General features: G+C 33.0%; 13 protein-coding genes and 1 long non-coding RNA gene across 34 annotated transcripts; 3 read left to right on the top strand and 11 right to left on the bottom strand.

Annotated features, from left to right (window-relative positions):
• Positions 1-6,259: 6,259 nt before the first annotated feature.
• LOC110605442 (two-pore potassium channel 3) lies at positions 6,260-11,230 on the bottom strand. The gene is made up of 2 exons (XM_021744033.2): positions 9,823-11,230; positions 6,260-7,342 (listed from the first exon to the last, which is right to left on the bottom strand). The coding sequence occupies exons 1-2, from the start codon at positions 10,953-10,955 to the stop codon at positions 7,195-7,197; spliced, it is 1,281 nt and encodes a 426-aa protein (XP_021599725.1). The 5' UTR covers positions 10,956-11,230; the 3' UTR covers positions 6,260-7,194.
• Positions 11,231-12,373: 1,143 nt separating this feature from the next.
• Positions 12,374-15,759, bottom strand: LOC110605443 (DNA-binding protein DDB_G0278111). Its single transcript, XM_021744034.2, has 7 exons — positions 15,604-15,759; positions 14,617-14,682; positions 14,465-14,514; positions 14,071-14,135; positions 12,843-12,934; positions 12,681-12,752; positions 12,374-12,584 (listed from the first exon to the last, which is right to left on the bottom strand). Exons 1-7 carry the CDS (start codon positions 15,604-15,606, stop codon positions 12,546-12,548), a joined length of 387 nt encoding a protein of 128 aa, XP_021599726.1. The 5' UTR covers positions 15,607-15,759; the 3' UTR covers positions 12,374-12,545.
• A 1,221-nt stretch (positions 15,760-16,980) lies between these two features.
• LOC110605586 (coatomer subunit zeta-1) lies at positions 16,981-19,626 on the bottom strand. 2 transcript variants are annotated; one of them, XM_021744209.2, is made up of 6 exons: positions 19,446-19,626; positions 18,752-18,911; positions 18,117-18,264; positions 17,916-17,993; positions 17,428-17,512; positions 16,981-17,303 (listed from the first exon to the last, which is right to left on the bottom strand). In XM_021744209.2, exons 1-6 carry the CDS (start codon positions 19,446-19,448, stop codon positions 17,244-17,246), a joined length of 534 nt encoding a protein of 177 aa, XP_021599901.1. In that variant the 5' UTR covers positions 19,449-19,626; the 3' UTR covers positions 16,981-17,243. The 2 variants fall into 2 exon arrangements, with proteins under 2 accessions (XP_021599901.1, XP_021599900.1); XM_021744208.2 differs by lacking the exon at positions 19,446-19,626 and having other exon boundaries at positions 18,752-19,387.
• Positions 19,627-20,162: 536 nt separating this feature from the next.
• Positions 20,163-21,662, bottom strand: LOC110605583 (probable methyltransferase At1g29790). Its single transcript, XM_021744206.2, has one exon. The coding sequence runs from the start codon at positions 21,407-21,409 to the stop codon at positions 20,303-20,305; it is 1,107 nt and encodes a 368-aa protein (XP_021599898.1). The 5' UTR covers positions 21,410-21,662; the 3' UTR covers positions 20,163-20,302.
• Positions 21,663-24,055: 2,393 nt separating this feature from the next.
• On the bottom strand, positions 24,056-25,614 carry LOC110605584 (transcription factor MYB41). Its single transcript, XM_021744207.2, has 2 exons — positions 25,142-25,614; positions 24,056-24,931 (listed from the first exon to the last, which is right to left on the bottom strand). Exons 1-2 carry the CDS (start codon positions 25,402-25,404, stop codon positions 24,187-24,189), a joined length of 1,008 nt encoding a protein of 335 aa, XP_021599899.1. The 5' UTR covers positions 25,405-25,614; the 3' UTR covers positions 24,056-24,186.
• A 4,382-nt stretch (positions 25,615-29,996) lies between these two features.
• LOC110605161 lies at positions 29,997-36,963 on the bottom strand. Of its 2 annotated transcripts, XM_021743514.2 has the most exons (9): positions 36,948-36,963; positions 36,537-36,713; positions 34,955-35,846; positions 33,300-33,488; positions 33,090-33,181; positions 32,280-32,339; positions 32,120-32,189; positions 30,979-31,182; positions 29,997-30,863 (listed from the first exon to the last, which is right to left on the bottom strand). In XM_021743514.2, the coding sequence occupies exons 3-9, from the start codon at positions 35,645-35,647 to the stop codon at positions 30,489-30,491; spliced, it is 1,683 nt and encodes a 560-aa protein (XP_021599206.1). In that variant the 5' UTR covers positions 35,648-35,846; positions 36,537-36,713; positions 36,948-36,963; the 3' UTR covers positions 29,997-30,488. The 2 variants fall into 2 exon arrangements, with proteins under 2 accessions (XP_021599206.1, XP_043808549.1); XM_043952614.1 differs by lacking the exons at positions 36,537-36,713; positions 36,948-36,963 and adding an exon at positions 36,342-36,480.
• Positions 36,964-37,418: 455 nt separating this feature from the next.
• Positions 37,419-47,720, bottom strand: LOC110604598. 4 transcript variants are annotated; one of them, XM_021742836.2, is made up of 10 exons: positions 47,231-47,720; positions 45,585-45,628; positions 45,194-45,308; positions 44,970-45,099; positions 41,978-42,624; positions 40,949-41,225; positions 40,593-40,869; positions 39,922-40,086; positions 38,294-38,758; positions 37,419-38,044 (listed from the first exon to the last, which is right to left on the bottom strand). In XM_021742836.2, exons 1-10 carry the CDS (start codon positions 47,439-47,441, stop codon positions 37,757-37,759), a joined length of 2,619 nt encoding a protein of 872 aa, XP_021598528.1. In that variant the 5' UTR covers positions 47,442-47,720; the 3' UTR covers positions 37,419-37,756. The 4 variants fall into 4 exon arrangements, with proteins under 4 accessions (XP_021598528.1, XP_021598530.1, XP_021598529.1 ...); XM_021742838.2 differs by having other exon boundaries at positions 39,922-40,083; positions 47,231-47,719; XM_021742837.2 differs by having other exon boundaries at positions 38,294-38,755; positions 47,231-47,716.
• A 5,609-nt stretch (positions 47,721-53,329) lies between these two features.
• On the top strand, positions 53,330-60,953 carry LOC110605361 (carboxyl-terminal-processing peptidase 1, chloroplastic). 2 transcript variants are annotated; one of them, XM_021743874.2, is made up of 12 exons: positions 53,330-53,768; positions 53,993-54,112; positions 55,016-55,153; positions 56,274-56,378; positions 56,476-56,644; positions 57,127-57,203; positions 57,457-57,501; positions 58,375-58,458; positions 59,662-59,700; positions 59,791-59,853; positions 60,229-60,358; positions 60,442-60,953. In XM_021743874.2, exons 1-12 carry the CDS (start codon positions 53,391-53,393, stop codon positions 60,495-60,497), a joined length of 1,404 nt encoding a protein of 467 aa, XP_021599566.1. In that variant the 5' UTR covers positions 53,330-53,390; the 3' UTR covers positions 60,498-60,953. The 2 variants fall into 2 exon arrangements, with proteins under 2 accessions (XP_021599566.1, XP_021599567.1); XM_021743875.2 differs by lacking the exon at positions 58,375-58,458.
• A 1,914-nt stretch (positions 60,954-62,867) lies between these two features.
• LOC122722188 lies at positions 62,868-63,899 on the bottom strand. Its single transcript, XR_006349155.1, has 2 exons — positions 63,761-63,899; positions 62,868-63,614 (listed from the first exon to the last, which is right to left on the bottom strand). It is a non-coding gene; the product is annotated as an uncharacterized LOC122722188 (long non-coding RNA).
• On the top strand, positions 63,079-65,735 carry LOC110604996 (PLASMODESMATA CALLOSE-BINDING PROTEIN 3). Its single transcript, XM_021743281.2, has 4 exons — positions 63,079-63,426; positions 63,777-64,295; positions 65,024-65,066; positions 65,157-65,735. Exons 1-4 carry the CDS (start codon positions 63,366-63,368, stop codon positions 65,365-65,367), a joined length of 834 nt encoding a protein of 277 aa, XP_021598973.1. The 5' UTR covers positions 63,079-63,365; the 3' UTR covers positions 65,368-65,735.
• A 1,295-nt stretch (positions 65,736-67,030) lies between these two features.
• Positions 67,031-67,781, bottom strand: LOC122722187 (egg cell-secreted protein 1.1). Its single transcript, XM_043952309.1, has one exon. It carries the CDS (start codon positions 67,549-67,551, stop codon positions 67,123-67,125), a length of 429 nt encoding a protein of 142 aa, XP_043808244.1. The 5' UTR covers positions 67,552-67,781; the 3' UTR covers positions 67,031-67,122.
• A 3,236-nt stretch (positions 67,782-71,017) lies between these two features.
• On the top strand, positions 71,018-85,216 carry LOC110604770. 5 transcript variants are annotated; one of them, XM_021743066.2, is made up of 12 exons: positions 71,018-71,214; positions 71,638-71,738; positions 72,285-72,514; positions 72,695-72,862; positions 73,389-73,755; positions 73,859-74,002; positions 74,764-74,916; positions 75,015-75,100; positions 77,252-77,327; positions 77,621-77,770; positions 81,121-82,977; positions 84,538-85,216. In XM_021743066.2, the coding sequence occupies exons 1-12, from the start codon at positions 71,184-71,186 to the stop codon at positions 84,604-84,606; spliced, it is 3,432 nt and encodes a 1,143-aa protein (XP_021598758.1). In that variant the 5' UTR covers positions 71,018-71,183; the 3' UTR covers positions 84,607-85,216. The 5 variants fall into 5 exon arrangements, with proteins under 5 accessions (XP_021598758.1, XP_021598757.1, XP_021598756.1 ...); XM_021743065.2 differs by having other exon boundaries at positions 75,015-75,131; positions 77,247-77,327; positions 81,124-82,977; XM_021743064.2 differs by having other exon boundaries at positions 75,015-75,131; positions 77,247-77,327.
• Positions 85,217-86,589: 1,373 nt separating this feature from the next.
• On the bottom strand, positions 86,590-98,607 carry LOC110604772 (CTD small phosphatase-like protein 2). Of its 8 annotated transcripts, none has more exons than XM_021743069.2 (8): positions 98,492-98,607; positions 96,375-96,629; positions 95,870-96,003; positions 94,510-94,609; positions 92,687-93,217; positions 90,730-91,067; positions 90,018-90,162; positions 86,590-86,968 (listed from the first exon to the last, which is right to left on the bottom strand). In XM_021743069.2, the coding sequence occupies exons 2-8, from the start codon at positions 96,532-96,534 to the stop codon at positions 86,889-86,891; spliced, it is 1,488 nt and encodes a 495-aa protein (XP_021598761.1). In that variant the 5' UTR covers positions 96,535-96,629; positions 98,492-98,607; the 3' UTR covers positions 86,590-86,888. The 8 variants fall into 8 exon arrangements, with proteins under 8 accessions (XP_021598761.1, XP_021598762.1, XP_021598763.1 ...); XM_021743070.2 differs by having other exon boundaries at positions 96,375-96,626; positions 98,492-98,594; XM_021743071.2 differs by having other exon boundaries at positions 96,375-96,626; positions 98,419-98,568.
• Positions 98,608-99,708: 1,101 nt separating this feature from the next.
• On the bottom strand, positions 99,709-106,747 carry LOC110604533 (protein MEI2-like 5). Of its 4 annotated transcripts, none has more exons than XM_021742733.2 (13): positions 106,471-106,745; positions 105,443-105,488; positions 105,202-105,345; positions 104,637-105,112; positions 103,787-103,945; positions 103,581-103,697; positions 103,317-103,468; positions 102,832-102,923; positions 101,779-102,736; positions 101,598-101,682; positions 101,431-101,499; positions 101,035-101,214; positions 99,709-100,390 (listed from the first exon to the last, which is right to left on the bottom strand). In XM_021742733.2, the coding sequence occupies exons 2-13, from the start codon at positions 105,471-105,473 to the stop codon at positions 100,262-100,264; spliced, it is 2,592 nt and encodes an 863-aa protein (XP_021598425.1). In that variant the 5' UTR covers positions 105,474-105,488; positions 106,471-106,745; the 3' UTR covers positions 99,709-100,261. The 4 variants fall into 4 exon arrangements, 3 of the variants coding, with proteins under 3 accessions (XP_021598425.1, XP_021598424.1, XP_043808455.1); XM_021742732.2 differs by having other exon boundaries at positions 105,443-105,485; XR_006349191.1 differs by lacking the exon at positions 101,598-101,682 and having other exon boundaries at positions 105,443-105,485; positions 106,471-106,746.
• Between the last annotated feature and the right edge of the window lie 9,504 nt (positions 106,748-116,251).

Below are 116,251 nucleotides of genomic sequence, written 5' to 3'. Positions count from 1 at the left end.
AGCTCGAGAATGAGGAGAAAACTCGCCCATTTCCGATCTGAGGGCCCTTTATAGGTGGCCTGATCAGAGACCTTCGGCAGCCTAACGTGCCCCCTAAACTCATGCATGTTCGGCGGCCGAACCTTGGCTCGTTCAAACAAGACTTTCGGAGGCCAAAAGCGCTCCCGAAGCCTTTCCATGTTCGGCGGCCGAACTTCACTTTCGGCGGCCGAACCTGGCAAATGCCTCCTTGGTCTTTTCTTTTTTTTTTTAACTCAATTCTTTTTCATTTAAGACCATGAAATCAGTAAAACATTTTAGAAAACACATTTTACCCCTCTAGAAGCCTCTGGCATCTTCAGAATTCCAGATTTCAACGGAGATTCCGCCGGAAGGTAGGGATTCCGATGCCGAAATCTAGCCGGGTATTACACATGATAAATCTATACGTAGTCCAAGAAAATCCGAGCACTTTAAAACAGGTCAAACAGACTCGCCCTCTCAACTTTAGGGCAAATCTCTGTAAAAAAGTTAACATTAAACAATTACAATCCAACATATTCCTTTAAGCATGCAGTCACATGATTTCTGGTCAATTAGCCAATGAATATCCCTTACCAATGAACCGGCCTCGACATCACTAGATTATCATGAAATATTATATTTATTTTTATTTTTTTACAGAACAAAAAGAGAACGATCACAGAAATAAAAATATATTATTCTCTCACATTAATTTTGAGTTCTAAATATTATACTTATCTTTCTTCACTATACTAATTTGAGTGTCAGAGTGACACCTCACATTCTCTTTGTTGCAAATTTATCTAATCTCAACACAATTCCATTTCAATCAAATCATTAATTTAGTTTTAACAATATTAAGTAGTAACCATTTTCATTGAATATAAGTTTAAGGTGTTTAAATTTATTATTTTTTAAACACTTTTTCTAAGCAATTTTTTTTTAAAAAAATCAAACACTTTTATTTTTAATTATTTTCATTTTTTTATATAAATACATTTCACGTTTCTAATAAAAAAAATTGCATCATTTGAAATTGAAGATTTATAATCAATTGATTTGATTTTAAAACGTTAGGTACATTTAATCTTTGCGAAACACATTTTCATATAAAAAATAATAAATTTATCCTAACAAAAAATTATATGGAAGAATTACTATTAAGTCTTTAATTTTTTTAAAAAACTTCATTAATTTATCTTTATTTTAAAATTATTTATTAAAATATTTTTAAAAAAATCAAACTATTTAATAATATTTTTTAAAATAGAATAATTTACTATTTAATTTTACTATAAAAAAACTTATTAGGTAATCTTTTAATTTTAAAAAACACATAATAATATATTTAAAATATTAAAAAAAATTTACTAATTAATATTTCATATTAATTATTATACTATTTAATATCTATAATATAAATAAATTTATTAATTCAATATTTAATTTTATAAAAGTGTAAATTAATTAGTCCATCCGATTAAGGATATACGAGACTATTTTCATTACTTAACGGTTAAAATTAATGAAAAGACTAATTAATAAATTTTTTAAAATCTCAAAAATATTTAAATATATTTTTCATAATTAAAAGAATAAAATTATAAGAACTGAATTATATGTATAATTACAAGTAGTAAAATAAAAAATATAAAAATTTAAGGTAATTAATAGTTTTTATATAATGATTAAATAATTTAATTTTATAAATTAAAATTATTTTTTTTATAAAATATGCATTTTAATTAAATAATTTTACAATGAAAATAAATAAAGTTTTTGAAAATTCTCTTAAAAAGAAAAAGAAATGACGCATAAAGAAGGCAAGTTATACGTCATGAGTATATCACCAATTTTTTTTTTTTTTTTAAATAAAAAGGTATATGGAGTAGTTAAATATAAAAATACATGATTAAGACTTTTTGATAGAATAATTTAGAAAGCTAAATAAATAAGTATATATTGTTGAAGAGAAAAGAAAATCAAATGGTTGGTTATTTAGATGGGTAGTTGCTTAAGATAGAAGACTTTGGCATTAGAGAAATTAAGAAAAGAGTATGAGATTGTTGACTTTAATTCATTTATTTAATTTAGGGTTTTCTTATTGCTCGTCTATGTCAATATAGAAGAGGGCAGGTTTCTTGTTAGGTAGGTTAAAAAAAAAAAAAGAATCTTTTGGATGTTGACTCACTAGAAGAGCTCATTTGCTAAATCCCTAATTTAAGGCATAATAGAATTTCAATTTCAATTTCAATTTCAGTTTTAAAATAGAAATCGTTTATAACAAAATTAATATTTATATGGGATAATATTTTTTATAATATAATTAATTAAAATAGATCGATAATCATATAACATAAATAATAAATCTAGAGATAAGTATTCGGTCGATTCGATTTAAAATTAAACTGAATCGAATAAATTAAAAATTAAAATTTTAATATTTATAAAAATCAAACCGAAGTGATTTTAATCAGAAATTGAATCAAACTGATCTAATTCGGTTTGATTTGATTGGTTTAAATTTTTAATAAATTTTTTATTTTAGACTTTATTTTTAATATTTTAAAATTTAATTAAAATATTTTAATTTTAATATTATCTAATCTCTCTATATTATTGAAAATAATATATTATTATCACTAATCAATTTGATTTGATTTTTTTATTAAAATTTAATCAAATCGAATTAAACCAAAATAATTAAAATTTCTGAAATTAAAAACTGAATTAAATCGAAATAAATAAAAATTCGAACTAAACTTTTAAATTAATTTAATTCTATCAATGTTTTTTAATTTAAATCGGATACGGCTGCTGGTTTTCAAAAACATGTACTGTCATATTTTGTTCAATTACATTCAATGAATTAATAAACAATCAAATACTTATTTTGTAATAAAAAATAAATATTTAAATTTTAATAATATTTTTTTAATGTAAATTATCATTAGTCAAATGGAAATGTCATGTATTTAGAATCTAGGTATACTGTTATTAACAAATACAGGCCTAAATTTCAATTCGCATTAATAGCATTGCTCCATCCTACATTTAATATTAGCCTAAAATTGGATTACTCAAAAAGAAAGAGACAGAAAATTACTACTTATTGCATAAAAAACTCCTTAGTCGTATATTTTAATTTTAAAAAATATATTAAAATATTTTTAATGTCTTAAAAAATTTATTGAGAATTTTAAATATTAAATATTATAAAAAAAATTAAAATACGAATTAATAAAAGTTTTAAAAATTTAAGAGATTAATTAATAAATTTTTTAAAATTATAAGGATTAAATAATAAAATAATTAATGATTAAAATAAAAAAAATAACTAATTAGTAGATTTTATAAAATATTATATACGTCTTAATATATTTCTTAAAATTAAAAGATTAATTAGTGAATTTCATCGTACAATATAAATTAAATCATATTTTTTAAAAAGAATTCCCATTTTTTTAAATATTTTCTTGAGAAAATGATAAGAATGTAAAGAATAGTAATATTGACCCAATGATGATAGTATTTACTAAGTGATAATGGTAGGTTATGAAAAGGTGATGTTATTAGTCAAGTGGGGCCTTAATTAATTTGATAAATTGATTATCTCTTCATATATAAATAAATAATTTTTATAATGTCTGAAAAAAATTAAAAAAAAAATCATAATGGCAGCACATGGTAAGGTTTAATAATTGTTGTTGGATTCCCTCTTGACTGCCAAATTTCACATCAAATCAGCTTCTCATGGAATATCAAATTAATAGTTAATTAATAATAAAATATTAATTTATGTAATTAAAAAAAATAAAAGTTACCATTAAATTATAAAAATAATTAATAAAATAAATTATCAATTATTTATCTACCATTTAAAATATTATGAAATGGGTATTTTTTTTAACAAAAGCTAATGTTAACTTAAAATGAGATGCAAGGGGGAGGCATCAATGCTACCAAATCACTAGCTTTGCTTGGGAATGAGAACTTTTTTTTTTTTTTTTTGGAAATAGAGAAAGAGACAATCTTAGTTTACAGACCACATTAATTTAATCATATGCTTAATTATATAGTGAAATTCTCTTACAATTAATCCAAAAATTTTAGAGCATCAAAGATTGCTCAATGATGCATATGTATTTTAAACATGTCAAAATTACTCTCTTAATTTCCTTCATAAATAAAACCTAGTTTTTCACTTTTAACTCCTTTAGGGTGAAGTTTGATTTCTCCTAAGTAGAAGAGATTCTTTGTGGGCTTTTTTCAAAAAGTCAAACTTTTTAATTAATGGGTAATTGTATTTAAATTAACCGAATATCAAAATTAATTTGAAAAGTTTGAATTTTATTGAAAAAGTCATTTATAGTCATACATTTTGAAGGAGCAAAGCGCTCGTATCGGATAAATCATTTGAAGGAGTAAAGCGCTATTTTTAAGTTTTTAAAAGTATTTCGTACTTAAAATTTAGATAACCTTGCACTTGTTAATATTTATATTTTTCAACTTTTGATTGAAATTCATAAAAATAGGAAATTGTAAATTTAGGGTTTCTTTCTCATATATCATTTGTAAAAGCTTAGAACATTTATTCTATAATGGAGCCAAAATATAATCAATGTCATGTCTTCTTCATCTTAAAAAAATATTTATTTTTTAGTTTGATTTGATTAATTTTCCATGAAAAAAAAAAAGAGAAAGTCAAAATGATTCTCTATCCACTCCAATTTGAATCTATTCAAATGGGTCAATGATTTCCAAGTTTTATAACATCATTTGCTTCATTAAATTATGAAGATCCAATTATTGTACCAAATTTAATAATCAAAATATAAAAATATGCAATTCTTATCCTAATGTTTTAAAGCATAGAGTGAGCATCTAAGTGTGAAAGTTTTTCAAATCTTTAGGTTCTTTCTTTATGTAAGAAATTCTTTTGACTCCTTCTAACTCTGCTGACGTTAATCTATTTAATTAATTTAATTTTATATCGGGTAGACTCATTAAAAAAAATAAAATATTTTATTCAAAATTTTAAAAATATGAAATATCTTATTAAAAGAGTATATATTTTTTTAAATTACTTTAATATAAAATGATTGGAAAGGAGGAAAAGGATAAGTATATTTTTAACTTTTTAACATTTATCTTTTTTACAAGAACCATATTATTACTTTGTTGAATGTTGGATTAAGTCATGAAATGTCACAAAGTTGCAATAGGGAAGTTGACTTGGAAATATATGCCCAAAGTTTTTTTTTTTTTTTTTTTTTTTTTTTTTGAAATAAAAAATATTGTAGTCTATTTCTCCTTTTTGGTAAACGCCCATATTCTTCAAAATGATTCATAAATGTCCAAGGTCCTTACCTCAGCTAGTCAAGTTGAGTGAAGGACTGTCTGCTTCTCTAGAATTCAAAAGGCTGTTTTATAATTAATTATGATCTTCAACAAATTTGAATTATTTATGAGTGAGAAAAAGTATGCACTAGTTGATGTTGCCTTGTTCCTTTCCTCCCCATTTTGGGTTCATGGAAAATTTTCTTACCCCAAGAAAAAGGGACCTTGAAAATTTGTGTTGGAAATTTTTGAAGTGGGTTGTGGCTTCTCATTCAAAATAACTATTTTTTTATAAAAAAAAATTAATTTAGTTTTTTTATGTGTACTTTCATGGAAGTCATCAAACATAATAGACTTTACCTTGTGCCACTTTTCATTAAAAGCTAAAGTTAATGAGAGTAGTGTGGAATGAAGTTGAACTTTAATTTGCTAAAGGAGAGGAAGAGGAGGAGACGAGACCTGCGGGTAGAATTAACCTGTTGGTAGAATTTTACTCATTCAATAGGATAATCGAAATATAACTATTGATTTTATGGTGAATTCTACATTATATTTGTAAAAATCAGCTGTTTGTTTGAACTATCGATTTGTACTGTATTCCATATTGAGAAATTATAGTAATTTCAAATTGTATATAATAATTATAATCATTTTGGACACGTAGAAAATGGATCCAAAAATTATTTGGACCAATTTGAATTCGGGGCTGTTTCAATTTTATCGTGATTAATGGTTAATATCTAATCATTATATATGCAACAGTTACATTGAATAAGCATAGGCAGTGCAAGAATCGGGGAAGCAGCCTTTCAAGAAGGAGCAGACCAATTTTTGAAGCGTCACAGCAGATGATCTGTGTCTACCATGCCCTGTGGACATACCGAGCCCAGGTCCTTCAATGACTGTTTCTGGCAACTTTATGTAAAATTTGGCCATTTAATATCAAATCAAAGAGATCATCCAATATCCAAAAATTGCCAGCCACCATAGAAAAACAAGACAAGAATACCAACCCATTGCCACAATATAATTAATGAGAATGAGAAGCGTTGAAGAAATTATTGCATAAAAAAGAAAAAAGCAAAACCTTGATAGACGTTAGGACTTCCCATTGGTTAATGAAAGGATAGATTCATTGACTAGGGAGAATACAAAGATACAATCATCCCCATTCATTAGAGGTAATCTTCTCTATTTGTATATATTAATCATATTCTCTTAAATCATGTGAAAGTAAATCCATATTTATAGAATGAAGGGGTAAAATTAAACAATAATTAGACACCTACCCTAATGGCTATGCAAGAGATTGAGGAGGAGCTGTGAAGAAAGCAGTGAAGCAGGTGAGCTAAAAAGAGCCAGGAGGCCTGGGAGGATAAGAGGTGGGTGCTGCTTTCTTCTGGCTAAAGAGACAAGAGAGTCAAATCTGCTAATTTTTATGGTATAACTTAGCCAACTTTTTACCATTTATGCTTAAATTGAGCATCATTGCCAATTCCAAAGGCCAAATCCATTATGCCCTTGATAAGGAAAAGTTGCTGTCCATCCATACTCTACTCTCGTCACCACTGTCCATTCATACAAGCTAATTCCTCCAGCAATCATTATAATGATGGACAGTGGCTAAGTTCTTGAAAATGTAACAAGCTCCAACGTCTGACTGGTTTCTACAACTTGATTCATGGGGAACAGAACCATGCAGCTTTCAGAATTTGCAAACTGATTGAGAATCAGGATGGATATGGTGAGGACAGCTGTTCAAGCCCAAGTTCACAGAAGAGATCATCTATGCAAGTAGAACACATAGATGATCAAGGGTACCATTAAAACTTGTTCAAGGGTACTTATGTATCAAGGATGACTCTGCATAAGATCAGCAAGAGTTATCTTCCCACAGTTGCCAGTGTCTAGCCTATCAAACTTCAGGCATATCTGCAGAATGTCTTTCTCCGAAACCTTTCCCATTTCCTTGAGCTTGTATATCACATATTCTGATTTACTGGACAAAAAAGAAGAAAAAAAAATCCAACATTAGTGGTCAACAAAGACAATGGGGCTTGCCTGGCCCAGCTTGAGTTTAGAACATCACAGCATAGTAAATTGCAGAGCAAATAATAAAATTTCAGGTAAAGTAATGGAATTCATTCAGATAAAGCAAAATGAGAATCATAAAAATTTGACAAAATGTCACTGTTTTATTACTTCCACTAAAAATACAATACCAAATCTACCTCTGCTTTGGATGCGTAGCAATCCAAAGGGACAGTAAGGGACGATGCCAAAACATAGAAAAGGACCATAATATATTCTAAAAACCAAATATATTGAGCATCCCAAGACATTGAAGCAAATATTTATGAGTACCAGAATTTAGTCAGAGTATGAGTTGGTAACTAGCAGCATACATGATTATGAAGGAATAAGATATCAATTTCCTGCAAGATGCAATATTAGAGTCCATTTTCCCATTAGTATTAAACAGCAAATAAGTTATAAGGGCAGAGAAACTACAATGCATACTGCCCCAAAAGAAGCCAAAGATGAAAAGAAGAAGAGCACAGATCACCACTAGATTTCAGAAGGAATCCCTGTTTAGGAAGATTATGACAAAAGCATCATAATGAAAAGCCATTGCGAAGTTTTATTAATAAATAATCCAGGCAAAAAAGTTATCTGAATATATTGTCAAAGCTGTGCTAAAAGAGGTCCACAAAGTATGAAACAAGCAGAAGATACAAAAATAAGTTTTTGTTTTGAAATTTATCAAACCATTAAATCAAACATAAAGTAATACACCTGTAATCAGTGTGTTAACTATTTTAATGGCATCCACTTACTATATTCTGGGTCTTAGCTCTAATATCATCAAACAAGTATTGGGGAATTGATATTCCTGTTCCATAATCTTAGTTCTCATATTGGCTGAGTATTGAGCAGAAGTGCTTCATAAAAGACTTGAGGAACTCTCCCCCCCGTAAGATTCCTTTTGGATGGAATAAGTAAGATCCAGTCTATTTTATCAGCATGGTATAAGAGCAGACCCTAGTCTCGATATTGAGGTATTCACAGATGCCTAGTCCTGCAAACTTTAAGCTCTAGATATCCAGTATTAAGCATGAAGGGAGTGTGTTAGTCCCACATAAGTACTGGGCAAAAATGCTTCCTACATGTATAGGCAATCCTATTCCAACAAAGTGTCTTCTGCGTAGAGTTAAGTCTGGCCTATCTCATAAAAAATTTTCACAATAAATGTTGAAAGTTTAAGTAAAGATTCATGACATTCGACCCTCATGAAATTTTTCACACTTGCATTTTTGCCCTTTTCTCTCCATGTATTACCACTTGGGTAAAAAAAAAGAGAGTTTTTTTGCTACTGAGATAAATAAGCCAAAGACCAAGATGTCATTATATTGGATCTAAGTGCTAGGTTCTGTAAAGTGGAAGATCATTTTAGTACTTTAGTTTTGGTTTAATGTACATAACTCCAAATAGGTAGAGTTGTACAAATCTGAACTTGGTACTCTTCATTGATTGTTTTATACATGTATGTTCAGTTTGAGAAAAATAAATCTAAAAATGACATAATTTAGGTTAGGACTTAAGAGTTACAATTAAAAAAGGTAGAGGCAGGACAACATGGGATTGGGAGGAGATTAAATTTCTAGAGTATAGTGTGTGTAAATGAGAATAAGTTATACTCCCAGTGTGGCAGAACTTCACATCACATTATTATTATTTCTATTCCTATATCTCAAGAACATGATATGAAGTGTCATATTCCTGAATAGGGACTAAGAATTTCTGGGCACAATGAAAATATGAGTACCAGTTAATTGGCTTTAGAGCATGTGAATCACATTAGTCATCTGTGATTTTACATGGACGAAGTTGAAAGTCCAGAAGTGGGATGTCGCTTGGTTTTGAAGAGATAATTTGGGTGTAAAATGGAAAAGCATATTGAAATGATTAGCTTTTAGCATTACTTAATGTGATCCAAACACAGGAAAACAAAAACCCACAAAGTAATTCTCCTCTGTCTAGAGTAGTAGTTAATTCAGATTCACAATAAGATGCATTCCTATGATTGTAGACCTCCCACAAGATTCTGCCATGTGGAAAAATAAGTTACTAGCCAAACTTCCTATAAAGTTGTCGTAAATATGAGACTACTCCCAGTAAAATCTCGCAACGATAACTGTTAGGAAAAATCCTTAATGACGTAGGCCAGGATACTAGAAAAGGAAAGATGAATGAAAGATTTTGAACAAGACTAGTTCCAAAAGTTTGCTGCTTTATATGGAACGAGATTCAACATATGCACTAAATAGATCAATACTCAAGGTGCAAAACAATATTGTAGGGTATGGAAAATAGAGAGCACCTAAACGAGTTATGATATCTTAATCAATGAACTTCATAAAATAAACCAAACACATTTGCAAGATAGAAATTTGTAAAAATATAGCAAGCAGAGCATACCTTACAAAGCCATTTTGGTCAATGTCAGCAGCAAGGAACTCAGAGACGGTCATGTTTTGGCCAAGCACCCACTTTGCCATCTTCCTATTACGTTTATCTACTCTTGCCTCAGCCAAATATAAAAAAGCTCGAGCCACTGCAAGCGTTGACACAAGCAACCAAATGGAAGCAAAAATACGACCTGTAAATGACCTGAATGCTCTGTCACCATAACCAACCGTTGTAACCGACATAACAGACAGGTAAAAAGAATCCAACCACCCAAGATTCTCGACAAAATGCATAACACTAACACCGATTCCAATACACAGAACCACTACACATAGTGCAAATGCCACCTTCATCCTTATCCTCATTCTTCCTTTCTTCACATCAATTATAACAGAACCCGCAGCTTCCACATCAGCTCCTCTCTTAACATTTCTCAGTAAGTGATTCTCTTGCAAATCAAGCACGTAACTTACCATCCCAGAAAGCAAAATATCAATAAATCCAAATCCAACCAAGACAAACAATATAGAAAACAATTTTGTGGAAGTGCTATTAGGAGTAATATCCCCATAACCAATAGTGCACATTGTAACTATACAAAAATACAACGCATCAACAACTGGATGCGTTTCATTTCCAACGAAGTTATCTCGATTCAACCAATATATTACCACACCCAAAGACAAATATAATAGCAATAGAACAAAAGCTTGGCGAACTATCGACTGAGTGGCAAACTCAGGCTTGGGTATAGGAGGATGGTGAGTATCATTGATGACAGCCATAGCTGGTGCTGTTTTGGACCTGTGGAGACTAGTCTTGGTCCATGTATAATTGGGGTCGATCAACCTAGACTTTTGTTTCTGAAGATGCGGTAAATCTTGAGAGATTGAGTTGAATTCTGGATTAGAAGAAGACTGTTTTGGAGTGTTGATAGAGAGAGTCAAGGCATCAACAATGGGAGAAGGGTCGGCAGAAGGGGCTGCACAAGGGCCAAAAATAAGGCGTTCTTTGAGAAATGAAGGGGTAAGAGGCACAGGTAGAGATACTTCATCATGCTCGTGGAGAGTGGAGAGCAAGGATGACAGATGGGACGTTCTCCTTCTTGGGCTGTGATTTAACAATAGTGGCTCCTTCTCCATTTGGGTAACCAAAAAGGATGAAGCTTTGGCGGTTATGGAGGAACAGGAATAGTGGGGTGGTGAAAGAAAACTGAAACCGTGAAGGATTGAAAAAGAGTGAAAAATCAGAGCCTAGAGGAGACTACATAGGAGGTTCAGAGATAATCCAAAGCGAAAAGGTACAAATAGAAATCGCATGAAAGGGAAAGACAAGGGAGCTTGATTCGGCAATTTTGTTGGAGAGCCATACAAAAGGAGTCCAAGAAGCTTAAAAAGCTGGCAAAAAATAAAATAAAATAAAATATAAGGCTTAAAAACGACAATTTAGGACGGGTTCGTAACGATGTAAAATTTATGTTTTTTGTTTTTTAAAAATTAAAAACAATTTTTTTATTTACTTTTTATATAAAAATAAATAATAAAATTTATTTTTTAAATATGACATTTAAAAATAAAATAATAAATAATTTTATAATTAATCACACACAAAAATAATAATAACTTATATACTACTCTCATAGAAAAAACAATTTATGATGATTTTTATATAAATTTAAAGATATATATATATATAATTTTTATTTTCGTATTTTTTAATACTCTCTTTTTCCCATAAAATTATTTTTAAAATAAAAAAACATTTTTAATATATCTTAAATAAAAATATAATTTATAATGAAATAAAAAAAAATTATGGGGTAAAGACAATACAACTTAGGCTATAATCAAGATCTATAAATCAAAATTTCTTTTAAAAAAGTTATTTTTATTCTAAGGGTTAAGATAGAAAAAAATTTATATGCATCCAATCTCCTATAAACCCAAAACATAAGTAAATAGATTCTTCAAGAAAACTCAAAGTTCATAATGAACCGATCCAAATAAAAATTTCTCCTAATATTCCTCAAGTTGTCACAAGATATAGAGAAGTAAGCATAAAGTAATTTGTATGAATGGGAAAATAATAACAATATATACTGCTCAAATGGAACTGAATTCCATTATCCAAAATCAAGCTAAGGTGAGGAAAAGGTACAGATTAAACTATAATTAACGACGGAATCAATCACAAGTAGATTCCATCGAAAGCAATGGCAAATTCCAAAGTCATATTATCCATAAATTGGCATGCCCATTGGCCATGGCCCATGGGTTTGGTGTAAATGGGTATGTGGCGATGACATAAATGAAAACTGCTATATATCTTTCAGTTAATCCTCTCACCTGACCCTATTGCATAAGCAAAACTTGAGCGCAGAATCATGAAAAATTATGCCAACTTTAATTTGTATTAATCATGGCAACCACTTGCAGCTCCAATCCCACTATCACATAGCCAGTCCCATGTTAAGAGTAGAATGAACACCATGTGTTTTCATCCATCTTTCAATTTCAAATACCAAATTAGGTGGTGGTCGTGTACCATCAGGATTTATTACTGAGCCAAAGAACCACTTGTAGATTCATAGGACGAGAAAATTAGACAAAAAAGCCACACAGGTAGTCATTTGAGTATATGAACATCCCGAGCCTCAAAAGTATCTGTCTATGTATATAATAACAACAAAAACAGAGCTGCCTCATCATTAGGCACGAGTTACATTATCTGATTTAATCATCATCCTCTAGTACACTCCGCCGCCTTTGGATCTGTAGAATCACAAGTATATGCATCACAATCAATCAATGCTTGGCAAGTATATAGAGGATTGATATAAAAAAATAAAAAGTTTTTCCATGACTTACTGTGACTTTTGTCTGCTTAGTTGTTTGATTGTTGATCTGTTCCAGTAATGAAATGAGCCTCTCTTCAGACACCTGCAAAAAAATCAATCACGTATATGTAAAGGTTTCAATAATGGAACCAAAAATATCATAGATATTGTAATATGTAATGCATGAAGCCACCTTCTCAACGATTTGACCCATTTGTGTAGCTCTCAGTATGACATCTTCAACACTCCTTGCCTTTTCAGGTTTAACTAAAGCAATTCGCGCAACTGCAGAGATTGTGTCATAGCAGATAAACATAATTGGTTCCAATAATTACATTACATATGGAAAGACAAAAATAAAAAATATTAACAACTTAGGTTCAAATATTTACAGGAAAAAATCAAAATATTCTTCTGCCCTCAACAAAATAATGAATCTCTGCTGCAAAATTCAGAGATTTTTTTAATGGCTACATATGCGTTGCCATTGCAACCAAATTACTTTACAAAACCAAGCATTATTCTTCTGAATTCACCAATCAAGACCCACTTAGAAGTCCACATGCAGCTGGTAGATCTACCAAGTGCACTATCTGATTTTAACTCTGAACCAATTACAGAACCATTACTATCAGATTTTAACTCTGCACCAATTTAGAATCATTCTCCCAAAAGTGATTCATGCAAATCCAATCAGCATATCAACACATACATGTCACATTGTTGTCTAATGAAATTCATGAAACTTCATTTCTAAGAAGTCCCTGGAGCACACTTGAAGTTATGGAGATATTTCCCAGATTCATCACCAGTTCACTACAAAACCTTATGCAGAGTAAATGATTAAAAAACATAAAAATGAAGGCTCCCTTCAGGTATAAGCCTACACAGTAACCCAAGATAAAAAAACACGTATCCCTTTAAATTAATTTTTCATTATCCAACTTTTCATAAGAGCAGTCCAAAAATCTAACAGATGGAGAATTCTATAACAAAAATTTGAATAGGAATAAAAGAGTATCAGGAATTTCTTCCTAGTTAAGTTCATAAAGGGCATTTCATTATTCACACTCATAAACATCAAAATTCTCCTTCTAGCAATTCAATAACATTGCCAATCTTCTTGACCACATAGATTTCAGCAAAGACATAATATTTTCTACCATGATGCCACATATTGCTTGCTTCACAAACAAAGAATGTGATAACAAATGATAACGAACCTACATCTACTATAAAATCCAAGCATTGAAGTATAAACCAAGCAGCTGCTGTGATTCTCAAGAATGCAATTATATAGCAACACAATGCTTTTCAAGAAAGCCACTATAAAGTAACACCTTAAAAGAATGCATACACTAAAAAATCCCTGAAAGATAAAGTACATGTCTATATAAATTTATAATGAAAATTCAACTGACGTCTTTCTCGGGCTTCTGCAGATATAATCTGACTAAGCATCAATTGTCTTTGCTCCTCTGCCGCCCTATTATCAAATAAAAATCAGAAAGTAAAATATAATTATTAAAAAGCATAGGTATAAAGTAATATTTACTAGCATATATGGTTACTTTTGCAGAATCAGAAAAGTGTTTGTGTAAGTTTTTCCAAATCTGCTATCTGAAAACAACAGACTCTGGAAACATGGAAATATTGATTTCTTAAATTCAGAAACTGCTTCCAAGACACCATTTGAAAAAGTTCTCAAAGTAAATAATATGAACAGAAGGAAAAGGAACAGAGTTCCATTTTCATGTTCATTTTCTACTGCAAAGACAATGGGCAGAGTAACACAGTTAGATTTCTGCAGTGAACCTCTTTGCCTCCTCCTGAGACTTTTGCTGTTCAGAGCCTTGCTGATTTACCTGTCAATTCATAAAATAGAATAATACCATTACCATATGACAAATAAAAACCAGCAAATACCATGCAATCCATGCACACAAAAAGACATGCATCATAATTACCATGCCACGCTGAGCCATGAGCTCCTGCATCCTTCTCTGGCGGATAGCTTCCAACTCAGGATCAGCCTAAATGTTATTATGTACAAGAAGAAAATCGGTTAACAAGTTCCAAACTGATCAACTGAAAGACATCAAAACTAAGCATCCCAAAGCATAAATGAAGAAAGCTAAAATAAATGAAAGAAATAGAAGTTAAATTATAGCTATTCCAATTCTACAAAATGTTAGGTTGCAAATATGATATCCCAATTGGTAGTCCATATATGTGTGCTCACAGCCCATGCCATAAGTGCTTGCAGATGCCTACACACTTAAGTCATGAAAAAACGCTTGATATAGAACAAAATTAAGAGATACACTAAAGTTATTATACGCAAGTAGAGTACACAACTTTGAAGTGTCATTTGCATAGCTCTGGTAATTCAATGTTTAAAAGTTCAACAACAGATGTGAAAGCTGCTAAAAGAGCAGAAAACTTAAATGGGCACATCAGTTTCAAGTAATTAATAAAACTAGAAAATTGATTTCCTGCAACGGTCTATATAAAGAACATCTCCATCAAACACATACACCTAGTAGTAACAACAAAAAGTGTTAAAAAACACAACCTTCTCAGTTTAAACTGGTGCTCTCCCTGAGCTCAAATTCACAAATACACCAAAATTAGCTGTCGATGCTCATTTAAAAAATATATATATAAAACCATATTAACATGCCTATCGCTTAATAATGGGTACACATGACTCTAAAATGATAGAAAAACAACAAACGTAGCTTCCTTGAGAAATAACCCAAAATCAAAAGCCTCGATAATACCATATGGATTCACTGAAGTAGAGAACAGAAGCAATTTGGTCAAATAAAGCCCAAAATTCTCAGAAATCAAAATGATTGAAGCTCAAAATTAGCAAAATAAACCAACAGCAATGAGCAAAATCTTAAAGAGAAAGGAATGAAAATTGACGAAGGAAAGAACAAATAACACACCATCAATTCGGGCAACTGCAGTTCTTTGTAGAGCTAAGAATCGCGTTGCTTTGCTGGTACAGAGAGCGAATACCTTCCTCTTTGCAGGAGGAGAGTGTTTGGTTACAAGGTTTCGCGTTTGCCAGACGCCACTTTATTAGCCGGACTTGGGTCTTATTGGCATTGCTGGCAGAGAAAAAACAAACGTGTTTTTTAAATATAATATTAGAAAATAAGGTAATTTAAGTATGAAATTTAGCAAAGCTGTCAATTGAGTCTATATATTATTAGTAAATTAATTTTTGTTAAATTTATTGTTAATTAATTATAAATTATTATACATTATTAAAATTAAAAAGATTAAATTATTATAATTTAATATTAAATTTTAATATAATTACTATTTTGTTAATCTGAATAGTAGAAACTGAATTGTGTATTTTATTAAATTTTAGAGATTAAATTATAAATTATTTAAAAATAATAAATTTTTATTTGTTTCAATTAATAATAAATTTCAAAATTATAAAACTATTTTTTTTCTTAATTTTAAATGTTTTAGAAAATTAATTTTGACCCCAAATTCAATGCTACGCGGACACTTTTGTCTTGCCACTTTGTTTCGGCTTCTATAAAAAGTATATTAAGTTTTTAATTGAAAAATATACTTTCACATGTTTAATTCGACACATTAGTTAATATCTTTTTATTCAAATTATAAATTAAAATAACGGAATAATTATAGTTTTGAAATTATCAAAATTAAATAGTTGTAATTTATTTTCAAATATTAATGACCGTTAGAGTTTTGTTTATTAATTTATATTTAATAAACAGGTTGGGCTGTTTAAAGGCCCGAACTGCTAGAAAATAGCCAGTTCAGACCTGCTAGAAAATAGCCTAATAACTACTGAATCTCTGACATTTGGAAAACATATCAAAATGTCCAAAGGTCCGGACCTGCTAGAAAATAGTCTATCTCGTATGACGTGACTGAAATAGGAATAAAAGAGCAAGCATTATGACATTTGAAAAACAGATCGGAATGTCCAATCGGAATGTCCAAAGGCTCGGACCTGCTAGAAAATAGCCTATCTCGCATGACGTGACTGAAATAGGAATAAGAGAACAGCCAACTATACCGCTATTCTACCCACGTGCACCGGAGAGAAATTACGGAGAGAAATTAAATGATCGTCTGACGAGAATGAAATAAACCTATACGTACACGCACTATAATAGAGTGACGGTTATGCATCAAAAAAGAATAAAAGAGAAGAACATAACCTTTCATACTAAACTTACACATACTAAACTTACACATACTAAACTTACACACTCTGTAAATCTGCCTTTCTCAACCTGCCTTTCTTTGGATTTCAGAACATCAAATACTAATTAAGATAAAAGACATTATTATTGTGTATAAAGATGCAGTAGCAGCAGTGTCAATAACCTTTTGTAAGTGAAATTAATCCGCAAATAGCAACGCTTTCTTTTGATCTCCAAAGAGTAAAATGTAAACCAAAAGAAGATCAATCACAAAAACTGGGAGCTGTTAGCAGCCCGTGTAGCAAGCATCCTCTATTAACCAAAAAAAAAAAAAAAACCTTGAAACACCTAAAATTACAAATATGTGAACTCTCTTCACTTCTCTCCTATTATTTAAGAAGGGATCTAGTTAGATGTTCACGCGCAGTGGCCAGTGCTTGAGTTAATGTCTGCAAAAGAAATGCACAACTTTAGTAGTTCATAATTTATATTGTGCCAAAAGTTAACCTTGATCTACTACTCATCAACATATACAAATATGGGAAGTCAAACGGTTGGTTTAAGTTGCAAAACCTGCTCAGATAATGAAGCTCCAGCATCCATGCTATTACTTGCTACCTTCCCCGCAATGACATTTGCATCAGTTTCTAGAATTATTCTGCAAAATTATGAAGAGTTACATAGTAAGAGAGACCACTTCAGGAATTGAAGAAGTTAACAAAAGCCAAAGCTGCCCAGAACTGGGGCAAAATATTTTGCTGCATTGTGTCAAAATTCATATATCTATATTGATATTTTAGTAAAAGAATTCATGTATGTTTACCAGAAATATACATTGAAACAGATTACTACAAGTTTACTTCACCTCAGAGAGGTTGAAATCTGAAATCTTTTGCATCAAAACATTTAACCACCACCATATTTTAGAATATCTTAGACAATCTCACAGGGGCTATGGTTAAAATTTGCAAGAAATTGCACAAATTTATCGACCTAATGTTCCAGTTTTTTGACTTTCAAATTCAGTAAACAAAAATATGCATGTAGAAGCATGCCCATACCCGCCATCAACAATTTCATCAAGGCATAATAGAATGAGATCTAGATTCTCAAGTGCCTCCTTCTTGTCCACATTGCCCCTAGAACAAGATAAAATTTAAAGACACGTCAAACTCATCAATCAAATAGTGAGATAATTTGTATTGACACTTGACAGTCTTTAACTATGTAGAAGGATATGATAAGGAGGCCATTGGGAAAACCTTAGGAGAAGGCCAACTGCATCAAAGAACCCCTGAAACACTGCGGCTAATATGAGCTCATTTTCATCTTCACTCCCAGTAACAAAAAAGTGAAGATCTTGAACAAACTTGTAAATAATGATGTTATTCTCGAGCATTGTTATCTCCGCTGTAGATGAAGTAGCAACATGTTAACATGAAGGATTGAGAATCACAGGGTGAATAAATGCAGAGAAGAGTAAATTACCCAATGTACTTCATCACATACAAATTAGACTCAAAGAACATTTTTAAGTCCTATAATGTGACCCTACATTCAAAAGTTTTCCTGTGTTCCCCACCCAGCTCCTCTAATACCATAGAGGAAAAATAAAATAAAGTAAATACTGGCACCATGACAGAATCCCTTGTAAGAGCACCCTTATGAAATAGAGAGTATTGACGGAGCAAGGCAAAGAGAATGACACATCACCCTCTAAAATTGATACTAACTGGCTGCAATATGGAATGCCACAGCAAAACCCCATATAAGCATATCATAGATGGAGAATGCGCACTTGATCAAATGAATTTGATATCACAGATTCCAAAACAGACGACAAAATGAAAAGCCTATACATGAGAATAAATCACAATGCAGTAGGCAGATAATTTACCCTCAGAGCGGGCATTAGTCTTCTGAGTTTTGGAAAATACACATTTCTCAAAAGCTTCCTTGGCACTGTTTGTTGGCCAATCATCTGAATAGTACTTAACAGCTACACGTTTCCCTTCAGAATCCAATAGAAGGATATTTTTCAGGGAAGGGCAAGACTCCTGCAACAACATTGCCATATAAGAATTAAAAAATCTCAAACAACCCATTATCGTCTATTTGAAATAGAATTAAGATCAGTAGGAGGTCAATCACATGCATCGATCACTTAGGAAAATTTTAAGTAAAATCAAAGGCTATCATAGCTAATACAATAACCAGTTTAATCCAATATTTTAGACCACAGAGTGTATAAGAATTCAAATAGTGAAAATTAATAAGAAAAAAAAATACTAGGATCAACGTTCCCATGTAGAAATTAATCACAACAGCCACTAAACAAGTTTAGATCTACGCTACAGGCGTCAGAGGAAAAAACAAAGCTCGTGTAGCCCAGAATTGATCTTCAAAAGACAATCAATAGAACGTATAACGATCCCAAATGACAGAATGAAAAGAGAAAACCCTTCAATTTTGCAGAAACAAAATTCAAATCTGTTAGTATTTAAAAAGATTATGAATACACACCAGCAATGCAGATTGAGCTAAGAGAGAGAGAGAGAGAGAGAGAGAGAGAGAGAGAGAGAGAGACTAACCATGCTGTTTGGGAAAATTTGATGGAAAATCGTTCCTTTGATTTTTCTGGGAAAATCTGTGAGATGATCAGCAATATCCAGGTCCAGACAAAATATAAATGTTGGTTTTTGCTTAAGCCGCACCGTGTTTCTGTGTATTCTCACTTTTGACCCAATAGTTTGTTTATTTAGCTCTTTCCCTTTTTAGTTTTTAAAATTTATTTTCTGCCCTTTTCTTTATTTATTAATATTATTCAAAAGCATTAGACTTCCCTTTTCCAATTTTAAATAGTTTTTTTAGACGTCATTAAAATTTATTTATATTTTTTTTATCAATACATATAAATTACATTTTAACAAAATTCAGGGTACATAATGACTGTTGCATTTTTATTTTTCTTGTAACCTCAAATTTCAAATGCAGTCATATTAGTCATGCAATCTCACACGTGTATGTTGCCAAAATGTGCTGGCACACTAGTTCAGAGCAACGTGGAATCTGCGTGCGATTAACACAAATGAAAAATCACCCATTTTCCCTCACGCCCTATGAAACCAAATCCATGGTGGAAATCGACAATACAAACTTTTCCCATAAGGAAATTTATTTTCAAGAGATTATTATTCTGAAAAGTCACCGCAGGTTAAAAGCAGAGAACCATTGCTATTCTGCAACTTCATCATTTCAAGAAAAAGCAGGGAATGCTAATCTTTCTCAACCAAAAAGACAGAAAAATTGTCATCAAGTTGAACAGTGAAGGCTAAATTCATGTGCATATACAGACTGCAAAAGAAAATATACCAGCAACAGCAAGTGGTTGCCATTGTAAACTACAAGAGTCAAGTTACCAATAGGCTAATAGTCCAATATCCATCTCTCATCTTGATACAGGCTTCTGCAAGAGAGCTGTCAAGTAAACCTGCCTATTCTTCAAGCCACCTGAATCAGTCTTATTCCCAACTGCCCACTTCACCTTCTTGTAACCCAATTTCCAAATCAAAGGTCCATAAATTTTATCAAGATCTACCCCTTTGCTGAAGAAATGATCCAACCAGAAGTACCCACCACCTCTCAACACTCTATCTACATCGTAGAACATAAACTCCATCATCTTCAATGGTATCCATCTGTTCACTGCACGTCCACATCTTACCAGATCCACCACCCCATCAAAAACCGGCAACCGCTGCTGTAATGGCATGTGAAGTGGTACCAAACCTCTGATTGCCACCACTTCGTTATTGGGTAAGTTGAAATTCATTGTGGTAGTGATTATAGTCACGTTGTAGTGTTTCATTCGTGCTGCAAAAGTACCAGTGTTGCCGCCGATGTCAATACCGAGTCTGATCACAGAATTAGCTGATTTTGATATTTGTAGTAGCTGTGGAATTGGGAGGTCGAGCTCTGTTTTATAAGTCATAAATTTTGAGATCTCAGCGCTTATATCAAAACCAAGATTGGGGGTTTGTTTGGCTAGACAAGAAAAGGATTTGCAAGAATACTGAGCCCAGATTATGTTGGAGTCAGAAAATGAGGAAGGGAAAGGATTATGAGGGAGAGAAGAAGGGGGTTTTGATGGGGTTTTGGAAAAGCATCGGCGGCGTGGAAGTGGGTGGCAACCACGGAGGATTAAAGACTCAGCAACATCAGAATCAGGAGGGCAAGGAGAGTAAGGAGTGTAGGTCATATACTTGTGAAGAAGATCAGGGTGATTATGGCAGGAAGAAGCTATGGGGGATAAGCGGGAAAACAGAAGGAGATCGGAGGGGATGGTAGGTTTGGATTGAGAGGAGGCGGAAGGTTGCTGGCGCGTGAGGTGGTTAATGGCGGCGCGTATGGTTTGCAATTGTTGGAGAAGATGGTCAGGGACTTGTAAGGGAGGTGGCGGTCTTGGGGATTGAAAAGTGCGAGCAGAGAGGTGGTAGAGGGAGAGGATGTTGGTGGCCACCATAGCCATGAGAAGGAGCAGGTTCAGTAAGCCCATGGCGGCCGGGATTCGCTGCTGCTGATTTCTTGATTCTTGAGTTTCAGGCTCTTAAATTCTTGGCGTTATGAAAGCTTTGATCTTTGTGCTCTTTAAGCACAGTCCTCAGTGTATAGTGTTGAACAGAGAGTAACTGTATATTTCAACTACAGTCCTTGAAGTTTGAACACTAGAACAAACTCATCCTTAAACTTTAACATGGGGTAAATATACAATATATTCCCTAACATTTGATAAAATTATAACTTGGTCCTTTTCAATAAGAAATAAATTAATCCCAGAAATTTCATTTTATTAATAAAATAAAGTTTATGTTCAAATTTTATTTTGTATGTTAAAAAATGAACTTGATTTTTTGTAGAAGCATATTGGACTACCAATAATATTTTCATAAAATCCCCTTAAATTTCTTTTCACCTTATTTTTTTTAATTTGTAAGTAAATTATTTCATTAAAATTGCTAATATAAGAATAGGAAGTTAAAGTGAGTTTCAGTGAAGATATAAGGAGGTAAACACTATGAATCGTTCAATAGATGCCCCTAATTAAAGTTGCCACTTCCTCCTTCTCCCTCAATTCTAAACCCTCTAGGATTTGAAACTTTTTTTTTTATGTGTAATTGCATGTGTATGGGAAGTCTGTTTATTGGGAAGATGATATTACCACTTAATTTATTATTGTCTGTTTATAATATGAAAATTTGTGTCTGTTTGAATTCGCCCCAGTCTTATTACTTTATTTCAAATTGTGAAGTTATCTATCCCTTTGATGAGAGATTTAGAATGGAACTAGAGGTGATTTGGTGATGGTTTTTTCTGTCGGCAACTACCGGGTTTCAGTTTTGCTATTTTCTCTCTGTCGGATCATATATAGTTTTGGTTTTATTTTGTATTTAATGATCTAGTTTTTCAGTTTTAGTAGATTTGAATCTATTTTTTTCTTACTCGGGAAGAGTCTCTTGATTTTGTAGTTCATATCTTGAAATCGCGCCAAAATGAACAATGGTTCAATATGGCTAAACTCTGTCGCGTCCTCTTTTCTTAAGTGGTGATGTTCATTTGATGGGTCGAACTCTCTCTGAATAGATTGGTTGATATGAAATTTATGTTTTATCACTTTACATAGTTATAGTTGGATGAATTTCTAATGTTTTCTTCTTTTATTTATCTCTGTCTGTATATCTCTGTTTTGAGCATATTTCCACTAGATAAATCCACAAAATAACTGTGGTAGCAGTGGTTGGTAGTCTCTCTATTTTTTGCATGCCTTTTACTCGAAAGTGTAATCGATTTCTAGGCAAATTTCATCGGAGATGACAAGAGGCGGCCGCGGTTAAGCATGTTTTATTTTCTATATTATGTTTTGTGCCTTTTGTTCTTAATTTTTTACATGCCTTTGTACTCTGAAAGTGTAATGGATTTGCAAGTTTCATCGGAGATGGCAAGGGGCAGCCGCAGTTAAGTTTCATTTTCCAGCGATGCCTTTTTTAGGATTAGGCCATTACTGGACTTATATTTCTGGGTTGGATTTTCAATTGGGTTTGTAAATAGATTTGACTTGTAATTGTTTAGCGCAATAGGCTTGCAAATTTATCTTTGTCTAGTAAAAAAAAAAATCTATCACTCTTAATAGTATTTTTTATATTGAAAAATTAATTATTTAAGCATTTGTGGCATGGTAATACTTACTAATTCGTACATTTATTTTAAAAAATTATTAAAAATATTTTAAAAAATTTATTAATTAGTATTTCAATTAATTTTAGCAATTAAATATTATAAAAAAATAAAATACTATTAATATAAGGGAACTAATTAATAAATATTTTAAAAATTTAAAAGACTAATGAAGATCTGAGATCCCGAGAAAATAGGATTTACAATGTTGAGTAAGTTTGGTCAGAGAGGAGGTGCTCCTCTCTTTTTATTTTCTTTTAAGTGTCAGTGACGTCCAACGGCCTTACTACAATTGGGCCACCTATCTCTGTTATACGATACATACGTATAAAAGATGTCTGCTCCATGCTGAACGTCCATTTAATTCTCCCCTAGTGTGTAAACTGATATATTAGGTGAGTGGGCCTGAGTGGGCCGGTTATCTCTTCTCCTGTTAGGCCTCGTGACCGAGTTGGGGGTGAAGAGACCGAAACTCAAAGGAGGCCTGATTTCGAGGCCGAATGGTCTGGGCCGGCCCATTTAAGAGGTTTCGTGAACCTAACTAATTAATAAATTTTTTAAAATTATAAAGATTAAACAGTAAAATATCTAATAAATAAAATTAATGAAAAAAATAATTAGTAAATATTTTAAAATGTTAAAAAAGTTTTAATATATATTTTAAAATAAAAAAATTAATTAATGAATATTATCATATTATAAGGAGTAAGTAGCGATTTTTCCTTTTATATTTGTTGTTGATATATATCCTTTATATGTTTTGATAAGAATTTTTGGTTAGCGATGATGATAAACAAAATTCCATTCATACAGAAGTAATTGAAGACTTATGTATATTCCAGATAGCCAGAATCTACATTAAGATTGAATAAATTTAAAAAGAAATTAAAATAAATAAGGAAAATTTGAAACTACAGTAATAGTAATAATAATAATAATAATAAACTTTTTATCATATTCTTATCTCCACGTTGAACAAATCTCTAGCAGACTGTGATAACGATGTCAAGCTGAGAAAGCAAAAGAAAACTGATCACTTAAATGCACAAACATTGAATCAAAGTTTGCTCATACAAATTGGAGAAGGAAAAAAAATGGAACCTACTCTTGAATATCATTCCAGAAAGAACCACTTTCATCATCTATTAGTTTCTCCCAAGAATCAAACACTGAAAAGGTAGGTGACCCTGAGCCTGAGCCTGAGCCTGAGCCTTCATTGTCGTCTAATGGGTTACCATTGCTTTCCATTTGATTGACCATGGAAGACTCAGGAGATGATGAGGATGAGGCTGAGATCAACTGATCAAGAAGTGAGTTTCCTATTTGAGTATCACAGCAACTGTTCATCAACTTGTTATTCTCCATGTCAAGGTCCAATAACATTTCACCTTCAAGGGCTGCCCATATATTGGCAGCATCTGTGACTTCAGTGGGTGCTTGAAGGGGAAGATCCTCGGTTCTTGGAAATGGTTCCTCGATATACAAGGATGTTGTAGCAGTCTTATTAAGTAGTTGTTCAAGTGGGTTAAGATTTTGAGTTCCTCCTGAAACAGTAATACTAGGAAACGATCTCGTATTCGTAATCTGTAATAGATTATGCAACAACCGAATGTTGATTAAATGAGCAACATCTGAATGCTGTAACTTAAAAACATTGTTCCAAGGACTTGTCAAATTGCCAAAAAGCAAGAAAGAAAGATTCGAAAGATGATTGAAATCAGTTCTAGGCCTGTGTGTGTTAGGGTCGATTCCCATTTGCAGAAGCTTCTTCCTTATGTGGGTGTTCCAAAAGTTCTTTATCTCATTGTCTGTTCGTCCTGGAAGATGCGTAGCTATCCTTGACCACCTGCCAAAAAATATTTAGCGACGAAATTAAAATTCGAAAATGCGAAAATGCGAAAAGTTCTAGTGGGTGATTTTTTTCCGCCACTAAAAGTTCGTCACTAAAAAGTTCGCTGCATTGCATGTACACCACAGCAAGTTAAGAAGAAAATAAGAAAGGAACAGTGATCAAATTGTCAAAGCTCAGTTGTCTATGAAAAATCACGATATGTACTTGTTTCCAAGAACTGAGTGAAGATTAACTATGAGCCGTTCTTCTTCTTGAGAAAACTTTCCTCTCTTTATATCAGGCCTCAAATAATTTATCCATCGTAGCCTGCAACTCTTGCCACACCTGTTCAACCCAGCAAGCTTTGGCAGATTTGTCCAACTTTCATGACCATTTCTGTTGATATAATCTACTAGTTTCTCATCCTCCTCGGGTGTCCATGGACCCTTCTTTAAGCTACTGCTATAGCAAAATGGAGACCTAACCATTTTGTGAACTGTGAAAGCTTTTGGATATGTTGCAGAGAAGACTACAGTTAATTTTAATCTAGAAGAGACAAGTACAATGGATTTATAGATGCATGGTAAAAGAAAATCAAAAGGGGAAGTGTCATTTTCTTTTTAAGATAAATATTCTAAACATCAAAGATGAAGGCAATTACAGAGAAAGTCATGAAGCAGCCAATATTCAAAGCAAAGAGGAAGCGTATAAGCAACTGAATATGGCACTAAAAACAGGAGTATTAGGTAGTCAAGTGTGATATATTTACTTTTATTTTTTGTTTATTCCAAATTATAAACAGTTTTATTTTTTATAGTAATTTATTTATTAATTAACTTATTGAAGTTTAGTTTTAAAAATAATTTAATAATGAGTTATTTAAATTTTAAAACAATAATATAAGTAAAGGCTATAGTAAAAAAGTGTAAATAAAATTTATTATCTTAATATATTAATTATATTTTCTTAATTGACCTAAATTGATGTTGGAGTAGTTCGAAAAGTTTTCGATTTGAATATAATGACCGTCGAGTTTTTGATACTCAGACTGAGACCAGACCCTAAAGAAAGAAATAAGTCCAAAGCCTAGTAAAACCCCCTAAATAAGCCTTTTTATTGGTGCGTCATCCAGTTTGTGACTAAAGCAGGCCGAGTTGGCGAAAGGTTTGGAATCATAAGAGGAGAGTAGACCGAGCTGACGTGACGGGAAATAGGAGAGTAGACCTGACTATACTATGATCCTATTAGCAAGCGCGCCGAAAGAAAATTAAATGGCCACCTAATAAGAATGAATAAAAAAGTATGTCTATACATACGAGACTGTGTGACAGGAACAAATGATATTATAACAGGATAACGGTTATATATCATTAGAGTATAAAAAAAATAAATAAAAAGGGGATACGCAATCTTTCCTAACTAAGTTTACACACCTATAAATTCTACTCTCTCTAGATCTTAGAACAGAATCCTAATAAAAACCATTTGAATAATTAAAAAAGTATATTTTTTGAAATTATGCAAAATTAAAAATAAATTATAACTTATTTGTTTATTAGGTATTGCTTGTAATAAAGGCTTGTTTCCTTACAATGAGTAGTCTCATCCACCTATTGGGTTGACCTTTAAAATGGTTTGGTATGGGGAGACCGAGAACTCAACTATGCAAATGTCAATGAAACAGCAACACCAAATTTAATTATGCTACCCAATTCTATGGGGTTTTATCATTTTTGTATACAAAAGTTAAAAAAAAAATGATCTAGCTCGATTTAATAATTAAAAAAATACTTAAATTCGAGTTTTATACGTTTAAATCTTTATGAAAGAAAATTAAGATTGATAAAGATTTCTAGTATTTAGATATGATAATCAAATTAATAGTAATTGGACATTAATTTTTACTATAGACTCTTTAAAAAATAAAATGGTTTCAATAATTTTGTGGGAATTTAAAAATCAAATCTTTTTTCACTTTCCTTTAAATTACTTTATTTTCCCTCAATTACATGTTTTTCATCAATTTTGCATTTTGCCCTAAAATTTAGAAAACACAAAAAGAAGATATTTTTCAGTTGAAAAAGAAATAATTGTTTAAATTAATTAAGACTGAAATGGCTTATTCATGTTGAATATCAGAGTTTATTAGTTTACGGAAATTTGAATTTTAGCTGAATGTTAAAATAATTAAAATTTTAGTCTGTTTATTTTATTGAAAAATATTTTATGACATTAAAATATTAGACAATGAGTGGATAGAAAATATTTTTCAGATTAATAAAAAATTATTTTATTGTAGGTATTTTTTTCAGTAACTGCTCGTGTTGAATGAATGGTGGATCACCCATTTTACCAAAACAATGGCGTATGCATATCTTTTCTCTCTGCAAAATAATTTCGAATCTTCATTCAAATTTAAGCAATTAAAAAGGTCAAGACTTCAAAAATCTTAGTTTGATGTTTAATCTCTAATATTAATATTACTGCTCATTTAATTTAATTTGTTTTAGAGAAAATTACTTTTTAGTCCCTGAGATTTAACGTAATTAACACTTCTATCCCTCTATTTTGACGACCCAACACTTAAATCCCTCACTTTCTCTTCTGTCCAAATTCGTAGTCCTTTCATCCAAAATAACCGTTTGGGACACGTGAATTGACAAAATTGACCCTCACTAAAAATCCCGCTATTTCAAAATCACGAAACCCAAACCCAATGCCTCTTTAACTGTAGATGATTATTCTTCTTTTTTCTTCTTCTTCTTCACCATAACTCTTACCCTTTCTATAACTCTCAAATAATGCTTTAGGAGAAGAAAGATGGAAAAGAGAAAAAAAAAAATCAACAATGTCAAAAGGAAATAGAGAATATATGAGAGAGAACAAAAATGAAAAAGAGAGAGAAAAAAGAGAAAAATCAACAATGTCAAAAAAAATAAAGAAAATATAGGGAAAAAAAAGGATGAAAAAGAGAAAAAAAAAAAAAAATCAACAATGTCAAAAGAAAATAGAGAAAACATGAGGGAGAATAAAGATGAAAAAAAGAGAGAGAAAAAAAAAAGGAGAATTAACAATGGATAAAAAGAAATGGAGAAGATATGAAAGGGGAGAAAAATAGGGATTTCACGTTGAGAGGAGGGTATTTTTGAAAAAAGTTATCACTTCTCACCTTTGAATTTTTGACCAAACGGCTTAAATGGACGGAAGAACTATGAATTTGGACGGAAGAGAAAGTGAGAGACTTAAGTGTTGGGTCGCCAAAATAGAGGGACAGAAGTATTAATTACATTAAATCCCGGGATTAAAAAGTAATTTTTCCTTTATTTTAATGCTTTAAAAAATATTACTCATATGATAAATTCGTACGTAAGTTTTTACTCACTTGTTATAGAATAAACTATTTAAGATTAAAACTCTGAATGTATATTTTAATGTGGTGTTTCTGATTTCTCGAAAAGTAATGGTACGCCGGTAATTATTGAAATTTTAGTTCTTCGTCACTGTTTGCCCTTTACGACTGAATTTTTACCTTTTAATGGCTGCATGCTTATGGACTGTTTACATATAGTTTAATATCTTCGGTCTATATATTGAGACATTTCTGAATTGAGTTTAATTTTGAATCATTGTAAATATTTGTTAGACTCATATTTCTATTAGATGTGTTCGTCGTCATACCACTCTAACTGCTCATACTTTAGCTAGAGAATTTATTAGGTATGATCGTCTCTATTTGAAATAATATTCCTTTTTATTTGATAAAATTTTATTAATACAATTAGTAGTTTTACCTTAAAAAAAAATAGAACTAGAAAATCAAGAAATTTAGTCCATAAAACTAGAAATCAAGAATGACTATGTTGGAGCCATTTCATTAACCATCTATAACAGATGAGCTCAAAAATGAATGGCCTCCTAAGCCTCATTAAAAAATTTTTGATTTGTGATAAAATTGCATTATAAGACTGTGAACTCAAGAAACAAATTATAATAGTAATTTAAGTTTATAGACAATTGATAAATTATTTGATCCGGAAAAAAAGTGACTTTTAAGTCAGTTTAGCTATTGTGTCGGCAAATATAATGATTTATTTAAAAATTTGACCAAAAATTAAGGTCTATAATCTTTAAAACTGATAAATTTATTGGTATATATTAAATAACTTTAAAAATAATATGAATAAAATTATAATTATCATTAATAAAATTTGATAAGATTTTAAAATATAAAAATATATTATTACTTTTTTTATTAATTTTGGACATGTATTTGACTCTCGAAATGTAATGAGCAGCTCCGCCACAGCCATGAAGGCTTTCGTTTGTCAACGAGAAAACAAGAGACATATTTGTGTTGGTTGTGTTAAGAGACAAAGTTGGACAAATCCCAAAAGATGAGAAATTAAATAAATAAATCATATTCATGGGATAAAGATGAACCCATTGACCATGCACCTCTCAGAGTTTCTCAAGGTAGTTTATCCAACTTGTCTCCTTGATTAATCTCATATCTAATATAAAATCATTCACTAAGCATTTCATTTTAAAAATAATAATACAAGGAAACTTTTTAATAATTTTTTAAAAGAAATTATTAAAAATTTGGATTTCAATATATTTTTTAATATAAATCAATTAATTCTCAGCTTCATATGCAGCAAAGTAAGTCTATCTCTATAAAGGGAAAGAGCAATAATTTGAGAAAGTGAAATAAGAAGGAATTTTTTTTTTTTTTTAAATATCATTTCTTCTGTTGATTACTTTAAAAATTATGGTCTAATTTACCAGTAATAACAATCCTTTTTAGACGAAATGCTAACGTGAAAATTACATGAAAACAAGTAAAATCATAATGTGATTTTAAAATAATAACAAATAAAATTATATAACATTTTTTATACTTTTTCTCTTAAAAATATAAAAAAAATTAATTAATAATTATATTTACTTACATATCAACATCATATAGCATTATCTAACAGCATCTAAAAAATATTAAATTATTATTATTCGTTAACCGCAATATCTCAAAATACTTCTTTTAACAAAAATAACTTATAAATCTTGAAATAAAAATGAGTAGGATCACAAAATACCAACTTTATAATTTCCCCAATCAAAAAACAGTCAGATGGATAATCTTTGATTTTTCAGCCTAAATCCACTTACAAGTAAAAGAATATACTTGGTAATTTAGTGTGCAAGCATGGAAGAAATAGAGAGTGGCGTAAACTCTCCATTTCTTCATCTAATGGAACCAAAGCTCATTCTGAGATGGAATTTCTATCATCCTGTGTAAAAATACATCCCAATATATCAAATTTACTATAGATATAACGACAACCATTAAAGCCTAAGGAGTAAGGACAGCCGAGACCATGTTTACCTCAAATAACATTGACCATGTATACTCGATTCAATTTGGCATCTGTTTCATCCATCTTATGATTTCTATGGTTTTGGAGAAAAATATTCCTTACAAGTGAACTTGATCATCGCCAATTCACCAAGGTTACTCCCGCCGTTGATGCATTCACAACTCTTTTTGTACTCACCATATTAATCCAAGTCATCATTGGATGAGAAGATAATCCACGTCATCTCCAGAAGTTGGGGTCAAGTTGTTTCGGTATGCACTTTTGTGAACCTGGGCATGAGTCTCTGCTTCATGCTGAAACATCTTCACTAGTTCTTGCAATTCCATCCTCCTTACTTCCACCTTCTCTTCAGTGATGGGTTGCTTCAACCCAAGGTAAAGCAACCCAACTGCAATTAGCACCACACCTATGAACACCAAGATGCCTGCAAACAGACCAAATGCATATGGTGTACTGTTTGCTCCAGGGATCCCATCCACATTGATTCCAAACAACCCAGTAATGATAGAAAGAACAAGGCCGCAGCCTCCAAAAACAGCCAAATTATGGGTTACACGCAGGCTTCTATCCTGAAATCACGAAAGACATGAAAGTAGCTTATCAAAACAATCTAGGAAGGTATGTCCACAACTGGCTTAGAAATTGAAGATGCGCATCCATTTTTTTCTCCTGTATTGTACAAACCTGCAACCATGCCCGAACTGTGCTTTGCATAACATCTTGAATAGTAAACAAGCGACCACGAACTGCTTCTTGCTCCTCCATCATTTCTCTTGTGCTCTTCCTTATTTCCTCTAACAAAGTTCTGGCTGCATTTCCTCTCAAATGATGAAGCAGCTCAAAAACAATCTCCTCCCTTGCATGGAGTGACCATTTCACTCTAATAACCTGCAATGCAACAGGCCCAGGTTTGGTAATACTGTGGATAAGACACATACATAATATTGCTACCTTAAAAAACCATCTATTTTTTTCTGGACCACATGCTCACAAATAGCAAATTTGGCATATTCCATTGGAAAGGGAAGGCAACTTTAATAACTGCATGCTGTCAGAACAATTGGTGGTAGAAACAGGAGCAGACTATTAATAATTAGAAAAAGGGTGAACCAATTATTTCTTTTTCTTTTTTTTCCTTCTTTTTTTGGGAAGAAGTTGGGGCAGGGAGATAGGAGCCTTCAAGGGGAAGAAGATGAACAAGTCAGTAATTGTTAAAAGAAAAAGGTAGTAACTATTTTTCAAAATCCCTTCTCCCTCCACCCAAAAAAAGGGTTCTACCATCAATAAGTTCAGATATGCAAGTTCTTTTCTCATTGATTTTTCAAAATCCCTTCTCCCTCCACCCAAAAAAAACGGGTTATACCATCAATAAGTTCAGATATGCAAGTTCTCTTCTCATTGATTTTACCTAGTTTAACTTCACTTTTGAGGCTCAAAATCTCTGCTTACTTTTTGTGTTATCAATCTATTAAGCATAAATTACTTCGTTATTAAATCTTTAAAGATTTTATGTACAAGTTTCTTAATTTTATAACCATTTTTTATGTATATTATTTATGTTTATAAAAAAAATATCCCTATATATTTTGGCCAATTAAAAGAAACGGTGGGGAATCGCCATCCTAATTAGGTATGACCACTTCAACAGAATTGGGGGAAAAACAGAAGAGGAAATGAATCAAGTGTCAATGCTAGGCTTAAGAGAAGTAGAGAACTATGTATCTTTGTTCTTTCATGAGCTTAATTTGCAGGCGATCACATTCACGCTATTAAATTGATAGCAGTGCTTCCAAACAAAAGCACAAAACAGAGATGAACAACGCACCTGTCTTGATAACCTTTTGATTTCTTGGTTCAAGATAACACTAAAAAGATTCATATCTTCATGGTGTCTCCTGTTCAATTATTTATTTGTAACCAACACCGTAGGTGAATGAAAGTAGTAAATTTGCCTGTAGAAAAATTAATGTAGATTTCAATACAACCTGTTCATAAATTTCAATTCGATCTCATCTGCTGCCCCAAATATGGACTTGCGAAATATCCTACATACATCAAATAGTAAAAGCAAAACATTTAGTTAGAAAGAAAGGACCAGTCTTGGAGATATAGGATAATCATGATGTGTAGAAAAAATTATGACAACATGTTTCTTTACATGTACACTTAAAATTTTCTGGCTGTAACCAATTCTTCCTACTATAGAAACAACTTAATGGCTACAACAACAAAAATAAAAGTGCACTGACTTAACCTTAACAAAAATCCCCATTAAAAAAAAAAAGAATAAAATAGATAAGCAGCAGACAGCTGTGGTATCGAAACTCAATTAAATTTCTTCATTGAAATTCCAATTTAACAGTTGCTAATATAATATCCTAATGAACTACTGATGAATGTCCTAAAGATGATGCCCCAGGGCAGAACAAGTTTGCATTATAATTATATGGAGAGAGACATAGATGATTAACAGTTAGTCACTAGAGAAAAAAAAAAATATATATATATATATATATATATTAGGGAAGTCCAAATATGAATGTTCAATCATATGCACAGGGAAGGTCATCTTTTATGAAAAACAAAGAAACCTGATGAACCACAAAAGGATAGCAACATTATACACTACAGATGTCAGACAAATGCAGCCAGTAAATGCGTCACAATTCACTATACAAAAAACGGGGGGGAAAGAATGTGTGCACATATTTATGTTAAGTAACTCAGGGAACAGACTAAAAAAAACTAGGAATATGCAACTAGGTTGAATTACAATCTTCCATTTTTTTCACTACCTATCATCCCACCGAGTAAGGCGGCAGACTAGTAGTGCTATGACTTCATGCACTGTTCTTGGTGAATTATAGCCTCCAGCAGAAAGAAGCTCCTAAAGAAAGCAGAGAACAGATGGAAGGAACGAATGATCAGGAGACTGTACTTCAAATTGAATCATAACTATTTCAGCATTCTATTCTGGTGTAAATATTATGTTTTGCACCACCAACCTGAACTTCAGTGATACCCAAAACATTTACTCTTGACACAGTCCCTTTTATGTGCAGTGCAGTGATTAGAAAATTCTGCGCTTGCCAAGAGCGCAGAACAATAGGAATGTCATCCTCTTCAACAAATGGATCACCAACTGATTGCCCCAAGAGTTCAAACAGCAGTCCTCCAGCAACCCTTACTGGGACCTTGATAGAAACATAAATCATAAAAAATAGTCCAGCAGAACACCATGATGAAGAAGAAGAAGAAAGAAGGTGAGATTGCAAACCCTCCAACTCTTCATTAACCCACCTGACAACATGTTTGAACTAAAATTTAAACCCGAGATGGATGCTCAAGCTTTATATAATTAACTTTTTCCAGAACTTTAATGCTCGGACCTAGGCCAAGTATCAGTTAGTCTAACTTTATATGCTATCTGATGTAAGTATTATACTACACCTCGATTTACTTATTAACCAAGAAGGAACATCAGTAAATTTAAATTTGATGGATTAAGCATCTAGGTAATAGGGCAAGCCTTAGTGAAACAATGCTATTAGTCCTTCGTGATCAGAATGTTGGGGTTCAATACTTCAAGCCATGGAGACGATCTCAGCGAAAAAAAAAAAAGAAGTAAAAGGAATGGTGTGTACAATAGGCAACCCTTACAACTCATCACTGAATATGTGAAAAAATTGTCTAGGTAAGTGTAATCATATGGTAGGTCATAGTAAAATATCTGTTCAATCTCTTCCTCACATGAATGTAAGAGATGAAATAGATAGAAATCAACTGACTAAAAAAGCAAACAACAGAACTATTACCTCATAAAGTGATTTCCAACATTTTGTCATTCTGATGTGGGCATGGAGCAATGCTCTACCTCCATTTCATGGGGAATGTGATATTCTAAAAATCTATCTGTTTACCCTTCTCTAAACATCCCTGTTTGTACTTTTTGGCGGAGTATAAATGCAATCTACTACAGATCACATTTATAAGTATAGGATATGACCTAAGATTGAGACCATGTTTTTTCCCCAAAGAATGCTTTATCATTACAGGCTTACAAATTTATATTACCAATGTTTATTAGTCAAACAAGACTGCCTAATATAAAAGGTGACCTAGTGCACAAAGCATACACAGACTAGTGGGCTCCAGAGAGGATTTCTATAAGCAATCTGCCTCCCTGCAAATTTTCATGGTTTGAACCTGTGACATCTAGGTTACAAAAAGAGTAACTTTACTGTTACACTAAAGTCACCCTCATACAAGATTGCCTTACATGCAAGGTGGAGATAGTGTAAAAGATAAATAAGAGGAAAATATTTTATTGGAGAAACAAAGAATTCTTAAGAATGAAGTATGGATGGGTGAAAGTTTGTAAAGCATAGAATGAGAGGGAAAGAGAAGAATGAATAGTGGGAAGCATATGAAAAAAAAAAAAAAAACAAAAACAAGAAAAATAATTTAATGAGGTAATTAACAGCTTTAAAGAATTATTCCAGCCTGTAATTCAGCTATCAAAAGTTCTGAAATTGAGAACTATACCAGTTATAATAGGATACTCTTGGCTGAAGATCCACAGAATAGTCTAACTAACTTAGCATGACATTAAATTACACTTCGAATGAAATCAGTCAGTTAACATAAACGACCAACCTACCTCATAAAATAGGTATTTCATCCGCTCGCTTATCAATCGACTTTCATCTCTCAAAGCTAAACTAATTGCAGGATGTAACCACTGAGCACTATTAAGCCAGGCCTGGATAGAGGGATGACCTGCAGCAACATGGCACCACCATGTGGGCCCTGCTGGGCGCTCCCAGTAAGGAGCTGCTAACTCTGCAACAGTAAGATCATCTTCTTCATCCATCAGCTCTAGTTGCTGCATAGCCCAGCCTGCATCCGTTTGGACCATTTTAACAAGTTCTGAAATTCTAGCCCAACCAATAGGTACCCAATGAATATCCCCCAATTTTTCCACAGCATGATACTGTCCTGATTGATCAATCTGGCTGTCTTTGTATTGACTAGCAGCATCTTGATTGCCCCTAGACTCACAAGTGGATGAGGATTCCAATAATTTGTTCCGATCCAGTCTTGGGGAAGAAGACTCTCTTATTCCATTTGCTTGCATACTGTGTATTTGTCTGCTCATGGTAGACTTAGAATTCACTGATTTCCTACCATGGCCTCGGACAAATTCAAAGGCACAAATAAGCCCATCTGTCCAAAGCTCACTCCCAGGCATAACATCTCTACTAGGGTAACTTTTGTGGATGTCTGGTTTCTTCATTCTATTGTTTTGTGATATGGAGTGGTCTTCACCCATTACACTCAAGTTGCGATCCATCTATGCACACTCCCCAGCCTCAAGCTTCACGGAATAATGAATACAAATTCTAATGTGTTTTTTCTCTTGGAGAAGGCATATAACATCAAACCCTAAAGCAGACATCTATTTTGGGTAATTAGCAAGATTAAAACAGATGGATAAACTAATGCATCTTTTTTCATCGAGGCAAGCAACTGTCGGCCTTCCCAAGCTCATGCTGTAAATTTAAAGAGGAGGGGAAAGTCATATACAACGACATAATTTCAGTCTTCTAAAGATATATTACCGAAACTAAAAATCATAAAGAGACAAAGAAATCAAAACGAAAACGGACAATCTTTTCATTTGACTCTTACAATTCCCAACTCCTAAATTATCGAAATTCATAGGCACATATCAAAATTTCTTTACAGAAATCCCATCACTAATAGTAAGAAATCCATGTATTAGAGAGACTGAGCAACAATCAAGCACTCCAATCTAATAGGAAGCATGTCCAGCCAAAATATAAACAAAATAAATCCAGAAGCACATACACCATGTACATGAAGACGCATAAGAATTAAGCTACAGGTTCAAACACTAGACAAATTCAAAACAGAGACAACATTTCAATTCAAAAGCTGACCAAACATAGAACATATCAATACACCATCTAACTCCCAAACTCGCTACTGCCATGGCCCAATTGCTTTGAACAAAGAAACATTACCATTAAAATACAAAAGTTTAAACAAGAAGATTCAGAAATGGTAAAGCAGCATTAATCAGTGTCCAAACAAAAAAAACAAGGGAACAAAATGGAATCAAATTGAGTTTCATAAAGGAAATATCAGAGAATCTGATTCCTATAGCTATACAGTTGAGACTTAAAAGGGAGAATTGAAGCGTATAGATGACAAAATACCTCAGCTTGAATCTGGTCTCAGAGAATGAACAGAGAGGAAATAAAGTGAAAAAGAGAGAATCGAAGTTCGAGATATTGCAGAAGTGAAGAAGAAGTAAAGTCGTTTCGGTGCTAGATAGCGTCGAGGAAGCATGTGTCGTTTCTCATGCTACAGTAACTGTGCGGATGTTTGCCGTCCTGGTACAACCGTAAAATGTCAATTCCAAATTTAACCTTCACCAATAGCCAAGCTAAATATACTAAATTTTGACGTCTAAATTTACTCTTTATTAAAATATCAAATAAAGTTTTTATTCATTAAGATTTTAAAGTTGTAAAAAAAAAAGAATTTCATATATTCAGTGATTGAAACAATAATCAAATTCAAAACAGTGGATAGATAAAGATAAATCGGGAATTAGTTCCCTTGACTAATTTAAGTTGTACTTCAATTACGAACCCTCCTGTCTGCGTAACATGTGTGTGCTGATGCGATCATCGATTCCATTCCTATCTTTTTGCTTCCAGAGCAATATCAGAATTTGATGCCATTCACTTTGAGGCAAGACAAGCATCAAATTCAGCAGCAACATGACCGTTGAAACAATACAAACGAGAGGCAGGCAGCAAAACCGTGCCAAGAATTTCTGAGACAAAAGGGGATCTTTGTAGGGCTGCCTATTTTTTCCAATTGCTTTTTTCAACATCTATACAATATTTTTTCCCAAAAAAAGCACTTTAAACTTAATGCCAAAGTTTAAATGCCAAATACTCTTGTCGTAACGTCAATGAAATAGCTATGTAGGTGGTGTTTTTGTGATGGCCATAGCAGAAATCCATTGATAATTTGAAGCTACAAGCAGTCTAAAATTATAAAATAAATTCATCAGTCCACAACAGCAATGAGAGAATCCAAACAATTCCAATTTACTTTTGTATAAACACATGATTAGAAGATCACAGTAAAAGTGAAAGGCAAATTTCACTATAATGTGATTGAGAACAAGAGAACAAAGTAAAACTTAGTCCACTAACCCAAATTAGCACACTTGTTCCTAAGTTAAACGGATGATAAATATCTAAAATACAACCTCAAGGAACAGGGCAGTAGCCAGTTGGGTCTCTTTAGACCCGCCAATGATCATAACATAAAATTATTTAACCCAAGGAATGCCTATGATTGGCTCATTTTCAAACTCGCTACGAGACCCTGAAAAACCATGAGGTGAACTGACGACATTTTAGTAGCTGTTTTGCCATAACTGTTGAGTCTGCTTTGATGGTTGGCCCTGAGAACCAGAAAGGGAAGAGTCCCTAGAGTTTTGCTGCTGGTGTTCCAGTGAGATCCCTGTTTGGGAATGATAATAATTTGGATAACCAAGAGTCCCAAAATGCTGTGACAGCTGTTGACCTTGCCGAAATCCACCAGGCTGCTGATTCTGTCCCTGGAAGCTATAATATGTGCTAGCAGGAACAGCAGACATCGTTCGTGAACCAGGTCCATGAACCCACATGCCTGAAGTCTCATTCTGTCAACCAAACCAAAAAATTTACCCACTTGAGCTTCACATAAGAAAAGGAGTACATAATATTCACCAGCAATTAGAAAAAATAAAAACAAAAACAAACACAACAGAGGAATCAGGCATTGTCATTGGCTACAAAATCATAGAATCACGCAGACCTTGAACAGACACGGATTTTTCACTATCACCTCAAGAAAACTGACCAAATAACTCATGGACATAAGGTTTCTCAATTCTCAGTCAGGAAATTACCTGTTGAGAAGAGATCAAATGGCTGCCATCCTTGTACTGAGAACTTAAAACATCATCATAGCCTATGGTTGTGCCTCCAGGAGCAGTGGGGGGATTCAGTGGAAAGTTTCCAGCAGGAATGCTTGTTGAACTCCCAAACCCATATGCGGAAGCAACAGCAGCAGATTGAGGCAAGCTGCTTACAGAAACGCTATTTTTGTACTGAGGAAGCACTGCTGCCAGAGACTGATGATATGTGCTATTACCAGCAAAGGTCTGCTGGAATGCAGATGGCATGTATGTGTAGCTCTGTGGCAAAAATGGATAGCCAATCATGTTGGCAAAAGGTCCCAAAGGAACAGTATGTTGTGAATAAGGATGCACAGCAAGATGTTGAGGAAGAGTAGGTCCTGTAGCAACACTAGCACCAGGAAGTGTCTGCTGAGTCGGCTGAGGTGTGGAAATACTTGCTGATCTCAGAGCCTGCTACATGCATAAGATGAATCAGAAGAGAGGGACAGAACTCGATTATAATACTCCAAACAAGGATTTAATTAGCTTATTTTCAACATATAGTCCCAGATACCATATTCAGAAAACTCGGCCAAGAAAAAAAATGGATAATGCATATATGAACACACTGTTATTATAACATCACATGACATTTCATTTACTTGATTATCCATTAGCTTTATTTCGTACAATTCATAATTAAAGGCGTGCACACATTTTCTAAAAACATAAGCAAAAAACTATACATATCTCGCAATACCAACAGTCTATATGACAATTGGAATACAGACATCTGAATTCAGATGACAATAACACAATAAAATGGCCACCTAAGGCAAAAATTATGACTATTACTATCGTTTTTAATCACTAAAGTAAATTAATCAGAATCTTTGCAACAATAACATCAACAAGAATGTCCCCAACAATATGTAAACAAAATGGTAAAAACTTCAGGGGTGCTACAAAAAGACAATTACCCTCAAACTCACCTGGGAATTTCCACCAGACTAGAAACAAAAACAATAAGCACTACTTACCAAGTTCTACAGATTGAAGAGGCTGTCAAAGCACTTTCTCTCAAATGGACATGTTGGAACTTGGAATAAATGAAAAACTCAGCAGTGTATGCATGCTCATGCCACATGTACATAATTAAACACAAAAATGAAAGTAATAAAGGAAGAAAGCCATAAGCACTGATCGTTTAGAAGGTAAAGAAAGCTCCAATAAGGTGAAAATGAGCAGATCTAGTATAAGATATTTCAGCCATGTGAATAGGGAGGATAGAAACTGCTACATTAAGAAGCCTTGTGAACATCATAAGGAACGATATCACACCAGAAAGGATTAGGCAGACAAATTATTGCCTTCTTATGATACAAGGTAAGACATTTCCAGACATCAGGAAAGTACATTACATCCTCTAAAAAGAGCAAGGTTGAGATTCCAAATCCCAAGTCAAGTAATCTCAAGGTAATTCTGATCTGACAGATATTTCTTACTTCTATGAAAGAAGTTGACTTCTAAGAAGAAAAGAGTTGCGTGCATCTTAATAGCACCCAAAAAAATCTTTCAGAAAAACAACAAATTTCAAGAAACTCAGCAATGCTAAAGCAACAGCATTCAGTATATACCTCTGGCACAGAAATGCTAGGACCATTAATGGGAGAAGCCGTATTGCTGTATTTGGTGGGCATTGACTGCGTCACAGGGAAAGGTGAATATGGAAGGTCAGGCTCCCTCCCAGGTTGAATAGTTGAAGCCAACAAAGTGCTTGGCAGTGAATTTGTATAAGCCTGCTGCAAAGACAATGTATTAAGCAAGAAATTCAACCAACTCGATGTTTGTAGTTCAGTCTTCTAAGTTCATTTTTAATCACAAAACATAACAAGCACATATGAAAAGAAAATGCATAGAGACATGCATGAACACATTCAAGATGGAACAGAAGATTAAGGACAATCAAATAAAACTTCAGTATAATAATGTTAAAGATAATGTTCATATTATGTACCCTTTCATTTCCCCAATAATGTCATTTAAGCATTTTTTTATATATTACTACACCTCTCATGCACAAATAGAAAAGCAAATTTCTTGGATATACAACAGTATAGCAAGAATAAATGGGCTACTGAGAATCCTTTACTCTAGCTACAAAACCAATTCATTAGTTTTAAGAAAAAATTTGCCCTCAGCCAACCCCCCTGAGCACATAAAAAAAAATTCACATTCATGATTCAACTCACCAACAATAAATTTCACTTGGTCAAGTAAAAAAAAAAACCGTAGTTTGTTACATTACCATTACACTTGAGAAAGGAGCAACATTCTGGATCTGAGAGCTCGTCTGCGGGTTATTAAATGCAGCATTCAACTGTTGGGCATTGTCATATGTATATCCAGGTGCAGATGAAGGAAATGCATATTGATTCACCTGAGCTGCTTCAGGGGTTTCGTTCAACACCTCAGGTTGTGGAACTGAAGGAGAATCATAATGGACAGGACTTGCCCCTGTTCTATGTATTAAATTCTCATCTGCAGTATTTCTGAGATGCTCATCCCCATAATACTCGGGATTTCTGGATGGAAAATATGTTGCAATTAGGTATAAAAAGGCCACATGATATAGAAGGCAATACCATAAGAAAAAAAAAATACCTAGTATCAGGGTGCGCAGCTGATGAGGTGTCCACCACTTCAGTTGTCTCTTCCTGGTTATTGTTTGAAGGCCTCGATGCAAATGGCCCAGAAAAGGCAGAACTAATTCCAGAACCAAAACTACCAAAGCTTAAGTGTGAAAAGTCTTGACCATGAACTTGCAGATGATTTGGAATTATTACAGAAGCATTATCCTCCTCAGGCGGTGCCACCTGATCATCACTATGCAAATTTAGTTGCTGTAAGTTTGCGGCCACAGATGAAGCAACGTCTTCAGCTGAAATACAATAACATGAAAGGCAATCAATGACAAAGAAAAGCATTATAACTCCTTAAAAAGCCTAATGACCCATAATGATAAATAAATAGCAAATACTATATCATAAATCACTGAATATTTCTGCAACATACAAGTATAATCAATGGTCATTAAATGGACACAAGCAGAAGAAAAGTAGAAACATTTTTGCCGTATCCCAGAGAGAGAACATCTCATCGATCTCCCCAGATTAAACTTCTTATTCATGCCAAATTCAAGGTTGAAGGTTGAAGGACCTCCAAGCAGAGATGGATACACATCAGAAACAAGAACAATACAAGAATTTGCCATAAAGGCGTTGCACTCTATTTGATGAAACTAAAGGGTGGAAAGATGCTACCACAATGAACATCAAAATTCATAGCCAATCACATACATATTACATATGTTACTATCAAATTTCCAGCATAGAAGTTATCGTCTTTCAAAGCTTTGAGTATGCACTATGCAGAGAAAAATATAGTAAACAACAAACTAGTTTCTCATATTAAGGACTAATTATAAGAAATCAAAGCAATTTCAACATTTTAAGAAGACCCCACCCCCCACCCAGCAGCTATCACTGAAGTCAATATGCCAAATCTATTAGAAATTTGATATTCCATAGTAATTAGAAATTAAAAAAATCATAAATAATAATAATTAAAAAAGAGCAGCAGCAAACTAAAAATGCAATATACAATCAAAAGTAATCAACGCATCAAACTCACCTTCGTGCTCATAAGCATGTCCAGGGGGTTGGTAGGAACTCACATTCCCATACAAATTATTATCAAAAATGGATGAACCTACAGAATTATCTTCCTGCATATTTCTACTGGATACAGAAGCAGGTCCACCATGGTTTCCATTAAGAGTTTCAGCATGGCCATCTTCTGCTGGCAGAACATCATCCAACTGAGACTTCATATGTTGACTAATTCTATCTAAGGGCAAGTCTGCTGGATCAGCATAGAGTTCAGTATCTGCAGGCACCTCTAAAACAGAGGATATACTAGAAGCTGTTGGCTGCTCAGTAGATGGCCATTCATCGTTGGAATGAACACATTGGCTTGCAGTAACTTCTTGCTCTGCATTTATTTCTGAGATCTTGGCAGTATGATTTTCTGACAAATGCAAATCATGATTTGAAGCTGCTAAAGAAGGTGCTGCAGGATGGTGAAGATTAACACCGTGGTGAGGTGGCATAGCAGATGCCTTGTTATGCGGCCGCCCCATCTTCACAATGTCAGCCATTGATACTTGACCTGGACCCCCCAACCAGGAAGATTGAAATCCAGAAGGAGGTTGCAATGATTGAGAAAGTCCATCACCCACATCAACATTTGGTGTTCTATTTTCTGAGGCCAAAGAGTCACTGCAAGAAATGTATATACAACATGAGAAACAATAAATTCGACAACAGATAAACTAACATGCTTAATATAATAATTAATAAAGGGGAGATTTACAATTTAGTCCCTGAGCATTGCCATTTTTAGAAACCTATTAAAACGTCCTTATCTTTTCTTTCCGTCAATAAAATAGTCCTTCCGTCCTCTTTTCCGTTAAAATTAGATAAAGGAGGAGAGAGAAAATTTTTAAAATCCAATTTTACCCTCAAATAAAACCCCTTATATAGTCCTTGGATATTGCTATTATTAACAAGTCAGTCCCTATATTTTCAAAAATCTATTAAAACGTTTGTCTTTTTTCATATCTATTAAAACTTCCTTATCATTTCTTTCCGTCAATGAAATAGTCCCTATCTTTTCTCATATTTATTAAAACGTCCTTATCGTTTCTTTTCGTCAACGAAATAATCCCTCCTCATCGTTTCTTTTCGTCAACCAAATCGTCCCTCCCTATATTTTCAGAAATCTATTAAAACGTCCTTATCTTTTCTCATATCTATTAAAACATCCTTATCGTTTCTTTTTGTCAACGAAATAGTCCCTCCTCCTCCTCCTCCTCAAAGAAGAAGAAGAAGAAGAAAGAATTGATGAAGAAAAAAAAAGGAGGAGGAGGAGGAGGAAAAGAAGGGGGGGGGTAATTTGGTCTTTTACTATATTTTTAACGGCAAAAATAGACGAAAGGACTATTTCGTTAACGGAGAGAAAAGATAAGGACGTTTTAACAGGTTTCTAAAAATACAAGGACTGACTTGTTAATAATGGCAATACTCAGAAGAAGAAGAAGAAGAAGAAGAAAAGAGGAGGAGGAGGAGGAGGAGGAGAAGAAGGGGGGCAATTTGGTCTTTTACTATATTTTTAACGACAAAAATAGACGAAAGGGCTATTTCGTTAACGGAGAGAAAAGATAAGGACGTTTTAATAGGTTTCTAAAAATACAAGGACTGACTTGTTAATAATGGTAATACTCAGAAGAAGAAGAAGAAGAAGAAGAAAGGAGGAGGATGAGGAGGAGGAGGAGGAAAAGAAGAAGAAGAAGAAGAAGAAGAAAGGAGGAGGAGGAGGAGGAGGAGGAACAGAAGGGGGGCAATTTATTGTAAATCTCCCTTAATAAAGCCACATAAGTTGTACATATTGCACATATACCAATAAAATATCCTAAGATATGAAAATTCACTACCTAAGCCTCTTTGTTTCATGAAAAATATTTTCCTCGTTTTCAAATGTTGGCACATTCAAAAAAATTGATCTCTGGAAAATATTTTCCTAGTGAAAGGGAAAATTAGGTTCATTTTAAGGATAACAACTTCCTCTTTCAAAAAGAGAAAGTTATTTTCTGGATTTTGAGAATCTTATTACCATTGCTATATATAAATTTATTATTATCTTTTATTTTTTAAATTAAAATCAAATAATGAATTATAAATTATCTTGTTCAAAAAAATTTTCCATATGCAAATTATCTTCCAAAACAAACAGAGCCTAAAGAATTTAAATACTTCTTCAACATTGATGGAACAAGTAAAAAGCTTCTTCAGCATTAACAGAACAATGTAACCCATCTCTGCTCCTATAACCAAATGCACACAAAATGAGGATGAATGTCAGTTTCAAGTGAAGGAGGAAAAGATGGCTGAAAACCCATATGAAGAACTTCTTACATGAATAGAACACATATCTTATATAATTATATAACTAAGAATAGAAACTTCCTTTTTCACTATTTCCTAAGTCTAGGAAGGCTTATGCGCTTCTTCCTATGATACTGCATTCAAGTTCCAGATGCTAAACATGTGACTTTCCAGCAAATTCTCTATTTGGATGTACTTCCTAAAACACAAAAAAGTTGTGTAATACATTTTCTTCCACAAGATTACTCACTGTTCTTGTTAGCTACTATCTGCTACATTTAACAATGCTATAATGACAGAGAATGTAGTTAACATTACCATGTCCCCTAGTAAGACTACAAAAATCTGTTACCATATAAGCAGAAGATGCAGACTGGTAATTTTTTTAAGCACATGGACAGAGGCCAGTAAACTTCAAGGTAGCATTCTGACCTAGCAGCAGGCTATCCAAAACTTATTTTAGAACATCGTGACTGAAGTGGATTATAAATATAATGAAAATCACATAAATGATAAGAAGTCAAAAGATAAGTATGGAACATAACATTGTGAAAACAAAAATAACAGTCATCACACCATCCTGATTTCTTAGCAATACAAATTCAGAACAGGCTCCATTTCAACCACCAAATCAATAAAAGGGACATAAGTCACCAATATCAATCTTTAAAAGGAATGACCTGTGCAATGCTTGTGGTCTCCGATAAACAGTATTTCCTGCCATACCAGATGCAGAAGATGAAGAACCAGCATAAGCATGTGTTCCATTTTCCTTCTTGTATGAAGGTTTAGCATGTGGTACACCAGTCTCTGTAGAAACATGCAAAAGATTATTGGAAACAAAAGAACTGATTGGTAATCTACATTTATCAACAATCCATTGAGTTGCTGATTTAATAAATACCATTAGAGCTGAACTGGGTTGAACCACCACGCCCATAACGGTCTGCACCACCTCTGCCTCCACGATGCATTGTGTTATTAGCACCACGGGACCTGACATCAGTTGTCTCCTTATTCTGAATCAACAACAGAAAGATATGTGAAAACAGATAAAACACAATGTCATATCCACTATTGAGACAATCAAATGACAGATTAGAAATGGTTTAACAAGCTAGTATTTTTGCATTGACAGCTCAATAGAAAAGCAAAAAAAACAGGTGGCAACAGTAGGATCTCAAATAAGGGGGTCATAAGTGATGGGAAAAAAATATATATCATGTGCAACTGAACAAAATCAATTTTCGGTAAAGTGTATGAGATAAACATCTGTACATTATGTATACACTTACCTCTTTCTTCTTTTCTCGTTTGCTCTTAACCTCATGGAAAGGATCTACAAAAAAACACCTCAGAGTTAAGAATAATCTGAGTGGAAAGTAATTGGAGAAGCGTAACTTCCAGGACAAGTCCCATACAAGTATCAAATAAGGTATTGAAAAAACTATAGATGAGAATAAGAATGAGAACTCTAAACAACTAAATACTATATACTATAAATATCATATTCAAATGAAAACAACTTATGCTTACAAGATCAGATGAGATTAGAAAAAATGGTTGACAATGAAAACAATATAGATATAGTTGCAGCTCGCAAGTATTTATTCACAAGAAAGGAAAGCTCTTTTCATCTTCTACTTCAAAAGCTGAAAGATGAGAATCAACGGGCCACCTCCAAAGCCACCAAACAATGAGTAATATTACAAGGTAAATTTAGAAGGTTGAAGAATGAGAAGTTCCCCTAATATACATCAACAAATAGTTCAACTCAGTTTCCTGCTAATTTTATTGACAACTTAGTAGGCTAAAGAAGAACTTTGTGACTCTTATTCCCATTATGAGAAGCTGAAAAGTGGAAAGTATGCACACGTATAGGCATACATATATATCATATATGCATGCATGTATTCACACAGAGACACTTGTTAGCATGCTTCAACACTTGGATTGTGCTACAACATGTTGAGTTAGTGACCTAAGTTTTCTCTTATACCAAAGAAAGCCAACTCTCAGTATATATGTTGTCAAAAAGTTCTAAACATCAGAAATACTCCCTCCATTTGCTAAAAACAGGCAAACTTTCCTAAATTCATATGTCCAAATTATAGGGCAGTTTCTCTTTAAAAATTGTAGTTTATTTATTAATTTACTAATATCAATATGCTCCCATTTAATATGCATTAAAAATTTTAAAACTCATTGAATTCCAATAATAATTTAGTATAGGCTAATTTAATTGATAATGGAAGAATATGAATGGATGGGATACTGGGAAAAGACTAAACAAAACATATTACGTTAACTATCTTAACTACATTTTCTTAAACTTGGTGAAAACAGAAGTAGTCCTATTTTTAGGGGATGGAGAGAGTATTTATTAATGCTTATCAAGAAATTCCACAGTAGTACTTGTATTATCAACTGTCAAGTTTGTGCAGCATCTGAATGAAAACTTCAATCTGTGCAAGGAACTGTCAATTGCGGGACAGAGCACAAGGCTCCAAACAATTAGCTACATATTCAAGGAAGGCATACAAGCATAGGGCGACTGGATGGAAAACACAACTAAAATGAAACTTCACCGGGCAGTTGAATCTAATAAGAACAGTGCATTGTTTTCCGGTTTCCAACTGGAGAATCAAAACATACCCGCGAAACCAGAATCCAAAAGGTAAATTTGGAGGACAAACTAAGATCAAAGCCATGCAAATTCAGCTTTGGCAAGCAAAAAACTTCAATTAAAAATCTGAATTTCTGATCAAATTGAAGCCCACAAAACCATGTTAAGTTTTACTCCACTAACCCTACCACTCCCTCCATGGCAAGAAAACTTTTTATTATTATTTTACCATGAAAGGGGCAAAACCTTCATCCCCCTGACCATCGATTTTCCCAGAAAGCACATAAAAAAATACAAGAAAAATAAAATAAAAACCTTGAGAGAGGAGGCGATTGACGGCCTCGTTAGGGTCCATATTACACTCTTTAAGCATAGCGTAGATCTCGGACTCTGAACAGTTCACAATCTCCGTCAAGCTCTGCACAATCTTCCTCGACCCCGCCGGAATCCCCGAAATTCCACTATTACCCTTCCCATTATTGTTACTGTTGTAGCTGGCTGCTCCTCCTCCACCTTTGCCGCTCATTCTCTCTCCCTGTCTCTCTATCTCTATCTCCTTCTCCCTACCCCCTCTCTCTGTCTCCTTCAGATCTGAGAACAAACGATGTTGTTCGACGTGCACACACTGTGTCTCTCTCTTACGCCGCGACGGGGTTGAAGAAGAAGAAGAAGAAGAAGAAGATATGTAAGCTTCGCTCCTCTGCTTTTTAGCACCGAAAAAAACCCTCTCTTTCTTTCTGAGTATGTGTGATTTTTTTTTTTTTCTTCCTCTCTTTTCTATTTTTTATTTTTTCGGGAAGAACGAAATTTGTTTTATTTGTTAAGTTTTGGTTTGATTTTCGGAAACCCTAACCCAATCCATAACTGTGATTAAACGTGGATTCTTATTTAACAAAAAATAATAATATAAATATATGGAGTTTTTTTATCATATGAAATAAATTTATTATTATGAAAATAAAATAAATCTTATAAAAATTGTATATTTTTTATTATAAAATTATGTAAAGTGATAGTTACTTTTATAAAATAATTATTTTATAAAATATATATATATTAAATTGATAAAAGATAATTTTAAATATATAAATACATTTATAAGTTAACATAATAAATTTATATTAAATTATATTGTAATAGTATTTTATCATATTATTTACAAAAATATTTCACATTGTTAATTTTTAAAAAATATATATAATTTTTATTAACTTATAAAATATAAATATGAAGGTTGTATTTTTAAATTTAAAAAAAAAACTATTATGTTTTTTTTTTTTGAATCCTTGTCATTTTTTATTAATATAATATTTTTTGTTAATATGATTAATTAAGAAAAATAAATTTACTCTAAAAAATCAAATAAGATGTAAAATTTTAATGAGTTTTTATAATAAAATAATTATTATTTTATTTTAAAAAAAAGTGACCATATAAATCACCTAAATATGATGTTTTTAGTAAAATTCATAATTATCCTTATTTCATAATAGCATAATATTTTATTAAATTGGGAATGAAATGATAATGTATAAATTTTTATAATTATTTTTTTTCAAAAGCAAAATAATTGATTATATTAATAAAATTTTATTAAATAAAGAGAAATATTATAAAAAAAATAAACGATTATACTTGATAAATTTTTTAGCCAACGTATCAGCGGCGGTTAGAGTAACATTACGATAAACCCATTAATAGAAATATGAGTCTAACAAAAATTTACAATAATTCAAAATCAAACTCTAAATAAGATAATTTGATAAAAATACTTCTTAAATACCTGTCTAAATCCCTGTATAAGATAATTTGACAAAAATACACATTATTCTTTCTCATCTCTCGAGTATAAATTATTAAAATCTCCCGAATAAAGTCATTAAAATCTCCCGAATAAAGTCACAAAAGAGAATTTATATGAGATAAAACTCGAATAAGGTTCCAATACTGATATCATCATTGTAATTCCAAAAATCTATACTAACTAGTAAACCTCCATTAAACATTACGTTCCGAAACAACCGAATTAATAAAATTTAAAGAAAAGTCAATCACATAAACAGACTCATAACTCTTCCACGTTAACGAAATGCCTCATTCTAATCCTTATCTATTGACTGTGAAACAACCATCAAAATGTACAAAATTATGAAAAAAATTATATACGATAACTAAAAATTTTTATTTCTATCAAAAATAAAATGTTCGGCTTATAATTAGGAATAAAATGCTTCAATGTAATAACTGTCCGAGAATTACCGTCATAAATCTGTCAAAAAATTTATATATTTTAAAAATTGATTAGATTATATATGAGAAATATCTCTACCATACAAAAATTATAAGTTACAATCGGAATATTTCTGCATCTCTTAATATGAACAATAATATATTATTTTTTATATAGTCAATTAATATATATTGTCTTTGATGTGAAAACGAACAGAAGAAGATAAATTTAAAGAAAAGGAAAATGCTAGAGAATAGAAATACAAAAATACTACAGACAGAAATTTAAGATTTATCTTTTTTATAATTATTTTTAATATTAATTTTTTAAATTAGTACTTATTAATATTTATTAAATATAATTATCTATTACATTGTAAATATTATTATTTTTTTACAATAAGCTCTTATTCTAATTCAAACTCAAAATTCATTAATTTTGTTTCTGTTAAATTTAATTAGTATTAATTGAGAATTATTATCAAGACGTCAAGTATTATTTTAAAATTTATAAAATAATAAAAAAATTAGATGCATCCGATTTTAATATAAATCTAATATATATAAATAAATTTTATTTAATTTTTTCATAAAAAATAAATTAACTTGTTTATATTTTATATATCGATAAGTTTTTCTCGGATAGTAATGCGTAGCGTAGGTAAATAATCACATGTCATCCAATGAACCAATACAACGAGTTAGTGAAGGAGACGCGTCCCGAATGCGAGTAAAGAAAGGGAAAAACGATTGTGTTTATCCATTAAGTATGGTCTCTGCTCTCTGGCGTGTCCAAATCCTTATTCTCCACGTACGCTCCCTAGGCTGAGATAATGGAAGACCTACCAAGTACTGACACGCACCATTTTGCTTTTAGTAAAATAGGATTTTGAAATTTCAAATCCAATCGAAAAATTATAGCAAATCAATCAAAAATTTATATCAAACCAAAATTAATGGTTATAAACTGAATCAAATTTAATTTTTTAATTTTAATTTTAATTTTTTATTAAAAACGATACCTGAATTGAATTAAAATTATATTAAAAAATCAATATATATATATTTTTTAATATATAATTTTAATAATATATTTTATATATTATATAATTTAGTAAAAAAATATATATAACTATAATATTATTTAATTATTAAATATTTTTTATCATTTTATATAATAAAATTAGTCAATTGATTGTAGATATGTTATATCTAAAATAATTATATATAACATATACATTATATCCATACTAATAAAATTATATTATTATATTATAAATTATTAAAATAATTATATATATATATATATAACGTATTTATAATTATTATATATATAATATAATAATAATATAAAATTATTATATATTTTAATTATTAAAGATTTATAATGATATTTAATTAATTCAATTTATTAATAATAATTTGTTCTATGATGTTATATATAATGTCTATATTAATAAAATACAAATTATTAAAATCAATTATTATATGTATTAGTAATTGTTATTATTACTCTCTCTATATATATATCATGAATTATATATATTAATCAAATATATTTTGATAAAATTAAAAATAAATAAATTTAATTTAATTTAATTAGTTTTTAAAAAAATATATTATTTTTACTCAAATTATGTATTTTTTATTTAAAATTACATAGTTTTATTATAAAAAATAAATAAAACTTAATAGATTTATAATATATTAGAAAAAATAATAAAAACTCATTTATTTGTAATTTATTTTTTTATAAAAAAAATTATAATAAAATTTTGAAAAATTCTATTAAAAATTTTTTAAATTTTTTTAAGAGTTTTAAAATTATAATAGTGAAATTTATTATGTGTTTAATTATTTAGTATTTTGATATATTTTAAATGAAAATATTATATAATATTGTGAATATTTGATATTATTTTTTTAAATCAATACTTGATATTATTTTAAAAGTTGAAAATGTAATATTTATTAATTTAATATAAATAATATTAATATAATATTATAAATATTTAATTATTTTAATAAATTTTAAATTTTAATTAAATTAAAATAAAAAACACATACAATCATAATGAAACTGTACTAAATTTTTATTTTAATTTTAATTTTAAAAAATTAAAAAAATCGGCTTTCAGATTTGATTCGAAACTGCACGCTCCTACACCTGTGGTAAAAAGCACGTCTATTCATGGAACTTTGGTGGGCTACACTTGTGGACCACTTGATGGGACTTTGGCCCATTCTCCAGCTCAACACTCTTTTCATACCACTATGAAGAAAATAATTTCTTTTTTATTTTAATAAGTTGAAAATAAAGTTTAATTAAATAAAAATGACAATAAATATTGAATATATATTTTTTCAAAACATTGACGAGAAAATAATTAAAGAGAAATAAAATTTATTTTATTTTTCATTATTTTCTTATTTATATCTTTTATCTAAATAAAATAAAATATCATATCAAACTTATTTTATTTTCTTTTTTCTACATTTTTTTCCTATTAAATAATTCTATTTTTAAGCATAACTAAAATGAATATATTTAATAAATATGCTTTTGTATCTTTTTTAAAACAAATAATTCAAAATTTATAATTTTTTATAAAAAAAATTATTTTTTACTTTTTAAAATATTATATAATTAATGAATTTATTTCTCTATTTTTATGATTAGATAAATTTTGTTATATTAATTTATTTGAAAATAATAAATGTAAAATAATGTACAATAATTTAATTTGTTTTTTTTATTATTTTTCATATTAATATTGAGAGAACTTTATTTTCAAATTTAATATAAATAAAATATAAAATTATGAAAATTTATTTAAATTATTTTCTTACGATTTAACACTTATTAATATATTTTATATTTACAAATTAGTTTTTCAATTATTAAATTTTAATATATTATAGGTGAAAAATAATAAAATAAAAATTAAATAAAAAATTCATTTTTTCTTTTTTTATCATATTTAAATTAAAAAAATAATTGACAAGAGAAAAATTAGATAAAAAATATTTTTTTGGATTTTGAATTTAGACACTAGGATTTTTAATTAAACTTTTTTTATTAAATTTACTGCCACATGTAAAATATTAAATTTACAATATGTTAGATTAATTTATAAAAAAATATAACTTATTTATAAATAATTATAAAAATATAGGAATGTATTACAATTAAAGGGACTATTTTAATATAAAAAAATTTTACAGTCAAATTTAAAAATATATTGATTAAATTATATAATTTTAAAAATATTATATATTTTATAAATTTTTAAATATCATGTCAGTATTTATTAATAATTATGGAGGAATTTTTTTTTATCAAAGCAAATAAGATTACATTTTAATGAGACTCAACAAGACTAAACTTGAAACATATTAAAAATAAAAGTCTAATCCCATAGCTCAGAAAAAAAAAACCCAACCCAAAATATAAGGCTCAACCTTTGACTTAGAAAAAAATTAGAATTTACTGGGAAAAAACCCACCAAATTGACCCCGCATCAACTATCTATGGAAACTGCAAAACAACCGTGATAAAAATATCAGGTTTTAAACTTTAACAAATATCTACAATTATTTAAAAATAAACTATATATGATAATTTAATAAAAATATTTTTCGAATATATTTATAAATTCATACATAAGATAATTTAATAAAAATATTTCTCTTTTTTTCTCATTTTTAAAGTATAAATTATTAAAGTCTTCTAAATAAAATCACGGATAAAAACTTCTACGACATACAATTCGAATAAGATTTCAAAACTGATATCGTTACAATTTCAGAAATCTATAATAACTAATAAACTTCCATTTAACATTAATTTTTAAAACAATCAAATTAATAATATTTAAAGAAAAGTTAACTACAAAAATAAGATTCATGATTCTTTCATATTAATGAAAGGTTCTCTCTATTTTTATTTATTGACTGATAAATAATTATTAAAATATTAAAAATTATGAAAAAGATTTCATACGAAAATTAAAAATTTTTATTTATATAAAAAAATAAATTATCTGACTTATAATTAAAAATTAAATCTTTAAATACAATAATTATTTGAGAATTGCTTTGTTAAAACATTATGCATATTTTAAAAATTAATTGGATCCTATATTTTATAAAGCTTTCATAATGTTTTTATACGTATAACCGACCGCAGCCAAAAAAAACTCCAAACGCTTTTAACCAACCAAAACAATGGAACCATGAACAAAAGATGAGGATCTTACTCTGCAATTCCTCGTCTTCGCTCCTCCTATCATCACCATCTCCGCCAACACCAACCAAAAAATCCCCAATTCTCCTCACCACCAACAACAATTGGGTCAGAAAAGCCCTACTTGGAGCCTTCAATGGAGCTCTCTCTTTGAACATTTTACTATCTTCTCCATTTTCACTTGCTGCAGAATCTCCTTTACAACTACAATCGCCTTCTAATCCTTTGACGGAGCAGTGCCTTCAAGAAGAAAAGCTAGAAGAGATTACCGGACCTCAAACGGTGACCAATGAAGGAATTGTGGAGGAAGCTTGGCAGATAGTTAATGACAGCTTTCTCAACGCTGGGCGCCATCGATGGACTCCTGAATCCTGGCAGGTAAGAGGTAACTCACAAAAATACATGAATTGACCCACAAAGCCCGATTCATATAACGCATACTGTATTTCTCTTTGTTTCATTTAACTCTTTTCTTTTTGGCTTTGTATTTGGATTGTTTTTTTTTTCAGTTTATTTCCAGTGTTAATGGTTGTTTATATGTTTAGCAATGAACAACAACCTTGTACTGTATTTGAAATGAGAAACCTCGTTTATGCTTACAGCAAAAAAGGGAAGATATATTAAGCACTTCCATTCAGAGTAGATCAAAAGCTCATGATATAATTAGGAGGATGCTAGCCAGCTTGGGTGACCCTTATACACGTTTTCTTTCACCTGCAGAGGTAATTGGGTTCAAGGTTTTTCATTATTCCTTTACTTTTTATAGTTTTGAACGAGCATTTTCTGCTTCTGTTCCCAGATTTCTGCTTGGTTAATATTTTCCCCAAGGCTTGTAATGGTTGTTTCCTATACTCATTAACGTTGAAGAAATTATTATCTGGTAGCTTACTTCTGAGGTATACGAGGATGTAATGTTCTGTACCAGCTTATCTAATAATAGTAATAAAAAAAAAAAAAATCCATATAACATTATTTGGGAATCGGAAAATGGACTATTGATATCTACATATGACCGGGGGCTAATGCCGTTGCCATCTTGAGATGAGAATCAGCACATAAGTGGCAATAAATGAAGTAACAAATGTCCTTAATTTCCTGTGTATATGGACAGCAGTGGATATAGAAAAATTTTTTCCGGGGTCAAGATATACAAAATAAATAATAAAATACCAAAAAAAGAGATAAAAAAAAATATTAGAAGAGATATAGTAGAGTTTTAAAGGTAAAATAAACCTTTAAGTACACAACATGTTCTTTTTTGTCTCTACTTATTTTAAATATTATCAAAAATAGAGTTTAATAATTAAATTTATAAGGATCAATATTAGAGAAATATATACGTACATCATCTAAACCTTTTTGTAAATATAATCTTAAAGTAGAAATGAATGAAAAAAACTATCCATATGTTGGGTTTAAGACTTCAGTGAACTCGATATAATTTCTAAGTGCATAAATCTAACTCTATTTTTCTCTTACAAGGTTCATTAATGTGCAACTTTATGTACTGTTTTTATGACGCATTATGCAATTGGCTCTTATCTGTTGCATGTGTATATGGTTTTGCTGATGTATTTTTCAGTTCTTTTATTGCATGGTATTTTTCACCTTTGTCAATGTGAAAGTTCTCGAAGATGGCAAGGTATGACATTACTGGTATTGGAATAAACCTTAGGGAAGTTCCAGATGAGAGTGGAGGAGTGAAACTGAAGGTACTAGGACTCCTACTGGATGGGCCTGCCCACACTGCTGGTGTAAGACAGGTAGCTATGAAGCGAAGATACTATAAGCCAATGTCTTACCTGGTTTATGCTGCTCTCTCACTCACTCTCTCTCTCTCTCTCTCTCTCTATATATATATATATATATATATATATATATATATATATTAGTTTCTCACTGATTCTTAGAGTATATGCATTTATCGCTGATTTGATTTATGCTTGGAATTGGAGGTTAACCTTCTGCTTTGATCACTCATACTTAAAACTTTATTTTATTAAGTGTAATGCATTCTCTACATTTATCAAATGCTTTTTCCTGTTGATTGAAAGCTATATCAAATTTGTGGGGAAAGTTTCACTAGGTCATTTTGTGGTTGTGGGATGGTTTGGATGAATTTTTGAATGGTCTTGCTATATTTCTGATACTGGAGTAACTGGAATACCATTTCTTGGTGCATATATCTATTAAATTATATAGAATATGAATTTTTAGCTAATTATTTTCTGAATGCTTGTAATTTTTTCCTTTTCATCCTTCCTAAATGAAAGGATCATGCTGATGATCAATCCATGCAGAGTTCTCTGCAAATGCCTTTTTCTTTAATTTCTTTTCTTTTTTTGAATTTCCATCAAGTTACACTTTTCTATGATGAAAATTGTTACGATTAATTTTACTGGATAGAATTTGAAGACATGATTCCACTACGTATATTGTGTTTCATATCCTTAAGTCAATATCAAGTGGCTGCCATAAATTATGAGTGTGTGGCCTATGAATTGGAATACCTTATTATTTATCTATGTGTGCTATTTCCTTGGCTCTTTTAGTTCATTTGAATTGAATAATACATGTGTTTTTGGGTTCTGGATATAAGATCCAAAACAAAGAATAGTAGTATTTGCTAGCAACAATATAATAGAGGTAGTCATTCTATATGGAATCACAAATAAATTAGATTTTCCTTTTTTAAAATTAAATTTGAAAATTAAAAAAAAGTTGATTTTTAATATTTGATTTATAAAATAAAAGATTAAAAAAATTTAAACTTGGTTTGCACTGTGGAGTTTTTTTTTCTCCATTTTTAGTTATTATTCTTTTAAGTTGTGCTTTGGGTTATCTTCCTTAATCCTTATATAGTTTATATTATATTTTTACTAGGGGGATGAAGTCTTAGCTGTTAATGGAGAGGATATCAGTGGGAAATCAGCATTTGAAGTATCATCTTTGTTGCAAGGCCCAAATGAAACATTTGTGACTATTAAGGTTTTGAAGTTGGATTAAGATATAGAGCACTGCTATGTTAGCTTTGTCATATATTGCATTTTCACTATTTTTTGAGAATACATGCGATCAATTATAGGTGAAGCATGGCAATTGTGGGCCTATTGAATCTATAGAAGTTCAGAGACAACTCATTGCTCGGACACCCGTTTTTTACCGCATGGAACAAGTAGACAAAGGTGCCACTTCTGTTGGGTATATTCGCCTTAAAGAGTTCAATGCATTGGCCAGAAAAGATTTGGTAATTGGTAAATATTTTTCTATTTCTTTTCTAATGATAGTTTTATTGATGATAATGCATTTCCGAGTCTTAACATGTATAGCTTCTCTTTGATGCCATCTTTATGAATACTCTGGTTTGAACAGCAATTAAGTCCATTGAAGAACAATGAAGCTAGCGTGTTATCTCATCTCTTATGCTGATTTTTTTGAGAGAGAGAGAGAAAAAGGGGGGGGGGATGCAACACATGGCTTTGCAATACCCTTTAATTGCAACTTTGTTTTTCAATAGTTGAAGCTGAAATGGTAAAAAAACTTCCAAGTACCCCCAAGCTTATGTTAGTTTCTCCTCTTTTTCCCCATCTATTTGATGGTTACATCTGTATGGGTAGCTTGGCTGATAACGCATTTGTGGACTTCAAAACATTGTTTAAATTTAGTCAGTTGGGTATGTTCAAAGTTGTGTAGTTTCTTTGGCCTAGTGGAATTAAGTAAATGATGATTGTTGCAGCAATGCAGCGACTTCAAGATATGGGTGCCTCATATTTTGTTTTGGATCTTAGAGATAATCTTGGTGGACTTGTACAGGTTAGCGTACTTATTTTTCCTTTTATCTGTAATGGCAAAATTAATAAAATTAAAAGGAATGGCTAAAATTGTTAATTCACAATGTTATGCTTTTTCTTTGGTTATCTGGGCCTCAAACACATTACGTAATGTGCTGTGAAATCAAGTAATAGTTGAATCCATGATCATAATCTGCACGCAGACTTCTGTTATTTATTTCTCATTTTTTAGTGTAATTTTGTTAGTTTGATTAAATCTTTTTGCTCAATTTCAGGCTGGAATTGAAATTTCCAAGCTCTTTCTAAACGAAGGGAACACGGTATGTGGGTTCACAGATTTGAAATTGGAAGAATTATTATTATTTTTTGTTATCCTTCTTAATTGCACAAAAATACACTTAAAAGTTTTTATCACTTCATTTTCTTTTCATTCTTTTGGGACTTCCTCAATCGTTCATTGTTTTAGAAGTACTTAGTTGATCTCTTATTTTGTCAGACAATTGTTAGGTACTCTCTTATTAGATCATGATGGACTGAGTTATACATTTTATCTGTCGAAACATATGTGTGGCACGTGAATCTAGTCTACACCATTAAAAACAATATTTTAGTGTCTTCAGATTAGGATAAAATGTGATGGGGTATTGGAATTAGTTTTCTTTTGGCTGCCTTTGATTGCACTTGGAGAGTGAATAAAGGGAAAGCAGTTGGTGTATGATGGATTTATCATGTAGTAGCATTAATGTTTTGATTTTATATGTATAAACTTCCCACTGGATAGAGGACTCAAAAGTTCCCTTTATGGTAACTACCTTAAACCTACTTAAGCCATAAAGGCTTCTTAACTTGTGGCATTGGCCATCAAAGAAGAGCTGGCCACTTATCCCTTTTATTCATGCTTAGTAGTGACTTTCTTAGGAACAAGTGAGACGGAGATGCTTTAGGCATCATAATCACATGTTTCGCCCCCTCCATCAGTACCTTTTTTTCCCTAAATAAGTAAAGAGATGTTGGATTTTAAAAGCATTTGATAATGGAACTGATAAGGGTTTGTATCATGAAGTATATTTTGAATCCAGTTAGATGTCAAGTGCAGTTAACAGGCAGTAATAGCTTACCATTAAATTCATGGATTTAGTTCCTCAGGAATGATTATATTGATTGGTCTTTATCCTGATGGTGTTTGTGAACAGGTGATTTATACTGTTGGAAGGGATCCTCAATATCAAAACACCATAGTTGCTGACACTCAACCATTGGTTACATCTCCTGTTATAGTATGTCTCATATATCTATGGTTTAAACAACAATAGTTCTATTTGTTTTTATCAGTAAAACAAATCGGGGTTGTCACTATCAGAATTGGTGAATTTTTATTCCAGCAGCAAAATTTAAGTATTTATCATTGATAAATGATTCTTTTTTTGGCGAGCAAGAAGGATGTGAACACTGCTAGGCATGAATATATGATTGCAAAAGCCATTAATTCGCTAAAACTCAATTGTAACACAAGTGAACTAATGTGAAATTGCAAATTGAAGAAGACCAAAAAAAAAGTCTTATTCCATTTATGTGGTTTTAGTCTTTTAGATTTTGGATGGGAACAAATGAGTTGGCTAGGCAGGAGGTTAAGGTTGTTCACCTTCGCACCTTGAAATATGATCCTGGCAGAACATGGATTCAATGGCCAAAGTTCTTGACCAGATTTTGACTCAGTTTGTTTAATATATGGATAAAGCTGAAGTGCTTAGCATGAAGAGGATTCAAGATCCAAATTGAGATAAACTAGCAAAGCAATCATCATAGAAATGGGTGAAAAGTACAGTTGGAACATGACCAAGTCCTCAAACTTTTTATGCGGCAACATAATTCTTTATGCCCTTTGCTTGCTAATTAGGTTGTAGCATGATAGTTTCAAAAAAAAAAGGTAGTAGCATGATGAAACCTGCAATAAGGAATTGGTGTGAGACAGGGGCTAGAGCTGCTATTGGATGGCGTTTTGCAAAAACAAAAAAGCATGCGTCGATAATTAGCCATAATTGGTTGATGTTCATGAGATTGGGTTTCAGAGTTTTGCCTTCATCACTATAAACCGAAGGTTGAGGCCACTGCTTCTGAAATGCTGCTGGTCTTGTTTGCACCTCCAAAATGTTTCTCCAGCGTTGGTTAATATACTATTGGGCAGACTGTGGGTAATAGATATGATCTCTTTATGTGCTATGTGGTGGTGTATGTGATTCATCTCTTGTTACATCCATTGTGTAGCACAGAAAACATATTTTTGCCGCTGAGACTCCTTTTGCATGTGGGATGGTATCCCTTGGTGCCTTTAGTTGAATTGCTTTCCATCTTTTCAATAGAAAGAAAAGATGGTTCCAGATGCACATTTTTTCAAGGGTTAATTCATGTTGTCTTAACTAAGAACATCGTTTGTGATCTTATAAGCTTGTTAGTGATGGCTTTATTCACTTCTTATGTAGGTTTTGGTGAACAAAAAAACTGCCAGTGCAAGTGAAATTGTGAGCGACTTACTTTTACCAAATAATATGTGATTATTTAGCATTTGCTGTTGCAAAGTTGCAATACTGTTGCTGAGACTCTCATTTCAGGTTGCTTCTGCACTTCATGATAACTGTAAAGCTGTCCTTGTGGGGGAAAGAACTTTCGGCAAGGTTGTCTATTTTGCCAATTTTTTACATTATTTGCTGTGTTCCAATTTTTTACTTGGATCATGCAATTCATACATTTCTTATGCCATCTAGAACCTCTTTTTTCATTTAGAGGAAATCACGAAAGCTGGTTATTCATGTATTGGCACAGAAATTATATCCATTTCTTAAGACTATAAGTTGCTTCTAGAGTGGTTTTAGTATGTTGAATCAATTGCATGTCCAAACATTTTCCTATCTGTAGGAGTGACCAAGTATTCAAGGATCCAAATCATTGAGTTTATATGATCATCAAGCCCTAACAGTTTAGCGACTAATATGGTAACCAATGTTGGGATCTTTTAATAACTGATACTACCATGCGTTTTTTTTCCCCAGGGTTTGATTCAATCTGTCTTTGAGCTTCGCGATGGATCTGGAGTGGTTGTGACTGTTGGGAAGTATGTGACACCGAAACACATGGACATAAATGGCAACGGAATAGAGCCTGATTATGAAAATATTCCAGGTTATTATCATATTCTTCATCATCCTCTTTTGGAAGTTAAATGGAAATGGCCAGGTATAACATGAAGAAACCTCTATGTGCAGCTTGGGCTGATGTGACAAGGCATTTGTCGCAATGCAATATGAATAAAAAACGATGATGCTCCTTACCTATTTCTTAAAAATTTATGCATATTGAAGTAAAGCCATGAAATAATCAGCTGCAGTAGAATGACAATTGTACTGGGAAAGATAGCATCTAATCCATGTGAACTGAGAAGCGTATGTTGACCCAAGGCATCTACTTCAGCAAAGTTTCCAATGAGCTAGCTGCTTCACAATTTACAGTTTGAAGGTGAACTTGTAATGGAAATTTTTCTTCACAAGAAGCAAAAGAATGAACCCTTGAAGAAGTTTGGAGACTAGGAGCACTTGGAGAATAAAGAACAATTTTATTTCTTCCTTAGCTTAAAGATGTGATTACAAATGGAATTCTTTACTTAGAACTTGTGATAGGTTTAGATTTCACCAAAAAAATGCATGTTTTTGAACTTTCACATTTTTATACATCGAGTCCTCGTTTGAAAATGGAAAAGTGCATGCTAGTCCTTAAAGTTTTTTCTTTTTTTCTTTCCCCCTAATGCGCCATGAACGTAAGTGGAAGATGGAGAGTGAATGAGACAAATTAGTCAAAAGAATAAAATATTTATCAATTAATTAAAAGTTCAAGGCACTTTTCGTGTAATTATCCCATTCTACTCGTAATCTCTTTTATTATTTCATGAAATTTATTAAGGATATGTTTGGTATGGCTATTAAAATTGTTGTGGAGAGAATGTCTATAAATAAAGGATATTAAAAAATAATTCAAAATTAAATACCATAAGTTCTAGTTATAAAAATGCTAAATGCTAAAATAATAAAACAAAATTTCGATAGTATCTAAATGATCATTTAGGGAAAAAAAATTGAATCAGATGGGACAATTAAGTTTGGTTATATGGTAGAGATTTCCATGCTGATATCATGAAAATTTAACTTGCTTAATCAACAAGGGAAAAACATGTTCACAGTAGAAAGCAAGTGTGCAAATCTAGCAAATTCTGAATTGGATGGTGTGCTGGTAGATTAACTTAACTTATGTAGTGGATTTTGATGGATAGTGGGCTCTGATGGATCTTGAGTTTGACTCTTCTTCCGAACCTCAATCTCAGCTTGAATGTCAGTGTTTCAGTGGTCATAGATTTAGTCGCATGTGTGTTGAACATATGTTTGAAATAAAAAAAATTGTAAAAAATTCAATTAAATTGATTTTTTTAATAATTAAATATAGAAATCATTCATAATTATGTAATTTTTTTAATGGGGATTATAAATTAACTGTATAACAAATATATATTTATTTCAAAAATATCATGGGAGTTAAGCATTCGTAAAAACAGTAATATGATAAAATATTTTATTTGGTTATCCTTATTATTAATAATAATAATTAGCTAACTAGTCGATCTGTTTAAAAATTTATAAAAAGGAGATACGTATGCTTTGCTTCCTCCATAATACCAACTGCAGAATTCTGCCATTGGTGTCATGTATTTAGACATTGTTATGATCGGATGATACCTTAATTAATTAATACGTAATTATCGAGAATAAATAGATACCTAAGTTAATATGTATTTTTGAAATAATTATATTTATCAAAAGAAAAATTAAGCAAATAAGTGTTTAAAAAATTTTATAGATGAGGTATTTACCTATGTTATATACATAAAAAAAATAAAAGTTGGATTGAATCTCAAATGTACAATTTTTTTTAGAATTACTGTTTAGTTTTTATGATATAAAAAAATTTACTAATTAGTCTTTCGATTTTGAAAAATATATTAAAACGTTATTCACGTTTTAAAAGGTCTACTAATTATTCTTTTCATTAATTTTAACAATTAAATATTTTAAAACAGTTTAAAAGACTCTGATCGAAGGTATTAATTAGTAAATTTTGTAAAAGTAGTAAATTTTGTAAAAGTCCGAGAGACCAACTAATAAATTTTTTAAAATTACAGAGATTAAATAGTAAAATATTTAATGAAAAAATTAATAGATGAGTTTTTTTAAATGTAAAAAATATTTTAATAAATTTTTTAAAATTAAAAGATTAATTATTAGAATTAAGTAGTATTCTTTTTTTTTTTTAAAAAAAAAACAGATTTATGCTAAATAAGGGTATATCCTGAACTTTACGTTTTATTCTCATACAAGGTTTCCTTATTTTCTCCTTGGACAGGTTTTATTTTTATATCTATAAAGCTCTAAACACCTAATCAATAGGCTGACGAAACGTAATTGGTAGATTAGGGTTTTTATTATTAAAATTTAATGAAACTTTTTTTTGAAGTATGTGTTTAATAGAGCGAGTGATATATTTTTAATTATAAAATTAAACCAAAGTAAGCATAATTTAATGAAGTAACAAAAACTTGCCTTAGGTTTAGCTACTTTTTTTTTTTTTTCCGACATGGAGACGATGAGAATCGAATTTAATTTTAGCAGATTGAATTTAAAGAATTAACTGCTGAATTATACAAACTAGGTAGCCACCTTTAACTTTTTGATTTTGTCCCATAAACAGTAGAAAGGGAACCGCAAAGGGAAAAAAAGAAAGGCCAGAACATTACCTTATGTTATTAAACTATCAGCATAGCATCTCAAACATCAGATTTAGAACTCCAACATATTAATCTTTTGCCTTTTCCATCTCATGCACTTTTTATTTTTTGCCACCTTCCTTTGCACCTTGTCTTGCTTGCAAAATTTAGCTACCCAATTCCTCATTTCTCAAGTTTTCTTATATTCCATCTCTCTATGATCCAAGGAAGCTTTGATTCTTCATGTTTTATTTATATAACTTATGCAAGAATGATATTTAAACTCTTCTTTGCATTAACACCATTGGTGCTTCTCTTAGCTTCTCTGTCATTGTTCTTGACAAGCAAGGAAAGTTCAAAAACAAATAGAATTTTAGAGACATGGGTTCTCATGTTGCTCGATATTTCACCATCTTCCTCTACTTTTTTTTCTTCACCTCAGGTGATTAATTTTCTTTCTTTCAGGAATTCCAATTTCTTAGCATATTTATATGATGCTGTTTGTTCATCTACTTTACATGATATTGTGATATTCTCTGTCCTATCTTGAATTTGAATAGGAAAATGGAGATAATTACCTTCATCTCAATAATGAAGCAGTCACCTTTTCTGAATAAAACTTGTTTTTGCCTGAAACAATCAACAGATAGAAATTTACTTCTTTCTAGTATAGCAATAGAAACGCAGAGATGAGCTAAAGGAATAAAGTTTTGAAATCAAATTCTTCAGCTTTTTTTAAATCCTCCTAACATAAAAGATAAGATAAGCTTATTAACCTTTTGATTGCTTCAGGCTCAAGTGTTGCAGAAACACCTCCTCTGGAAGAAATCCAGAAAAACAGAATAGCAGACAATCAAGAAAACCAAATACCCTTCTCATCTCCAGTCTTCACCACCCAATTAGACACTACAGGAACAATTCCCATTGTCAACCCAACAACTCCTGGAACAACAAGCCCAATTGTAAATCCAATAGAGTCACCTCCAGCACCAACTATAATCACAACAACGCCTCCAGCACCAGCTGCAGTCACAACAACACCTCCGGCTACTGGAACTCCAACCTCATCAGGAGGATCGTGGTGTATTGCAAGTCCAACTGCTGCAGAAACTGCTTTACAGGTAGCTCTTGACTATGCCTGCGGCTATGGCGGTGCAGACTGTTCAGCAATTCAATCAGGTGCAAGTTGTTACAACCCAAATACTGTCAGGGACCATGCTTCTTATGCCTTCAATAATTATTACCAGAAGAATCCAATTCCTAACAGTTGTGTATTCGGCGGAACGGCACAACTTACCAGCACTGACCCGAGTAAGAAATGTTCTTGATGCATAATCATTCATTTCATCTTTGAGAACTATGTTACTTGGAATAGCTTAAAAAATGGATACATATCCCTATGTCTCACCAACTTTCTAAATAGAAAATACGGGACATAAATCTAAATTTAGATACGAGTGCTTGGATATATTATGTTATATAGATAAATTAGAATAAAAAACTATAAAGTTAAATAGTAATAATTATAGTCTAAATAGATAATCAATTAATACAATCGAAAATACAGCTAAATAACAATTTTTATATAAATACATGCTTTTTATCTCGAGGGAAGAATGTTTTATTAACTAAACTGAGTACATGAATATCTGTTGGACACATATTTCATGTCGTATGCCATAAAGTGAGTGGAGAGTATCAGAATTCTAGAATTTAGAGCATATTGTCTAAATCTCAAGAAATTTGACAATACCTTGTGTAACCTAAATTCACTTGTGTATAACAATATCTGGAAAAAAAAAAAGACTAGGCTTCTTCCAAAGAAACTTCCTTTCCAAAATCCAAACTTTACCCAATTATTCCCATGAATTGCTGCAGAAGATATCACCTTACTTTTCAGACACTGTCCTAAATATTTGTATTAATAATGATGTTAGAAGCCTAGCTTTGTTGCTTTCACCAGCTCAACATATGAAAAATCTGAAACTCATAAAGCCTTTCTTGTGAGTTTTATTGACTTCTCCATTTGCATTTTGCAGGTAGTGGAAACTGTCAATATGCATCACCCAACTCAACACCCAGGTAATCTTTCACATTCATCTCTAATACCATCTAGTATTCTTCGCCAATTTGATGCCCATTCAGTACTAATTCATATTCTTGCAAATACAGCTTAAGTCCACCAGTGAACCCAACCCCAATGACTCCAACCACTACAACCACCACTCCGACTACGATGACTCCACCTATAACAACCACACCCTACGGTGTGGCAGAACCAACAGGCTTGCCCAGTTCAGCCACCTCTGTTTCATTCAGTTTCCTGCTCCTCTGTTCTCCAATGGCTACTGTGGGATCAATTCTTCTTGCAAATCATCTCTAAGCATATGGGAATCGAGTTTATTTCTCTCTTAAATGAGACGGCAGTTTCCTTGGTTGTCGCCAAATTTCGTCAACTTCTGCGGAGGCAGTGAGAGTCAACTTCAAGATGTTCTCTCATTCTCACCATACATCTATTTGCTATACTCCATTATTGAATGCTTATTAGTTTATTAAGAAACCCACAGAAAATGAAGAAGAGCATAAAACATCTTAGGTTCTTGTACTTGTAGGCAAGTTAGATTAGTCACCTTCTCGTCAGCTTTAGCATAATAAATTACTAGTAAGATTCTATGGTTTTAGAACTACATAAACAGAGAAGAAAGATGTAATTGTTATTGGCGATCACATGAACTTATTGAATGAGATAAACAATAGCACATGAACTTTCAAAAAATAGTGATTCAAACTACAAATAATCACTAACCTAATAAAGAAAGGGTAGATTGAGCAGTTTGTCTATTGGGGGTATTCACTACAATATAAGCACAGCCATGCAAAAAATAATAGAAGAATGTATATCATTACCAATAAGGATAACAGATGAAGATGGAGGCTTATGCTCCACATGTGAGAATTGTAGACAATTTGTTGCTTCTTTCAAAGAATTCATCCTTTTACATAACATGAGAATAACGATCATAACTAATGATTATTGTCTTATGTATGTCATGCTTTATGTGAACCTAGTAATTTACTAATGATCAATGCTAAAACAAACTAATAGGGTACTAAATTTAAACAAAGTACAAGCATGGGATGATGGCGATAGAAATGATGGCCAAGGTGGCAATGATTGAACCTTGCTCAGATGATTTTTGCAAGTTGCGTAGGCGTGAAAATTGCTGGAAACCCAAATAGCCTGTAATCACTAAGGCAATAATAGCCCCCTCTTTTGTTTCCCTATAGAGGCAAAGTGACAAATACATGTAAGGCAATAAAAAAGAAATAACAAATTTGCTTCTCCTTACATGAGGCATCCACTTATCTCAGGTTCTTGATAGGGAGCCACAATCACCAAGACTAGTGCCATAAACGGCAACTCAAGTTCCCCTAAGAGCAAAAAATGTTAATATCACAATTGCTAGAAATTCTTTATATGATACTTGTCAGTAAAAAAACACAAGAAAAGTGCAAATCAACAGTTGGAGTTATGAGACAACACAGGACCGCATTTAAAATTACCGATATCAAACTCCAAACACAAATAGATCTACAGACAAAGCTCCAACAACAATTTTTTTGGTAAACATGAGGTTTACCATACTAAATCTCTATCTCATCAAAAGAAAAGTCAATGGAGGTGTAGAGAAGAGTGTTTGCTGCTAGTGCATATTTTCAAAGGTTAAAATTCCTGGTAGGCTATTGACTTACCAAAGCCAGTGTTTAATGACATCAAACTCCATCTAAGCTTAGCGATGGAACTCACAGGGAACCAAATCCATTTGACGTTTACATCCATACATGAAACAATTTGATGTAAATCGAAGATATAATTAATGAAAATTTCTTATACACAACCCTGTAATTACATTCAACCAATATATTAACATATTATAATTTTAGTGGCTCACCATAATTTTGAATAAATTCTTAGTAATTTTAAATAATGTAATATTTTTTAATTAACTGAATATATAACACTTCTCCATAATAAACATGCATTCTAAGTTAAAATTTTGGCTCATAACAATTTATTTTTTTATGTAGTAAACAGTAAACATTGTCTTTCACCAAACCACCAAATACCAAACTTTGCTCAAGGAACCGATGACTCCTTTGGAACAACCAAATTAGGCACCACCACATGCGGCAGCGGCGACGATGGAGGAGATTTACCATCATTGTCGTCCTTTATACAGTAACCTTCGAGTATGTCACCTTCTTCTTCAGTGAATCCTAATGTATCAATCATGTTAGGCCAACATTGTCTACTGATGGTACGGACAGCTCTGCAACAGCCTTGACCTAAGTAAGTCTCTCCATTGAGGAAGAAAACGATGATTTCTCCAGTGCAAGCTTGAAGTTGAATCAAAGAGTCCCAACAACCTGATGATTGTTCATCTAATTTCAATCGAGCAATGAGGCTTGAGCTCGAGGCGGCCAAGGGATGTGCCATGGCTCCGTAATAACAGCTAGCTGCTACCAAAATAGCAATGAAAAGAACGAGATTGAGATTATAAGCCATTTTTAGAGGAACAAGGAGAGATATAGACTGGTGAGAGGCTTCTTCTATCTACAGGATTTATATAGGAAACTGACATTTATGTTTGTGTTACGTTACTTGAATAAGTGGATGATGAAGAGGCTAAGGAGACGCTGTGAGGTAATTGTGACTATTAAGTGCAGTTAATGGAATATGTAGGGATGTGGATGATGAAGAGGCTCAAGGAGACGCTGAGAGGTAATTGTGACTATTAAGTGCAGTTAATGGAATATGCAGGGATATAAAATAGGGTAATTTACGATTTAGTCCCTGGATATTGCCATTATTAACAAGTCGGTCCCTGTATTTTTAGAAACCTATTAAAACGTCCTTATGTTTTATTTCCGTCAACGAAATAGTCCTTCCGTCCTATTTTCCGTTAAAATTAGATAAAGGAGGAGAGAGAAAATTTTTAAAATCCAATTTTACCCTCAAATAAAACCATTTATTTAGTCCTTGTATATTGTAATTATTAACAAGTTAGTCCTTACATTTTCAAAAATCTATTAAAATATTTTTATCTTTTTTCATATCTATTAAAACGTCCTTATTATTTTTTTCCATCAATGAAATAGTCCCTATCTTTTCTCACATCTATTAAAACATCCTTATCGTTTATTTAAGTCAACGAAATAGTCCCTCCTCATCGTTTCTTTCTGTCAACGAAATCGTCTCTCCCTATATTTTTAGAAATATATTAAAACGTCCTTATTGTTTCTTTTTGTCAACGAAATAGTCCCTATCTTTTCTCAGATCTATTAAAACATCCTTATTGTTTCTTTTTATCAACAAAATAGTCCCTATCTTTTCTTTCCTCCTCCTCCTCCTCCTCCTCCGAAAAAGAAGAAGAAGAAGAAGAAGAAGAAGAATAAGAAGAGAAAGAAGAAAAAGAAGAAGAAGGAGAAGAAGAAGAAGAAGGAGAAAAAGAAGAAGAAGGAGAGAAAGAAGAAAAAGAAGAAAAAGAAGAAGAAGAAGAAGGAGAAGAATGAGAAGAAGAAGAAAAAGAAGAAAAAGAAGCAAAAGAAGAAAAAGGAGAAGAAGCAGAAGAAGAAGGAGAAAAAACAGAAGAAGAAGAAGAAAAATGAGAAGAAGCAGAAGAAGAAGAAGCAAAAGGAAGAAGAATTGATGAAGAAGAAAAGGAAGGAGGAGGAGGAGGAGAAAAATAATTGGGGGTAATTTAGTCTTTTACTATATTTTTAACGGCAAAAATAGACAGAAGGACTATTTCGTTGACGGAGAGAAAACATAAGGACGTTTTAATAGGTTTCTGAAAATACAGGTACTGACTTGTTAATAATGACAATATCCAGGGACTAAATCGTAAATTATCCTATAAAATATTTAAACTCACTTCGAATACTATCCGAATCTGTTTTAAATTCGATTAAAAATTAATTCAAATTATCCGAATCCGTCTCAAACCCGATTATTATTATTCAAATAAAATTCTTTAGTCTTATATATTTTAATTAATAATTTATTATTAATTCAGATAGTTTAAATTAATTTTTAATTAAATTCAGGACGGATTTAAATATTGCTCATTTAAATCAGATTTGAATTCAAAATAGTTTAATTTTCGCGGATATCCATCTCGTTTACATCCCTAGTGTTAATAGATAATTATTGTTTTAGGATATTGTATTCTAGTAGCTTTAATTTGAAGATGTTTTGGTAAAAGTTAATTTTAGTAGGATAAATTAAGGTTTTATATAAACATATAAAATTTCTTTTTTCTATTTAGAGTATATTAATTTTTTTAAAATTTATTAATTATATTTTGTATTAATATATTATTAAAGTTATAAAATTATTATAAATGATAATTAAATTAATTATACTACTTATGTATACACATAATAATTATATTTTTAATAATTTTTTTATCTATTTTATTAATGAAATAAATTAATATATATATTTATCAATAATTATATATCGTTTATAATATTAAAAAAAAAGAATTTAACAAAAATTATTATTAACTGTTGATGGGCTGAACTTGGGCCTTGAAGTTTAGAGCCAAACCGGCTCTTTAAGCCTAGGAAGCCTGTCCAAGTAGAGAGGACAATGACGACTTCTATGGTCACTTTGTTAGAACAATGTGGAAAGTACTTTGTACAAAGATTTTATCACTTTATTATATTAATTTTAAAAATATATATTTATATATTAAAAAAATAATTTCCATTATTTAATATGTTTTCCATAAAATGGTTATTTTATAAAAATAAGTATTACTTTAAGTAAAATTGTAATATAAAAACATAATGTAAAGTTTAATATATTTTTATAACAAAGCAAAACTTATTTTATTATAAACCAAGTTATAATATAAACTCCTATAGTTTTAAGATGTGATTTCTAATAAGATTTATTTATTTCTATTTATTTAGAATCTAATTAATCATTATGAAATGCTAATTAAATTATTCATATATGTAAAATTAATTTTAGTTGTACATTAAAATTTTTATAATCTTGCAAATATTTAAAATTTATTTATGTAGTATATAATATTCATATATTATAAATATATTTCACATTTAATTAATTATTTATATAAATAAAAAAAATTATAATTTAGTTTCAGAGTATTGCCATTATTAATAAATCAGTTTTTATATTTTTTAAAATCTATTAAAATGTTCTTATATTTTCTAACCGTCAACAAAATAGTCATTCTATCTATTCTTGCCATTAAAAATATAGTAAAATACCAAATTACTCCATTCTTTTCCTTCTCATCCTTCTTGTTCTTGTTTTTATTCTTGTTCTTATTCTTCGTCTCCTTCTTCTTTTTCTTATTTTTATTCTTTTTCTTCTTCACCATTATCATTTTTTTTTCCTTTTTTGAGGAGGAAAAAGAGGGATTATTTCCTTGACAGAAAGAAACGATAAAAACGTTTTAATAGATATGATAAAAGATATGGATTATTTCGTTGATAAAAAAAATGTTAAGAATATTTTGATAGATATAAGAAAAGATAAAAATGTTTTAATAGATTTCTGAAAATATAGAAATGGACGATTTTGTTAACGGAAAAAAACGATAAGAAAAAATTATTTCGTTAACAGAAAAAATAATACGGATATTTTAATAAATATGAAAAAAAATAAGAACTATTTCATTAACAGAAAGAAATAATAGATTTTTAAAAATATTTTAAAAGATTTAAAAAAAACGTTTTAATAGATTTTTAAAAATATAGAAACTGATTTATTAATAATAGTAATATCAAAAAATTAAATAAAATATTTTATTTGAAGATAAAATTAAATTTTAAAATTTTTTTATGCTATCCTTTATCTAATTTTAACATAAACCGAATAAAATATTATTTTATTAATAAAAAAATATTTTAATAAATTTTTAAAAATATAAAAGCTAACATTCATAATTACAATACTAAATTATAAATATGCCTGTAAATACACTTGAGTATTGAGCTAAATTTCCAAGTCCGCCCAAATCCATTTATTTTATCCGACACCGAAAAGTCAAGTCGGATCCTTCGCCGGAAATTACCCGCGCCGCGGCATATGCCCAAGCATTCTCTCTAATCATTTCCAGAAAATCCAAGCAGCTTCGAAGTTGAGAATCTGATGAAGTAATGGAGGAGCAAAAGGAACGTGATTCTACTGGTAAACAATTTTATTTGTTGAGCTAAGGTTGATTATGTGTTGATTGCACTTCTTTCTCGATTGTTCTTGATTTTGGAAAGTTGTGATACACAACAAATTGAATGAGCTGAGAATTAGGTATTATTACTCTATTGCATTCAATGTGTTAGTTTATTGGAAGCAAAGTGATTTTCAATGTGTTAGTTTATTGGAAGCAAAGTGATTACCATTCTTTTTCCTTAATTTTTTAGGTGTTTAAGCCGTATTTGTTGCTGTTGATTCATGTTATTTTTCGTAAGCTAAACTGTTCATCGTTTATATTATTATCTCATTCTTTAAAGTTATATGAAATTGAAATGGCAAGTGGCAACTAATTAAGGGAAAAAAGTTATTCAGTACATAATCAGTTTCCTTTTTTTTAAAAAAAAAAAAATTTTTTTACAGTTGTTTTTAAGAAAGTCAAACTACATGAAGCTGTCGCTGAAGGCTCACTAGATTTTGATGAGTGGACTTCACTTATATCAGAGACAGAGAAGATATACCCTGTAAGGTCCAAATAATTTTATTACGAGTAACTATGGATTACCATGTATTCAGCAGCGATAATTACTTCAATGTTCTTCTTGCATTTAGCAATTTTTAGCTCCTACTTTAGTCTGCAGCATGTTATAACTGTTTAAGTTTTCTGCTTCTTGTTGGGATTTAGATTTGGCTCCATACTTGTTGTCGTGTGTACTTAATTTCTGAACCTTGATAGTTGGTAATATTGTGAAATACTGAAACTGGATAAGCCTTGGATTCTCATTTCTCAAGGATTCACATAAATTAGCCATTCAGTTTTAGTAGTACGTGAAAAGCCATCCAGTTGCACCTTACTTTGCAGATGGTACCATGGAATCTGCAGATTTCAGATTCCTTTTTGCTTTATTATCTGCTACATTCTCAAGGGGAGGAATCTTCATTTTGCATGTGTTTTGGTTTCTGTGCCTAAGATAGTCACTAGTTAAGTTTCCTTTTTATTACTGATTTATGTTGTGCACTGGTTATCTGTTTGATGATTGAGAATAAGGTCCTTCTGCATAAATTTTCAGGATAACATAGAGAAAATATGTTTAGTGTATGACTCTTTCTTGTCCGAGTATCCTCTGTGCTATGGCTATTGGAGGAAGTACATTAATCACAAGATACGCTTATGCACCATTCACAAGGTTGTTGAAGCCTTTGAACGAGCTGTGGTATCAGCAACTTATTCTGTTGAAGTGTGGGCTGATTACTGTAGTTTTGCAAGAATGGTTTTTGAAGATCCATCTGATGTTCACAGGTAATACCAAAATGAATTTATGAAAGCATTCATTTTTATGTTCCTTGGAGTCTCAACTTTAGGAATTTTTTAATTAATTAAAGTATGGATGTGGTTTCTAAATCAATTATCTGCTTTTAGTTTAGATGAAGCGTGAACTTTCATGTTAGGTGAAATAATTGTTTTTTAACATTATTACAGATTATTCAGAAGAGCCATGTCCTTTGTTGGAAAGGATTACTTATGCCATACCTTGTGGGATAAATATATCGAGTTTGCATTCTCTCTGAAGCATTGGAGTTCCCTGGCTGATATTTACATCCAAGCACTGAGGTTTCCAACAAAAAAGCTACACCGCTATTATAATAGGCATGTCTTTCTTATCTGAGTTTCTTTCTCTAGTTTATTGGAGTACTTCAATGTTTTTGATATGTGGATAAAATTGAATTAAAAAAAAATCTTAGTCCTTAATTTATTCAGTGATAATTATGACACCTAGAACATTGAAAAGAAATCACATTTGTAGACAGTGTACTGCACTCCAGTTGTCTTTGGAGATTGGACAACTCCTAGATGCTAGATTTTACACCCACTAATTAAAAATGAGCCAGAATTAATAAATTTGTTGAGTTAGGTTTGAGTAGCTTACTAATGTGTATAAACACCATCTTAAGGAAAGAAAATTTAAATGAATGTTTTGAAAACATTCCCTAGATTTTATGTTTTGCAATTTGTACAAAAATGAAAATCTCCATTTAAGGGCCAATATTTTACTGCTGTGGTTCCATGGGCATAACATTTCCCAATTTGTATATCTATTTTCCTTGGCTTCTTTGATTTTATAGTATTAATTCAAAATCATGTGGTCATGCCATTAATTTCCGTTTCTTTTCAGTTTTGAGAAATTAGTGGAAATATGGGAAGAAGAGATGGAATCTCATAGCAAATCTAACATGACAACGTCAGTTGAGCCTGTTCTTGATAATGAAGTTTCTATATGTTATAAGGAAGATGACATTTCTTGCATAATTAAAGACTTGCTGGATCCATCAATTGGCTCAGCCAGGCGTAAAGCGCTGCAAAAATACATGTCTATTGGTGAACATTTATATCAGCAAGCATCTCAGTTGAATGAAAAAATAAATCATTTTGAGACTCGTATTAAGAGGTCTTATTTCCATGTCAAGCCAGTTGATATAAGTCAATTGGAAAATTGGCACCAGTACCTGGACTTTGCTGAATCACATGGAGATTTTGACTGGGTATGGTTTTACACTTTTTCTGGTGCTTATTCAGCTTTACCTTTTCTCTCTGCAATTTTTTTCCTCATCTGAAATTCTTTACCACCACAATTTCATTGATTAGGCTGTTAAACTTTATGAAAGATGCTTAATTCCTTGTGCTAATTACCCTGAGTTCTGGATCCGTTACACGGAGTTCGTGGAAAGTAAAGGAGGAAGAGAGATAGCACACTACGCTCTGGATCGAGCTAGAACAATCTTCCTCAAGGTGCATATCTTCTAACTGCAATTGCACTTAATGCTCTCTTAATGTATCTGTGGTTTGCTATAAGTGATAATTTCTTTCTTTGCTCTATAACTTGGAGCAATTGGGATAGTCTCTTAAGTGCTTCTGGTGGAATCATACTAGGTTTTCCCACAATTTGCATGCAGTTTATTGTTGATTCATTCTAGGGACTAGGGAGTTGGTAAGATGGAAGAATGGTTTGAAAAACTATTGGAATTTGGAAATGTTCCATAATTGGGCTTGTTTAAAATTTTTTGAAAGGAATGCTGGTTTTAAATGAATATCATGCATTTTAGCAGTTAATTATTTTGAACTAGAGGTCACAGATTCAAATTATGGAAATAGGCTCCTTGCAAATGCAAATAGAAAGCACATACGTCAAATTAATCCCCAATCCAAAATGCAGGAGATCTTGTGTGCTAGGACACCTGGATTTAAAGATGGAGTTGCTTCCTTCCAATCATCCTATGCTCATCATTTATTCATGCCCTTCACACTTCATAAAATTTGTTCTCTTATTAAAATAAATTTTTTTTACCCCAGTTGGGACATTCATGGTGTTGTTTTTATATATTTGAAGAAGTAATACTGGACAGAGTGGATTTCCTGTCTTCACATAATGCTCATAATTTCAATGCAAAATTTTCATACTAAATTATTGTTTGGTTCTATAGGATGCTTTGACTTGATTTCTTTATACATTCTTGGAGATGTTTATGGCCCAACTAATATATTCATTGCAGAGGGTGTCAGTGATTCATCTGTTCAATGCCAGGTTTAAGGAGCACGTTGGAGATGTGTTTAATGCACGTGCTGCCTTTCTTCAATGTGATACAGAATCAGATTCAGACTTTGTTGAAAATGTTGTAATGAGATCTAACATGGAAAAACGTCATGTAATCATCGGTCAAGGTTTCTTCACTATAAAAACAAAAGCTCAACTGAATATGATCAGATTTATGATAATTACAGATCTTTTTTCTTATGTTCTCAGGGCAATTTTGAAGCAGCTTCTACTGTATATAAAGAAGCAATAGAAAAGGCTGCAACGAAGGAAAAGTGGCATGTTCTTCCTACTTTGTATGTTAATTTTTCCCAACTTAAATACATGGTAGGTTCTTTATGCATGTTCACATACATTTGACAACTTATGATCACTTGTTTGTCTGTCCTGTTTAAGATTTAGATCATGTTCTTTTTTTTTTAAAAAAAACTTATTTTATCACTTAGTGAAAAGTTTATTTTTCTTTTGATGGAATTAAAGCTGAAATATACTCCTGTACTTTTTCACCAGAGTTCAAAAAGCTTCTCTTTTTTTTTTTTTTTTTGAACTTTTTGGTTAAAATAACCCAAAAAAATTCATTTAATCTCAAATTAATCCTAACTTAATGAAACATGATATTTTTTGTATAAAATATTATTCTATCTAATTTTTAAATGTTAGAAATTTTATTGTTTTTTTATTAAAATAGAATTTTTTAGAGATAAAATTTCAACTACAGCAAGAAAACACAGAAAACTCTAAAAAAATTCATAAAATTTGAAATTATAAACTCAACATATTAAGAAAACATCACAACTAAAGAATGAAACCAAAAACTTAACAAATGAAGAAACTCATAAACTCAAGAATCGGTGAAACCAAACCCAAAAACTCATTGAGAACCTCATGCAAGAAACCATGACTTTCCTGGAACCATATCAAACAGCAATAAGCAATAAGCAATAAGCATAAAATGGGGTGTAAATGAATCAAACTGTTTGTGAGTCATTTGAGATTCAGCTCAATAACAATTCAACCGGGCTCGACTCGATTTCTAAGTGAGTCAAGTTCAAGCTTCGTTTTTATGCTCTTTTCATAAACAAGTCAAGTTTGAGTTTCACAATATTCGATTTGTTAAGGCTCATGAGCTCGGTTCATTTTCAAGTCTATAAGCAGGTTAGCGAATAGACTCGTAAGCAAATTGAAATTAAAGTCATAAGAGAACTAAGCTTAAATCCTGCACAAACTTTTATGGGTTAAACCTAAATTTTCTAAAGTTCAGTTTTGCATAGTTTAATTATACTCTTAGTGCTTGTAGATATCTAGATCGTTAAGATTTAAGAACTCATTCTTTGCAGGTTTGTGAGCTAACTTGTACATATATTTATTTAACTAAAATTATTTAGTTTTAAGCTAAAATTCATTATACTTGTAAATAAATTAAACTGTTCGTAAGCTATTCGAGACTATACTTGATAAAAATTTGACTCGTCTAAACTCATTTCTTAAACGAACCAAACTTGAGCTTATTAACACTCGGTTCAAATTCGAAATGAGTAAAGCTCAAGCTCGAAAAAATTTAAACGAACTAAACTTAAGCTTTCAAAGTTTCGCTTGGCTCGATTCGTTTGCACCCTTTTTAGAAAATAAAGTCCCAAAACCTCTTGAAACTAAGCATAGTGCAGAAAAAGATCAGAGATTGAAACCAATGCACAGGTCAAAGAACTTCAATGATTCCTGCTCCGGGATAAGAGGGGAACCATTTACCAATATTATATGACATCTAAAGCAAGCACTGCCCATGGCAGATAAAATGCCTGAAAACATGAGAATATGAGGGCTATGCTATTGTGGGTTAAAGGCTGTTGGGTTGTGCTATTGTGGGTTAATTAAAACCAAAACATGCAGGGAAGAAGAAGAGGAGAAGAAGCTGTCAGGCGGGTTGCATGTTGTGCCAAAACAGATCTTGCCTCCTAATGAAACTGTCAGTATCTGAAGACAGCATGGAGGAGGAGGAGGAAGAGGAAGTTCAGTTAGATCTAGATTTTTGGGTTTTGTGGATATGGATTTTTGGGTTTCTAGGTTTAGGTTTTTATTTCATTTTTATTTTTGATTTTAATTAAAAATAATTAATAGTATTTAATTTTTAAAATATAAAATTCTTATTTTATTAATAAAAAGTTAAAAAGTATAATTTTATTTGGCTTTAAATCGGGTCTATTATTTGAGCTTAAAGAAAGTTTTGGGTTTATTGGATCTAAAAAGTTAAAATGTGCTTATTTGGACAGCATGGAAAATTTAAGGTAACAAATGGTTCTCAACAAAATACATCTGAAATATAAGAATATTACATCTGTAATTTTGCAAACAATTTGAAAATTCCATTGTTTTGTATGCTACTTCGGCCATTTCTTTCTTATTTGTCCTTAATATCTCCATTCTAACTCTTCTTTTGTTTCAAAGACTAGTGATAGTGAAGATGCTGCCAGAGACATCTTGATAGATGGAATCAAGCAACTGCCTTCCTGCAAGTTACTTATAGAGGTATATCTGCCTTTACATATAAGCATATTGAATCTGCATGCTTATGTTAGCCTCAAACGCCGCTCCGAGCCCTTATCTCAATCTATCATCTGAATATGCATATTGTCAAAACATCATAATAGTCCAAACCACCAAGCTAATGGTGACAGGTCCAGCTCTAAAGTTTGCCATGTTTAGCTTTTCGGTTCCTTTTTTAAGATTAAATTTCTTTTTGGGTTATAGCTTCGTATCAAATTCCTACAGCAAGTGAACTGCTTGTAGAAGCTTTAAGTGGTTTTGTTGTTACTTTGCAGGAGTTAATAAAATTTGGAATAACACATGGAAGGTCAAGGCATGTAAATGTGATACATACCATTGTAGCAAATGCAATATCTCCAGGGCCAGATGTATCTCAAGGTTTCAGTCCAACGGAAAGGGAGCAGATATCAAGACTGTACCTAGAGGTTAAAATTTCCCTCTAAGTTCATATTTCTGTTTTAGTTCTGTTGATCTGAGACAACATTATGGGAAGTATTAAAAATACTTTGTGCATTTGTGGCAGTTTGTCATGTCGTACAAGAGTTTGTCCTTGCATTTCATGTACTCTAGTAAAATGCATTTCAAGATGCTTTTTTGTTATTTGTACTACATGTGTTTTATGTTTATAATTGATATAAAGATATATTAAGAACGATCACAAAAAAATAGATGTAATTTTAAGACTACACTCCAGTAAGGTTAAGGTTTTTGAATAATGTTACTCTAACATGATGTCAGAGCAAAGTTCATAGGGAGGGCTTAAATTTTTTTAATTGTGTAAAATTTTGAACATTTGCTAGATGAGAAACCTAAGGCTTAGTGCTGATAGCATGAACTACTATCTCATAGGATCTTTCTTCTTATGGAAAGCATCACAGGCATTACCTAGGGAGTCCAGTAGGAAGCTTAAGGGCTGTTCCATGTTAGTCTCAGTTTACCATTATCACAATTGGAGATGTCAAGACTTGAAATTGGGACGTCTTAGATTGATTTCTCCAATACTCTGATTGTAATGACCCGAAATCGGACCGCTACCGGCGCTAGGATCCAGATCGACTTAAGGTCGCCGGGACCCGTAGCAAGTCTAACATACAACCTGTCATACCTGATAAATCCCATACATGATCATACATTTTTATAAAAATTTTAAACTTTCCATCTACCAAGCTTGACCTGTGCATGTACTAGACTGAATACATAAAACCCCATACTAGAGCCCTTATCAAATGCTCTAGTTGGGTCGACATTTCATACATCAAGCTTGGATTGCATCACATTAATAAAACATTTTAAAAAGATCATGTATCAAAAGGGATTAACCATAAACTCTAGGGCCAAGCACAATACTAATCCTCAATACAAATCTGAACAATATCTTACATTACATTACATTACATTGACTTTCATGTCCACAACTAACTATTACATACACTATGCCTTTACTCTTGCTGACCTCCCTGTCTATTCTGAACCTGCAAGCCTGGGGGTTAAGGGAAAAGGGTGAGCTACTAGAGCCCAGTGAGCAGAACAGTAAAACAATATATTAAAACATATGCTTCCATGAAATGCATCACATCACAAACAATTCACATCACAAACAATTCACATCACGGATGGATTTGTCACCAATGTCCCTCTATATAGTCCAATTGTGCCAGGGGCGTAGAATGGGCCTCACTGGTCTTTCTCTTACATCGTGCCAGGGGCGTAGAATGGGCCTCACTGGACTTCCATACCGTACCATAACATATCATATCGAGGGCTAGTGGGTCATCCAATATCCATCCACATCAACAACATATTATGCAATGCATCATATTCGTGAATTCTAATGCAAAACAGCCTAATACATATCATGGCATTCGTGATGCATGGATCATGCTAAAATGATTTCATTGCTTTGAAAATAAAAGGAGTTATGTTCTACTCACCTCTGGCCGACTATGAAAGGACTTTGAAGCAGCTATCTCACTGTTGGGGTCCTCGGTTCCTCGGGTCCGAACCTACACAGGTGGACTCAAATGAGGGACCAAACATACTCTATCATATCTCTAAACATCTCCCCAAAAACCCCCTAAAACATCACCAAAGCATGCATAGAAAACATGCAAAGGAAGGCTGGACAGGGCACTTTCGACGGCAGGTTCGGTGGCCGAAAGTTCCTCCAAAGCCGAAAGTCAGGCACTTCAGGGGCAGGGTTCGGCGGCCGAAAGTCTGTCCAGAGCCGAAAGTCACCAACCTTCGGCGGCAGGTTCGGCGGCCGAAACTCCCCTCCAGAGCCGAAAGTCCAAACTTTCGGGGGCGAGTTTAGGCGGCCAAACTGCCTCCACAGGCAGGTTCGGCGGCCGAACATGACTTCGGCGGCCGAACATGGCTTCGGCTGCCGAACCTGGGTCCTCCAAAATGGCAGAACCCAAGCCACAAACACTCATCCAGCCACCCAAAACTTTTAAACTCAAACCAAACCACTCAAAATCATGCATAAACACATCCTCAAGCATTTAGAGTCTTAAAACTAATCTATACCCCAACAACATCAACATTTAACATACAATAAACATACATTTTATCATTTAACTCACATAAATCCTAACATTTTACAACTACCCTAAACATGCATCCAACACCCTTCAAACCCCTCAAAACTTACTAAAAACATGAAAGAAAGGTAGGATCTACTCTTACCTCTTGAAAATCGAGAGGAGAGGCGATCCAAACTCGGAGATGGGGAGAAATCGTGCTCCGGGATCTCCAAGCTTCAAAATCTTGATCTTAGTTCAAAAATCTTCAAAACCAAGTTAAAACTTGTTAAAACTTGAAGAGATTGAAGGAAAACTCAAAATCAACCAAAGGAGGGCGAAATCTCACCTTTGCCCACAAATAGAGAGAGAAAACTCGCCCATTTTCGAACAAGGGGCCTTTTATAGGTGGCTGGCCAGACCACCTTCGGGGGCCAAAAGAGCTTCCGCAAGTCACCAACGTTCGGCGGCCGAACCTGGCTTTTCCCAACCTTGGTCTTTTCTTTCAAAACTCAATTTCTTTCTTCGTTCAAAGCATAAAACATGTAAAAACATTTCATAAAAACATGATTTTACCCTTCTAGAGGGTTTCGACATCCAAGATTCTGCCGGAAGGCAGGAATTCCGATGTCGGGGTCTAGCCGGGTATTACACTGATAGACTAATTGTACTTGAAAAGTTTGACCTATCAGAGGGCCTAACATTATATCTTTTTTTGTTGTTCTTAATATTTCTTTTGAAGCTCTTCTTACATGTATTTTTTTTTTCTCCTTCCTTTGAAAAAGAAGTTTTGAATGAATTTTCTGAAAGAGAGCCATAAGTTTGCTAGGCCGCGATGTGCCATGGAACATAGTATGTGGCATTAGACAAATCATTGCTCCAACTTTATGAACTTAAAATAGCATTTGAGCTTTTGCATTTAGTGCATAAACATTGACAAATGATGAGGGAAAAGTGACTATAAATTATTTAATGCACTATTTTGGCTTGCATCTGTGGTTTTTGTTCTCATGAATTTCCTGGGCCATGGTTTTGAAACTGTCAATGATTCCATAATTTCACAATGTATTGGCTGTGCTAAATGATTTCACATGTTTATCTTTGTGTACAAATTAAAAAAACTAAACTTTATATGTCCATCAAAAGGCACCAGTTACTGAAATGACCAATAATTTCTAAACCATGGTGCTGCTACATTTAGTTACGAGAAGCATCTATTCCTTCTCAACTTTCCAGTAACATCTCTTCTTTGACAGCAGTTTGTCGATCTCTGTGGAACCATCCTTGATGTAAGAAAGGCATGGAATCAGCACATTAGGTTGTTCCCAGAGTCTGTAAGGGCTAGTTCATTTTGTCCAGCTATGGGAACAAAACAATGGAAGATAACACTGGAGGCAGAAGAAGAAACCCTTGTCAGTATGCCTCATCAGCCTTCTGGAGATACTGGTTCTCAATGCCTGATCCAGTCATCAGTGCAAGACAAAATACTTTCCCCACTGAAAAATTATGATACGCAGGATACCCCTGCTGCTGACCAGGTCTCAGACCAGAAATTGCCCTTACAGGCAAATCATGATATGCTATCTAACGAGGTATCGCACCAGGATGTCCTATTGCTGGGAAATTCCGATGATCTATCTGAAAACAATCCGGAGAACGTGTTTCAAGCAAAAGTTGACCTGCTTCAATTGGGAGAACCTGACAACAACGTGCATGAGAGTGTGCATATAGCGTCTCCCAAGGTTTCAGAACCAATTGGAACAGACGTTCTTGAACCAAATCTCTCCCTTGATTTTAAAAATCAAGTTGCTAATGTAACTGAAAGTACTCCAGCATCACTGGAATTTTCTGAAGACAATAATGTGCGCAAAGAACATGGAAATGAGCCTGAACCGGACTTGAAACTACCTTCACTGGAGGGACTATCCCTAAATATTCGGGATGCTAAATCTCCTGGTCCAATCAGTCCCACAGCTTGTGATTCTGGGGCAACTGACGGAACTATTCTGCTAGATGGAAATGTGCTGAAGAGTGACGCACCGAAAAATATTATGGAAAAAGAAAATATTTCAGAGAGTGGTCAGAATGCTGTTGACCATATTATATCCAGCCCGGTGAGCACTCAAGCAACTGCTTCTGCCCAAACTGATACCGGACATGTTAGTCCGACATTTTCAGCAAGTAATCAGAAAAGTATGGCGGACACGCTTCTGCAGCCACAGAAACTAGCAAATAATGGTAAAAACTGGCATCAAAGGAGTGGTTCTGACAGATTGCACAGAGATTCCAAATTTGGGTTTCGTGGGCATTCGCATAAAAGGATGCACAAACAACTGCAGTCTTCTCCGCAGCGAATGCACCCACGAGCTGAAAAAGACATGATTCGAGATCACCCATCTCAACCTCAGTTTTCACAAAATCTACAAGTTCAGCAAGGTGGCCAACTACAAAGTCAGAATCCTGCATCTGCTGTTCAGACTAATCAAACAACACTGCAAGCTTGGCAAATGAATAATCTGCAACAGCAGAATCTTTCCCATACTTTTCAGTTTCAACCACTCGTGCATCCTACTACGAATCCTCAATTACAGATGTCTCAGCATCCCATCCAAAGTAATGAGCAACAAGGGAATGTGCAAAATAACCAAGCATATGACCAGATGTGGCAATATTATTACTACCAGCAGCAGCAGCAGCAGCAGCTTCTTTGGCAGCAACAGCAGATGCTACAACAGCAACAGCCACAGCAACAGCAGATGCTGCAACATCAACAGCCACAACAACAGCAGATGCTGCAACATCAGCAGTCGCAACAACAGCAGCTTTTGCAGCAACAGTATCAACAACAGTTGCTCCAAATGCAATATTTTCAGCAACAACAATTGCAAATGCAACAGCAACAACCCCATCAAATGCAGCAACAACCCTATCAGCAACAGCATCTACTTTATCTACAGCAACAGCAGCAGCTGCAACTACAGCAACCCCAGCACCAACAGTCACTGCAGCAACAGAAGCATCATCTTCAACAACAAACTGCCTCATCACAGCAGCATCCACATGAACAAGAACAAGGACAGCCCGTGCAGCAAACTAACACATTACAGGTTCAGGTATGAAAACGAATATGTTTCTACATTCTGAATTTAACCGGCTTTAGATCATAATCATTCTGTCATGAGAAAAAGAGAGACAGGCAAAAATAATCAGTGTTAGGGATAATAAGTTTATATCCGGTCTAGTTGTTAGAATCATGTGGTTTCACTAAACTTTCAAATTTATAACTCTTAGAATTGCAAGCTTAGGAGTGTGGATCATCAAGCAGGAGGATTTCTAACTGGGTTCTCATCACCCAAAGTGTCTAAAGTTGTTTTGATTTAAGTTTTGTCCCATTGATAAACGTCTCCATTTTCTTATGCACAGCCATGTTCATCTTATTGGATAGCCTAGTGGGTCCAATTGAGTCTGGCTCATCTTGGCTTAGCTCAGAGTCACTCCTTCAAGCTCAGCCCACAATGCTCTCGGGTTTCGGATCTACCACTTTGATACCATGTTAGAATCGTGGGCTTAGGAGTGTGGATTGTCAAGCAGGTCAATGTCCATGCTGAATTAGACTTGAGTTAGGGTTTCCATCACAGCATCAGTAGTGTGGCCTAAGTTATTTTTGTTTGAGTTTTCCCCATTCATAAATCCTTCCTTCCACTTTCTCATGCACAGCCAATAAGGAACTTTGCCCCTGAGCATGCATGAATTTAAGTATGCCATTTATGAAATGAATTGTCTCTAATGCAAGGAAAATAATATGATAGGTTGAAACTAATATGATGAGTATTGTCATGGTGAATTGGCATTCTTGCTCTATCCGTAAAGAAGCAATCAAATTCGAGCAAGATTTAGATTAATCTGGCTATATGATGCATTAGTTTGCTTGAATCCTCGAAAACCCAGAAAACTAATTCCAGATTTTCATTGCCTATTTTCCACTGGCTTTTCCTATTCTTCATACATATTCTCAGGTATATTCTAACCGGTTTATGATCATCCTGAATAATAGATCAATAGAATTACCTTATAACTTAATCTCCTGTATTCTTGATGATTAACCTGTCAGGAATAGCTAGTGTGACTGGCCGTTTAATACCTTTGTTACCACCTGTGCACCACCATGAATGGGTTTATAGTCGAGAAAGATTTTAGAATTTTGATAATGCAGTTAACAAATCTCCTTTACAGTTATTTTACTTCTTGCACTAGTCAATGCCCTGCCTTCTATTTTAAGAGTCAATATGAGTAATGTTTGGACTTGTAATGGAAAGATAAAAGTTCTAGTATTAGAAGGTTGACAGGAGTAATGCTGTAGCTTGATGAGTTTTTGTATGTCTGTTTACGAACTTGCTCTTTTCGTGTTAGTTCTTATGCCCGTCATAGGATGTTTGTTAGAATCAGGTCCACAGGTGGTTGTATCTTAGATGATTAACCATGACAAGAACAGGTTTTTTATGCTCACAATGTTTTATCTTAGATGATTTAATTATCAGAAAAACAGGTTCTTGAATTCAGATGCACTTTAAAACATTCAAGTGCTAGAGCATTTGAACTTTATTCATTGTATCTAAATAATGAATAATTCCCCAGCAAATTCTTTCATGCAATCTCTGATCACATACGTGCAGGAACCTGATACCGGTACTATTGAATCTTCTGCTTCTCCGCGTCCAGTCTCACCAAAGCTGATGACATAGCTATGGACAAGCTCGTGTATCAGATGGGATTAGCATTGTACATGCTAATTGGTTGCTAAAAAAGGAAAAAGAGGGGAACCATTAACCACGACAATCTAGTGACAGGCTGCTAATTAGTTTCTTTGTACCGTTAATGGGGACCTTTTCTGAGACTAAAAGCATGATGATATTGATGTTCAAAATTGAATTTCTGAAGCAGTTTCTTGCACATATTTTCTATATGAGAAAATACTGTTTCGGTTCTAACAGCTGAGAGTTTCCTGGAGAAACTAGCAAAACAATATCCCTACTAATTGGTTACAAGTACAGGAAGGAAAGAGGATTTCTCGCAACGGATGATGACCAAGGCTTCTTAACTTCTTACGTCCTCTGATGGTTCAATGGTTGGAACTTTGATAGTTTGAGACGTACTAAGCGGATGGGCGTGGATTCACCTGATCCTGATGGGCATAGGCTTTGTACGATCATGAAAATTAGAGTCGGAGAATTGACCCTTTGTGTGCTTGTGGAACTTACGTCTTTTAGTCACGTGGGATTTACAATTTTCTGGTCCGGTGGATTGACAATTTTTATTATTTGAATAAATATATAATTCGTGTATTAAATTTTATTTATTTCATGATCAAGATAAATAAAAATAATAATAATAATAATAGAAAAACATGAGAATTATATATAATACATATAATATAGGTTGAAAAAAGGGTAAAAAAGACTTTTTACCTTCAAACAGTAGCAGCTAATCGCATTCTAATTTTACAATTTTTGTAAAAGCAACGATTCAAAACGTCTATCAACTAAGTAGCAGTTGATTGATGGGCTTGTCAAATAGGTATGGAGTGGTTGGGTATCTTACATCTCTACTTTTTCGTAGTCTTCATACAAGTTGATGGTCTGCTATTACGATCTTATGTGACATTATTATTAAGACAAGCAAATTATTGAATGCCTTCGTATGCCACTTAAATGACACGTCAAATCAATAGTTTTATAACATGTCATTAAAATAAATTTAAAACTTAATAAATCTAAATTAAATTTATCTTCCATGTAAAATGGATCTTCAATGGTAATATGAAGTTAATTAGTAATAGCACACTAGAAACATCCAATAATTTTAAATAAATTTAACATGTTTTAATCAAAAGAATACTAAAATAACACAATTTATTAAGAATACCTGTTTCAACATTCGAAATATTTATTTTTTTCATGAATTTAATCATATGCAACGTTCCGTTAAAATACTCCCTCTTAATAACTACATTAAATACATTCTTCATAATTTTTTTTGTTTTAAAAAATAAAATTTATCTAAGAGCACTGAAAAATTAATGCTGTCATCGAACATTATAATTTTCCCTTTATTAACACCTAGTCTTGGGTAATATAAAAACCCAAGCCAGCCCCAATCCATGACCAGGCATCGTTTACATCCAGTCAAATTCTATCCAACCAAGGGCTTTTTCAGGGCAGGAGGAAGGATTAAAGATGGTGATTATTATGCCCCAAACCAAAACGCGTCAGCAACTGCGAAGCTTCCAATCCATCACCGAGTCCCAGGGAACGAGTTATTTGAAGAGAATGATCATTCAATAACACATCCCTCAATTCTAAACCCATTTGAATCTGAGAGCTGCTACGTAATTTCAAGGAAATTCTGGAATCTGTATTATCTATTTACAGGAATAGAGTACTTGAATAAAGCTGTATCATCTTGTGCTATCTCCAACATTGATCAACAAGGCTTTGCAATTGATGCGGAATCAGCAAACCATTTTTAAGATAAACTTTACCAACACCACTATGAAAATCAAAGCCACAAATCCAGTTAAAACATCAAATTTTGTTCTATATTTTAATCCCAGAGAAATCTCAGGACTATCCCAATAACTCTATTCAGGTTCCCCATAAAATAATAAGCACAACTCTGTATTGCTATATGTTAAGGATTCAAATAGAACAATTTGATACAATTACATATAAAACAAAACTAACACTGCATTCCCAAGGATTAGTAACTCATAATTAACAACTCACTGAATGTTAGGATGAAATAGTAGCAATACAGAGGAGCTCTTACATATTATATATACGCTTTTGGCATTCAAGGCAAAAGAAGCTGACCAGGCATTAAAAGGATACAACAGATTGACAAATTGATACATCTCTTAACAAACCGAAATGGGGATTATACAACCAATCTGTAGTTAACATCGCTTTTAGAAATTCAAGAACTGTCCGAACAGTCCACGGTCTAACAAATTGTTATACCCTACAAGCTAAGAAAGGCAGTAGCAATGGAACTCAACGTACTTACATTTTTCCATTAGCAGATTATATAGGACGTTCCTCACACGACCTGCAGATAAGGCATGCAAAATTATACAAGAGAAAATTTTTTAATATTCAGCATATGTTATCTCACAGGCTGATGGGTTTACATAGCAGACACCACATCAAAGTTTCCTTCCCATTTCCATCCGACAGATGGGCATCCACTCTTTCCTTCTCATAGTGTTCTTAATAGCTTCTAAAGGGCACCTAAAATGACTCTGAATCAGGGGTTCTCCCTTGTTCAGATATGTCCTAGATCATCAACCTACGTTAAATAAACTTTGAACCTATAAGCTAGCACAACTTCCAATCTACTTGCTCTAACAATCTAGGAATATAAATAAAATTAACATATAATGCATCTACCAGCAATAAGAAATCATTATGTAATCAGAGGCATTCTTACGGGATATCTCCAATGTCATGGCAAAGGAATATGTCCCAGAATTGCATTGCATTAAATGTGTTCCCTAGTGGATAGATAATGTTCTTCCAAATTCAATGAATCCATATCTATATGTGATACAATATTGTTTTTGTTGATCTTTAAAATTCCCACCTAAAAACATTCCTTTCCTAGTTGTGACAGCATTCTTTCCTTCAGATATTCTAAATTAAAGGCATCTCGAGTAAAATGATAACTTTAGTGGCAATTCTAGTGCATCATATCTTAAGCACCAAAATATATTACAGAAACCCATGCCAGGATAGAAGACGCTCATAATAAGTAAATATCAATGAGGTTAGTTGAAAACAGCAAGCTGTTCTGCAATCACCCAACTTCAGCAAACTACCTCCTACAATCATAAACTACCTTAACATAGACTGTCAAAAGCCCCACATGAATATCAACAGTTACAGGAAAGATTGAAGATCATCAAGGTCCTATCATGTGCTACAAAGATCTACAACTATGCCAATGAAGAGCAATTACAACATTATAAACCAGGATGGCGATCTCTGAAGGGCAAGGAAATTCAAAAGATAGCAGACCACAGAGAGAGAGAGAGAGAGAGAGACAACAAAAAAGATGATAGATATGTAATTAATAACATAAAATAGGGCAATAAATAAAGAAAACAAAAAAGAGCATTAATAACTCAACTAAAATAAATAAACAAAGTTCAATTAACTCACAGGTTCAGAAACATAGCAAGAAAATAGATGAGTGAGGAATCCAAATAAGAACCACATATATACTCTATTAATGTAGACCAAGGAACACTAAAGTCTTCATTCGCAGTACCAATAACACATGCTTCCTTAAGTTAAATCTCTTGAGTCCCGATTCTTGTAATTGAGCCGAGTAATTTTAAATGCTTGTACAGGGTTTAATGCATTTCCCAGGGGAAAGAAAAATGTGAAATTCCCAAAGTCATTTTGTACACAAATTCTATACTTCTAGAGCTCTTCTCCCATCCTTTTCTTCCTTCTAATTTTTTGAAAGTCAGTGACTCATAATTTCCATTGCCAACTTGCCACCCTCTTTTTCAACTGGAACACTGTTTTTAGAATATGTCTTATATTGCAATTCCTTGTCCTTGCCAAATTGAACAAGAGGCTCAGCAAAAACTGGCATCAGAGATCTAACTTAAGAGATCCTCCAAAAGGGAGATGATAAGCAATTGGAGTTCCTTTGACAAGTTTTAGCATGTCATGCATCCAAGTTTTATATTATGTATTCAATCATATGGAAGAATACCTTCGAAGTAAATAGCAATAACTAGAGGTGGAACACCAACTATAAGTGCCACACTACTGGAATTTGTCATATTCTCTAGAGCAAATATGATCAGCACTGAAAAAAAAAGGCTGAAGAGGAGGAGAAAAGGCCCAAAAAAATATGCTATGCGTCACATGGTTCACATCATATAGATTGTAAATGTGTTTTTTTTTTTTTTTAATTAATTCAGACATGAAGAATAAAATAGTTTCAATGGTTCTACTTGTCAAATCATCTTGGGGCTTTAGGGCTACCTCAAGAATGTTGAATACAAAAATTCTGATGATTTTAGTAGTTAAATTTCATAGAGGCTCTCTCCCACATATGCACACGCAATGACACTAGTGTTTCCATGAATGCATATCACTTCTTCTCTAACTTGAAATATGCAGTAAAAGATACTTAATGTGTTGATAAATAAACATCAATGCATTACCTCCATTCATGCATTTTCTAATTTATTGTAACTTTTATATATTAATCTTAGATAGAGTAGTCCAAACAAGACTGTTCAAAGTTTTAATTTCCACACTGTTAAATACTAGAAAGGTATTTAAGCATCTGAATTCAGATTAATAATTACCAGACTATCTTGTCACTACTATTCTGTTTTTCTAAGTTTACTTGACAAAGAATATTTCACACAGTTTCTCAAGCAATCCTCAAACAAATTGTTCCAAATATGTAAAGATCTTTCCTATATCAACCACCAAACATCGTTATTGCTCAGACTGGTATTAAATGACACTCAGCATCTGCCTTCTAGCCGTGCTTCATGAGGCACCCACCAATATTTGCAAGGGGGTAAGTAGTATTGAGGAGATCATTCCTAGAAGTTTCAAGACTGAAGGTCTCATCTCTTAGTACTACTACTATCCTACATGGTCGTTTACTGTTCCCTAGGATGAATGGAAAGAGCTGATTAAAAAAGCAATAAAGAGCATAATTGCAAGGACAGCGAGTACCAGCTAAGAAAGCCAGAAAGATTTTGAAAACTATATTTCACAAGCTAACAATTCATATATACCTTCTTATGAATTTCATTGCAACTTCAACTGTACAATAAAATGAAAAAGGGATTCTCTATAACTACCTTATGAGAAAAATTAGAAAGAGCTCCCCAGGAAGTTATCAGCTGAAACAAGAGAAGTGAGGGAACAAGTACCAAGAGCTGACTTGATGATAAGACATGCTAGTTTATTGTATAGTTGATTATATCAAAAGCTCAAAGATAGAAAGAGGACAAACCATCTAAATTAGAGACAAATTTGCTTTAAAAGAAAAAAAAATTGGAGAGACAAGGAGCTATATTCAAACTAGTAAGGAAAGAGGGACTCTTATTCCGTGTTACCGAATCTCCTTGCAATGATAGGGCGGACATCATCAGCATCAACCAGGGTCTCTAAGAAGGGGAGTAATGAAATTAGTGCACAATCTGATGGATCACTAAACCAACTCTTAATAGGAATCCCATTATTTACTTGCAACCTGAAAACCTGAAACCATAAAACGAAAACGAGGTTTACACGTCAAGAGTGAGTTGAATAAAGCAATTGTTTCTAGTTTGATCATAAAAATTTTCATCCCATAATTTTTTTTCTTTTGGTTCAGGGAAGAGGATGTAACTCGATAATGTCTTTTCCATTAAGCAAAAAGAAGTCTCATTTTCATCTTTTTCCTTTACAAGGTAAGCTCTTCTGCTGCCTTCCTAGTTTTCAGCATGAAGCTATAGTTACATGATTATTATGGTTTACATTCTACCTATAAGTCCTTCCAAAGGATCAACTTATTTTATTCAAGCTACAGAAAATCGCCCTTTCTATCATTCAAATCCAGCTTGAAAACCCCTTAAATTTATTGTTAAGAAAAATATATACAGTTAAAATTATTTAAGATCTGAATTTGTATCCCAATTCCTGAGTTAATTTGATTTCATAAACTCATTGCCTTGGCAGAAGCATAGCCAAGAATGATGAGAACTCAACTCAAAGACAAGCAAAGAAAGCTGACAAAAGAAGAGCAAAGCAAAGAGCTAAACTGTTGAGGCAAAAGGACAGAAATACCTGTGGAGAATTATCAATAATGGCAACTTTTGCAAGATCAACACCTAAAACTGTCAAATCTTTTGTGTAACTTCCATCTGTGAAAATGCAAGACTCACGGTAAACCCGACGAGATATAAACTTCTTATCTGGATCCAGTATGTCCAAAAGCTGTGCTGCATAAATGCTTTGGCTAGCTGTAAAGATAACAACTTCAAACATCTCTGCAACTCTCTCTAAGAATGCATGGAGGAAAGGCCTCTGTTTTACATATACAGTGTGCTCTTTCAAGTTGAAAAACACAGTAAAGGTAAAATCAGCATCGTCACAATGTTCCAATGTAGAGTGGACCAGAGTCTCTGCACATGAAAAAAGATATATATATATATATATTCAACACATCTTCATATTATACTTGCAAATTATTATAAACTATACATCCTAAGACAGAAAATTTCAAAAACCCGGATGTGGAATATCAGAAACACTTCAGAAATTTCCTGAGAACCACAAATGGTTTTCTAAATGCCCCTCCTTAAGGAAGCTCAGTTCAGAAAATTCTTAATATATTCCATATCTTGTGAAAATGGTAATCTAATGTGTCAATTGCTAATTTCAACTCTTTAAGGAAGAACTTTATTTAGAGAGAATATGCTTAAAAAGGGTAGCATTTGAAAATTCTTGAAACTTAAAAAAAGATTTTATAAACCTGAACTCATAAGTTTTAAGCTCTTTCAGTCTCACTATCAAACTGTTTGCAACAAAAACAAAGCTAGCAAGATGTTAGAGTTCATTATTTGTATTTTAATTCTGAAATATTGACACAATATAAAAACATGAATTCCTGCATGCTTCAGATGATTTCCTCTTATAATAAGGTTAGCAGGGTGCATACTGCATGGTTAGTGTGCATAATGTTTAAATCAAAATTTTAAGTTGAATAATGCATAGACCTTTGTTTCACTTAAGGGTGAGCATTCAGTTAGTTCGGTTCAAAACTGAACCGAACTGAATAAAACTGAATTTTAGAAATTTGTGGAAACCAAACAAAACCAAACAGAGGAAAAAACAAATCATACCGAACTGCCCTATTTTGGTTGGACTTTTTAATGGGTTTTTTATTTTAAATCTTACTTTTAGTGTTCCAAGGTTCAATTGGAGTTCTTAACCTTGATTTTTTTTTTTTACGATAATAACCATTAAATAATATGAACAAAAGAAAAAGAAATTTTAAATTGAGAACTACAAAAAATTTTTTTTAAAAAATTCAAGTTCATATACCCATTCATACAAAATCATCCAAAAATAACTATTCAGTTTATTTCGGTTTTACTGAAATTTTTTTGGTCAAAACCGAGCCGAACCGAAATAACCGATATTTTTTAAATTCGAAACCAAACTGAAATTTCAAATTTATTTAGTTAGGATGGTTATTTCGGTTTGAACTTGTTGAATCCCACATTGATTATGAAAAGGGGGTAATGTGCCCTTTATATGGGCAATAAGCAATCATCCTCCTTGAGCTAACTTTTGGGGTGAGTTAGATATGACCCAAATTTAACATGGTATCAGAGCCTCCCATCCGATGTTGGACCTCCCATAAATATGTCCATGCACCAGTAAAATTGTGGGCGTGAGGGGTTGTGTTGAATCCCACATCGATTGTGGAAAGGGGTAATGTGCCCTTTATATGGGCAATAGGCAATCCTCCTCGTTGAGCTAGCTTTTGGGGTGAGTTAGGCCTGACCCAAATTTAACAGAACTTAATACTGTTCACCCCTAATTTCACTTCTATAGCTTCATGATGAATTTAAAATTTGCCAACCTATTCAACGCTTATTGAGTCATGATTAATTGATTACTGAAATGGTTTAAAAAGATCAATAAGGACATTTAACAGGGGGGAAAAAATAAGACACCAGAAAGGAAAGAGAACTAATGTAATTAGTAAGAAAAAAGACAATCATCGCTTTCTTACCATCCAAATCGAGCACCAGGGTTATCGACTTCCTTCTCCAAGAATCCTTTGGAGATAAAGTTGGGTGAAAATTCGACTCCATGTCAGATAGATCAGGCAAATTTTTTATAAAGAACTGAGGATCAAAGTCTTCTATTTGGTCCAATTCAGTGTGAAGGTCAGATTCCTGATTGCAAGATCGTATCTGATTAATTGCTAGGTACAAGCTAGCATCATCTTGATCTACCACGTCCTCTTCACAAGATACCATATCATTAGGATTGCTTACTTTAGGAGTGTCTTCAAGAAAAGGTAGCATGACACATTCCTCAGCCACATCAAACAACATACTAGATTCAGCACATTTATACTCCGGAAAAGGATTGGTCACGGTGATATTGTCATCAGCTGTGTTCCCATCAAATGGTAAGCCAGCAATAATCATGTCAGAAATAAAGAAATCTGAGATGTTGCATGTTTCATAGTAGCATGAGCTTCTGTTATCACTGTCGTCAGTACCCAACCCTGGCACGCTAAGATCTTTGTTGCCTCCTATCAATAAGCAGAAAAAGAACCAGTAAAATAACTGAAAATGAAAATTCTATAATTTTGAAGTTATTTTATTTCCATTAAAATAATTATCATGTAATTTTTAATCTGTCAACTTCAAGGAACTTGAAGACTGTTCAAATCAAAATACATAGACTTTAGCAAGTTTGAAACCAGTAAAAAAGTAAGACACCAGTAAAACAAAGTAAGACATCAAAATACAACACATTTTTTTAAAAATTTTGCACAATTCACGAAATCAATTGATATGTAAACATGAGTAAAAACTAAAAATACACAATTAAATAATAAACATAAATACATCAAATAAAGACTCATAATAATAAGCACAAGTCCTTTGTTCTTAGACATCAATTAGCAAAAATCAATTTAAAACTAAAATAACTGCGGATGGTAAATAATAATGTATCACACCAAAAATTTAACCAAAAACCTAGCATCAAATATAGTTTCTTCACCAAAAAGATAAAAATTCAAATTTTACAAGATATAGATGTGTAGAACCATAAAGTAAATTAAGTAATTGATAACCTTAGCTCAAGAAAGAAGAGACAAATGATTGTTTTCTTTTTTTTGGGGGGGGGAGGGGGAGCATTCATGGAAATTTGAAAGATAAAATAAGATACAGCAGCTTAAGACTCTCAGACTAGAAAACAAAAAATGAGCAATAGTTGCTGCCCTAGTTGGTTTAAAAGAAGTGGAGTAACAGATAGTTGCTGTTACTTAATGATAAATAACGCCCCTTACAGGAACAAAAGTTTTGCCTTTAAATAATGAGCATAATGGTAATCAAAGGAGAAAAAGCCTAAAAATTAAAGCCGATATGTAACATAACAACCTTTATTTAAAACCATGTCTAAACCATGGCACTATCAGTATCCATAAAAGCACCAATTATCTTTCAATTGTTGTTATTCTTATAATCCCATATTCAAAGCAATGAATGTTTGTGTTCATGGAAAACACATTTTTACAACATAGCATTTTTTATGCCTAGATTAGAATCAATCATAAAAAATTAATTTGAATATAAACAGGGAAATGGAGCTAGCTTCTATATATATGGCTTTCCTTTTCCACATTTTTAGCATGAATTATATTAAAAAGTAGTTTAAAGTTATTCATATAACAAAAAAAACTGAAGATTGCTTTGATAAGGAAGAACTTTGTTCTTTTTAACTTGGAATATGATTTTGCCAACAACAACAGAAACATGCCAATACATTCACCCGAGTAATTTGATATCATGCATTCCACCAATACAAAGGACATACCTGAATCATCATCATTATTTGGCAGATACTGAATTTCAACAGGCTCCAAAGCAGGAGAAAAAATTGTTTCGAAGCTTGACGTACAGTTAAGGGCCAATTCCTGCAATGCAGTGAACCATCTTTAGTTAGCTACAACAGATATAGAAATGAATTATATGAGAATATTCTATACAAACAACAATACACACACACACACACACACACACATATATATAGATGCAGAGAGAACATCAGAAAGGACAAACGGAACAAACCCCAATTTGGTACCCATGTGGTTTTGGGTTTATTCGTCCAATAGTTAAAAAAATATATTATTAAGGCATTGATGTCTTAAAGAGAAAAAAAAAGATTGCTACATAAAGAAGTTTTGTTGCATCAATTTTTTTTTCAAGTATATAATTTTTATTAAATAACAACAAAAGCCTATAATAACATGGATGCCACATGGGTTTAGTTAGTTGATCAACTTGTACAAAAGTAGGAACACAGAGTTTAAGCATTTTTAAATTCCAACATTAGGTAGTGAAAAACATCTTTTCTTAGAACTTTCAATGTCCCAACTCCCAAGTGATGATCTCATGTTCTATAAACCTATAATTACAGAAAAAAATTGCATTTAAAGCAGCTCCAGACATGACCAAACAGCCAACTGGTAATCATTGTTCTCTGGAATTGGTTAGGCATAGAATTGTCAACACCAAGTACAACCAAGAATTATGAAGCTTATCAAACGATTATTTAAGGCCAATTGATTTGGAAAAGCCAAACATTTACATGTTTTGGCAATTTTATACAAACCTTTTAATGTTGACATTTTAGTCCAAAATTGGAAGGTTTGCAGAAATTTTATCCAACTTTGAAATTAAATTTGGAGGAAGTGTGATTATGCTTAGGCGAGCAGACAGATAAGTCCCATGTTATTAGAATAAAAAATACCACTTGTCCATCCACCCAAGGATAACCACACTTCCCAGTTCCCACTATCTGAGATTTTAAATTTGGATAAAATTTCGGCAAACCTTTTAATTTTAGACTAACTTGCCAAAATTAAAAGATTTCGATAAAATCACCAAAGCACATAAACAATTGGCTTTTTAAGGTCAATTAGCCACTACTTGATCATTTTTCCAATAGAAGATGATAAATCTTTTTATCCCATATCAGTTCTAGGAACATTTTCAATTGCCCAAAAGATAATCCAAAAAAGGTATAAAATACACTCGGACCAACACTAACATGACATTTTTTCTAGCTTATCCAGTAATTAGTGTCCACATATCAGAGAAGTAAATATATTTGATGCTTGAAAAAAAAAGAAACAAGCTCATAGCAGCATCATTACAGTTCAAATAAACCTCACCATCCTTTCCATGGTGCCTGAATCCAGAAAAGTTGATGAATGCTTTTGAAACTGAGAATTTGCTTCACTTGAAAATTCTCGTTGGTTAATGGCTTCATAACTTTCAATATCCGAAGTGTATATACTCGATTGAACTAACAGGAAACATCAGCAGTAGCACTATATTAATCAAACAACCATAACATTAAATATGCAGCAACAAATACAAACCTAGACAACCAAACAGCTCATAACATATGCTTTTATAGTCATTAAAACAATGACAACACTACAGGACATCTTGCATACACAGTAAAAAAAAATTTAAAAAAAAAAAAAGCGCACCGATTTCACAAATTTTGGAAAATCATGATCCTTTTCTTCCAAAAATAAACAGCATTCAGCAAGTTAAAATACTTGGAACTAGAATATGATGTAGTATGGAAGGTCAAAAAAACAAAGGATTTGAAGGCAGATAACTGAAACAACATTACATCACCAGTATTCATTAAGTGAAGTTTCTTACCATAGTCAATATAAGCATCACATCCTGCTGTTTGTCGAGAAACTGTGATATGAGAACCCGATTTTTTGGATATCATACTAGACTTTTGACACACACTCAGATGACTTTTTCCCCTTGAAGAATCCATGTTTAGCTTGGTCTTCATTTTTAACGATGGCATTTGATCTGCTCCTATGATATGTACTACAATCTCGACTTTGAAACATCAGTGAGGAAACAGAATCCCTTTAAACAATCAAGCACCAGCCGAGACTGCTGTCACAAAAATAAGAAATAAAGGTATCAGGATATATATGGATGCAAATAAACTGTGAAAAAAAAAATTACTCCCTCCATCCCACAAAGACAGGCCTATAGTTATTTATGCATAGATTAAGAAAATGTAGTAAATATAGTTAAAGTAATAAATTTTGTATTGTCTTTTCTAAAGTACCATCCACTCATATTGCTCCATTACTAAACTATCATTGGAACTAATAAAGTTTACTTTTTTAATACATATTAAATAGGATAACATTAGAAAAATAATAGATATATTACTACCTCAAAAAGGAAAGAGGGTTATAATTTTGGAACAAATGGAAATAAAAAGCAAGACTATCTTTATAGGATAGATAGACTATAACGTTGCAAAAAATAGCAACATAACCTACCTGCCTCTCTCTCTCTCTCTCCCCCCCCCCCCTTTTTTCTCCGTGAGCGTGCATGTGGTTGCTTGGAATTATGTGAAATATAGATAAACAGAATAAAGTCCTGGAAAACTTTCCTAAACTGTAGAGGAACTTCTCTTTCTTATTCACTATGCCTAAGAATAACAAGAGTCATTTACACGAGCAAAGAGACTTGCAGATGAGTAAATGCATAAGATTACAGAATACTAAAATGCTAGCAAAGTATTTTCAGATGCTAAGCATAAAGCAAACAGCAATTGTATTGCTTTAAGGTCAAGACGCAAATTTATCAGCAATCTTTTGTTCAAAATTTGTCCTGCTACAACAATGGCATGTTGAACAACTCAGAACGGATTTAGTCATCTAGCACAGGAGTTCAAAAGTTCATCAAGGTACCCAAGAATAAAGATTATGAAGTAATTTTAACATCTAAATTGAGAAAAAAAAATTGAAACCTGGTCCAAGACAACATCTATATCTTTGTACTAATTATTTTTTACAGCTACCATAACTTTATTCTATCTATGGTGTAACTGCATTAATTAACATTTTCACCCTTCTAGAAAAATGGTAAGTCTAAGAAAAAAATAAGCTTTTTTAGGCTGCACCTTAAAATTTGGCTAACTTACAGGTCAATACAGGTTAAATCAGAACAAGTAAAAGTATTTATCTGAGAAACAAACACCTCCTAAGATTGTTCTTTATGGACATAAAATATTGCCAAAACAAAGTAATAATAGAAAATACGTTATGCATAATACCTTCTTTTCAGGAAATCAGATCATGGTTGACACACACAAATGGGAAATGAATTCCCCCCCTCCCTTCCCCACTTTAACCATACTTGATTAATATGTGGAAATAGTATATCAGAATGTGACTAAGAGGGATCCCAACTAAGCTCAAAAGGAGATAAGCTTACCTCTTGGGCTGTATGAAACAAGTTCAAGCATCTCAATTACAAGGCTAGAGAGAGTGAGAAAGAAGGGGAGGGAAGAAGCAATACCTACTTCACTAAAAGTCACAAAAATCAAACCCCACATCAGAAACCGCCATAACTCTTCAAGCAAAAACACAGAAATGAAAGTCAACCAAGTGTTAAATCCAGGTAAACGATATCAAAAGCCGCAACCACACTCCAATTTCACATAAAACCAACAAAACCAAAATGAAAGAACTCCCGCCAAACAATAATCAAAAGTCACTAACAATTACAGAAACCCTAGCTTCACCCAGCTCAAAAAGCGACAGTTATACAGTTTCAACTATCACCAACCATTACCGTTAAACTAGAAGCACCAAAACAAACAAAAAAAAAAAGAAAGAAAGAAGAGATCAACAGCTACAGGAACACTCAAAGAAAGAAAATTCACCTGGTAAAGTTCAAAAACAAAGAAAATTCATTCTCAAGGGCCAAAAAATATCTAACTTACAGAGATGAAATACCTGAGAAGATAAAAACTCAGGGAGTCTCTCTCTCTCTCTCTCTAGAAGCTGTGTGTTTTCTCTCTCTCTTGAGCTGTGTTATAAAACAAATGCGAGTTTGGTTTTGTTTTTCTCTCTCTTAACTTCCACGAACGGTCAATACATTGCGATGTCGGCTTTCTGAGAGAGAGTTGGACGGCTGAGATTCAATTCTGCTATACCCACTAGAAACACGCCACGTGGATAAACTACAGCTCAGCTAGAGGAGCTGACACGTGCTCATTCGTTGAAAAGGAGCTGCCCTTGGAGGGGATAGTACATACAATAGTTTTTCATTACACTCTCGTTCTAAGGCGCGTGTATTACACTCTTTGACTGCTATTTTGGCTTTTGATAATAACAACAATAGTAATTAATAAATATAATTTCTATTTTAAAAAAAATGTTTTTGGAATTTATGCATTTCCATGGTTTGAGGGTTTATTTTTTATTAGAATAAGAGGAATGTCTGGTTTTTAAGGATTGTGAAATTTAAAAATTGAAAGAAATAGGTGATATTCCATTGATTTTCTTATTTTAAATTTAAATATAAATAAAATAGAGATAAAAGTATTCATATTATTATTATTATTATTTTAAATAGAGATTAAAAATTAAAAAATTAAATATAAAATTTCTAATATGTATTTAAATATATTTATTATCAAACTAAATCTGTATTTAAATTTAAAAGTATACGAGTTTATCATTTACAATTCAAGTATAGAAGAGATTTTAAAATTATGACTTCATCATTTACATTTCAACTATGGAAGAGATTTCTTAAATCACATTATCTGCATCATTTAATAAACAATTTGTATCCTCCTTTTTAACTTAAAATTTAACGGTTGAAAATATAGATTTGGAAAGTTAGTTTTGGCTTCATTTTTTTTATGATTACAAAACAATTTTAAAAATTTTTATCTTTATAATTTATCCTTAAGTAAATGTTAAATGATGTAAAAAAGACAGTTAATCGATAAGTAATAGCGAATAACTTATTATAACTTTATAATTAATACATTTTAGCATATTGATAAATTATATCTATCTCTTAATATTAACAAAAAATTTTCATACAACTGTTATTATACAATGGAGATAGTAATAAATAACTAACTTAACAAAGGATTATATCATCCAAAATGTTTGAGAGGCGTTTGTGATGTCAATTCACGTCCACAAGGCTCAAAACATCAATCACAAAGAAAGGAGAAAGCTCAAAAAATAAAGTTCTAACACAGCGTATCTTAGATACAAATTGGCTTGCATTTTGAGCATAAATTCATGAGCTCAACTCGAAAAGAGTCTCGACTCATCCCCTATACAATTCTGTAAAGATCCCCATGTTTCACCAACTCCCAAAATCTCAAAACCCCAACAGCCATATTCACCATTTTACATCATCATATTTGCAGAACAAGTTACGAAGTCCATACCCCAAAAACAAAAATGAAGAGAAGTCAAGCACAAACCAGTGGCCACTGCACTTCACAGCTGAGATATCTCACTTCTGCCCATTCATCTCACATTATTCTCCTCCAACTACAGTAAACCACTGATCAGCAAAGACAATAAAATACTCTCGCTGCTGCTTTAAAAGCTTTCATTAAATACTATGAAATCTGCAAAAGCATTTTCTTTCCTAATCCTCTCATCCTAAATTTGTACACTTGATTATTTACGCAGGGGTTAGCTCCCACAGCCACTATAATTTTTGGCTGAAGGCCATCTCCTTCTGACACAATGTTAACTTTTATCTGACTTCTCACCATAGCCATCCATTGTAGGGCTTCCTGGTGAATCTCCAGAGTGTAAGCCATCTGGCTGATGAAACTGGATGTTTAAACTGCTGGAGGGCAAATGCTCCAGAACAATCTGCATAAAGACACAGGCTTGGTCATATTATAAAAGCACACCTGACTAACCAGAATACATCACGTGTGGACACATCTGTTAATAATATGATTTGCGCAGAGATCATCAATTATTTCCCCGACTATAGATAGCAAATAATAACCCCATGTTTGGAAAGGCAAAATTGGAGGGGGAGAAAGGTGGAGAAATCTAGTTTTAATTCTGTTTGGGAGAAGAAAAATTGAGATGGGGAGATTCTTGATCACCTGGAAAGGTGGAGAAATCTACATTTTCTCCTGCTTGGGAGGAGAAATTGTGATGAAGAGCTACTTTCTAGTCACCAAATGGGAAAGAAAACTGGGATAAACCAAAATTTAAAACATGTTTGTACAGTGGTTTTACTTGCTTATCCATTTATACTTCACCTTTTGAACTGTACTTAATTGAGAGGGAAGGATAATTAAGTAATTTCATATTCTATCTCCATTTTCTCCTTCCTCAATTTCACCTTTCAAAACAACTTAATTGGATTATGCAATTTCCTCCTTATCACTATCTCCTTATTTTCCCTCACTCTCTCCCCTCTTAACATTTTTCCCCAAAGTTGGGTTAATTGAAATTCCAAAAACCATTTAACACTCCCAACTATTGTATGTGATATGTACCTGATCACCTGCTTCCTGCCCCTCTGAGTGAAACAGAATTGGGCGGCAGCGCTTATCTTCATTCATTAAGCTTGAATTCTGGAAGTGGGTCACAAGAGCTGCCTTTCCCTGAATTCGAGCATATGCCAAAGAAGCAACTTTCTCACTGTTAAATTTCTCCCACTTCTTACCATTAAAAGCCTGCGCAAGTTTGAAAACACAAATAGATACACATATACTTATAAATCATTCCTTCTAAATGTGAGAGATGCCACGACATATCATTTGTGTCACCAAAACTAAGACTTCCAATGAAAGCTACTGGCTTGACTGGGTACTCCACTCTTTGCAAGACAGTGACATACAAACCAAGAGAATGAACAATTAAGCCCTAAAAGAAAGTGAGGAAAATCAAACCTCATAAAATGGAATGATGTGTGAAGGAGACAACATGTTGATAAATGCATAACCCACATTGCACTTATTCTGCAACCATAAGAAGAATGTCTATCATTTACAATCGAATAAGGATAACAGTAAAAAAACCAAAAAGAACCATCACCTTAAACACCCAATGAAATTACCTTAAAATCAATTGGTAGATACAGAAAATCATAAGTGCCCTTGTGATTTTCATCAATGGCAGCTAGCAACATCTTCGAGGTGTATCTAGGGGATGATAGAAAAACATCAGGGTGCACCTTTTACTCAAATAATCCCTGGATATTGACAGAAAGACAGACAGGTTGTAGAGAGAGTTCTTACTTGTTTGGGATATTTTTTATCATTAAGGTTGTCCGAATATCTTCTCCACTGATAATTTTATCCAAGTCAAGCTGAAACTGTTTCTTGCTATCCACTTGGTTCCCACTATTCTCAACCCGTCGGGTCCGCCCACGCTCAGTAAAACCTTCCATGACGGTGGCTGCCAATCCAGGGTATGGGCCATTACCTAAAAATACAGGATTTAACCTAGGTGAAGACATCATTCTGTAACTTGAAGAACCGTTTTCTGAAATGTTTCTTGGAATGGCAACGCCAGCACTCATGGGAGCACGACCACCCATGTTCATCATGAAATTTCCATTATTATGGCCTAACCCCATGCCTCCAAATGCCACAGGACTCATGTATGAAGTTTCTGGTGACTCTGGGAAAAATCCAAGGTGCCTCTCCAAAGGAACTCCAGATGGAGCAGAACCAACATGATGATGGTTCTGGGATGATCCAAGGAAAGAACCATTCCGACCCATGTATGAAAAGCCATGTCCCTTCCCATTGGATGAAAATGGATGACCCAAGGATGGTGATGTCCAAGCAGATGAACTGGTATGATCTGTGTACAGATTCGGACTTCCCCAAAGAAACTGTGGCCCTGACAATGTTTCCACAACAGATCCGTTAGATGATGAAGGACCACCAAAAGGTGTCATACTTCCATGGTACTGATTCAACTTTGACTCCGGCAATGAGTGTGATTGTTGGAATGTAGCTCCATGGGCTGAATTCACATTCGTAAATGTATGCTCCACAAGACCACCCCTTCCTTGGTCTTTGCCAATAGGTGCAACTTTCACAGAGTTTGATCCTTGAGAATGAAGAATTGAAGCCAGCCCAGGCATATGGTTGCCAGTTGTTGGGCTCAAATTCCTGAAAACTGGGGATTTGCTGATACTTTGCATTGGACTATGTTCGATGGGACTGCTAAACTGTGCCCAGCTACCTGTCATGAATGGTATTCACCTTAGCTTGCAAAAGAAATTCCAGGCAGTTTAACAACTCTAATTAACATGTGACTTGATGCCATCTCAAACCTACCTGGTGGAGAGTTGGTTATTGGTGAGCCCACTGGAGGCCGGAAACTTCGTGATTCATCTTGTTCAAGCTCTTGATTCAGTTGCAACATCAAGCTGAAGGTCATAAAGTCAATAATTTTATAGAAAGGGACACTTCAGCAATAATAAATCCAGAAATAAAATATTAAGGAAAAATACATGTTAAAAATGAACAAACAAATTAGATCCCCAACTATTTGTCAAGGGAGATCATAAAAATAAAGCAGTTTAATAATAACAACATATGATTGATCTCTCCAAAGCAACTTCAGTTGCATAACACAAGAAATTTAAACCAAAGGAGATATTTGCAAGATGAGAGAAGAAAAAGAAACCAAGGAAAATATTATTTGAGCATTTCTGTGCAACAGATGTGAAGCACACAAAAACTACAAAGACCAATCAGAAACAAGAAAGGTTACTGGCTGTTACAGCTCAAACCAAGAAACCACGATTTGAGATGCTTACTTTCTCCGTGCTCCACCAGGACGGCTAGGTTCAAGCTTTATGCGTTTACCAGCTATGTCACTTCTATTCAATGACTTAAGAGCTGCTTCAGCAGCCCTAACATCATAAAACTCAATAAACTTATGGTGCCTCTTGTGTGGTGTTTCCCTTATCTGCTCTTGTACAATAAAATACCAATTTGTACAAATGTCAAAACCAACTATTGCAAAAAGAAGCATGGGGGGAAAAGAGAGTAAAAGAGCAATCTAAGAGAGAACCTCTCACCTCTTTGACCTCACCATAAGCCCCAAATATTTGTCGGAGGTCTTCATTTGAGACTGATGGATCCAGATTGAAAACAACAAGAGTTCCTTGATTAATATCCTTGTCTGATGGATTGTCCTGGTGTGCATTTAGATAAATGAGTGCAAAAACATGATAGAATTATAAGAACTAACAGGTGGAGAGAAATTTTAAAATCTAATATAAACCTTTGGAATTGAGAAGTGAATATCAAGTTTTCTCCGTCGTAGAGGCTTGTTTTGCAATGCACGCATAGCAGTACGAGCCGCACGGATATCATAATAAGATATCATCACAAAACCCCTGTGTTTACATGCAGTGTAGAGAGTTCTAATGTCCCCATATTGCTACAGAATGAGCAGATAAAAAGAATAAAACCACATTACTCAGAAGAAGCCATGAATAATGAAAACCACATTATTTAAAAGTTTCAAGCAAGTTAACAGTCAGAGCCTGTACAATTCATATATTGAATATTAACTCCTTAAAATTTTTACATGTTACCAACCTATAAAGCAATTGCGACAACCATGAAATACCCTGTACAATTCTTACTTTCAGTGCTCAAAAGACATTGTTTTACTTGGAGAACCTGAGAATTTTCTAATGAGACAAGTCATAGTCATCTAATTACATAGTCCCCTTACTTCTTGTGATCCAATGCATTTGAATGGGTGACAAATTTCTCATATGCTTTTAATACAAATTTGTTAAATAATGCATTTTTTCTGGACCATATATACAAATGCATGTATAATATTCAAACTACTTTCATTTACAATAAAGGTTAAATACTTGAACTTGTTGATGTCAAGTCAATAACATAACATATCCTAACTCTTATAGAGCCATTTTTTTTTCTTTTTTGGGTTTTGCAACAATTTCTTCTGTATGCACATACCATGTTAAATTTGATGTCTGAATTTTGCAAACGATTGCTTACTTGTGATACACAGAACTGATGTCAACTTTATACCTATACTTCAGACAACTAAAACAAAGTGCATAAACAAATATGGATACAACAAATTGAATTACCTCAAAGAGAGTTCTTAGTTCTATGTCTTCAACATTGCTATTAATATTTCGAACAAACAATGTTCTTGAAGGATGTTCGCCATACGGATGTTCCCCAGCAACTGTTCCCACACCATTTGAAAGACCGTAATGAGGCATCCCATTCCCAATGACGCCATCAGATATATTTACCTTTGACATGCCCATGCTCAAGGTCTCTTGTGGATCACTTTCAAGTTCCATACCTCCTCCACTGCCAAAAAGATCATAATCTTCCAAGTCCTCCAGTGAACCAGGAAGCCTACTTAGGTCAAAATCTTCCATTATGCCAGCTAATAACTCATCCTCATCATCAGGAAGCAAACTTCCAATTGCATGAGTTTCATAGTCTTCAAGTAAATCACTGCCCTCCACATCCACATCTTGTTGAAGTTTATCCAAACCAGATGAGGCATCATCAACAGATTGGTGACTACATTCTGTATCATTCAAATTCACTGCAAGTTTTTGCACAAAAAGGTAAGGAACCCAACATATTACAGGACATGTAGATGTTTGATATTTAGAAGGACAGCAAATCACATACATTTTTCATGGGAAAGAACTGGTAATGAGCTAGAAAAAAGGGAAGTGTCACTTGGAGCATGGTAGATGCCAGATCCAGATAAAATTTCCAATGCACTGTTCCCCACTTCCTTAGCTATATTCACTGGAGAATTCTTCGCAAGAGCTAACAAGACATAATTCACAAAATTTCTAAATTAGAAAGACAATTTTACACCAAAAGATTATGAAGAAAAACACTGTAGAGGAATCCAACAAATTACCCGCAGAAAAGGTATTTGATGACTGCTTCATTGCATCACCTTTCTACTATGAGACAAAACAACAGCCAACAAAGAGGAGGGAAAAAGTTGATTAAGATTTGCTCCGGTTAAGAACCACATTAATAATTAAATATTAGATCTTTGGGGTTCCCAAACTGATGTACTGAACTGATGGAACATTAAATACTAGTACAAAACTTGGCAGCTGACTACGTAAATAGATTCAATTTTCCAGTCACAGACTACAAGCCATATGAAACTAAAATAACTGCCCCCAAATAATGAAGGAATCTTTATGACAAATCATAAACTCTAAAAACCAAAATCACTTGCAATGAAAGTAAAACAAAATAATTCCAAAAAACAATTTAATATATAAATCATTGTGTATGAGGGTAAAAACACCTGATAAAAATTTCTTGAGCCTGCTTAAAGCCAAAGGAGACAACTTTTCTCATGCATAAAAAAAAAAAGAATTAAAAAAGCAAAGGCAACGAATACAAACATTGTTATTATAAGAAAAAGTGGACTGTGATATACAAACATTACCCAAACCTTACAATCCACTTGAACACGGAGCATAAAAGTTCCAAATATACTTCCACATAACTCCATAAACTTACAAAACGGTACAACAATGACCCAATAAACGCTAATATTCGAAAAAATAGAAAAATAGATAGACAAGAAAGAGGACCATCAAACAACTTATTACCAAAAAAGAAGTGGGTAGGTAGAGAGAGAGACAGATAGAGAGCCTCGGAAGTTCAAATTACTATCAATACAACAATAAAGACCAGCAAAACAAAGAACCCAATTCCTAATTGACCTCAAAAAGATCAAATAACTATTCAAATTCAAGAAAGCAACAACCCAGCAGTATCAACATCAAACAAAGAAACTTTAACTTAAAAAATAAAACAACCAATTTGATCAAACTCGTACAACCCCCAACAACACAAAATCTCTCACTAAGAAGCCAAAAAAAAATAATAACAATAATAATAAATAACAAAAAATATGATTACCTGAATGAGGTCAAGGAAATCAAGCAGCGATTAAGCAAACCACCACCAATTAGGCCCTTCACGATCACGCATAGAGGGAGAAGAACCAGAAGCAGAAGCAGAAGAGGAAGGACAGAAGAGACGTGAAGGGAGAGAATTTGTTGTGTGCACTTCCTTATCACTGCTCTGACTACAAGCTTTCTCTCTCTAATTGGAGAGAAGGTGATGATTGGACGAGAGGAGTAAAAAGAGCAGAGAATGATTGAGAGAGAAATGGAGAGAGAGAGAGAGAGAGAGAGAGAGAGAGAGAGATTATTGTTGTGAATGCGGGTTGTGATTTAACAGTATTTAAATCTTCTTTGGCGTCCGCGATGGTGGACTTAATTAATAAATAAATAAATAAGCAAATGTATAAAATAAAAATAAAATTATTTCAGAAAATAAAATAAATGGTACTAATAATACATTTCTATATAAAATTACTCATTTTGGATATATCCTGTCACTAATTTGACCTTGATTTTTCTCTTATTTTCCAAATTGCCATTGTGGAATCGTGCGATGTGGCTGATGTGGCCCACAGTTTGTCCTGATAGGATATTCTGTATATCCAATGATTTACAGTAACAGATATTTTAATTGCCATTTGGTTTTTCTTAAAAATAAAAGTCAAAATTAATAATTATCTTTTAAAAGCTATTAATTAATGTGGTAATTATTTTTATCAAGAAAAAAAATGTGGTAATTATAATTTAATAATGGTGTTTTCGAGGATAAATTGGATAAAAAAATTAAAAATGGTTTTTTGAAAAATTATTATGGGTAGGCGTGTGATTGAAATAAAATAATAATAATAAAATAATTATGATGGATAATGACTTGCTACGTCAGCTTTTGATGTGGTTTGGAGATTTTTCAAATATATGTATACATAAATAATTTTAGTAATACTATAATTATATTTTTATTACTATTATTAATTTTATATTTTATATATTTTAAAATAAACTTCATCCAATAATTAAAATTTTCATTTCTTTTTAATTAATTTGATGACTAGTTATAATGATGATCCAATACCTTTAATAATTGTTAAATTAAATATTTATATAAAATAACTAAAACTAAAGTATACAAAAATTTAATATAATAATTATCAAATTTATTCTTAAGCTAAATTTTTTCATGTATGATTTTACTCTAATCATAGCTGAACATAATAAAATATTGTCTTCCCTTTTATTGCCACTATGATTCGGCGGATTTTACTTTTATATCCTCTGTTTCTCTCGATCGTATTTTTGTCTTCCATCATTTCTCTGTTTCTCCTATCCCTTTAATTTTTTTTTGCTCCTCTCTTGTTTCTAGCACCGCCACGTAGTAGCAGAGGTAAAAGTAACAACTGTAATTAAGATAGAGCATTTATTGACTTCGATTTAAAATTAAATTAAATATATAAAAAAATAAATTAAATATATAAAAATTTAAAATTTAAGTATTTATAAAAATTAGAGTGAATTAAAATTAATTTGATTTAATTTAATTAATTAATTTTTTTAATTAATTTTTTATTTTACATATTATTTTTAGTGTTTTAAAATTCAATTTTAAATAAAATTTAATCTCTATACTATCAAAATTATATAATATTATTAAATAATTAATTTAGTTTAATTTTATTAAAATTTTATTATCAAAATTAAATTAAATTGAAATTATTATTATTTACTATTAAAATTAAATAATATATTAACAATAAATAAAGTAATTCAAAATAAGTAATTATGTTTATATTTATTTGTCTATAATTTGATGCAGCTGAAAAATAGAACTATAATTGGCTAGAGTTACAAGAAAGAGAATGTGAGGTGATGGGTGTCCATAACAGTCACTCTAAAAATCAAATCAGTAAACTTGAATAGAATAGCGAGAGAATGAAATTACTTAGGACTTGAATAGTATAAGAAAATAGCGTATCTTTGTCTCTATGATCATTCTCCTTTATATTGTAAGAAGATAGAGATAAATATAGTATTTCCTGATAATTCGGTAATGATGTGACTGGCTGCTTGATAAGGGATATCACCAACTAATAGATCGGTGATCTCGCGATTACAGACATAATGGAGATTCGATAGACTCTACCAGATAACGATAACTTTATGCTGAGACTCGTCCTATCTAAGGGAGGGCAAGTCTTGATGATAAACTGGGTGTTGAGGTGTTCGGCTCTTCTTTTCCTCGAGTAGGACCGTGTTTTTCACTTATCAGATCTCTGCCACATGGACCTGTTCTATGGTGACAACTCATGGTTTATTTTGAGCGATTCTTGTGTAGCATCAGAGATCCTACATTGGTCTTCAATTCTTCATATTCGAAGGTGATGATTTGTCTTTTTGATATGGGACACGTGGCACGATTTGGTTGGTCTTTAATTTCCTGTTTGCGTCATTTTGCCTACCTTTGACCATAATGATTACCTTATTTCTTAACCTGCATTCAAAGCTTTGTTGGCTATGCCCCTGTATAAGAACCCTCTTTTTTATTATTTTGCTTTCAACAGTCGTCTGCGAAAGAAATGAATGGTAGTACTTTCTTTTCTTCTCCTAAGGATAATTAGATCCATGCGGAGGATACTATCATGGTCTACGAAAAGCAGCTGAAGGCGGAGTTTCATGAAGGTACAAGCATACTGCTAAGCTCTGTATATTGGTTGAAGACTACAACCATTCCGTCTATAGTGGTTTTCAGTGCCATGACTCCTAGGAGACTGGTTGGATTGTGCAAAATTGATTTTAAGGGTCAGACCAGGAAGGCAGCTGGAGAAACTGTCCCCTTCATAAGGTTTTTCCTAGATAAACGACATCTTTCCAGAGAATGAGGTCAAGCAAGATAGTGAGGAACATGCTGAGGGGAACCCCATTGGCCGGATCTCTACTAATGACATAATAGATGTTTAGAAAATTCTGATGTAATAGAGACTTGTGAGGAGTAAACTGAAGTCCTCTTTCTCCCACTGTAATATTTTGTAAGAGGATATATATTTTGCATATCTATTCTTAGGTGTTTGTATGTTCTATTTTTATCCTGTACCCTCGTCTTTACCATAACTTAAGTGATCTTTTAATAATTAGCCAAGGGGCTACTGCCCAATCAAACCATAATCCTAGTAACCACCATGTTTTGCCCAAACAAAGGAGGTTGGTCATATGGGCTAGTGGACTCTCGCCTTCCAATCATAAAATGCCTTAAAGAAATTTTGCAATATGGGACTTCCACCAGGTCGCGTGTCTTGAGACTTGATCATAAGACTTGCCCTATTAACATTAATCTTTGATTGACACCGTTGTCTTTTGGGGATTGGCACCCACAAGTTCACTTGTCGATTGCTTGCCCCGATAGCCCTACATAGGATGCTTGTTTTGTGAGACTAACACTCGAATTACGGCTTGACGGAATCCGCCTCGTGGCCTAGCATGGATGACTTGATCATTGGGATCAATGCTCGATCTTCTGGCCTGGCTTATACTCGCCTTATGGCCTGACCTGGCGGATACCGCCTTATGGCCTTGATTAGTGAGACAAATACTCGGATTATAACTTGGTAGAACCCGCATTATGACCTGACCTAGCGAAACCCACTTTGTGGCCTTGATTAGTGGGACCGGCACCATAATTCTGGTATGGCAGAATCCGTCTTATGGCTTTTTCTTGTTTCCTTAATCTTTTTGAGGAAGAAAATCCCATCATTTCTTGTAACTGAAGAACACAACATATGAGAAAATACATTGTTAACTTATTATTGATAAAATTTTCTTAAATTTCATATATTTTAGAATGGGGAATGACTTGACCATCTAGTTTGGCCAGCTTATAGGACCTTGAGCGAATGGTCTTTGAGACCCTAAACGGTCATTTCCTATTCTCGCTTAACTTACCAGACTCGGGACTACCACTTGTTATGTCTGTTCTTTAAGGACTAGGTTTCCCATATTAAAAGCATGTTGTCTGACCTTATTGTTGAATATTTTAGATATTTTATTTTTATAAATCGCCATCCTGATTACGGCTTTTTCTTGTAGGAATTCAACTTGATCCAAATTGAATTACATTTCTTTGGGATTTCCTAAAATCTCAGGGTGTTGCGTCCTAAAGCTGATTACTTAGATTTCTACAAGAATGACTGCCTTGTCCCCTATACAAGAGAAAAGTGTGTTTCTCCTGAAGATATCCTAGTGGTTATCCTGTATGTCCATAGTATATGAGGTAATTCCTCGGACCAGTTACCCTTGACTTGATTGATTCATTTCTCTAGCAAGATAGTCCTATTTGTTACCTCGATCATTTTGTTGGTCTGAAGATGATAGGTTGAGCTGAACCTCAAGTCAATTTTCCACTTTCTACAGAAATCTTTGAACTTGGAGCTTGCAAATTGTGTTCTGTTATCGATCATCATTCCCTTTGGGATTGCGAATCAGGTGAAGATGTTTTTGCTGACGGAGAAGATCGCTTGCTGGACGGTGATGGACTACACTGCCTCAGCCTCGGCCCATATGCTAAAATGATCCACTGCCATGATTAGGGGTGAGCAGTATTCGGTTCAAACCGAAAAAACCGACCGAACCGAACCGATTTGAAAATTTGGTTCAGTTTTTTTATATATTTCGGTTCGGTTCAGTTTTCAATTTCAAAAATTTCGGTTCGGTTCGGTTTTGATCAGAAAAAAACCGAAAAAACCGAACCGAACCGATTAGTAATAATAATATATTTTTTCAATAATATATAGAAATTAAATCATATTAAGATTAAAATATTTTAATTACATTTTAAAATATTAAAAATAAAGTGTAAAAAATAAAAAAATTATTAAAAATCGAAACCGACCGAATGCTCACCCCTAGCCATGATTACGAACTTTCTCGACCCAATTGCTTTTGGAAACGGACCAATGATGTCTATCCCCTACTGAAAGAAGGCTAAGGGCTTCTAATTGCTGTTTGCATCTCTTATGGGGTCCTTGGGATACTTGCATGTACTTGATATCTTTGACACTTCTGGACAAGCTGTTTTGCATAGGAGTGAGCATTCGGTCGGTTCGGTTCAAAACCGAACCGAACCGAATAAACCGAAAACCGAAATTTTAGTTTTTATGAAAACCGAACCGAACCGATTTTGGTCAGAAACCGAATCGAACCGAACCGGTCTGATCCAGTTCGATTCGGTTCAGTTTGATCGGTTTCGATTTTTAATATTTTTTTAATTTTTTACACTTTATTTTTAGTATTTTAAAAGTTAATTAAAATATTTTAATTTTAATATAATTTAATTTCTCTATATTATTGAAAAAACATATTATTATCCCTAATCGGTTCGGTTCGGTTTTTTCGGTTTTTTTCTGATCAAAACTGAACCGAACCGAAATAACCAAAATTTCTGAAATTTAAAACCGAACCGAACCGAAATGTATAAAAAACCGAACCAAATTTTCAAATCGGTTCGGTTCGGTCGGTTTTTTCGGTTTGAACCGGATTCTGCTCACCCCTAGTTTTGCATCTTGCATTATTATTGGTTAGTAATACCCTTGCCTGAATGCTTTATGGGTGATTGTTTGAGCTCCTTTATGGCTCCCGCAGTCCCCCTCATAAATGTCCTTTAGGATTTCTTAGCCTTCCTCATTCGTAACACAACATAGCCATGGCTGAGTTGAGGATCTCATATACAACTAACCATCAATTAGTGCATATTTAGAGGATTTTCTTATTACCTATTTAGCCGATAATTCATCGGCAGGCAGATCATCTTGTATCAAAAACTTATATACGGGCGTCATCTATGATTCCCCCTCCTCTTTGGAAAAATACTCTTCCACGTCCATTGCTGGAGTGTGCAGTTCCTCAAATAGGAACGATTGAGTCATGTGCTGTTCACCCGTCACCGCCATTTTACCTAGGAAATCCGTCTCTTCATTGTTGCCTCTAGTCACCTGGTGAAGCTCACAGTTGCCCTGCCCGTCTTTAATCTTCTCCATTAGGGATCAGACCTTTTCTTTGTATTTGACAAGGTTCGGTTTTCGAACTTTAAATTATTTCTGATATTGATTAACAACCAGCTATGAGTTACTAAAAATAATAGATTTTTGTATACATAGTTTATTGATGATTCTCAAGGCCATTATTACAGCATCATACTCGGCTACATTGTTGGTATTATTGAAGGCGAGTTTTACTGCATAACGAAGCTTTATACTAGTTTGAGACTATAACAGGATCCCGATTCTAGAACCTCCAGCTCCGTAGGCTTCATCTATCTAAACCTTCCACTCTTCTGTGGTTGATTCAAAGGATTCTGAATGCTCTAATGGTGAAGTCATTTATGTGATAAAATAAGCTACTACCTGGGCTTTCATGGCCTTTCTTGGCACTTACCTGATATCAAAGGCTTACAATATTACTGTCCATGTGGGTAGTCGTCCTGATATCTCCGGCTTATGTAGAATCTTTCGTAGAGGATAATCCATCCTGACTTCTATAGTGTATGACTCGAAGTAAGGGCATAGCTTTGTGGTTGATATCAGGACTACAAACACCAACTTTTCAAGAGGAGGATAGTTCATATTTACCCCCTTTAAGACTTGTCTACCATAATAGACTGGATTTTATTCCCTATTATTCTCGTAGATGAGTACTGAGCAAATTATTTCCTGCATTATAGACAAGTACAGAACCAAAACCTCGCCCTCGATGGCGAGCTTAACAATGGAGGAGATGATAAAAAAGATTTCAAACTTTCAAATGCCCTTGCATATTCTTCTCCCCGCATAAACTTACCTTTGCCTTTAAAGGCCTTGAAGAACGGGAGGCACCTTCTAGCTGAGCACGATATAAACCGACCTAGGGCAGTGACTCGCCCATTCAACCTCTGTACTTCATTGATGGTTTTGGGTGCTTTCATATTTTGGATGTCACTGATCTTCTCAGGGTTTACTTTTATGCCTTTTTCTAAGATTATATATCCTAGAAACTTCCCAACTTTTATCCCGAATGTGTACCTTTCAGGGTTCAGCTTCATACCTGCCTTGTCCAGTACGTTAAAGACTTTTCGAATATCATCTAGATGGCCTTCTAAAGATCGACTCTTTACCACTATGTCATCCACGTACAATTCAACTATTGATCCCACCATGCCTTTAAAATGCTTGACATCAACCTTTGGTAAGTTGCCCCTGCGTTTTTTAACCCAAATAGCATCACCTTGTAGCAGAAGACTCCTTCATCTATTATGAACATAGTCATCTCTGCGTTCTCAGTGTCTATCATGATTTGATGGTAGCCTGAAATGGCATCGAAAAAGGAAACTACTACGTGACCCGAGGTCGAATCAATCAACCTGTTGATAGACAGTAACGGGTAATGATCTTTTAAGACCTGAGGAGCTCCTTCGCGGGCCGGACAATGTGGGGGAATTTTGAATTAGTCCGTCTGAGATTATGTGATTTACTTGTGTTGTGATGCATTCCATGAGATCATGTTTTATAACATGTTTTATAGGTACTACTCACTGGGCTAGTATAGCTCACCCTCTTCCTTAACCCCAGTCTTGCAGATTCAGAGTCTAGAGATATCAGCAGGGTACAAATGAAGAGAAGGGTTATGTAATAGGTAGTATGGACATGTATATGTAAGAGTATTGAGTTAGCAGAGTTGTAATCCTTTTGTATACATGATCTTTTATGTAAATGTTTTATGTTATATGTATGAAAACCCAGGCTTAACAGGATATGAGTGTAACAGCCCGGAAATCGGACCGCTACCGGCGCTAGGATCCAGATCGGCTTAAGGCCGCCGGGACCCGTAGCAAGCCTAACATACATCCTGTGAACCTGTTTAATCCCATACATGATCAACAACATACATAAAAAATTAAAACTTTTCTTTTCATTCATGAACCAAACTCAACATGTGCATGCATTAACATAGACATTAACATTAACCCCACTATAGAGTCCTAGGTTCACATGGTCGGACCTATAGTGTGTCGGGCTCATAGATGTTATAGAAGGTCAAGCACAATAGGAAAGATCATGTCCACTAGGATAGGATGAGTAGTCCTGTCTTTTGATGATGATGTGAAATGCAATGATTATATGCATGAGCATTAATGATATGTTATGTATGCTATTTATGTGATGCGGGTTCATGTGTTCTCACATGAACCATATGATGCTAATGTTTATGTTTTACCAAACTTGATGCATGATTATGGCACCCCATTGGAGCATTGATGAGGACTCCATGGTGGGGTTAATGTTAATGTCTATGTTAATGCATGCATAGGTTGAGTTTGGTTCATGAATGAAAAGAAAAGTTTTAATTTTTTATGTATGTTGTTGATCATGTATGAGATTAAATAGGTTCACAGGATGTATGTTAGGCTTGCTATGGGTCCCGGCGGCCTTAAGCCGATCTGGATCCTAGCGCCGGTAGCGGTCCGATTTCCGGGCTGTTACAGATTGGTATCAGAGCCCTAGGTTCACATGGTCGGACCTATAGTGTGTCGGGCTCATAGATGTTATAGAAGGTCAAGCACAATAGGAAAGATCATGTCCACTAGGATAGGATGAGTAGTCCTGTCTTTTGATGATGATGTGAAATGCCATGATTATATGCATGAGCATTAATGATATGTTATATATGCTATTTATGTGATGCGGGTTCATGTGTTCTCACATGAACCATATGATGCTAATGTTTATGTTTTACCAAACTTGATGCATGATTATGGCACCCCATTAGAGCATTGATGAGGACTCCATGGTGGGGTTAATGTTAATGTCTATGTTAATGCATGCACAGGATGAGTTTGGTTCATAAATGAAAAGAAAAGTTTTAATTTTTTATGTATGTTGTTGATCATGTATGGGATTAAACAGGTTCACAGGATGTATGTTAGGCTTGCTACGGGTCCCGGCGGCCTTAAGCCGATCTGGATCCTAGCGCCGGTAGCGGTCCGATTCCCGGGCTGTTACAATGAGTTAGCCCACCTAGAGCAAAGACGAGACCTCTAGCAGGGGTTTACAGTGTAAAGATAGTGTATGCACAGGTTAAGCCTTGGAACAGAGAAAAGTTTTAATTGTTACAGAAACTGTATGATCATGTACGGGATTTCACAGGTACACAGAGTTCACAGCAGGCTTGCTACGGGTCCCGGCGGCCTTAAGCCGATCTGGATTCTAGCACCGGTAGCAGTTCGGTTTTCGATCTGTTACATTTTAGACATGCTTTATTCAGGTCAGTAAAATCCATATACATCCTCCATTTTCCAGTAGTCTTCTTTACTAGAACCACATTGGTAAGCCATGTGGGATACTGGACCTCATTTATTAATCCTGCACTTAATAGCTTGTCAACCTCTTATTTGATCACTTGTTATCTCTTCGATGCGAGCCTTTTTTCTTTTCTTGGATTGGTTTGACGGCTTTGGCAATAGACAGTTTATGAGTGATGAAAGCCGGATCCATCCCTGTCACATCTTTTGGAGACCAAGCGAAAGTGGTTACTCGGCACTTTAATAGTTCTATTAAACGAGTTTTTGTTTCACTGGTTAATGCAATACCGAACCGTACCTTTTGTTTCCTACCTAACTGTAATGACTCGGAAACCGGACCGCTACCGGTGCTAGGATCCAGATCGGCTTAAGGCCGCCGGGACCCGTAGCAAGCCTAACATACAACCTGTAAACCTGTTCAATCCCATACATGATCAACACATACATAAAATTTTTTGAACTTTTCTCATTCATTTTC

This window comes from Manihot esculenta, chromosome 17, assembly GCF_001659605.2.
Source record: "Manihot esculenta cultivar AM560-2 chromosome 17, M.esculenta_v8, whole genome shotgun sequence".
In the NCBI taxonomy this organism is placed as follows: Eukaryota; Viridiplantae; Streptophyta; class Magnoliopsida; order Malpighiales; family Euphorbiaceae; genus Manihot; species Manihot esculenta.
Note: the sequence above shows the minus strand (reverse complement) of the source record. Positions and strands in the feature narration are given on the sequence as shown.

What these genes read in the sequence shown, in the direction of transcription:
- LOC110605442 (XM_021744033.2), bottom strand. Translation starts at nt 10,955, where the DNA reads ATGGAGAAGGAGCCACTATTGTTAAATCACAGCCCAAGAAGGAGAACG. An exon ending in GACCAAAATGGCTTTGTAAG is followed by an intron (nt 7,343 to 9,822) that starts GTATGCTCTGCT and finishes TTTTTTGTCCAG; the next exon opens with TAAATCAGAATATGTGATAT.
- LOC110605443 (XM_021744034.2), bottom strand. An exon ending in TCATGGCTCAGCGTGGCATG is followed by an intron (nt 14,515 to 14,616) that starts GTAATTATGATG and finishes ATGAATTGACAG; the next exon opens with GTAAATCAGCAAGGCTCTGA. An exon ending in TGGGTCAAATCGTTGAGAAG is followed by an intron (nt 12,753 to 12,842) that starts GTGGCTTCATGC and finishes ATTTTTTTGCAG; the next exon opens with GTGTCTGAAGAGAGGCTCAT.
- LOC110605586 (XM_021744208.2), bottom strand. Translation starts at nt 18,959, where the DNA reads ATGGGTTGTTTGAGATTTTTTAATTCTTATATGGCAATGTTGTTGCAG. An exon ending in GACTAATGCCCGCTCTGAGG is followed by an intron (nt 18,265 to 18,751) that starts GTAAATTATCTG and finishes CTTCATCTACAG; the next exon opens with CGGAGATAACAATGCTCGAG. An exon ending in GAGCTTCATTATCTGAGCAG is followed by an intron (nt 17,304 to 17,427) that starts GTTTTGCAACTT and finishes TTTCTTTTGCAG; the next exon opens with ACATTAACTCAAGCACTGGC.
- LOC110605583 (XM_021744206.2), bottom strand. Translation starts at nt 21,409, where the DNA reads ATGGGCTTACTGAACCTGCTCCTTCTCATGGCTATGGTGGCCACCAAC.
- LOC110605584 (XM_021744207.2), bottom strand. Translation starts at nt 25,404, where the DNA reads ATGGTTAGGTCTCCATTTTGCTATAGCAGTAGCTTAAAGAAGGGTCCA. An exon ending in CACTCAGTTCTTGGAAACAA is followed by an intron (nt 24,932 to 25,141) that starts GTACATATCGTG and finishes ATTTTTTGGCAG; the next exon opens with GTGGTCAAGGATAGCTACGC.
- LOC110605161 (XM_021743514.2), bottom strand. Translation starts at nt 35,647, where the DNA reads ATGGATCGCAACTTGAGTGTAATGGGTGAAGACCACTCCATATCACAA. An exon ending in TGAAATACCTATTTTATGAG is followed by an intron (nt 33,489 to 34,954) that starts GTAGGTTGGTCG and finishes GTTTCTATCAAG; the next exon opens with GTCCCAGTAAGGGTTGCTGG. An exon ending in CTTACTCGGTGGGATGATAG is followed by an intron (nt 32,340 to 33,089) that starts GTAGTGAAAAAA and finishes TGATGTATGTAG; the next exon opens with GATATTTCGCAAGTCCATAT.
- LOC110604598 (XM_021742836.2), bottom strand. Translation starts at nt 47,441, where the DNA reads ATGAGCGGCAAAGGTGGAGGAGGAGCAGCCAGCTACAACAGTAACAAT. An exon ending in AACGAGAAAAGAAGAAAGAG is followed by an intron (nt 45,309 to 45,584) that starts GTAAGTGTATAC and finishes TTGTTGATTCAG; the next exon opens with AATAAGGAGACAACTGATGT. An exon ending in GCTGCGCACCCTGATACTAG is followed by an intron (nt 40,870 to 40,948) that starts GTATTTTTTTTT and finishes TTTTCCATCCAG; the next exon opens with AAATCCCGAGTATTATGGGG.
- LOC110605361 (XM_021743874.2), top strand. Translation starts at nt 53,391, where the DNA reads ATGAGGATCTTACTCTGCAATTCCTCGTCTTCGCTCCTCCTATCATCA. An exon ending in ATCTTGGTGGACTTGTACAG is followed by an intron (nt 57,204 to 57,456) that starts GTTAGCGTACTT and finishes GCTCAATTTCAG; the next exon opens with GCTGGAATTGAAATTTCCAA. An exon ending in TGATTATGAAAATATTCCAG is followed by an intron (nt 60,359 to 60,441) that starts GTTATTATCATA and finishes CTCTATGTGCAG; the next exon opens with CTTGGGCTGATGTGACAAGG.
- LOC110604996 (XM_021743281.2), top strand. Translation starts at nt 63,366, where the DNA reads ATGGGTTCTCATGTTGCTCGATATTTCACCATCTTCCTCTACTTTTTT. An exon ending in CTTTTTTTTCTTCACCTCAG is followed by an intron (nt 63,427 to 63,776) that starts GTGATTAATTTT and finishes TGATTGCTTCAG; the next exon opens with GCTCAAGTGTTGCAGAAACA. An exon ending in TCACCCAACTCAACACCCAG is followed by an intron (nt 65,067 to 65,156) that starts GTAATCTTTCAC and finishes TTGCAAATACAG; the next exon opens with CTTAAGTCCACCAGTGAACC.
- LOC122722187 (XM_043952309.1), bottom strand. Translation starts at nt 67,551, where the DNA reads ATGGCTTATAATCTCAATCTCGTTCTTTTCATTGCTATTTTGGTAGCA.
- LOC110604770 (XM_021743064.2), top strand. Translation starts at nt 71,184, where the DNA reads ATGGAGGAGCAAAAGGAACGTGATTCTACTG. An exon ending in GATCCATCTGATGTTCACAG is followed by an intron (nt 72,515 to 72,694) that starts GTAATACCAAAA and finishes ACATTATTACAG; the next exon opens with ATTATTCAGAAGAGCCATGT. An exon ending in CTACACCGCTATTATAATAG is followed by an intron (nt 72,863 to 73,388) that starts GCATGTCTTTCT and finishes GTTTCTTTTCAG; the next exon opens with TTTTGAGAAATTAGTGGAAA.
- LOC110604772 (XM_021743069.2), bottom strand. Translation starts at nt 96,534, where the DNA reads ATGCCATCGTTAAAAATGAAGACCAAGCTAAACATGGATTCTTCAAGG. An exon ending in TGATGCTTATATTGACTATG is followed by an intron (nt 96,004 to 96,374) that starts GTAAGAAACTTC and finishes GTTTCCTGTTAG; the next exon opens with TTCAATCGAGTATATACACT. An exon ending in CCTGGTGCTCGATTTGGATG is followed by an intron (nt 91,068 to 92,686) that starts GTAAGAAAGCGA and finishes TTTCATGTGCAG; the next exon opens with AGACTCTGGTCCACTCTACA.
- LOC110604533 (XM_021742733.2), bottom strand. Translation starts at nt 105,473, where the DNA reads ATGAAGCAGTCATCAAATACCTTTTCTGCGG. An exon ending in CTTATGGTGAGGTCAAAGAG is followed by an intron (nt 103,469 to 103,580) that starts GTGAGAGGTTCT and finishes GTACAAGAGCAG; the next exon opens with ATAAGGGAAACACCACACAA. An exon ending in AATAACCAACTCTCCACCAG is followed by an intron (nt 102,737 to 102,831) that starts GTAGGTTTGAGA and finishes CATTCATGACAG; the next exon opens with GTAGCTGGGCACAGTTTAGC.